Source organism: Macaca thibetana, chromosome 20 (assembly GCF_024542745.1).
Source record: "Macaca thibetana thibetana isolate TM-01 chromosome 20, ASM2454274v1, whole genome shotgun sequence".
In the NCBI taxonomy this organism is placed as follows: Eukaryota; Metazoa; Chordata; class Mammalia; order Primates; family Cercopithecidae; genus Macaca; species Macaca thibetana.
In genome coordinates, this window is record NC_065597.1 from 67,414,990 (window position 1) to 67,558,302 (window position 143,313).

Consider the following 143,313-nt stretch of genomic DNA (forward strand, 5'->3'; position numbering starts at 1 on the left):
CAAGCTGTACCCTCAGCATTCCTGACCCTCAGAAACTGTGAGACAATAAATATTTGTAAGTGACATAGTTTAGATGTTGTCCCCTCTAAAGCTCATGTTGAATTAAAATTCCTAATATTGGGGGCAGGGTCTGGTGGGAGGTAGTTGGATCATGGAGACAGTTTTCTCATGAATGGCTTAGCTCCATCCTCTTGGTGCTGTCCTCACAATAGCGAGTGAGTTCTTGCAAGACCTGGTTGTTTAAAAGTGTGTGGCATCTCCCTGCCAGTCTCTCTCTCTCTTGCTCTGGCTCTCGCCATGTAAGATGCCAGCTCGTTGAGGCCTCACCAGAAACAGATGTTGGCACTATGCTTGCTCTACAGCCTGCAGAACTGTGAGCCAATTAAACCTATTTTCTTTATAAATTACCTAGTCTCAGGTATTTATTTATAGCATTGCAAGAATGGTCTAACCCAGTTGACTTCAGTTCTAAGTGTTGGGGTAACTTATTACACAGCAATAGATAACAGACACAGGAGAGGAAAAGTGTTAAGTCATTCAAATAGTTTAGCTTTGTATGAATGTCCATAACAAGTATGACAAGAAGGGCTCATTATCTGGAGGGTAGAGACTGAGGCAGGATGTGTCTAGGACTTGAAACTCCTTATTGAGGTCACCAACAAGTTTTGTGGACTAGGGAAAGTCACTTTCCCTTTTGGACTTTATTTTCCCTTGCTATAAAAGCACAAGGTTGGTCTAAAGAAATGTAAGGATCCAGAGTCCCTTCCCTGTTGCTTGGGTGTTTGTTGGTGGATACGTGAAAGGAAAATAAATCTTGGGGCCCCCAAATCACTAAGCTAAAGGGAAAAGTCAAGCTGGGAACTACTTAGAGCCAACCTGCCTCCCATTCTATTCGAAGTCACCCCTTTGCTCGCTGAGATAAATGCATATCTGATTGCCTCATTTGGAGAGGCTAATCACAAACTCAAAAGAATGCTACCATTTGTCTCTTATCTACCTATGACCTGGAAGCCCCCTCCCCACTTGAAGTCGTCCTGTCTTCACCTCAAGTAGCCCCACCTTTTCAGACTGAACCAATGTCCATCTTACACATATTGATTGATATCTCATGTCTCTCTAAAATATATAAAACAAAGCTGTGCCCCTACCACCTTGGGTACAGGTCATCAGGACTTCCTGAGGCTGTGTCATGGGCATGCATCCTCAACCCTGGCAAAATAAACTTTCTAAATTAACTGAAACCTGTCACAGATATTCAGGGTTCACAGATAAAACGAACACCTACTATTCCACATAGGTACACATACGTGTGTGTGCACACGTAGCCACCCACACTTAAAATGTGGAGTCTAGTTAGCAAAGAAAGGGTGTTGAACTAAAGGCCAGGCACTGAATCACACAAGAATTATCAATTAATCCTCACAGCAGCCAATATAAGTAGGTGGTTCTACTACCACTATTTACTAGATGAGAAAATGCAGGCTCAAAAAACCTAATATTGCTCAGGGATATCCTATTAGTTTTCTGTTGCTCTGTAACAAATTACCACATGTTTAGTGGCTTAAGACAACTCACATTTATTATTTCACAGTTCCCGTGGATCAGGAGTCCAGGAGAAACTTGGCCGGGTGTTTTGCACAGGGTTTTACAAGGTTACAATCAAAATATTGTCCCGGCTGCATTCTCCCCTGTGACTGAGGGGTGTCTTCTAAGCTCCTTCAAGTTGTTGGTAAAATCCAGTTTTTTGCAGTTGTAGGACTGAGGCCCTTAACTTTTTTTTTTTTTTTTTTTTTTTTTTTGAGACGGAGTCTCGCTGTGTCTCCCAGACTGGAGTGCAGTGGCGCAATCTCGGCTCACTGCAAGCTCCACCTTCCGGGTTCAGGCCATTCTCCTGCCTCAGCCTCCCGAGTAGCTGGGACTACAGGCACCTGCCACCACGCCCGGCTAATTTTTTTTGTATTTTTAGTAGAGACAGGGTTTCACTGTGTTAGCCAGGATGGTCTTGATCTCCTGACCTTGTGATTCACCCCCCTAGGCCTCCCAAAGTGCTGGGATTACAGGCGTGAGCCACTACGCCCGGCCGGCCCTTAACTCTTAAAGGTGGCCCCTCCCCATCAGCAGTTTACACAATGGTTCTTGGATTCTTCATAGCCAGCGAAAGAGCCCCTCTCTCTCTTGAAAAGGCTCCATCCCTCTCTTCAGAGCTTTCATTTGATTAGGTCAAGCTGGCCAAGATAATATCCCTTTTGAATAGTCCAAAATCAACTAACTTAGGACCTTACTTATGCATTCAAAATCCCTTCACCATTGCCATATAAGGTAACCTAATCATGGAGGTGATATCCCATCATATTCACAGGTACTGCCCCCACTCCAGGGTTGGGGACAACACTCAGTAGTGTGCATGTGGAGGGGGATTTGGGGTCATTTTGGAATTCTATCTACCAGAGACATACAATAGGAGACGGTGAAACTGGAGTTGAAATTCAGGTCTGTTTGAGTCCAGTGGCTTTAAACCACTTGCCATAAATCCTCCACCAAGAGATCTTTGAGGGCAAGGATCAAGCTACTTGTCTTGGTCTCCCCAGTGTGTAACACTTAATAATTGCTCTAATATTTATCATAGTATTGATCAAGATGCCTTTGATTGTTGGCTGGAGAAATCTAACTCCAACTGATTTAAGAAAGCAAGAGAACTTGACTCTTAACTGGGGCATCTGGGGCTGGATGCAGGGGCTGAAGTAATATTCTCTGTTTGTCTCATTTCACTGCCCTGGGCTTTATTCCTATGCCTCTCCTCATATGGTGGTAAGAAAGGCCACTGGAAACTGTAAGCTTACTTCCTCATGGCTCAAAATCCGAAAAGAAAGGAAAACCTTTCTCTCCCAGTATCTATATATTAAAATTTAAAAAAGACTCTGTCCTGAGTCGTGTCTTCTGGATCCAAACTCATTCTGGAATTGACTGGTCAGCCTAGGTCACATGACCACATTACAGTAGGGGAGTGGGGGTGGGTAGGGGAGTGGGGGTGGGTAGCGAAGGACACCATGATTAACTGCTTCTGTAGGATAACATGGAATACTCAAATGTGGCTCCTGAAAGAATAATTGGGCACTGTAACCAAAAGGAGAAAGTGATGTTGAATTGAGAGAAAAAAACATTGGTTAAACACAAAGTCCAAAGATAAAGCTCTTGAAGCCTCTGCATTGGGCAACATAGTTGTATAAATACCTTTGAGCATGTAAGGAGACATACCTTTCAATTGTGCAGAACTGAGAAAATTTCTACGCATTCCTCATTCTATCTTTCCGTTCTCAAGCATCCAAGTTACTGCAGTGGGGAGGGGCTAGAGTCAACACATTGAATGAACAAATGATGTCCTTCCCAGAACTAATTATTTCTGAAACTTAGGAGGTGAGTTCATTGCTGAGATTTAGATTCGTTAACCTTATCTTAGCCCAGGGAACTTTCTCCATGGTATTTCAGATTTTAAATGAGCTTAACTTCAGGCGAGTCACATTAGCATACATTCTTCCTGCTATGGTGGCCTAACCCCAAGGAGCTAATACAACTTAATGGTATGGTTTGGAAAAGGTAGAAGATATCCTTAGGATGGGACTAACCTTTATTTTATGAGCATTTCAATAAAGCAATGGAGAAATCCATTGAAGAGGGCTGATGGCAGGGTCAGGGTACTAAATTCTCTCCTCACTGGGGGAGACTTCCCTCTGGAAAGTATCTGTCCCTAATTTCTGGAAAACATTTAATTTCTATCTCTTCTTTTATGTGTCTCTGTGTGTGTCTTTATTTCCACTTTCTACAGATCTCTTGGATATTTTATCACTTTACCCTCCAAAGCTTTTAACCTCGTTTCGGCTGCTTTTAAGGCCTTGCATTTTGGAACATCTCTAAAGAAAGGACTCAGGCTCCTCTAAAACCTTGTTTAAAAATTATTCAACAGTTGTGACGTGTTGGGGATCTTTTCATCTTTTGCTACCATAAGGAGAGGGAAGTGTAACCATGGCCGGCTTTCTATTAAATTTAATTTTCCAAGGTGGTGACTCTGTCTTGCAGCTAAGCATGGAGAAAGTATGCAGTGTGAAATGCCAAGGTGATGATATAAGGGGCTCACTTGCTCACTGCTTTCCCTTACTTCTTGCTATGCACATTCTCCCAATCCTATCTCACCCACCCTACCCCAGAATCATAGGAAATGAGCATAGGTGGATAAAAAAATCAAATACCCAATTAAAATGGGAAGATGTAGAAGAATGAACTTCCTCCTGTTAATAGATGAAGTAACAAATGCTTTTACATATTTAGTGGAATAGTGGCAGGCAACCATTAGGTTATTCCCTGGTGATCTCCACCTCCTGATATTCATGTCTTTATGGAATTTCCTCCCCTGAGTGTTGGCTCAGCCTACTGCCTCATCTCTAGCTAGTAAAATACTGGTTCTACAGTGATGGAAAGTTATATGTAGGAATAGGTTACAGAGAGACTGCTCCTCCCCTCTTGTGTGCCCTTTCTTGGCCTCTTGCGTGTCCATGTTGATAGAGGTAACCATTGCAACCAGGTGATGAGCTGCCCTATAGAGAGGCCCATATGACTAGCAACTGAAGGCAGGCTCTGCTAACAGCCAATGGGGGGCCTGACAGCCTCAGGTCCAACAGGCTGTTAAGGACTGAATCCTGGCAACAGTCATTTTAGAGACCCTGGAAGTGGATCCTCCCTCTGTTGAGCCTTCAGATGAGACCATAGCCCAAGCCAATACATTGAAACCTTATGAGTGGTCTAGAGGCAGAAGCACCCAACAAAATGGCATTAAGAAACTGAGAGTGCAAATGTTTGTTGTTTTAAGCCACCTTTTGGGATAATTTGCTATGTGAAAATTGATAGCATCTATCTGTTTATCTAGTTTCCTATCATCTATCAAGTGATATCTTTTTCAGATAGAGATGCTTTCCATCTCACAAAAACTGAGGCTCAGAGAAGCTAAGTAACTTGCTCAATATCACAAAGCAGGCAGGACTGTTATTGGCCGAGATGCTAATATTTGCCTGATACTCTATTTTATGCCCTTGTTAAATCTTCATCTCATCCCCATGAAGTAGACATTTTTATCCTCCATTTAAACCTGAGGAAACTGGAGATAATAGAGGTTAAGGAGGCTTCCTATGGCTACACAATTAGTAAATAGAAGAGTTAAGATCTACCGTCTTTATTTATTTACTTATTTTTTTTGGTTGAGGGAGAGGTGTTGTCCCAATTTTAATGCTTTGTACATACTGACTTACTGACCATTTCTTTTCAGTGTTTTCTCCACTTCATATTGTGAGCCAGAATTGGGAAGCATACAAAGCTCTCATTTCAGAACGTGCCACTTAGTGCCTCAAATCAGGAGTCCCTAACTCCTGGAGTGCAGACAGTTACCGGTCTGTGGCCTGTTAGGAACCAGGCCCACACAGCAGGAGGTAAATGGCAGGTGAGCGACCATTACCACCTGAGCTCCACCTCCTGTCAGATCAGTAGCGGCATTAAAATTCTTACAGGAACATGAACCCTATTGTGAACTACGTATGTGAGGGATCTAGGTTGCACACTCCTTATGAGAATCTAATGCCTGATGATCTGAGGTAGAAAGAAAGAAAGAAAGACAAGAAAGAGAAAGAAAGAGAAACAGTGGTCAGAGTAAACGGACATACCCTAGGGGGTGCTCTGATCTGTCCCAGTGTTTTTCAACTGGAGGCTATTTTGCCCTCCCTAAGGAACATTTGGCAAAGTCTGCAGGTATTTTTGGTTGTCGCAGCTGGGATGACAGTGCTTCTGGCATCTGTTGGGTCGAGATCAGGAATGCTGCTGAACATTCTACAATGCGCAGAGCAGCCCCCAACAACACAGTATTTCTGGCCCCAAATGTCTGTAGTGCTAAGTTTGAGAAACCCTGGTCTAAAAATACATCTGAGAAAGAGGGGGTGGTATATTAAAGAAGTATGTCTCAAGACAGGATTCTAGTCCAGCTCTGACATTTCCTTGCAGTGTGATTTTGGCTAAGTCACTGAACTTTGGTGGACCTTGGGGTTCTCACCTGTCACAAGACTGGAGCTAGAAGATCTCCCATGCTCTTTCTGTTCAAAATGTTATAAATTTGTAACTGCCCCCAAGGTCTTATCATCATCTTCTCATCATCATCTCTAGAAATCTGTTTTCAGTTTTGCTTGTAGATTGTTTGAGGGAGAGATCATGACCTTGACCCTAAAAAGTTATTTTGAAAAGTTTTTCATCCTGCAGAAGAACTTTGAGTGCACAGGTTATAAATTCTTTCTTTGGAGAAAGCGTTGTTTCACATTTTTTTTTCTTCTAAAATTCAATAGCCTGAACTCTACCTCACTACCCAGGAGAAAATGAGGAAGAGAGAGTAGAAGCTGGAATTAAAATCTGAAAATCAAGGTTCAAGGACCCAAGGACTCTTCAATTCCTGTTTTTATGTAAAATGGGGAATGTAACATCTACTCTATGTACCACCACTCCAACTTGCTAGTAAGATAAAATGAGATGTCACTCACGCAGTTTAATTCAAGTCATTTTAACAAATATTTATTGATTGAGTGTCATGTCCCAGGCATGAACCCACTGAGAAACATTTTGATTAGCATAAAATATTGTATAAATATAGGAATCATTATGAATGGCTCTTGATATAACGTGCAAGGTGGAAGAGGAAATGCCAGCTTATGGGCAAATTAGTTAGAGTGCAATTTACAAAGTCTTTTCTTGTTCTCCTGGGGTCACTTCTCACTGGGATGTATGATCATTAAATATGACCCTCAGAGGCACTGCGTCTAGAGCAGGGGAAATTACTCAATTTTAAGACAAGATTTTAAACAAGGGCCCAACTGTTTTATCTACTTGAATTTGGGTCACTAATTATACCCACTGATCTTCAAGTAATGAATCTAACCACGACCTCATAAATTGCACAATGACAATGAGTATCCTCTCCTTTTTTTGTCGTAAAATGAGACTGATACTTCTTTTAATCAGTGGTAGCAATTAGGTGTCTATCAAAGAAATGAGACAAAGGGGAAAGCAATGGTGTGCTATGAGGGAGACTTGAAGGAGTTTCTATTATGCTGATGCTATGTGTCCTTAAGCCTGTGTTTTTCCCTCTCTGATCCTGTATCCTCATTTGAAAAAAGTATGATGCATCAGAAATTTTTTTTTCAAGTATTTTCCTACTTTCAAATTCCAGGATTCTAAGTAAAATTCATTTGTGACACTGAAGAAAAGACTTATTAAATGATCAAACCTTACATTTCTCGCAAAGCAGATTATTTTTTATATGTTCTGAAATAAGGTGATACATTCAAATTTCCTCGAATTTGTAATCATAATAAATAATAAAACAGGCTTAAATAACAGCATGGGAAATTTGGGCTAGAGAAGAAAGATTGTCTTGTTGGCAATTTTAAAGGGGTTAAGTCATTGAATACCTTCCCAAAATATGTTGTGTGGTTTTTACTACTTGAGGACATTAAAGGGAAGCTAGAAACTTTTCTTTTCCTTTTTTCTTGAGACGGGGTCTCGCTCTGTCACCTAGGCTGGAGTGCAGTGGTGTGATCATGGCTCACTGCTGCCTTGACCTCCAGGCTCAAGTGATCCTCCTACATCAGCCTTTGAGTAGCTGATTCTACAGATGCACATGATCATGCCTGGCTGATTTTTTTTTTTTTTAGTTTTTGTAGAGATAAGGTTTCACTATGTTGGCAGGATGGTCTTGAACTCCTGGCCTCAAGTCATCCTTCAATGTCGGCCTCCCAAAGTGCAGGGGTTAAGGATCTGAGCCATCATGCCTGGTTAGGAACTTTTTATTATATATTTGGCTAAGTGCATTCCTTTCTAGAATGAAGAAGGTTGACCATAGAATAGAATGTGAGATGTTTTCAGTGGTGCAGTCCAGCCTGAGGACTGTTAAATTGGCTCATAAGAAACTTTACTGCACTCAACACCCACATCAAAAATCTGAAAGATCACAAGTTGACAACCAAATATCATACCGCAAGGAACTAGAGAAACAAGAACAAACCAAACCCAAGGCTATATGAAGAAAAGAAATAACTAAGATCAGAGCAAAACTAACCAAAACTGAAACAAACAAGCAAACAAATACAAAAGATCAATGAAACAAAAAGCTGGTTCTTTGAAAAGACAAACAAAATTGATAGATCACTAGCTAGAGTAACCAAAAAAAGAAGAGAGAAGGTTTAAATAAGTTCACTTAGAAATGAAAATAAAGACATTAAAACAGACACCACAGAAATACAAAAGATCATTTAAGACTACTAGGAACACCTCTATGCATACAAACTAGAAACTCTAGAGTAAATGGAAAAATTCCTGGAAACATACAACTCCTCTAGCATGAATCAGGAAGAAATAGAAATCCTGAACAGACCAACAACAAGTCATGAGATTGAATCAGTAATCATAATAATAAAACCATGCTAACAAAAAAGTTTAGGGCCAGACAGATTCACAGATGAATTCTACCAAACATCCAAAGAAGAATTAGTACCAATTCTACTGAAACTATTAAAAAAAAAAAAAAGAAAATGAGAAAGAGGGAATTCTCTCTAACTCATTCTACAAAGCCAGTATCACTCTGGTAACAAAGCCAGGAAAGGACATAACAACAACAACAACAACAACAACAACAAAAGAAAACTACAGAATGATATCCCTGATAAATATAGATGCAAAAATCCTCAACAAAATATTAGCCTCCTGAATCCAACAGCAAATAAAAATAATAATTCACTATGATCAACTGAGTTTCATTTCAGTGATTCATGGATGGTTCAACATACACAAGTCAATACATTTGACTCATCATATAAACAGAATTAAAAACAAAAACCTCTCAATAGAGGGCAGAAAAACATTTGATAAAATCCAGCATCCTTTTATGATTAAAAACTCTTAACAAGCTAGGCATAAAAAGAATACACCTAAAAATAATAAAAGACATATATGACAAATGCACAGCCAACATCCTACTGAACAGGGAAAAGTTGAAAATATTGCCTCTGAGAACTGGAACAAAACAAGGATGCCCACTTTTGCCACTTCTATTCACCATAGTGTTGGGAGCCCTAGCCAGAGCAATCAGACAAGAGAAAGAAATAAAGGGCATCCAAATCGGTAAAGGGAAAGTCAAACTGTTGCTGTTTGTTGATGATATAATGGTGATATGGTTTGGCTGTGTCCCTACCCAAATCTCATCTTGAATTGTAGCTCCCATAATTCCCACACGTCATAGTAGGGACCCAGTGGGAGGTAATGGAATCATGGGGGTGGGTTCTCCCCATGCTGTTGTAATAATGAATAAGTCTCACAACATCTGATAGTTTTATAAAGGGGAGTTTGCTTGCACATGTTCTCTTGCCTGCCACCATGTAAGATGTGACTTTGTTCCTCCTTTACCTTCTGCCATGATTGTGAGGTCTCCCCAGCCATGTGGGACTGTGAGTCAGTTAAACCTCTTTCCTTTGTAAATTACCCAATCTCGGGAATGTCTTTATTAGCAGCATGAGAACAGATTGGTATACCTAGAAAACCCTAAAGACTACTCCGAAAGACTCCTATCTATTTATAGATTTGATAAATGAATTCAGTAAAGTCTCAGGTTACAAAATCAATATACACGAATCAGGGCCAGGCATGGTGGCTCATGCCTGTAATCCCAGCACTTTCAGAGGCCGAGGCGAGCAGATCACCTGAGGTCAGGAGTTTGAGACCAGCCTGGTCAACATGGCGAAACTCTGTCTCTACTAAAAGAATACAAAAATTAGCTGGGCTTGATGGCAGGTGCCTGAAATCCCAGCTATTAGGGAGGCTGAGGCAGGGAGAATTGCTTGAACCCGGTTGGTGGAGGTTGCAGTGAGCTGAGATTGTGCACTCCAGCCTGGATGACAGAGTGAGACTCTGTCTAAAAAACAAAACAAAACAAAAAACAAAATCAGTAACACTGCTATCCGCCAACAATGACCAAATTGAGAATCAAATCCATACTCAATTCCTTTCACAATAGCTCCAAAACTAATAAAATACCTAGGAATATATTTAACTAAGGAAGTTAAGATCTCTATAAAAACAACTACAGAACACTGCTAAAAGAAATCATAGATGACACAAGCAAATGGCAATACATCCCATGCTCATGGATTGGAAGAATCAATATGAAAATGACCATACTGCCTAAAGCAATCCACAGATTCAGTCCAATTCCTATCAAAATACCAACAATATTTTTCCACAGAATTAGAAAAAAACAATTCATATGGAACCAAAAGCCCAAATAGCCAAAGCAATTATAAGCAAAAAGAATAAATCTGAAGGGTTTACATTACCCAACTTCAAATTATACTACAAGGCTATAGTAACCAAAACAGCATGGTACTGGTATAAAAGTAGATACATAGATCAATGGAACAGAATACGTAACCCGGAAATAAAGCCAAATACTTACAACAAACTGATATTTGACAAAGCATACAAAAACATAAATTGGGGAAAAGACAACATATTCAATAAGTGGAGCTGGGAAAACTGGATAATCCTATGTAGAAGAATGAAACTGGATTCCTATCACTAACCATATACAAAACTTAAGGTGGATTAAAGACCTAAATCTAAGATGTGAGAAACTGTAAAAATTCTTTGAGAAAATCTAGGAAAAACTCTTCTGGGTATTGGCCTACAGAAAGAATTTATGACTAAGACCTCAAAAGCAAATGCAACAAAAAATAAAAATAATGTGATACCACCTTCCCCTTACAAGAATGGCCATAATTTAAAAAATCAAAAAAATAATAAATATTGGCATACATGTGTGAAAAGGGAACATTGTTATACTGCTTATTGGAATGTAAAGTAGTACAATCACTATGGAAAGCAGTATGGAGATTCCTTGAAGAGCTAAAAGTAGATCCACCATTTGATCCAGCAGTCCCACTACTGTGCATCTACCTAGAGGAAAATAAGTCATTATATGAAAAAAGACACTTGCATATGCATGTTTACAGCAGAACAATTTGCAATTGCAAAAATATGGAAACAGCCCAAATGCCCATCAATCAACAAATGGATAAAGACAATGTGATACATATATACCGTGGAATACTACTCAGTCATAAAACAGAACAAAATAATGGCATTTGCAGCAGCTTGGATGGAATTGGAGTCCATTATTCTAAGTGAAGTAACTCAGAAATGGAAAACCAAACATCATATGTTCTCACTTGTAAGTGGGAGTTAAGCTATGAGGATGCAAAGGCATAAGAATGGACTTGGGGGACTCTGGCGGAAGAGTGGGAGGAGGTGAGGCATAAGAGACTACACATTTAGTACAGTGTACACTGCAATGTACACTGTTCAGGTGATGGGGGCACCAACATCTCAGAAATCACTACTAAATAATTCATCCATGTAACCAAACACCAGCTGTTCCCCAAAAACTATTGAAATAATAATAATTTTTAAAAATGGTCAAAACCAGTCCAGAGAACTTCACTTTCATTTTTGATATAAAATAAAATAAATAAAACAAAACAAATAAATGGGATATAATTAAACTAAAACGCTTATGCTGCTCTCTCCTCCCGCCGCCCAAGATGCCGAAAGGAAAGAAGGCCAAGGGAAAGAAGGTGGCTCCGGCCCCTGCTGTCGTGAAAAAGCAGGAGGCCAAGAAAGTGGTGAATCCCCTGTTTGAGAAAAGACCTAAGAATTGTGGCATTGGACAGGACATCCAGCCCAAAAGAGACCTCACCCGCTTTGTGAAATGGCCTCGCTATATCAGGTTGCAGCGGCAGAGAGCCATCCTCTATAAGCGGCTGAAAGTGCCTCCTGCTATTAACCAGTTCACCCAGGCCCTGAACCGCCAAACAGCTACTCAGCTGCTTAAGCTGGCCCACAAGTACAGACCAGAGACAAAACAAGAGAAGAAGCAGAGGCTGTTGGCCCGGGCCGAGAAGAAAGCTGCTGGCAAAGGGGATGTCCCCACTAAAAGACCACCTGTCCTTCGAGCAGGAGTTAACACCATCACCACCTTGGTGGAGAACAAGAAGGCTCAGCTGGTGGTGACTGCACGTGACGTAGATCCCATCGAGCTGGTTGTCTTCTTGCCTGCCCTGTGTCGTAAAATGGGGGTCCCTTACTGCATTATCAAGGGGAAGGCCAGACTGGGCCGTCTAGTCCACAGGAAGACCTGCACCACTGTCGCCTTCACACAGGTGAACTCGGAAGACAAAGGCGCTTTGGCTAAGCTGGTGGAAGCTATCAGGACCAATTACAACGACAGATACGATGAGATCCGCCGTCACTGGGGCGGCAATGTCCTGGGTCCCAAGTCTGTGGCTCGTATCGCCAAGCTCTAAAAGGCAAAGGCTAAAGAACTTGCCACTAAGCTGGGTTAAATGTACACTGTTGAGTTTTCTGTACATAAAAATAATTAAAATTCAAATTTTCCTTCAAAAAAAAATAAAAAAATAAAACGCTTATGTTTAGCAAAAGAAATAACCATCAGAGTAAACAGACAACCTGCAGAATATTTGCATACTATGCAACTGACAAGGGACTAATATCCAGAATCTACAAGGAACTCAAACAAATCAAATCAGTAAGAAAAAACAAATAATTCCGTTAAAAAGTGGGCAAAGGACATGAATAGACCTTTCTCCAAAGAAGATATACAAATGGCCAACAAATATATGAAAAAAGAATGTCTGTTACTGTATTAGTCCATTCTCACACTGCTATAACGAACTACCTAAGACTAGGTAACTTATAATGAAAAGAGGTTTAATCAACTCACAGTTTTGCAGGCTGTACAGGAGGCATGGCTGGGAGGTCTCAGGAAACTTACAGTCACGGCAAAAGGCGAAGGGGAAGCAAGCACATGTTCATATCGTGGAGCAGGAGACAGAGAGAGCAAAGGGGAAGTGCTTCCCACTTCCAAACAACCAGATCCGCTGAGAACTCACTATCATGAGAACAGCAAGGAGGAACTGTAAAATTTCTGAGAAACTGTAAAAATTCCTATCAAAATGCCAGCAATATTTTTCCACAGAATTAGAAAAAAACAATTCATGTGCAATGATAAATGAATTCAGTAATGCCTCAGGTTACAAAATCGATATACACAAATCAGGGCCAGGCACGGTGGCTCACGCCTATAATCCCAGCACTTTCAGAGGCTGAGGTGAGCGGATCACCTGATCCTGTTTTCCCGTGATCCAATCCCCGTGATCCAATCATCTCCCACCAGGGCCCTCCTCCAACACTGGGAATTAAAATTCGACACAAGATTTGAGTGAGGGCACAAAGCCAAGCCATATCAGTCACTAATCATCAGGGAAATGCAAATTAAAACCGCAATAAGATACCACCTTACCTCAGCCAGAACAACCATTATTAAAAAGTCAAAGAACAATCGATATTGACATGGATGTTGTGAAAAGGAAACAATTATACACAGCTGGTAGCAATGTAAATTAGTACAACCTCTGTGGAAAACAGTATGGAAATTTCCCAAAGAACTAAAAGTAGATTTACCATTTGATCCAGCAATCCCACCACTGGGTATCCCACCACTGGGTATCCCCCCAAAAAGAAGTCACTATTTAAAAAACACCTGGACTCATACATTTACTGCAGTGCAATCCACAGTTGCAAAGATTTGGAATCAACCTAACTGCCTATTAACCAATTAGTGGATAAAGAAAATGTTAGATATATGTAGTGGAATACTACTCAGCCATTAAAATAAAGAACAAGATAATGTCTTTTGCAGCAACTTGGATGGAACAGAAAGCCATTATTTTAAGTGAAGTAACTCAGGAATGAAAAACCAGATACTGCATGTTCTCACATAAACAGTCGCTAAGCTATGGGTACCCAAAGGCACACAGAGTGGTATAATGGACACTGGGGACTCAGAAGGGGGAATGGGGGAAGGGGGTGAGGGATGAAAATGTACCTATTTGGTACGATGTACATGACTTGGGTGACAGGTGCAATGAAATCTTAGACTTCACCACCGTACAATTCATTTACGTAAACAAAACCACTTGTATCCCTAAAGCTATGGAAACTAAAAATATTTTTTGAAAAAGAGTAAAAAAATTAAAAATAAATTGGCTAAGTGAAGCCAAGTTGTATTTGAGAACCAGACCCTGTTTGATCCCAACATGATTTTATTTTCTCCAAAAACTTGATCTGTAATGTCAACATCTATTCCTAGCTTCTGCCTTCTCTAGACTTGCTCTTTGTGGAACTGAGAGCTTACATTTCCATAACTTATGAATCCTAGTTATTTTTATGTCTTTAATCTCTGGCATAGCAAGTGGAATTGCTGAGCCAGCCATGGTTTCTGGTCTCCCCTGTATGAGGCCACAGAGGAAAGAGAAGGACCCATACGCAGCTCAGAACCATCTGGAATAAAGGAAGGAGCTCTGTGCCACAAAGTTGCCCGTGATTAGAAACCCCTCTTTTATAAAAGTTTTTGACTTTGGCTTTTGAAGGTTTCTCCGTCTCCGTTTTGGAATTTCTCTTCAATTTCTTAGTGGAAGTTGATGAGACAATGGATTTACCCAAAGATAAATTTCTGGGAACACAACAATTCTGAAAAGCAAGATAAAAAAAATTCTACAGTTGGATGTTTTTAGTCGGTAAAAATACTTAAAATTGTACACTAGTTATACAATTGTATACTAGTATACTAGTTATACTAGTTTATTGAAAGGTAAGCATAAAACTGAACTGCCCAATATAGTGGTATGTTTCTTTGTGGATAACATGGCTAAATAGGGTACATGGAGTTAAATAGGGTTAACTATTTAATTGTTAATAAACCATATACCTATTTAACTTAACCCTTAATAGGGTTAAGTTAACTTAAGGGTTAACTTAAGGGTTAAGTTAAATAGGGTTCATGAAGAAGGAACAAAAAATGCAGGTGAGAAGCTGCGTTTTATTTTATTTTAATTTTTAAAAATTAAGTTATTTTTATGGATTTAGGGGTACAGTTCAGTTGCGTTACATGGATATACTGCACAGTGGTGAAGTCTCGCTTTTAGTGTATCCATGATCTGAATAGTGTACATTGTACCCAATAGGTAGCAGATACATTTTAAAATTATTTTGCTAACCCCACAGTTTCTCACCTCTCCTCCTCTCCTCTGCTCTTCCCTCCCCTCCACTCCCCTCCCCTCCCCTCCCACTTCTTCTTCTCTTCTCTCAGTTTATTCTGACTCCATGATGAGGAACTAATTGGAGGGGCAAGCAGGGAGACCAATGAAGAGCCTATGAAAGACATTCAGGTGAAAAATGGTGGCAGCTTGGACGGAGGAGGTAGCTGTGGAGTTGAAGAGAAGTGGATGGATTTGAGCCATTTTAAGATTATATCGGGAGCACTTGGTGATGGTTTAGATATGGAAAGAGGGAAGTAAGAGAGAGAAAGGTGTGCCAAAGTCAAACTGCTGTTACCCCTCCCAGAGGCCAAGCTGAGCTTTCACTGCTGGGGACCCAGGACCTTTGAGGAGTCTCAGGAGCCCCCTGCACTTCCACCTCTATGCTGGCAACTCTGTGGAATCCAGTCCCTGCTGAGGGATCCTCTGTAGCATGGGGCTACCTTGGGAACTACCTTCCGTTTCTCCCCTATTTTGAGAATGGTTACCTCATTTCAAGAGGTCAGACAACTAGTTCTGAAAGGCAGAGGGGGAGAAAATTAAGGGAAAGGCAGAAAAGAAAGGAAAAGAGGAAATAATTCAATCAATTATGAAACATACATACACACACATAAGAATTACTTCAGAGAACAACCTGCTTAAAACCTTTTAGTGGCTTCTCATAGGGTGCTTTTCTATCGCCTACAAGACTGTGCATTGGAAACTTAGAATTTGGTAGCTCTTCCAATAATTCCCCAACAGTATTTTGATTGCATATGACACCTATTATGTATCAGACATTTGGATTACATACATAAACATGGTACGACACATCTTCCCTGTAGGAGTTCATAGCCCAATAGTGTGGAGAGATGTGTAAGTGATTAATTTATTCTGGAGAACAAGGCTTGTACATAAAGACTTATAAGATATTAAGATAGCTAAACAGTAGTAGTAGTTAATTCTGCCAATGGCATAGCAGTGGAGAAATCAAGGGGGGTTGTGTAGAGGAGGTGACATCTGAGTGGGTGTCAGAATTTAATAGAAATTTTTGTGTCAACCAATACTGAGGCATAGTATGCCCTTTAAAAAAAAGTGTTCTTTTTATTTATTTGTTTATTTTTGAGACAGAGTCTCGCTCTGTTGCCCAGGCTGGAGTGCAGTGTCACAATCTCGGCTCACTGCAGGCTTCGCCCCCCGGGTTCACACGCCATTCTCCTGCCTCAGCCTCCCGAGTAGCTGAGACTACAGTTGCCTTGCCACCTCACCTGGCTAATTTTTTGTATTTTTTTTTTTTTTTTTTTTTATTAGAGACGGGGTTTCACTGTGTTAGCCAGGATGGTCTCGATCTCCTGACCTCATGATCTGCCTGCCTCGGCCTCCCAAAGTGCTGGGATTACAGGCGTGAGCCACCACGCCCAGCCAAAAAAGTGTTATTTTTTAAAAAAGTTTCACCTCTTGACTCTGAAAAGTATTTAGGGGTTTTCCTGAATGAAATAAAAATGCACAAGTGTGCAAACAGTTGTCCAAAGACGTTCTTTGTGATGTTGTTTATAATGAGAAATTAGAAAAAAAAGTAAAGTGTCCATAATAAGGGACAGGAATATGTATACATTACAGTGTGCACATAAATCAAATACCTACATTAAAATAAATATATCTCTATTGTGATGAAAAGGTATACCTGATAAATTTTTGTCTGAAAAATAAGCAAATCAACAACAACAACAACAACAGCAACAAAGCCCAACTAATAGAAGAGCATGAGTGATATGAATGAAGCCTTTATATAATGTTTTGGGCATTGCTTTAATGTTTTATAGTAGTAAGGGTGATGTCTGAGGAGACGATGGCTTTCTCTGAAGTACTGCTGGCTTTCCAAGGGCTCCTGCATTCCTAAAGGTAGAGGATTAATGCCCCTTGCACATTGGGGAAATTTAAGATAAAAGGATAGCAAATAGATTACAAAAGTGTATGCAATAGAAAACAATTAACTGATTCTGGTCGATTTTCAAGCCTGGAGCGGCCCCAGAAAATACAACCTGGATTGTCTCAGCACTTAATCCCAGATGAAGTCCTTCAAAGTGGAAAATTTCACTGTGATTTATTCATTTTTTCCAAATGTAAATATATAGCAATAATGCAGTTATAAAACTGGCATTGTATTAAACCATAAATTATATTTGACACATAATAATGTTGAATTACTATGGAAGTCCATCAATGTGCAGTGGCATTACCAACAGGTCACTGCTGCTTGCACCAGCCCTGTGACTTGAACTGCAATGAATAAACTTGTGGGGATCTTTGCTGTGAGGGTCAAAATGGAATAAGCTCTATCTGAGAAGAGATACATCAGAGTCAAGCTAAGATGGCGAGGGCCCCAGAACACACTGATTCATTCCTTTGCTTAGTCATTCAATAAATATTTACTGAAGACTTACTTTGCGCAGTGCTAGGCTATGATGGTGGATAAGAGAGACCTGGTGTCTGCCTTCAAGCAGATAACACAAGGATTTAAGAATTTCATGTACAAATTGCTATTTAATTACAGTGAATTCATACCCTGATTTCTTGAAGATTTGGTCTCTTCTCACTGTTTATCAAGGTCAATGGTAAAGTCAAATTTCAAAGGCTAGCCTATATGAAGTGGGGAAATTAATTCCCCAGAGTGGATTGACCTAGGATTCAAGCACTGGAAACTTGTCTACAGAGCCTCACATAGGGTCAGGTTAAAGAATCTGAATTGGTCAATAGGTTTAAGGAGTCAAGATGAGAGTAGTTAAGAGATGCCTCTAGACCAAGGACTTTAAACCAGCTCATAACAGCAGGGAAGTCCATGTGTCAACACTTTTGCTTTTTGTAAAGTTGCTGATTCCCTATCGTCAATGTCAACGCCTTGCTTGGCATAAGCACTCCATAAGTAATAAATAGCTATTGAAAGGATGAATGAACTAAAAGTGCAATAACTTGGAAGTGTGGAGTATTACTATCATGAGAATCACGGTGGGGGCTTAATCTGCATGGTGAGATTACCTGGACGAGTCATTCAGAGCCCTGTTTATGTAAGACTCTCACAGGGCCTCTTGGAGGAAGGGGTACAGAAATTTTGGAGCCAACATCTAGATTTCCTAAATGGCTAATTAACACCGGTCTGGAAAAGAGAAGCAAAGGCCCCCAAACTCCTGGGGATGAGTTCAGTGAAGGGATGAACATTCATCCTGGGGTTGAAGAAGAGTGGAAGAAGTCTGACACGTTTTGTGGTCAGTGAAGAGGCAGAGGGTGCATTTATTGTATTTTATTTTATTTTGAGATGGAGTCTTGCTCTGTCACCCAGGCTGGAGAGCAATGGCGCGATCTCAGCTCACTGCAATCTCTGGCTCCCAGGTTCCAGCTATTCTCCTGCCTCAGCCTCCTAAGTAGCTAGGATTACAGGTGCGTGCCATCACACCTGGCTAATTTTTGTATTTTTAGGAGATGGCGTTTCACCATGTTGGTCAGGCTGGTCTTGAACTTGACCTCGTGATCCACCTGCCTCAGCCTCCCAAAGTGTTGGGATTATAGGCATGAGCCACTGTGCCTGACTGAGGGTGCATTTTTAAGAGTTTTTCCTTCCTAGGGAACACAGTCTATGTTTCTTCTGAGAAAGAAAACTGTGACATAGTAGGACCTAGGCTGCCTTTTGGAGGAGAAAATGCATAGAAGTAATTTGAGACGAGACTTTCTTCCTCTTGGCCATCTCTTTCAAAGTGGAGGATGTTTCCTGCATTAGCTTGCTAAGGATAGTGTGCTCACTTTTAAGTGGGAGCTAAATGATGAGAACACATGGACACGTTGAGGGGAACAACACATATTGGGGCCTATTGGAGAGTGGAGGATGGGAAGAAGGAGAGGATCAGAAAAAATAACTAATGGGTACTAGGCTTAGTACCTGGGTGATAAAATAATCTGTTCAACACAGCACCATGACACAAGTTTACCTATATAACAAACCTGCACATGCACCTCTGAACTTAAAAGTTAAATAAATAAATAAATAAATAAATAAATAAATAAAAACACGTAGTCAGCTAGAGCACACTACAGAGCCATTTCACCATCCTGTGCACCGTGTTTTCACAATCTCCCATCTCATTTCATTCCATGAGTTTGGAAATCTTGTCTCCTTCCCTACATTTCAAACAGCTCCTTGTCATGCCAGCTTATTTTACAAAGAAGAAAATTAAAGCACACCATCTGTAAGAACACAGTTCCACGAAACAAAGAAAATGGTGTTGTTTGTGTTTGAAAAGAAAGTGGAAAACTGAAGTAGCAACTAAGGAACATTAGCCCCAAAGTCCTTGAGAGAAGTACTGCAGAGGCACGGGTGGACTTGAAGGCTTGGGTGGAAACTCTGCACATCAACACTGTACAAAGTGCTGGGGAAACAGAACTGGATGAGGCACAGTGGTCCTTGCTCTCTGCTGTGGCTCTGTTATTGAGAGAGGACAGTTCCTTTGACCCCTTTATGGCACTTGTGACAGGGATGTGGCTCACTGACTCAGCTGCTGCCACTGCCATGCTCAAACTTCTTGCAGAAATGGAAGCATGCAGGTGAGCAGGTGCCAGGGCCAGGGTGAGTGCTTTTGGGCTCCAGCCCCATGGCAGCATCTAGGGGTGTGTTACAATTAATGCTCTTTTAGCAGTTTCTGTCCCCGCACAGCTAAGTGTTAACCAGCTCAGTGGAAAGTCAGGGTGACAACATTTTACACCCTGCCTTCTTGTTTGGTGTCCAGGAAGAATCAGGTCACACAAATATTTGAAAGGTGACGAATGCAAAGGATTTTATTAAGCAGTAGAAGTGGCTCTCAGCAGAAGGGGAGCTGGAAGGGGGATGGTATGGGAAGAAGGTGATTTCAGGGAAGAAGATCTTTCCCTGAAGCCCAGCCTTCTGATCTCTGAAGCCACGCTGTCTGAAGTTAAGCCGTGTATCTGTAGTCTCCAATGCTCAGTTGCTCCTTCTTCTGTTGACGTTTGGTCACTTGCTAGTTGAGGTCTGGGGTTTGTAAGGGCACAGGATAGGTGGGTGGGGTGGGCCATAAAAGGCAACATTTGGGAAGGAAAACAAGGGTAACTGTTCAACAGGGATAACTGTTCTCATTCAGGGCTGTGGTTTCCAGGCTTGAGAGTGGCACTTTTGCCAGGGAACCACCGTTTTCTATCCAGTATTTCCCTGCCTCCTGTCCGCGTTGGTATCATCGGGCTGTGCTCAGAGTGTTGTGGAATGAGAGGTCCCTAGTTCGATATGGTGGGTGGGCTGCAGGAGGAACCTTCCGAAAGAGGTGATGGCCAGGAATGAAGTAATAAGCAGGTGCTCTCTGAAAAGGAGACACTTCAAGCAGGAAGTTCTGATGTTTTTTTCAAAAGAGTTCTCACAGCAGCATCATTCATGATAGCTAAAATGTGGAATCAATCTAAGTGTCCACTGAAAGATGAATGGATTAGCAATATGTTGTTTATCCCTACGATGGAATGTAATTCAGCTTTTAAAAGGAAGGAAATTCTGACACGCTACAACATGGATGAACCTTGAGGTCATTATGCTAAGGTAAATAAGTGACACGTACTGTATGATTCCACTTACACAGGGATACTTAGAATAGTCAAATTCATAGAGGCAGATAGTAGAATGAAGGTTGCCGGGAGCTGGGGGGACTGGGGAAAGGGAAGTTACTGCTTAGTAGATATAGAGTTTCAGTGTTACAAGATGAAAAGAGTTCAGAGTTCTGGAGATCGGCTGCCCAACAATGTGAATGTATTTAATACCACTGAACTGCATCCTTACAAAAGGCTAGGATGGTGCATTTTGTATTATGTGTATTTTAACACAATAAAAATTTGGGAAAAAACATGAAAAAGAAGGAGTAGGTGAGAATCAGTATGGTTTGCGGGAGGAATGGTAAGCAGGTGGTGTTGCTAAGAATAAACTGAGAAGTAGAAAGAGAGAGGTAAGACTGAGGAGAGAACAGAGACCAGGTTTATTCAGTCTGGAGATATTCATTTGGGCCATGCGCTGTTCTGAAAAATGGAGATATTGTGGAGCTTAGAATCCAAAGAGACTTGACCCCGGTGTTTAGGTATTTGGGTCTTCTCATTGAGGCAAGAAGGAGCCATTGATGGTTTAAGCAGGAAAGCAGCAAGATCCGATTTGCATTTAAAATTATTCCTCAGGCTGTTGAATGCAAATGAGTTTGGAGGGGGTGGTGTGGAAGAGGGAGGCAGAGTCACCAGTAACGAAAAAAGAGATGAGGGCTTGAACCGGGAGGAAGGTCTCCGCATACCCCTGATTTCCCAAGGTGAGCTGGATCTGGGATGCAGAGCGGTTGAGGGCACTGTGGGTGGAGGGCTGAAGTCCCATCCTTTGGTTCTGCAGGAGCAATAATCAGGTGTGCTGTGGAAAAGGGAAAACATTTATCTGCCCCATCTCCTCGGTGGTGCTTTCTTGCAGCGAAAATTGTGAAGTCGATAAGTGGGAGGTGTGATTGATTTCATCTGGTACTCCCCAAACCGAGGGTGGTCAAGGTAGCTCTGCAGACCACAAGCTGGCTACGGGAGATGAGAACACCAACCCCAATTTGGGAGGCAGGCCATTCCTAATTGAACTGTTGAGGGAATTTTGATAAATGACCTCGCCAAAGCAGTGAAATTAATAAATCATGCTTGAGGCTGAAAGACTGTTTCCTGAGGGACAGCAGCAGTACGCAAATCCTGGTGGTTTGGAAGGGGCTGGAGCAGGAGGCAGAAAATTCACGGTATTTCTGGACTTTGTGGGAGGGCTGGAGGAGCCATAACCCCAGTTAGTGTGGCCACCATTCCGTTCTTTTCAAAAACAGAGTAACGTTGTATTCCGTGCGGAAGGACAGAGCACCAAGCTACTTCCTAAAACTGAAGGTTAAAGACATCTTTTTCAGACTTAGCAATGGGTGAATGGGTTCTGATAGAGAAGATGGCAGTCTGCATCATTGCTCAAATCATAAGCTGGAGGGGAAATGAGGAGCAGGGCACTTTGCTGTCTGCAATGGTTTCTTTTTCTTTTAAGGGTTAGCACCATGAAGATCGTTGTCTTTTCAAATATCCTCCCCCCAGATTCCTGGGCTCTGAGTTGGTGCACCCTGTCCCATTGAGTCAAAGCCATTTGCAAAGAAAAATTCAGGTTCATCTTGCCATATGGCCTTTCATAGCACTCAGGGACCATTTCCAGCCTCACACGCTTACCATCTGTCTTTGTGTAGAGAATCAAATGAAGTCTCTGGGAAAAGGAAGTGGAATGTAATCCTCATAAGGCTGGCATCATCACCCCGTTTTGACAAATGAGGAAACTGAGGCCAAGAGAGGTTAGTTAACTTGCCCCATGTGGATTTGAAATGTTGAGTAGGATAGGGGACAGTAGCTTCCGGTACTTTCGAATGGATGTAGGACTTGGAAGGCCAAGAGTCTTCCACAGACCTCTTGCCAATCACTCTGGAGAGAAAACTGTCTCTTTCACAAACAAGTAGGAACATCCTTGCCCATCACTTTTTGGCAAAACCGTCAAAACCAGAGCAGGCCAAGCGTGGTGACTCATGCCTATAATCCTAGCGCTTTAGGAGGCTGAGGCAGGCCAATTACTTAAGGTCAGGAGTTTGAGACCAGCCTGGCCAACATGTCTCCACAAAAAAGACAAAAATTAGCTGGGTGTGGTGACGGACACCTGTAATCCCAGCTACTTGGGAGGCTGAGGCATGAGAATTGCTTGAACCTGGGTGGCAGAGGCTTCAGTGAGCCAAGATCGGGCCACTGCACCCCAGCCAGGGACAGAGTGAGAGCAAGACTCTGTCTTGAGAAAAAAAAAATCCCAGAGCAAAGCAAACTCTGAAAGCAGTTTTGGGCTTCAAAAAATAATGAGCATTATATTTACTTTAAAAAACTTGATGATTCCAGTTTGAGAACAGAAATCACCTAGGAGTTGGATTAACTGCCCTTCCCATAAGAAAAGAATTTCTGTTTATGCCAAGATGAGAGGGGGGTGGATAGGGGAAGTTGGTGGGGGATACAATGAGGTGATGGAGGGTCTGTTTATTATCACAAATAGAAATGGTGTTAACAGACCTTCCTTGTGTATCTCCCAAGCTTTCCATAAGTTATACCAGTAACTAACACGGGCTGCTGGTAGTGTGTTGACTTCTTGTGTTAGCCACAACATTTGTGCAGGATGAGTGCAGAGTACATTAGTCTGCTGTTCTTCAAGTTTATGCATGAGAGAAACAGAGAAAAGCACCAAGAAATGAGCTCTGGGACTCTCAGAAATCCGGGGGAGAGAACTTTGGGCCATCATAGGTTATGATGTTGGAAATCCATTCAAATTTCTTCCTTTCCTGAGGGGTTGCTGAAGAGAGACTCTGACAGAGGCTGGAATGTTGAAGTTACAGAAATTACTAAGTTCATTATTATTTTAAAGCATGGCAGGCAGGTGTCATGGTTAATTTTTTGTATCAACTTGACTTGGCTAAGGGATACCCAGATATCTGGTAAAATATTATTTCTGGGCATGGCCAGGAGGTATTTCCAGAAGAGATTAGCATTGGAAGCAGTAGACTGAGTAAAGAAGCTCGTCTTCACCAATGTGATTGGGCTTCATTCAATCTTTTGAGGGTCCGAATAGATCAAAAAGGTGGAGGAAGGGTGAATTTGCTCTTTCTGTAAGCCGGGACATCCCTCTTCTCCTGCCCTTGGATACTGGACCTCTGGATTCAGATTGAATTATACCGTCAGCTTTCCTGGTTCTCCAGCTGGCAGACAGCATATTCTTGGACTTCTCAACCTCCATAATTGCGTGAGCCAATTCCTGTAATCAATCTCCTCTTCCATATATCCTACTGGTTGTGTTTTTCCTGGAGAACTGTGATTAAAACAAGTGACAAATTATGTATAATGAAGGTTCTAATAGTTAGAAAGAATGAATAAGACTTACTACTTGATAGCAGAACAGGATGACTATAGTCAATAATAACTGTAATGACTTTAAAAGTGTAATCGGATTATTTGTCATACAAAGGATCAATATTTGAGGGGGTGGATGTGGATACCCCATTCTCCACAATGTGCTTATTTCACATTGCGTGTCTGTACCAAAACATCTCATGTATCCCATAAATATAGACACCTACTATGTACAAAAATTAAAATTTAAAAATCAGTGAAGAGTCTTACCCCTTCTGGAAGTAAAGGTCAGAAGAGGCTTTCTGATGACTGGACTGTTAGCCAAAATGAAGTGAATGAGTAAGAATTAGGTGAGGGGAAACAGGGCTAGGGAGAGGTGATACATGCAAAAGAAGCCCAGATGTAGTGTGCAGAGGAGAAATGGTCATTCTAGGAACTTTGAACACAAACACAGAAACATATAGCTTGCCTTTCAGCCCACATTCAACTCCTTCCATTCTACAAATCAGGTTCCATGTAAGGACAGATACACTGGTGTTCAAGATAGAGGAGGATGTCTTCCATCAATTAGCTCCTCCACACTTAAGGGTAACAAGATGTAAGATAATTTAGTGTAATTGTGAAGGCTAAAGCCAGTGTGTGTGTGTGTGTGTGTGTGTGCGCGCGCGCACGCATGTGTATTAAGCCTATAAGTATATTTTCATGACGTACACTTTCAGAATTATCTATAGCCTTGGAAAGGAATAAATATAGTACATGAACAGTATATTGTCATATTTAAGACCTAGTGAGTATTTTGGTTCCAATTTCTTTTGCTTGGGTAGGAATATTTAATTCTCAAATGGGCACTGGGATGAAACAATAACTTGTTGGTTACATCCATGTAACAGCTCACAAAGCATTCTCTTGTAAGATGTTCCTGACAGTCTAGTGAGGTAAGTAGTTCATTAATGCACACGTTCATTCACTTACTCATTTGACAAGTACTCTTTGAGTGCTTACTACATGCCAGGCATATTTTTAAGTTCTGATATTAGGGTACATATAACACAAAGGTCCTTGTCCTTGTGGAACTAAAATTCTAGGTGGGGCAGACAATGAAAACAAACAAGCAAGTAAATGAGGTAACTCAACAGGTAACAATGTTGATGGTATGAGGTGATTGCTGGCCAGTGGAGAAGTAGACGATTGCAGGGAGGCAGTGAGGGCCTCCCTGAGGAGGTAAAATTTGAGCTTCCTGGGAATACAAAGGAAATAAATCATGAACTATGGTCCTAAGTGAGTAGCAGAGAGGACATGCAGTCTGCCTGTGTGACCTGGATGGGTCTATGTGTGGATATTCTGGGAGAGGACATGGCTTAGAGCAACTCACATGTCGACTAGAAGAGTAGACTCTGGTCTTGGAAAATTCCACTCATTAGGTTCTTTTTTTGGTCTGCATAAAATGAAGGTCATATAATTTTTAAAAAATTGTTTTCTTTTTTCAGCATTTACATTAAGGCATTAAAAGGTCATATGATTTTATTATATGTTTTAAATAAAACATCTGATTGAACAAGGGTTGGAGTGGACAGGTGCTTTAATTTATTAGAATTCTAGAGTGTCTTGTATTTACTGTGTGTCTGTGTGCTAAGCACCTCTTTTTATTCAGTTTTATATAATCTTTCCAACAGTCCTTTGAGCCACATCCATATCCCCACCGTGCAGATAAGGAACTGAGCAGGAGTCATTGAGTTACAGGGATGATGACTATCAGAGTCAAAGTTTGACCAGTCCCCAAGCTCTCAACCTTTCCAGCATTTCTATGTTTATTTTTGTTTAATTTTATTTTACTGTGGTAAGAACAATTAACAGGAGATCTACTCTTTTAGATTTTTAAGTATTCCTTTTAAGTATTAAGGTTTATAGATAGAACGTTGTTCAACAGATTTTTAGAGCTTTTTCCTCTGGCTTGACTGAATCTTTGTGCCTGTTGATTAATAATCCCCCATTTATTCCTCTTTCCAGCCTTTTAACTACCATTTCACTCTTGATTCTATGAATTGTACTATTTTAGATAACTCATATAAGTGAAATCATGAAACCTTTGTCGTTCTGTCACTGGCTACTTCACTCAGTGATAATATCTTCCAGGTTTGTCCATGTTGTCACATATGGCAGGATTTCCTTTTTCAAGGCTGCATAATATTCTGTTATAAGTATACATTACATTTTATCTATCCATTCATCCCTCAATGGGCACTTAGACTGTTTCTTCAACTTAGCTACAGTGAATAGTGCCGCAATGAATACGAGAGGTTTGATTTCACTTCTTTTGGAGAAATACCCAGAAGTGGAATGGCTGGATCCCATGACAGTCCTGCTTTTAATTTTTTAAGGAAGCTTTATGCTGTTTTCCATAGCAGTTGTACCATTTTGAATTCAACCAACAGTGTGCAAGAACTCCAACTTCTCTATATTATCGCCAACACTTAACTTTTTGTTTATAATAGTCATCCTGATAGGTGTGAAGTTTCTCACTGTGGATTTGATGTGCATTTTCCTAACAATTAGTCACATTGAACCTCCGTTTGTATATCTGCTGGCTATTTGTATGTCTGTCTTCTTTGGATAAATGTCTATTCAAGTCCTTAATTCTAAAATCTGATTATTCATTTTTTTTTTTCCTATTGAGTTGTAGGAGGTTCTTTTACATTCTTTAGATTAACCCTTTATGAAACATATAGTTTGCAATTTAAAAAAATTTGTAGGTTGCCTTTTTATTTTGTTTATTTTGTGTTTCTCAACATTTTATTTGGTGACCACTTGTACAAATCCCCTGGATTGCTAGTAAAAATGCAGAATAACACACACTACAGTAGATTTATTCATTAAGGATGTCTAACAGCAAACTACATTTCTAGTAAACTCCTCGGAAGATTCTTGTACACATAAATGTTTAATAATTACTGCACGACACTTTCTTATCTGTTGCGGTATCTTTTACCCAGCATTCCAACTCTGTGCTTATATCTCTAGGAAGTGGAAGAATTCCTTAGGTTTTTCAGTTATTGTTTATCTTCCTCTAACTCTAGAAAATGGAAAACAGGAACATATTTTCTTTTTTTCTACACTGGAGGCTTATTAATAATATAATATTAGTGGCTCTATTACACAATGTCTGAAAAACCTCTAAATATTCATTGTGTGTGGTGCTACAGGAAATCTATAAATCACTGAAAATACTATAACTTGAAGGTAAATTTCAAAAGAATAGAAAGTTCTTTAGGACTGGTTTGAAGCAAAATTGTTTCACACTGTGAACTCTGTTGCTTAAGCAGACAAAAGAGTGGGATCCCAACTAAGAGTGACTTCAAAATTTATTTGAGGATTCTCTTTTCAGTTCTGCCTCTCTTCCTATCTTTCCCTCTTTGAGTAGTCTTATCTCAATCCCTTAGTTTGGTCTATCTTTTCTTCTGTTTCTTGGTATCTGTTATGGAATAAATTTTGTTCTCCAAAATTCATATGCCGAAGTTCTAACCTTCAGTACCCCAGAATGTGACTGTATTTGGAGACAGGGTTTTTAGAGTTAATGAAATTAAAATGAGGTCACTGGGATGGGCTGTAATCGAGTACTGAGGTAGTACTATAGGGTCTGGACACAGAGAACCTAAGGCCAATTGACATTGACTTCCTAGAACTAAATAAAAAAGAAAACCCCAACTTTCCATGCCCAAGTAAGGAAGGGACAGAGGCTACTCCCTTTGCACCACCCACCTCTACCTTCTGCATTGCAGATGAGAAATGGAAAGTACCTCTGATTGGTCCCCTCCTGCAACGAATCACTGGTCACAGGCCTAGTCTTCACTTGCATAGAGGTGTAACTTTGTAACTTCACTTCTGCCTCTGATTGGTTGCCTTTTACTACTTCATTTGTGGGCCACCTCTTCATTTACGTAGGGTATAAAGCAAGTAACCAATGGGAAACCTCTAGCAGGTATTTAAACCCCAGAAAATTCTGTAACCGCTGCTCGCTCAAGCCTGCTCCCATTCTGTAGAGTGTACTTTCGTTTCAAAAAATCTGTCCTTTCATTGCTTTGTTTGTGAGTTTTGTCCAATTCTTTGTTCAAAATGCCAAGAACCTGAATGACTTGAAGTCAAGACCCTCCATGGGTAATATATAACTGATATCCTGATGAGGAGAAAATTTGGACACAGACATATACAAGGGGAAGAACATGTGAGACACAAGGAGAATATGGCTATTTACAAACCAAGGAGACAGGCTTCAGAAGAAACCAACCCTGCCAACACCCTCTAGCTTCCAGAACTATGAGGGAATGAATTTCTGTTGTTTAAGCCACCCAGTCTGTGAATCTTTATTATGGCAGACCTAGAAAATGAATTCAGTGTTTAAGTTTTTCTCTGTGTCTCTGCGGTTCTCAGTTTCTCTCTGTATCCCTCTGGGTATCTCTGTGCATTTTTCTGACTCTGTAACTTTGTTTTTCTCTCTGTGTCTGTCCCTTTCTTTGTCTATATCTGTCATATATTATCTTTCTATCTCCATTTTTCCTCATCTCTGTCTCTCTCTTTATCATTTTAGTCTCTTTTTCTTATCATTCTCTTGCTTCCTTGGATAAAACTTGATAACCTACATAAAATATTTACAACAGTGCCTCTAATTTCTATTATATAAAAATTATTCAAGAAAGCTAATTCCCCTCTTCTTTTTCTCTCCTTTTTTTCTGTACTTCTTCACTGTTTCCCTTCCTTTCTCTTTCACTCACTCCCTAACTGAACATAAAATAAAACTGGAATTTATTTTTCAGGATTTATTTTCTCTACCGAATAAAGTTTTATGGCCCCCAATCCTAATTTTAAAGCAACTCACTTGACTGTTTTACATTCCTTAAAGGGGGAGAGAAAGAGAGACTAAATTGAATTGCCTTTTGTAAGTGACCTCTCTTAGATTTTTGTTTATTTCTTTCTTTTGGGTAAAAATGTTTAGATCAGTTGACCTTCAACTTTACAAGGTCTAGAATCACCCAGGGGGCTGGTTAAAAATGCACATTTTTGCTCTCCCACCCCAAGTTTTGAATCAGTGCATCTATGTCAAGACTGGGAATTATATAATTTTAAAGATTTTCAGGTAATTCTGATGCAGGGAAATCTTCCAACATGCCCTGAGAATCACAGTCTTGTAGGAAATAAAAATGGACTTCTTCTGTGAGCCCTGCCTAACCTTTGTTCATTCTAAAAAAAAAAAAAAAGAATAAAACCAAGCTTCGTTTCCAGAAGAAGTTTTAAAATACTCTCTCTGAGCATCACAGTTGTGGTGGTGGGGGTCCTCCTCCCCCTTTTTTCCTGAAGCCTCTAATAGGCTGAGCAGGGAGCTGACATTCATTTTCAAACAATTTAGGTAGGTGGGAGGGAAGAGCAGGACTTGCAAAATTAACAGTCATAGATTTACTTCGTTGGCACCTGTTTTGATTATTGAATTAAGAAAGTTCTGGCAGCTACAACGGGCTCTGCCAGATGTTGAAGAGCACATTTCAGGGAGAATGTAAAAGGATGTCAGAAGATGTAAGGATCATTCATTTAAAGAATAAACTGTCCGGATCATGTTCTGTTTAGGCTGTCAGAACTGATGGCGAGTGTAATGAAACCTCAAGAACAAAGGGTGAGCAGACATTGATAAAGCTCAAACACATCGTGAAATATAACAATCTGCTGATTTTTAAGTCAACACCCCTGAGTGTCAGCTTATCAGTTTGTGGAAACCACCGCATGCGAAGAGGAGCCCATCTTTCCCGCAGTTTGGTGCAGATTCATCCATTGCTTTCACGGAGGCGGTGAAAAATGTTCTCGGGGGACTTATCTGTCAGCATCAGGACAAAGAGACGGCCACAGCCCCTGAGAGAGTGATGGGAAGAAAGGCAGGCACTGTGTTAGTGATGGAACCACTCAACGTCGATCTGGAATAACTGGACATCTGCTAAGCCTGTGCACCTGTTACAAATACACACGCGTGCGGATACACAAACAGAAACACTACACGCATACACATGAATACACACACGTATAAACCATACTCATACATGCACCAACATACATGCACATGAATATATACCACGTGCCCACACATTCCTCCACTGGACATGGCAAACGAAATCACACATTTGCACACACAGCCACATTCATGAACGATACCAGATACAGCATTGATCAAACACCTTTCCCAGTACTGGCCCAGCCTGCTGATGATATGTGGAAGGCTGGCATTGCCCAATGTGGGTTTCATGCAGGGGAGAGTCCATGGGCACATCTTCCTGCAGAATTCCAGAGAAACAGTCCGTTTTAAAAATTTGCCTTGCTGATATAGAGTGTTGCGTCAACATCCATTTATTGGATTCATCAGGACAAACACGAGCATGACTCCACTCTGTTTGCCATGTCCTGCCAGGTGAATTCTCATGCCTGCCTGGCATGCATATGTTGCGGTGTGAAGACCAGGATGCCTGTCTAGGAAACTTAGTGAGGACTTAGCAAGGCTTGAGGGGCTGAAAGTCCCCAACCTCTTCTATACGTCATGACAATCATGCTGGGTCTTCATGTTCATGGAGGAGAATTGGTGGTTTGCTGAGGCTATGCAGGACTCCAGAATAACTTCAATACATCTTCTGAAAGCATGAGTAATTGTATACAAATTTAATAGTTTAAAAGATCATTTTACATCTAATCGAACTCTTTAACCTGCTGTTTCTAATATGCAGCAGAATGTGAAATGTATGTGCATTTTTGAAGGGAAAAGAATAGTGACCTGAATACTGACAGGGCCTTGTGGTTTCTGTTGTTGTTACTTTGTTTGTTTGTTTTTAAGGAGCAGGTCTTTGACAGCTACTTAACTTTTTTTTTTTTTTTTTTTTTTTTTTTTTTTTTTGAGACAGAGTCTTGCTCTGTCGCCCAGGCTGGGGTGCAGTGGCCGGATCTCAGCTCACTGCAAGCTCCGCCTCCCGGGTTTTAGACCATTCTCCTGCCTCAGCCTCCGGAGTAGCTGGGACTACAGGCGCCCGCCACCTCGCCCGGCTAGTTTTTTGTATTTTTTTTAGTAGAGACGGGGTTTCACCGTGTTAGCCAGGATGGTCTCGATCTCCTGACCTCGTGATCCGCCCGTCTCGGCCTCCCAAAGTGCTGGGATTACAGGCTTGAGCCACCGCGCCCGGCCTAGCTACTTAACTTTTATGCTGTTAATTTTTTTTTCCCTTCTAGGGCAATTTTGGTCATTTATAATTTTAAAGCAAATGCTTTGATATATTTAAAATGTGTTTATGTATAGTTATTCGCAGTATTCTCTTATTATTGTTTCCCTTTTCATGCATGTAGGGTTTCTTTTTTGTTTTTCATGATTACTTTTGTAATCTCTCCCTCTATTCCTGAGTCAGAGTCCAAATACTTGCCTAGCCTGTGGCCTTTCTAGAAAACCAATATTTTTACTTTTTTGATCAAAAAATTTTTGTATTTTCAATTTTATTAATTTTTAATTTAAAACATTTTATGTTTATATTTCCTAAAAGATTTCTTCTTTGCTTCTTTTTCTAGCTTCCTGAATTAGAAATTTTTCCATCTATTTTCAATCTTGTTATAGAAATAAATTCATTTATGTTTATATATTTTCTCTTTAATGATTTGATTCAATTCCATGGATTTTCATGTGCCTTTCTTTAATCCAATCATGATGTTAAAAGTTTTCTTTTTTTCTAAAAAATTAAGTAAATGAGTTTCTTTTGTCTTATTTTGGATTCTTGTTTTTAGTTTTTCATTTAGATTTCCCTTTTAAACTTGTGGTTTCTTTTTATGCTTGATCAGTCTTGCTAGAGCATTATCCATTTTTATTATCTCTTTCCAAAGCTAATTTTGGGTTGTGTTGTTTTCTTTTTTTAATGCTTTCTATTTCATTGATTAATTTTTTTTCTTTTTAAAAAAATTTCTTCTGCTTCTTTTGTATTTAATTTCCTCTCCATTTTCTGGCTTCTTGATGTAGAAGTGTAGGCCATTGATTTTCTGCCTTTCTTCTACTGTGCTGAAAGAAAGCCTGCTATGGTTGACCCAGCACTCCCTCCAGAAGTGATCCTGTATGACTCTTGCCCTCAGCTGATTCTTTGCAGGTGGAGGTGAGAGCCAGTCTCCCGCCTCTGGCCCTGACTTGGCAGCCTTAACCCACTTTGCCTTCTGGGCTAGAAAGATCATCAGAGAGTCTCTGGATGGCCCATTGTAAGCATTTGTTTTGTGTTACCACATTTCGTCTTTACAAATCCACATGAGAGCCTATTATTGTCATTTTCTTTTTTTAGGTTTAGAAAAGGAACAGTGATACTAAGTTATTTGTCTTGGTTCCACAGCATAGCTGAGATTCAGAGTCAGCCCTGCTTGGCTCCAAAGCCCAGTGCAAATTGCTACATGCCTTTGCTTCATCTGTTAATAGTAACCATTCACTGAGACCACCAAGTGCTACACTAGGCTGGGTGAATTATAGCTATTACATCATGTAGTCCACATAGTAGTCTATGAGATACTTACTATTTATAGCCATTTAAACGTAGACAAATGAGCTAAGAAGTTGAGGTGTCTTTGCCATACTGTAATAAACCTAGGATTCAATTCTTTTTAAAACTCCATATCCCATTATCTGGACCACTACTTAAGATTTTCTGCTCTACACACAAAGCAGACGTCTTTGATGTTAAGGCCTTGTGAATTCATTGAGTGACTCGTCTTCTTTAAAGAGCTTCTTTAAAGGCAGAAAGAGATGAAATTCCACATCTCATAGTGTGAAGAGCTTGCACTTTACATAAATGCAAAGAACTTAATTTAAACTTGATGCCCTGGGTCTGGGAGTCTTAAGAAGTCCATCTCTCTCTTATCATAGAACATGTTCAACCTCAGAGGGTTTAAGTGACTTACCCAGTTTCATCAGCTAGTAAGTGGCAGAGCTGGAATTTGAACCCAGGTTCATCTGACTCCCACGCAATAAAGATAGAAAACCTAATAATCAAAGAATACCAAGGAACTCATTTTCCCCTCACACAGGAGACTGCTGGGGCATCTATGAGACACAGCGATTCGTTTCTGATGTTCTAAGAGTACTGACCACACATTCTCGGGAGAGAAAGGAGAGATGACAAGGGTAGTTGACCATCATTATTGTTTCCTAAAGGAATTTATGGCATCATTGCGTCAGAGCAAATCAAATGTGGAGGAAAAGTGAAGTCATCTAGTTTAGCTGCTTCTTTATACATGTAGGTAAAGAAACTGAGGCTTCAGACAGAGACCCTCCTCTCTTGTCTTGGGAGAATCCGATGTGGAGGCTAATAATGTTAAAAATCATGGGCCGGGCACGGTGGCTCACGCCTGTAAACCCAGCACTTTGGGAGGCCGAGGGGACGGATCACGAGGTCAGGAGATCCAGACCATCCTGGCTAACACAGTGAAACCCCTTCTCTACTAAAAATACAAAGAATTAGCCAGGCGTGGTGGTAGGCATGTGTAGTCCCAGCTACTTGGGAGGCTGAGGCAGGAGAATGGCGTGAATACGGGAGGCGGAGCTTGCAGTGAGCCGAGATCACCCCACTGCGCTCCAGCCTGGGGGACAGAGCGAAACTGTGTCTCAAAAAAAAAAAAAAAAAAGAAAGAAAAAAAGACAACATAGTGGTCCCTTCCATTCAAGTGAACGCTCCTGAAACCAGCTTTGCAAAATTATAACTGGGACAGTGAAAGGGATCTAACTTAATCAACTCCATCTTGCGTCTAACCTCTGAGCTGTCTTGTTCTTTCCAGGGCGTAGGCTGAACTAACTTTGGGAGAAACTCAGTTGGTAGTTTAAAACAAAGATGATAACAGCCCTTTCCCAAAGCTGCCCTCCTTCTTGCCTAGGGACTAGATTGCCTCTGTAGGACTAACATTAGCCACTAGATTAGAAATTATGGTTTGGGAGTCAGGCAGCTGGAGGCTGCAAGATTCTGACCCTCCCTAAACTGATCCTAAGATCAGTGCTTGAGATATTTTGCAGAGCCTGCACTTGATGGATCAGCTGGCACCACCCAGATGGATTAACTGGCTCATCTGATCTTGTGGACCCCACCCAGGAACAGAATCAGTGCAAAAAGACAGCTTTGACTTCCTGTGACTTCACCCCTAAACAATCAGCAGTCAGTGGTTCACTGGCTTCCCCTCACCCACCAAGTTGTCCTTAAACACTCTGATCCCTGAATGCTCAGGGAGACAGATTTGAGTAATAATAAAACTCTGGTCTCCCACACAGGCTTTAAAGACATGAAGCTGGAGACTGGATCCCTAACTCTTGTCCAGTGTTCTCTCCAAAGCTGTAATAAAACTCTAGCTAGGAGCTTGAGACCAGCCTGGGCAACATAGTGAGAGACCCCAACCCTACCAAAAACTTTTTTAATTTGCCAGGCGTGGTGGCGGTACGTACCTGTAGTCCCAGCTACTGGGGAGGCTGAGGTGGGAGGATCGCTTGTGCCCAGGGGTTTGAGGCTCTAGTGAGCTATGATCATGCCACTGCACTCTAACCTGGGTGACAGAACCAGACCCCATCTCCATAAAATAAGTAAATAACATTAGAAGGCCCTAGGTTAGTTTTGTATACAATCAAGTTTGGGAAACACTTCTAGCCTTTTTGTTTAGTATTAGAGATATTGGTGTAATTAGACAGTTCAATTTGTTCCCTTAACTACTCATCAAATTTGTATTATTTCATTAAAAATATAATGGGACAAAAAAGAATTACTCTTTCTGTGTTGCAGTTCTCTTGATGAATCAGCTCTGTCTAGGCAGCGGGTAAGGTGAACCCATTAGGAGGTTACACACTTAGATGCATATGTGCGTATTCTGTTTCTCACAAGAACCCTGTGGAGTGAATGTGACTGACATCATTACCTTTAGTTTATGATGCAGGCACTAAGACCCTGAGAAAAGAAATGGCAAGCTCATGTCCTCATAAACAGTGGTGTCTGGGCTCGAACCCAGGACTTCTAAATCCACATTCATGAAGACTTCGGAACAGAGCCCAATTTATTGAATGGAGGCAGGGGAAGGAGAGAGTTTCATTACAAAGATCTCCAAAACCTTGACGAGGAGCAAACTAGACTAGTTCAACCCCAAGCTACCCTGTTCCTGGATTGTTTTCCACTTGAGAAAAAGTAGGCGAGACCATAGAACATCCTCCCAGCTGTTTATGTCTTCCGGTAACTTTTTCTAACCTTTTCCCCATCTGCTTTTGCAGTGGGAAAAATCATTTTCTCCCTGTGATGGGTCCTCAATATCCCCCTTCCCACCTCCTTGATACTGTACTTCAAGATACTATACTAAATTACAGTGATTCATTATTCCTATTAAAACAAACAATATCCTCAAATTACCCGGCACACTAAACAATTGTGAACAGTAAATTCCAACATAAAACACGGGCACATATTGGGTAAATGTTATTTTCCTGAACAAGAAAAGCTTTCGGCAAAGTGCTTAACTTGAATACAACAAAAGGCAATTTAATTTAGTAATACAGCTGGGTGAAAAATGGAGACCTTGGGTTTAATAAGAAGGGGGAAAAGACACACATATATCATCCAAAAGGATAATTATGAGAAACTATTTTGTATGATCCAGTGAAATCAAAGCTTCTAATGCTTTCTTACCCCTGTCAAAATAGGGAGATTTAAGGCCCTAAAAATGGGAATTTTGCAGACTTCACTGCCAAGAAAAAATGATTTGTTTTTTGATAAATTACTATTGGGCTTTATTCTTGGGGAAAAAATACACTTACATTGAAATAAATGCCAAGGAACGGGTAGAGAATTTATATTATTTGTTCACATCCGTCACTGGATTGGTGGAAAGACAGCAGCCCCATTTAAAACATATCCTGACTTGTTGAATGCATGCCACAGAAGCAGAATGAAAATCTGTAGTGAATGGGGGCAGGTGTGGATCCCTGTGAGGCTGCACAAATCTGACAACGTATCGCTCTTATTTTTCTTCCTTGGGACACAAATTTTCTATCCTTTCTGGATCCCACAATTCAAGAAGCATCCTCAAATATGGACACGAGTCTTTTGCCGATTCTTTTATTTCCATGAGGCTTTGTAAATATCCTAGGCAAATTTGCCTTTCAACACAGAAGGGGAGTAGCCACAGGAAAGAAAAACTTTGGCAACCACAAAGCCACCAGTTTGTTTGTTAGCTGTATTGGGCCAGGCAATGACTGTGGAAACATGACTCTTTATCATCGCCATCAAGGGTTTGCAGAGCAGGAAAATGATAACAGCTTTGGAGAGAACACTGGACAAGAGTTAGGGATCCAGTTTCCAGCTTCACGTCTTTAAAGCCTGTGTAATCTTTGGCAAAATGGGTAAGAACCCTGGGCCTCACTTTCCTCATCTGTGAAATGGTTTCTGTGGACCAGCAACATTTTCCTTCCAATTATTTCTGCAAAATACTTCATTTCAGGCAAACTTTTATATACAATTGCGTTATACAGGACAAATCAAAGAGGAGCTTCTCTAGTGAAAACAGAGTGCTGCTTCTAGTTTAGTTTTGGGGGCCCTCAATTCACTCGATAGAACTCTAGGGCCTCAGGGAACATACTTTGGAAATTACTAAACCGAGTTCTTTGTAAGATTCCTTCCAGTTTGAATACCCATGGTGTTGTGGCTCACCTGCTCCTAAAACAATTAACCGAGGCTATGAGAATACTCTGCCAGCCTTGCCTGGTGCCCTTTGCCTCCGTGATAGTGGTGTGTAGCTCCTCCTGATAAATGCCAGGTTGCAAAGGCATAATGGCTGGATCTCAACAGGTACATGCCCCTGCTGGGCTAAGACAGAAAATTGAAAAGGACAATAGAGTGCTGGGAACAGTGTCAAAAGCTCAGATGAGAGTTATCATCCAAATATTTATCTCCAGAAATTTGGAATGAAAAGAAGCATGCAGCACTTGCTAAGGGACTATCGATTAGTGTTTATGAATCCCACATTCCAGAAAGGCCTATAGGGTCGGTCCTTTTCCAAATGAAACAATGCAAAAACATAATATCTGCATCATCCAATACCTGGGTATGACTGATATGACTCATCTGCTACAAAAATAAAAGAACTAAGTAAATTCTTTGCAGAAAGAACTTTCTGGCTAATTAAATTTTGTTTTTTGGTCTTTCTTGGTGCTATAAAAAAGAAGGGTAACTTTATTTCTAAGTTGAAAATCATTCTAAAATGCCTGCATTTATTTTCCATCTGAGTGACACCAACTTGAAGTGCTCCATCTGTTTTTTTTTTTGTAATTTACAAAGTACTTTCCATTTCATAAAGCACTTTATAGTTTATAAGCACAGTTTACAATATACCTTATTATATTAGTTTAAAAGATGCTGTCCTCTTTCCAAAGTACTTAACAGTTTACACAGCCTTTTATGGCTTATCCATTTCTTTGAATAAGCCACTTTATCATCTTAAAAGTATTTAACATTTTATAATGCCCTCTTATTATTACAAAGAGCTTTGTAGCATACCAAATGCCTTGCAATGTGTAAAATAGTTCCAAGTCCATAACCATATTTAGTTAGGTTTGAGTGACATAACGCATCTTTCTTTGATGATTATAAGGATCATAATAGAAGTCAAATTTGTGACTGGCCTTTACTAAGCACAGGCTGAGTGTCCTATAGATGCTTGTTGGTGCCTGGTTGATTAAAAACATTATTTCTTTAAAATTATCTAACTAATGAAGGACTAAAAGTTTGGTTTTCATCAGTGGCTCTTCATGGGGGACAATTTTATCCTTCAGGGACACTTGGCAATATATGGAGATATATTTGGCTGTCACAACTAGGGGAGAGGGTGCCACTGGCATCTAGGGGGTACAAGTCAGGGATGCAATTGAACATCTTACAATGCATATCACAGCACCGCCCCCTACCCCAACAAAGATGTATCTAGCCCATAATGCCAATAGTGACAAGATTGAGAAGCTCTGGTTTTGATAAAAGTGAAACTATCTTGTTAATTTCACGCCTTTTATCTATTGTATTAGAAGAATGCTTTGAGCTGCAAGTAACAGAAAATGACCTCAAACTGGCTTACATATTATATACATTTATCATCTCACTTAACTGGAAATCAAAAGAAAGGCCAGAATACAGGGCCGGTTGATGAAGACACTGACCGGTGGCATGGACACTCCTGATTCTCTTCCTCTCCACTTTGCTCAGCCTTCACTCATCCCAAAGCTGGTTCATAGCCACAGAAGGTTGTCAGCAGCAATCTGTACAACCCACCCTTGTTCCTGTCCAAAGCAGGGAAGCTGGCTTGTCTTTCCCAGAATCTCAGAAAGAGACTGTGTGTGTGAATAAACACCCACATCGTAAGGTGATTTGCTTAATTAAAGGATGTATGCAAAATACCAAGGACAGAGCCTTTTATAGAACTGATGCTCATTACATGTTCTCTCTCTACCTCCATCCTTTGTTTGACACTAACTTTTGGCTGATGACTAGGGCTTCTGAAGGAAGAAAAACATAATAAAATCACCTGTTGGTCCCCCAGGAAAAAACTCCTATGAAACAGCTGGTAGATTTATGCATAGAAATTCACACTGTTTCCCAGCCTGGAATTCTGAACTGTAAATCCTTCCCTCAACATATTACATATGCACACATACACACACTCTACCTCTTGCAAATGAAAAGTCATATATATCTTGCCAAAGCATTTCTGACAAGCAGCTCCAGCATTCGGAGCCTTAGGCAAGCTTTGTGTCTCCCATAGTGATGTATAACTGGCCAGGGAGGTTGCAGAGCCCAGTATTCATGACTAATCAACACCTCTTCAGATATTCTGTGCAAAGCTCCCTTTCCCTTGTCTGCAAAACCTCATCAGCAGGAGGTACTTTATTTAGGAACGAATGGCTGAGTTCAGTACCCTGTATGAAAGGCGAAAAATAATTTTTATTTTATTTTAGAATCCTCATAATCCAACCATATGCTCTCAGTTTCTTATTTAATTGGTTCCATGTTTGCTTTGGGGATAAAGCTAAGTTCTAGGGATCAGTCATCAGGCCGTCTCTGCAATACTTTTATGATGTGGAACGGGGGCTATTGGACATTCATCTTCAAAAACCTTTAATGATTCCCACCCAATTACATGTAGAAAAACTTAAACCCCTTAGCCTGACTTTCACAGTATGACACCAAGCATTGCACTCCCCATTATTGTTACTATTTCCTATAAATATCATCTACTATATTCAGACTGATCTCGTAGTTATTTTTCAGGTAAGTTTGGTTTTATTGTGTTTCTGAACTGCAGAACCTGGAATACAGCAGGCATTAAAAAACAACAGACTTGGGTCCAAATTGTGATTCTACCACATACAGGACATATGACTATGGAAAAAAATGCTTATTGGGTGAGCCTCAGTTTACTCATTTGGAAAATGATGATAATATCACCTTGAGGGATAGAGGTAAGGGTTAAATAAGAAACTTTTTCAATACGCTTAGCTCAGTGCCTGTCTTGTAGAAGGCGTCTAATAAGGTTCTTATTTTCCCTTTGCTTTCCTACCTGCCCATATTGATCTCTTACACATTTATACTTCTGCAGTATTTTAGGGACTGTGCACTTTATTTCTCCCATCAATCTCTCCAAGTCCATCATATATCCAAACTCTACATTCTCCTAGTTGATCGAGAATTTTAATTTATACTATTTTATGGAGTTAATTATGTGATATTTTTCCCTTCAGTAGATTATAAGTTGCCCAGTAGAGCTATGATTGGTTGCCTTGCTGACCTCTCTTTTCCTCATACCTAGAACAGTTTTTGATACACAGTAAGTGGTAGATAAATATTGAATGAATGAATGATTGGACAATTAAGATGGATTGAGTAGTTCATAGTACCCTGCACTGTGCTGGGTTCTTTATTCCTGTCATCTCACAGCAACCTTGTACCCTACACAATATTGTCATCATCCCTATTTCCTAATTAAGAAATTGGTGCATAGGGAGGTAAAGTAGCCTGAGGAGGTTACACATCTAGGAACAGCAGAGTCAGGACTGGGACTCAGTCATTTGACTCCAAGCCCCAACTCTTCACCATTAGGGTGACACCTTCACTGCAAAGACGGCGGACAGTGGAAGGTGACCATGCATTCAGGACTTAGGTAATTTGTGTATTTTTAATTTTTAATTTTTATTTTTTTGAGACAGAGTCTTGCTCTGTCACCCAGGCTTGAGTGCAGTGGTACAATCTCGGTTCATTGCAACCCCTCTGCCTCCTAGGTTCAAGTGATTCTCCTGCCTCAACCTCCTGAGTAGCTGGGATTACAGGCACCTGCCACCATGCCCAGCTAATTTTTGTGTTTTTTGTAGAGACAGGGTTTCACCATGTTGGCCAGGCTGGTCCCAAACTCCTGACCTCAGGTGATCCACCCCTCTCCGCCTCCCAAAGTGCTGGGATTACAGGCATGAGCCACTGCTCCTGGCTTAATTTGCCTATTGTATGACCTTGTTTAAATCAGTGGGAGCTGTCCAAGTGGATTCAGAAAACATGAATCCCTTTGACTGTTTTCAGTAGATTTTCCAGTCATGACATCCTCTGATCTTCACATGAGACTTTGCTCTGTTGATGAAACAACGGGACACAGCAGGGGTAAGCGATTTGCTCAAGGTCACTCATGGAGTCACTGATGTGGAAACACACAGTGGGAGATGCTTAGAACAATCAGAGGAGTAATCACATCAGGTCATCGCAGCCAGCAAGGCCTCCCTGCACCTCCCACCACTGTTTTGGAGGGAGCTCAGTGTTGGTCTGGTCCTTGGAGATAAGGATGAGCCTTGCATTATGGAGAAACCTTCGGACTTGGTCAGGTGGCCTGGATTCTGGAGGCAGTCACATCACATTCATCTGAGCTTGTGGGTCCTATTGGCTGAGCTTCTGCTTTTCCTTTCGGACAAAGAGGTGACACTGGATATTTTCTTAAAAAAAAAAAAAAAAAAACGGAGGACCCAGCAAGTAATTATTGAGGATCTACTAAGTCTATGTCTATCTTACTTCTATATTCCTTAGACCTAGAATGGGATTCTGGCATAGTAAGTGCTAAATAATTATTGTGCAAATAAATGATTGTGAATGAATGCGGTAAGACAAAATGGTGAGCAACACCTGGTTCCTGCCCTTTAGTTGGCAGAGACACGAGTCAACTAGTAATGATGTTGCACTTTGCTTAATACTTTAACTGAAATAAATGCAGAGTGCCTTGGGAGCTCCCAGGAGGTGCAATTCATCCAGATTTAGGGCTGGATGGGAATTTAGGGAGTCCTCCTTGAATGAGGTGACATTTAGTTGCCAATACCTTAAGAGCGAGTAGGAGTCAGCAGGGAAATGAGATTTGTAAGTGTGTGGGCTAAGTTGGGGGGTGGAGAGGGAATCAGAGGGTTTGGTTGATTGTTCCAGACAGATGGAAAAGTTACGGGAACTAAACGAGGTTCATTTGGACCTGGGATTTAAACTTCAGGAGGGGAAGAGGGAAGAGATGAGTCTGGAGAGGTAGGTAGAGGAATATGAAGGATAAGGCTGTGGTAAAGGGCCAGGGGTTACCCAGAGGTCCGTGGGGAGCCAGGAAGGATTCTAAATAGGGAGGGTGTATAGTCTGGGTATGTGTCCCCACCCAGATTTCATCTTGAATTGAAGCTCCCACAATTCCCACCTGTCATGAGAGGGACCCAGTGGATGGTAATTGAATCATGGGGGCGGGAGTTCCCCTGCACAAGCTCTCTCTTCCCTGCCACCATGTAAGATGTGAGTTGGTCCTCCTTGTCTTCTATTATCATTATGAAGCCACCTTAGCCACGTGGAACTGTGAGTCCATTAAAATAAATTACCCAATCTTGGGTATGTTATTATTATTAGCAGTATGAAAATGGACTAGTATAGTCTCTGTGTCCCCGCCCACATCTCGTCTTGAATTGTAATCCCCATGTGTTGTGGGAGGGAACTGTTGGAAGCTAATTGGATCATGGAGTCAGTTTCCCCCATGCTGTTCTCATGCTGGTGAGTGAGTCTCATGAAATTTGATTGTTTGATAAGTGTCTGGCGCTTCCTCCTTCACTCTCTTGCTTGCCTGCCTGTCACCATGTAAGAAGATGCCTGCTTCCTCTTCACCTTCCGCCATGATTGTAAGTTTCCTGAGGCCCCCTAGCCGTGCTTCCTGTTAAGCCTGCAGAACTGTGAGTCAATTAAACCTCTTTCCTTTATAATTACCCAGTCTCAGGTAGTATTCTTTATAGCTGTGTGAAAACAGACTAATACAGAGGGTTTTAAAAAGATGATTCTGTAAAAAGTTCCTCCATGTGAAGGTCTTTATGGAAGGGTTGAAGTAGGAGCAGGAAGACCAGTTTGGATGCTGTTGATGTGGTCCCAGAGAATGATATCTGTGTTTATGGATGCTATCAGAAGTGGTGGGTATCCAGTAGGGGACTGAATGGAATAAAGAAAAAGAGTGAGCCTTTGGCCTTTTGGGGTCACTTGCTCTATTCAGCACTTATGAGACACCAGGGAGAGGGACAGAGAGGATGGATTTGAGGCTGGGAGTAGAGTCAATACTCTGAATTCCTGGCCACTCTATTCCTACCTGCAGCAACAGGAAAGAGTGACTGGGAGAGGCGGGTGGATTCTGCACAGCTGGGGGTCCCTCTTCTCTCCCATCTTGCATGCCTTAGGCTTTGGCTGGCCTGGTGTTCCCCACTGCTGCTAGAAAGTCCTCGTCCTGTGCTGTTATCTGCAGATTTCAAGGCCCCTCTTGCTCTCACAGTGCTGAACTGACACCACTCATCATATCACTGCTGCTCTGATCAGCCTGGCTGATCTCACCATTTTCTTAAGTGGTGTCTTTGCTTTCTAATTTATTTTCTTGACTCCTCCAGTTCTAAGGCAAACTCTCTGTCAATAGAAATTGTTCCCTGGGATCAGCGTGGGCTCTTCTTTATCATCAGTTTGGAAGCAAAAGGCCCTAAAGCTTTTTCAAGACTGGGAAGACAGACTGGTAAACATGGGAAAGAGCCCCAGGATGGTGGGAGAGGCACTCAGTACACCTGTGACCTTGTTCAAGTCACTCAAGCCTTATTCATTCAATGGGGAGGCAGGAGGGAGAAAAGAGAATAGCATTTACTGCTCCTGGCTATATGGTCAGTGCTATATTCCTTTCCCTTTGCTCTCAGTGCACCTCCAACACACCCCTATCATAGAATTTGCTCATTCATTCATTCTTCATTCAATATAATTTTTTCTTTTTTCTTTTTTCTTTTTTTTTTTTTTGAGACAGAGTTTTACTCTTGTTGTCCAGGCTGGAGTGCAATGGTGCTATCGCAGCTCATTGCAAGCTCCACCTCCGGGGTTCAAGCGATTCTCCTGTCTCAGCATCCTGAGTAGCTGAGATTACTGGCATGCACCACCATGCCCAGCTAAATTTGTAGTTTCACCATGTTGGTCAGGCTGGTCTCGAACTCCTGACCTCAGGTGATCCACCTGCCCCGGTCTCCCAAACTTCTAGGATTAGAGGGGTGAGACACCGCACCCTGCCCATTCAATAGACTTTTAAGATCAATTGTTCTGTGGTTACCCGAGCCTTCTATTGATGTGCAAGCATTCTGAGAATTAGGACCATTTAAAAACTATCCATTGGGCTGCTCGCAGTAGCTCACACCTGTAATCCCAGCACTGTGGGAGGCTGAGGTGGGCGGATCATGAGGTCAAGAGATCGAGACCATCTGGCCCACATGGTGAAACCCCATCTCTACTGAAAATACAAAAATTAGCTGGGTATGGTGGCACACGCCTGTAGTCCCAGCTACTCAGGAGGCTGAGGCAGGAGAATCGCTTGAACTGGGGAGACAGAGGTTACAGTGAGCTGAGATTGCGCCATTGCACTCCAGCCTGGCGACAGAGTGAGACTCCATCCAAAAAAAAAAAAAAAAAAAAGAAAACAAACACACACTATCCATTGTATCCCAGACGACACACAGGACAGTAGATAGTAGTAGCTACTTAATGTATATGGGATAAATGAATATGTTGGTAGGTGCTGTACTTTGGAATCTAATAACCTGAGTTCAAAGACTGTTACTTGTTAACTCTGGAACCTGGGACAACTCCTCTGACCTGTCTGAGCTGCAGTTTCCTCCTCTGCTAAAAAGGGGGATACAGATGGCACCTATTCACATATACACACAAAATTGCTTTCTTTCTGACAAATTAGTTGAGAGGAAGAAGGATCTTTCAGCGTTATAATGCAAGAAGCCAAGTTATGAGAGGTGGTCAGATCTCAAAAGCAGAAACTGTTTGCTAATAGCGTCTCCCCTGTGAAGAATCTGAAAAACCCAACCATACTCCCAGTGATGACTTTGAGAAGCTCTATTTTTAACAAGAACCACCTGCTTGGAATAAAGCCCTCCCCAGCTTTGATCTCTTGGGATATGGTAGTGAAGTAGTCAGTATCTTGGCCTGAAGATAGAACAAGAGGGAAAAATAAAGGGGCAAATGGAATACCTCTTGTAGGCTGATTTCCTAAGGACTCAACGGAGCTTTGAGAGAAAAGTAGAGACACGGCATTTATCAGCCACCAGATGGAGCGTTCATTCATGATTGGCTTATTGGTCTCAGTGTTTCTTCCAGGACAGAGATGATACCCACATTCTGGTGGAGAGAGTTTAATTGAGAGGCTATAGATGTAAAACATCCAGGACTGCGTCCAGCCCATAGAATTATTATTGTTATTTGTTGAGTATTAAGCTATGGGGAGTATCTCAACGCATTCCCTTTGTGCAAGCAAATGCAAACACCCTTAAAGACATCCTCCACCCTGAAGTATAACTTCAGATACCTAAACCTTTCCTAAGGAATACCATTAGGATTGTTTGTAGAAAAATAGATAAGGCCAAGTATTTTCAGAAACACACATTCTACAAAGTGAATCCCACTGGCAAATTGGGATGGGGTTCAGGGCAGGGCAGGAGAGTGATCAAGCAGTGAAAAAATAAGAAACAGATCTTCCTCACTTTGCATTAGCCCCTTGCAAGAACACCCAACCTCCGCCTCCTGGAGCCTTTTTCATTGTTATGTTAGATGACATACATAAAGCCACGTCAAAGCAGAGAGATACTTCTCTGTGGCTGACACATTTCACAGGGAGAAATGGATTTTACAACTGTTTTCAACTAACAAATTGACAGTCTTAGCCTTCCCTCACCCAGGACACACTACCTGGAGTGAAGCATGGGGAGGGGAAGATGAGGGCTGATAGGATCTAATCCACCGCTTACAGAATTTGAGGGAGAGTTTTTCGAATCACTCACTAGAGGGTTCCCCCCTCCTGACTCAATTTTCTCCTAAATCACATACTAGAGGTCAGAAAAAGGGGTGATGAGCTGTCCACCACGAGGTGGGTTGAAAAGGCCTCATTCCCTTCCATCAGAGCTCCGTCAGAGTTCATAAATTGTCGTGTCTGTCTTTACAAAAAGGGATAAAGTCTACAGTCTCACAAAAAAAAAAATGCATGTTTTCAACTTAGATTTATCATCTTTCATATTCTTGAAGAGTGGGAGAGAGACAGAGGCGGAGGAAGGTAGGTGGCAGGGGATAGAGGGGTGCGTTGGGTGAGGCAACTGACAGGTATAAAATAGGGACCACCTTGCCTTCTGCACAGCAGAGACCAGAGACAGGGGAAAATGGCAGGTAGGGAGAAGTACGGTGTTTAAGGCACAGGCTTTGGCGCCTCTCTGCTTGGGTTCAAATTTAGGCTTTGCCATTCTATCACTTTAGGTGAGTTACTTTATCTATCTGAACTTCCTCATCTTGGAAATGGAGACAATGACAAGATACACCTCTGTAGGGTTCTGAGGGTTACATGAACTAATGCCATCAAGTATTTAGCACAGTGCCTGGTATATAGCAAGGACTTAGGCTTGGTTTGATTGTACAAAACCCAGTGAGTGAGCTCCAGTAAACAAAGCATTGTCATAAATAATAAGGATTAGGGGTCTTCTGTGCACAGAATGAAAGGACAGGAAGTGCTGCCATGTTTTAGTAAGAACTTACTGACTCTGGGTAAAGCTATGCTGGAATCAAGGTGCTCAATCGCAACTCTTTCTACTATCATCATTTTTATATCGATTTCATCTACTTTATTCTCCCTCCCTGGATGATTAGCCATCTCTGTTTCTGCTCCATTAACATGGCCCATTGTGATTGTCTCAAAGTGGCACCCACGGCCAACTACCTAGGGGAAGGTGTCCTATTTCAAATCCCCAGAAGAAATAATCTGATTTCCAAGTTCGACTGTCTACCTCTAACTCAATCTCAAATCCCAGAAAAAAAAAGATCAACGACTGAGGTTCATGGTGAAATCATGAGCTCTCCTGACAGCTCAGAACCCCTAACACCTTAATAATCCCAATGGAAGAGCAACATGGTGGTTAAGATCACAAGCTCTAGAGTCAGACTGTTCCAGTCCCAGTTTTACCATTTCCTAAATCCATGTGCTTGAGAAAGTAACTTAATTTCTCCGTTCCTCAGTTTCCTCATGTAGAAGAGGTATATGATAGAAATTCCCACCTAGGAATGCAAATTAGTTCAACCATTGTGGAAGACAGTGTGGCAATTCCTCAAGGATCTAGAACCAGAAATACCATTTGACCCAGCAATCCCATTACTGGGTATATACCCAAAGGACTATAAATCATTGTACCATAAAGACACATGCACATGTGTGTTTAATGCAGCTATATACCCAAAGGACTATAAATCATTCTACCATAAAGACACATGCACATGTGTGTTTAATGCAGCACTATTTACGGAACCAACCCAAATGCCCATCAATGATAGGCTGGATTAAAAAAAAACGTGGTACATATACACCAGGAATACCATGCAGCCATAAAAAGGAACGAGATCATGTGCTTTGCGAGGACATGGATGAAACCGGAAGCCACTATCCTTAGCAAACTAACACAGGAACAGAAAACCAAACACCACCTGTTCTCACTCATAAGTGGGCATTGAACAATAAGAACACATGGACACAGTGAGGGGAACAACACACACTGGGGCCAGTCAGGGCACAGGGGGCAAGGAGAAGAAGAGCATAAGACAAATAGCTACTGTGTGTTGGTCTCAAAACCTAGATGACGGGTTGACAGGTGCAGCAAACCACCATGGCACACGTATACCTATGTAACAAACCTACACATCCTGCCCTTGTATCCTGGAACTTAAAGTAAAATAAAATAAAATAAAGACATTCCCACCTCATTGGGTTATTCTTCTGGTTGAATCACTGATAGCTTATGTGCCACATGTATCCCAATCAGTAAGCATTTACCGATTACTCTTACTTTTCCTGTTATGATTAAAACAATGTAGCTGGGAAGGGCAACTCTATAGCATAAGCTAGGACACATTTTGGACTTGTACAGCAAATAGATTCTACATCAGCCTCAGAAACCATCTTGTCCATTCTCCTGGGCAGGGTTTAGATTTATGTCTGCACTAAATCTGAATTTCCCATTGAGGTACACCCAGAGAGCCTTTCCCCTCTGGGGACACGTGCGGAGCTGGAATGCATCCTTAATCTGTTCTAACCCCATGCAGCCTGGTGCCATTCCCTCCTCCCTGCCCTCCTCCTTTCTCCTGCTGTGGTGTGTATGTCAACGGTGGGTGGTGATGGAAAATCAGGAGAGACAGAGCCCATTAGACAGAACTGCAGGCGGATAAGGTTTGCCAATTATGTTTTTGTTTCTTTCTGCTTTCCCCGTGAGTTTTAGGAGATGCAGATTCTTCGTGGTGCTCCCCCTGGTTCTGTGCCTATAAAATAAGTTTAATGGCTGAATTTACTTTAAGATAATCAGAGGCGGTATAATTTATGCATATGCATAGTATTGTAGCCAGATGTAATTTTGCTCGAAGTTGTGGCATTACAGTTAGAAATGGCTCTGCTGGCTGTGTTTTGTAGAATTTGCAATTTATTTAACAGTTGACTGAGCACTGACCCCAGATAAAATAACCATACTCAAAGAGTATTTTTTTTTTTTTTAAGATATATTAAAAAAAACAAAGGTAGGGAGCGGGCTTTGGAGAAAGACTTGGATCCAGTGCTCGATTGGAGAGAAAAGCAGGTGGTGAGCATCCAAGGCAGGTGGATCCTGCTTAGTTCGTGTAAATGGCAGAAGAATCTTCAATGGAGGGAGGGGGGATGCATATTTAATTTGAAAATTCCTCCCCGACCCCAGGGCTTTTTTGTTTGTTTGGAGGTTGATTCTCCCTTGACTGAAAAGCAGGTTAATTTTGTATTGCTTGTGGAAGCTGTGATGTCCCTCTTTTCTGGTGCTTTCTGGATTGTACAGGAAAAGTCCGGAGGACATTTGGCAGGGAGAGATGGGTATGGTGTATAGCAAGGCGAGTCTGTGGCTTCTGTAAGGAGCAATGCTAACCTTTCCAAAACCCCATTACTTCTGTGGTCAACTTCATTCCATAGGAGGAGAAACAGACTCCCTTCTCCACACTCCAAGCCTGTCTCTGCCTACCTCCCCATCTCTGCTCCCATCTCCAAGCTTTTTAAACATGGAAGACTGTTTTGTTTGTCAATGCGTTGTCTTTATGCAAGCAAATGCAAACAATCTTAAAGACATCCTCCGCCCTGGCATAACTTTAGATACCTAAACTTTTCCTAAGGAATACCTTTAGGATTGTTTGTAGAAAAATAAATAAGGCCAAGTATTTTCAGAAACACACATTATGCAAAGCGAATTCCCTTGGCAAATTGGGATGGGATTCAGGGCAGGGCAGGAGAGCGATCACACGGTAAAAAGATAAGAAACAATTAGATCTCCCTCACTTTGCATTAGCCCCTCGGAAGAATACCCAACCTCCCCATCCAAGACAGACAATGGTCCTCACTCCACTAGGGGATGGCGTTGGCGTCTCTGTATCCAGGCTGCATCCTCTTCTACTTGCATCCTGCCAAAGTTCAGACCATGAGAATAGGTAGGACAATGAATGAAACTTCCTCCTTCTTGAATCCACAGAGCCAGGGAGAGTCATAGGACTGACTCACGCCTGGAGTGGTGGACTCGTGCTCTAAACCAGTCTTTACCATGGAGAGTTGGGCCCCTGTGCTGCTATGGATAAAGTATTGATAAATCTGAGATCGATTCTCCCCACTGTTCCTCATATGTTCTGCTTCCTTAGGAGCCTCGTGGGAGCGGTGGAGTGAAAGGGGATGAAGTAAAGAAAAACGTTCCACTCTTTTGTTACTGGCTGTGAATCTATCAATATAACCACCGACCTTTCAATTCACAGCCTTAATATATTCCACACTCTTTTCCCCAGTCTGGCCAAGTCACTTCTTCACTTGAATCCTTCAGAGTGTCCCCATGCCCTTAGGATTAAGTTTAAAAATATTGTAACCTGGCATTCGGGATCTTTTGTGATCTAGCTATGGCTTATAATCCATTTTTATTTCCTGAAACCTGTACTCCTGTGCCCCCATGCTCTCCAACTGTATTCTACATTTCAGGGATCCCAAAGTTTGTGGTCTTTGGTTTACACCAAAATAAAAAAACAAACAAACAAACAAAAACCTCACTTTCTTTCACTTAGATAATTTCTACTTCTTGCTCAAGACTTGGCTCAGCTATTTCTGCTCTAGGAAAGCATTCCTTTCTCCTGAAGGTTGAGTGGAATAACCCTACTCTGTGATTCGATTACCCTCTACATTCCCACTTTCCTGATAGGCATATTTCTATTATTTGCAACTTTGGTCTATTATCTGTGTATCCCCCAAACCCAGGATGTTGCCTTGCACATAGAAGAAGCTCTGTTATTTGTTAAAGAAATATGTATATACATTATAATATAAAATATAATATATAATGAAATATATATATATATATAAAATGAAACACACACACACACACATAAAGTGAAGGCATAAATAAATATCCCCCTAAAAACAACAATTGAGACTAATATGTGTAGGGAGAGACAAGTGGGGGCATAACATTTGGAAAAGTAAGAGATAAAATCTGGCTCCTAGAGTCAAAATGCTTCAAGATTTAAGGGCACCAAAACTAAGAATGGCAGGTAGTATGTACTGTGTGTGCTGACTGTGCCGGTCATTTCGCTAAGAACTTTCCTTATATAAATTCATTGAATCCACATAGCGATAGCAGTATGGAAACTGTTACCCCCATTGAATGGATGAGGAAACTGAGGCTTAGAAATGTTATATAGCAACTACATAACAGGCTCAAGATTCACACCAGTCCATCTGGTTCTGAAGTTTCCCTTTTCCTCCCCCTTTTGGCTTTATACATATTTATTCACACATTATGGGAAGCTTTATGTATTCAGGAAAGTATAGAGAATAGTAAATACTCATAAACTTATAAAACCCATTTTGACAACTCTTAGTATATTTTTTAAAATCGGCAGTTTTACACCCCAGTCAAGTGCCCTCCTTTTCTCCAGCGATGACCAGTCTCCTGAAGCTAGTTTTTCTTACCCCCCCTTTTATGCTTTTATTTCATTTTTCTGTTTTTATATTTTCACTACTTGAGTATGTACCCCTTAACAAACAATAGTATTTTTCAGTGTTTTCGATATTTACAAAAAACGGAATAATACTGTGTGCCTTTCTTTTGAGCTTATTCAGTTTATTTTAAACATTAAACACTTTCTGACTTGGCAATTACATTTACAGAAAAGTCAAGCAGACAGTACAAAGAGTTGCCATCAACTCTTCGCTCAGTTTTCTCTTTCATAACGTTGTATATTAACACAGTTTATGGTCAAAACGAAGACACAACAAAAACCAACTTTGGTAATTATTATTATTACGATTATTATTATCATTATTATTTTTGAGATGGAGTCTTGCTTTATCACCCAGGCTGGAGTGCAGTAGCATGATCCCGGCTCACTGCAAGCTCCGCCTCCCAGGTTCACCCCATTCTCCTGCCTCAGCCTCCCGAGTAGCTGGGACTACAGGCGCCCGCCACCTCGCCGGCTAATTTTTTGTATTTTTAGTAGAGACGGGGTTTCATCGTGTTAGCCAGGATGGTCTCTATGTCCTGAGCTCATGATCCGCCTGCCTTGGCCTCCCAAAGTGCTGGGATTACAGGCTTGAGCCACTGCACCCAGCCTGGTAAATTATTATTAATGAAGCTCTAGACTTCGTTGGAATGTCTCTAGTTTTTCTGTCAGTGTCTCCTTTGTTTTCCAGGGTCCAAGGAGAGCACCTTGTTGCATTTACTTATCTCCCCAGTCCCTTCTTGGTTGTTTCTCGGTCTTTTTTCCCTTGCTTTTCATGACCTGGGACTGGGTTGAGGAAATATTGTCCGGGTATCTGCCAGAATGTCCCCTAATCTGAGTGTGTCTAATATTTGCTCCTGGGGACCCTGGGGTTATGCGGTTTTGGGAATAATACCACAGAGATTAATTGACCTTCTCATCTCATCCTGTCAGGGCAGACACGATGTCCCCACGACATCCCTGGTGATGTTAACCTTCATCACATGGTTAAGGTGAATCTGCCAGATTTCTCCATCGTAAAGTTATTCTTTCCCACCTTTCCAGTCTCTATTGCTTGGAAGCAAGTAGCTAAATCTAGCCCACACTTAAGGGGTGGGACTCTTAAACTTCACCTCCTGGAGAGGGGAGTATCAATGTATATTAAATAAAATTCTTCTATAAGGCAGATGTGTCTGTTTCCCCCATTTATTTATTTACTCAATCATTTATTTCTATCTGTATAGACTCATGGATATTTATTTATACTTTGAGTTATAATCCAATACCATGGTGTTTGTCTCATTGCCTGAATTATTTCAGCTTTTGCAACTAGGAACTGTTTCAAGTTAACTCCTCTCTCTTTGACAGTACCTCATCTTTTTACTTTTTCTAGTGCTTCCTTACTTTCTGGTACTACAAGATACCCCACCTCATCTTGTATGTTCCTTGCTTCAGATCTCAAGTCAGCCATTTATTCAAGGATCGTGAAAAAAAATTTTTTTATTGCAAAATATGTATAACATAAAATTTACAATTTTAACCATTTTTAAGTGTGCAGATCGGTGGCATTTTAAGGACATTCCTATTGTTGTGCAACCTTCAGCACTATATAGATTTAGGCCATTCTTTTTGACAGCTGTGTAGTATTCCATTGTTAGAATATACTATATTTATTCATTCTTCAGTTGACAGTTGATTCCACATTTTTGCAGTTTCAAACAATGCTATAATTAGACATCTTTTTGTTTGATTCCAAATGTACATGGTCAAGAGCTTCTCTAGAGTATATTTCTCAAAGCACTAGATATTGGGATGTAGGATGAACATCTTCAAATATTTCAAGCGTTATCAAATTCATCTCCAAAGTGGTCATGTAGTTTCTGTTCCCATAAGCTGTAGAGCTTGTGTTTGTACACATTCTTGCCAACCCTTGATATTATTTTGCTGCCCTGATGGGTATATATCTTATTGTTTTAATCTGCATTTTTCTGCTTACAGAGCAGGATGGGCTCTTTTCCACACATTCACTGGCCATGCAGGATTCCTCCTCTGTGAATTGCCCCTTCTCATGTTAGCTTGTTTATCTTTTCTTATTGATCTGTAGGGCTTCTTTATATTCTGGGAACAAATCTACTCTTCATTTTATGTGTTGCAAATATCTTCTCCCGGCTGTGGCTTGTCTTTTAACTTTTCTTTTGGTATTTTATTATTTTTTTTGGTCATACAAAATATTTTAAAGATTTTTTTTTCACAGATAGGACCTTAATCTATTCAGAATATACTTTTTATATGGTGGGAGTGAGGGATCTAATTTTATTTGTGTTCCACACTGTTTGTATTATATATCATTGATTCTGAGATGTACTTTTACTCCCCCACACTTTGCCATCTCTGAAATTGTGATGCATGTTATTATCAATGCAACTCAAGGCACTGTTTTTCTCTTGTTACGGTGCGTAAGATAGTATGTGTCTTACAATCAGTGGCATCTTAGATTTGTTGAAAGGTAGACATATATTCTAGGTTTATCCTAATTCTTGATACCCTAGTAGGGTGAACCTCCTGCCTCCCTTATCCTGATAATTATTGGTCATAAAAGTTTTAGAATCATGTTGTCAAGCTCTAAGCTCTGAGAATAACTCATAGTTTTTTTTTTCTCTGTTGGTGTATTTTAAAATTGGAACTCCATCTAGTCCATATAGACTAGATATTTGGGGAGAATAACCATGGTTAAGACATTTTGTCAGTGCTTCATTGATCCAAAGTTTAAGGTCCCAGGTTAAAGGCATGAGTCAGGTGACAAGGTAGACAGTTACAGACTCTGAATTCTGTTTTTTGTTTGTTTTGCTTTTTTTTTTCTTCAAAGATCCATTTTTTTTTCTACCATATCATATTCCACCTGCTGGAATCAGTCACCTTCTGGAGAAACGAGATCCCCATCACTTGAGATGTTCATGTTGTGGCTCAGTGGCCACCTGTTCAGAATGACCAAGGGAGGGTTCTTCACATCAAGGGTGGAAATGAGCTCTTAGGTGCCTCCTGACTGTAACGCTCCATGAGCATGAGGGTGCACAGTGGGATGTGGAAGGCTGAAAGCAAGGGCAGAATTGAGGCACTCCAGTTTCATCATTTTGCTTGGGGCCAACCCTGAACTAGGTGGAAAATAAAATTTTCCCAAATTTTTAGTCACTTATTTGGCTCCTGGGGAGGCCAACAAATGTTTCAGTTCCTTTTCAGCCTGGATCTCCTCCTCTCTCCCTCTGTTTTCATTTTTGCCTTCCTCTCTTTTCACCCTAAGTGTTACGAAAGTTTAAAGCAGGAGTTGGTAAGCCATAACGTGCAGGCCAAATACATGTGTTGCCTGTTTTTGGTAAATAGTTTTATTAGAATACAGCCATGCCCATTCATGTACATGTTGTCTACGGCTGCTTTTAGACTACAAAGGCAGTGATGAGTAGCTGTGATAGAGAACATATGATCCACAGAGTCTAAAGGATTAGATTGACTCTCAGGTGGTCTAAAAGATTATTTGACTCTTTATGGAAAAAAAAAATTGGTAAACCCTGGTTGAAAGGAATAACCCATTGACATAAAGGCCATTTGTTCCCTGGATTCCAAAACTGAAGGTTGCCTTTATGGTTTAATTCTGTTCATGTTTTAGCATTTTTTTCTTTGTCAAAGGGTTCGATGGTCCATGTGCAGCTCTGAACAGAAGTATGAAAATACGGATGAGAATACAAATCCACTCAGAGAAACATGGACCCCAGCAAAAACGCAATTATTTTTTTCTGGTTTGAGGCTGCCCTCGGGAAATTATCTTTGGAGGAGGCAACTGGTGCAAGGGCTCAAAATAGAATAAGGAGAGAGGATTTCAGGGACACTTTCTGGCAGAGCTAATTTTCTCTTCCCCAAGCTTACTGTGGAGAGGATGGCAGAGAGGCATTATTATAATCCTTCACTAAAAACTTCTTTGTGCCAACTAAGCAGTCAGGTGAAATGTGGCATTTCAATTTTGTTGTGACCGAATTACTGGTTTTTGACAAAACCTCTCTCTTGGATCTGAGCTTCCTGGCTTCCTTTCTCTGCAGCTCTTTCTGCCTCCGTCTTATTCTTTTTTTTTTTTTTTTTTTTTTTTTGAGATTGGAGTCTGGCTCTGTTGTCCATGCTGGAGTGCAGTGGCACAATCTCGGCTCACTGCAACCTCTGCTTCCTAGGTTCAAGCAATTCTCCTTCCTCAGCCTCCTGAGTAACTGGGATTACAAGCATACATCACCAAGCCCGGCTAATTTTTGTATTTTTAGTAGAGAGGGGGTTTCACCATGTTGGCCTGACTGATTTCAAACTCCTGGCCTCAAGTGATCCACCCACCTCCGCCTCCCAAAGTGCTGGGATTATAGGAGTGAGCCACCATGCCCAGCCATGCCTCCGTCTTCTTTCTTTCCATCTCTTTACAACCACTGCTTTATATATCACTGACCCCTCTTTCCTAATTTGAAGCGACTGAGAACCAAAAATTATGGACTTTGAATATTTTCCTCCATTATGAAGAGCAACAGCTGGTGTCCCTAGTCTCCCAAAATGTTGCATGGGGACCACTTGTGGAACAGAGGTCTATTTTAGGTGACACATCAGTAGACTGAAAAAAAAAATGAATAACTAAATACCAATATTTAAAAACAACATAAATTTGAAAAAATAATCTCAGCATATTGAATCCAGATTTCTTGAGTGGCATTGCTTGAAAAGTTACCAACTCAATTGTATTAGTTTGTCTTCATGCTGCTGTGAAGAAATACCTGAGACTGGGTAATTTATAAAAGAAGGAAGTTTAATTGACTCATAGTTCCGCGTTGCTGGGGAGGCCTCAGGAAACTTACAACCATGGTAGAAGGCAAAGGAGAAGCAGGCGCCTTCTTCACAGGGCGGCAGGATAGAGTGAGTGCAAGCAGGGGAACTGTCAGATGCTTATAAAACCCTCAGATCTTGTGAGACTCACTCACTATCACAAGCACAGGATGGGGGAAACCACACCCATGATCCACTTACCTCCACCTGGTCCCACCCTTTACACTTGGGGATTACAGGGATAACAATTCAAGGTGAGATTTGGGTGAAGACACAGAGTCAAGCCATATCACCAATAAAAGCAGTAACAGTTGTGAGAGGCTGAATAACGTCCCCCTCAGATACATTCATGTCTTCATCCCCAGAACCTGTGAATATATTATTGTTTTATATGGGAAAGGGAACTTAGCAGGTGTGATTAAGTTAAAGATCTTGAGATGGGGACATTATCCTGGATTAACTGGGTGGATCCAATGTGATCACAGGGTCTTCATCAGAAGGAGGGATGGGGGAGATCATAATTAGAGGAAAGGAGATGTGATAATGGAAAGAACATGTGTGTGTGTGTGTGTGTGTGTGTGTGTGTGTATGATTAAAAGAGAGATGGGGGGAGAGAGAGAGAGAGAAATTTGAGGACGCCACACTGCTGCTTTGAAGATAGAGGAAGGGGCCATGAGCCAAGGAATACAGGAAACCTCCAGAAACTGGAAGGAAAAAGCAAAGAAATGAATTTTTTCTTAGCGCCTCCAGAAGGAACACAGCCCTGCCAACACTGAGTTTAGCCACTGCATAATTCTGACCACCAGAAATGTCAGATGATAAATTTCTTCAGTTTTAAGCTACTACATTGGTCATAATTTTTCACAGCAACCATTGGAAACTCATACCATTGATGGCAAATCCAAGTATCTCCTGTTTCTGGTTCTGTGCTAAGTGCTCTGCCCACGTTCTCTGACCTACATGTATAATCACCTGGCAAGTAAGGAATTATCATTTCCATTTTATGAATGAGACACAGCGGGAAAAGTTAGAGAGATTGAGCCCGAGTCTGTCCGACTCCAGAGTATATGTTCTTACCATATGGCTCCACCGTAATAAGAAATCTCCGTCCTGAGTGGTTTGCTCAAGAACTGACATTTACCAAGGGGTGATCTCTCAATATTTCCTTTGCTGTTGACTCATGGCATGGTGGAATGACTGCAGAAATGGATGATGGATAATCAGGTGTTGTCTCCGGTGGAGTGACCTTTCATGAATCCCTTTTTTCTTGGCCTGTCTCTTTATCTATGTGGGCAGAAGGTGTGGGCAAAGTGACATTTACTTATTCCTTCATCTCTATGAGACCTTGGCATGATATTTCCAGTTCATCCAGATCTGTGGACACAACAGAGACCGAATTGCCACCTGTGTTCTGTCCCTTGGATTTTGAACGTCGAACACAGACCTTTCCGTTGGAGAAAAACACCTTTAAATTTTCAGCCACACGGTGTTCAATTTAGAAGCAAAGAGTGGATAGAAATCTTCCCAAATAAACCTGTGACTTGGTATCTTGCAGAAATACATTTATCTTGTTAGTGTTACTGGAGAATATTTGCATAGCAGGAAAAAGAACTTTTAACTCGTTTCCTTATCTGGCCTTCTTACTGTAGAGAATTATTCCCCCCGAAGGTGTATCTCGCTATTGAATCTGGCGTTTAAAGGAAATGTCATCAGGACCTGTGATGAAAATTGAATTTTCCCAATGCCTAAGGATGACTTTCTTTAACTAACTTTGCAGACTCCCAACCTTAAATGGATGCAGACATTCTGGCGTGCTTTGAATCTGCTAGTCTCTTCTGACTTTCAACCTTTTTTGACAAGCCTCACCTTCTTCTGTTCTCCCCTCCTCTGCTCCCAGTACGGTTTGGAAGTCCTGCCTTTATTCTGTGTTCATCTCGCTGTTTCTTGAATTGAAAAGTCCCTAATCTCTTTCCTCTTGTGGCCGCTTAGGTGCAGAAGTTTCAGAGTCTAGGAAATTGGCAATTCCTTTTCTCTTATTGATAGTGCAGGTCTCCATTGCATTCCAATATCCGGATTTCCCTGAACCTTTAGGGAGAATGGTGCCTGCCTTCTGCATAGGGTAAGAGAATAGGGTTAGCTGTAAAAATGGAAGGGGTGGCATTTTTTAACCCTCAATTGATCTAAGCATTGGCTGAAACTCATCGTTATGCCTGTTCCAAAAGTAGTCTCTGATATTGATCTTGGAGATGTGACCTCATTCCATGTATGACTAGTAGGTGGCATTTTAGATATATTCAATCCAAATACAGGACGCTGGCAGTGATCTACTCTCAGATGCTGAGCCCTGTGCTCACTTGGTACCTTGCAGTAGTCAAGGAAATATTAAGAGAACAAGACAATGAGATAGGAGGTGACATCACCGATGCTTTGCCCTAAAGAAGAGAACTAAAAATCCTTTCTGCAAGTTTTTGGTGAAGCCATAGGTGCCACACACACTAGGAGTTTATACCTGCTTGTTTACATAACTTGAATGCAAAATCAGGGAATGCCCCAGAGATGAAGAGGACTGAAGTCACTGTATGTAAGTCCTGGAAGCACTGTACAGCCCATTTTGTAGGAAAAACTCCACCCTCTGAGCGAAAGAAACAGTTGGCAAGCATAGAAACCCACTCAAGTGTTTGGCTGAAAGGAGACTATGTCAAATAAACTGGCCCTATAATTTATTGTCCAAACCAGGACACTTTTTATTCAGGTGAAATTTCTACAAAGTAAATGTATAAATCTTATCTGTATATCTTGATACATTTTTGCATATATATTAACCCATGTAACCACCACCCAGAGCAATATAGAAAATAATTCTCAGCCCAGAAAGCTCCAACAAGACCCTTCGTAGTCACTGGCCACCTTCCCTACTTACCTAAAGGTAACCATTTTTCTCATTTCTGTCATAAATTAACATTGCCTGCTCATGATCTTCATCTAAATGAGATCATGCAGTATGTATTTTTTGTATGTACTCAGCAATAGCAAAGAATGAATTACTTTCTTTTTTTTTTTTTTTTGAGACGGAGTCTCGCTTTTTCACCCAGGCTGGAGTGCAGTGTCACGATCTGTAAGCTCCGCCTCCCGGGTTCATGCCATTCTCCTGCTTCAGCTTCCCGAGTAGCTGGGACTGCAGGTGCCCGCCGCCACACCTGGCTCATTTTTTGTATTTTTAATAGAGACGGGGTTTTACCTTGTTAGCCAGGATGGTCTCGATCTCCTGACCTCGTGATCTGCCTGCCTCGACCTCCCAAAGTGCTGGGATTACAGGCGTGAGCCACCGCACCCTGCCAAGAATGAACTACTTTCAACAAAAAGGTTGAATCTCAGAAACATCATATTGAGCGAAACAAACTGGAATCCATTTGAGAGTGAAAGACTCACTATTGACATGAGTGGGACAGCAGGCATAGAAGGGGGGCTGTTCTGGGGAATCAAGATAAATGTTCACCCTTTTCTTTAGAACACAAAAACCTCAAGCCTGTACCGTACAAAGGTACCGTGTCTGGAAAACCCTCTCATGCAATAAGGCTTTGTTCTTTAATAGACAACTTGAGCTCTATTCCTGCTGAGGGTCAGCTGCCTCTTCAGTGATTCTGCTTTCTCTTTGGAGATTCACCTGTTTGGCCAGGGAGCAACAGAGACCAGGGTGGGTGTGAATACAAGGCCCTTCCCATGCCTTTGAAATATCTCAGGGGGCCCACCCTTCACGTTCAAGCTCCCTTCTCTCCTCACAACGCGTGCAGAATTAATCCTGTGTAAGACGTGTCTCAGCTCCTGCACACCCTTCTGATAGCCACAGTTTCTCACCTGCTTCCACGCCCCTAGCAGAATTCAGGAATCATTAGCTTTTGATGATCTTGTGTTTTGAGACTTCAATCTCTTGTACTTTGAAATTGAAATTCCGGAGCCTGCAAGGGACCCTACGCTGACAGCTGACTTATTGAACTTTCTCCAGCTTCGACAGACCAGAGAGTCAATCTGTCCAGTTCGCTTCTTGCAGTGTACGATCTGTCGGAAAGCTCAAATCCAGGCCTGTGAAACTGAGAGCCGGGTCCATTTCCCCTGTCTTTTCCCTGTGTCAGGGAATAAGAGGAAATTAACTTACACAGTAATTAACAAGCGCCAGGCTAGTGAAATGCCATGCAGGACTATGCATTCTAGACTCTGCTCCTGAGAATGGTGGCAGGGGTACAACTGTCCTTCCTGAAATTCAGTTTATTTTATTTCATTTTATTTAGACTGATTCTTGCTCTATCACCCAGGCTGGAGTGCAGTGGCATGATCTTGGCTCATTGCAACCTCTGCCTCCCAGGTTCAAGTGATTCTCTAACCTCAGCCTCCCGAGTAGCCTCCCTGGGACTAAAGGCATGGGCCATCATGCCTGGCTAATTTTTTTTATTTTTAGTACAGATGGGGTTTCACCATGTTGGCAAGGCTGGTCTCAAACTCCTGACCTCAAGTGATCTCCCCACCTCAGCCTCCCAATAGTGCTGGGATTACAGGTGTGAGCCACAGCACCCAGCTTCAAAATCCAGTTTTAAATTCCAAATATTTCCTGCTCTCTCAAATAACCCATCTTGCATTTAGGAACTATTGTGGCCTTCTTACCTCTTACAGAATACATATTTGTTGTCTCTGCGTGGCAGTTTCTCAGTCTGTAAAGTGGTCTTAGGCAAATAACTCAGGAACGAATATTAAATAAGTGCTTAGCCTAACACCTGCCCTGTAGTATGATTGGAATAAACTTAAGCAGTTACCATTATAAAATGTGAAAATCAAGATCTGTTGCAGTCTGTCTACAGCCCGATTTTCATCTCTTTTCCTGTCTCTCCCGTTCTATGATCATGCGTATTCAAATTTGCACTCTCATCCACCACAGATAACAGTGTCAGCTCCTCCCACCCGGCCAATTTCTACTTTTCCCATGAGACTCCTTCGGTAGAAAGATTCTAGTTCTTCAGGGAGGGTGGAAGGACCACTCTTCCGGACAATGATTTTATATGCTTCTACTTCTGTCCTTGTCAAATCATAGCCTCGCATTTCTGTTTATGGGCCCATGACATTTGAGCTGTTTGTGGACAGGGAATTCAGGTATTCAGGGGAGAATTGTTAGCTTTCACCATATAAATGAATCCCTGCTGTTATTCACCCAGGGACAGGTAGATTTGCCCTTGTGGGAAGCAGCACAGTCATACATCAATTCCCATAATTGAATCATCTTTCCTGCTCCTTTTTATTTTGGATCCATGTTGGAGGTTCATTTATTTTCTTTCTTTTCTTTCACGTCTTTTGTCTCTTATGTCTTTTCTTATGTCTCTTGTCAGGCAGTCGCATCTCTCATTGTGGATCAATTCCAGCTGATACCTTTGTCTTGGTCTTCAAAGCAAAATTTGTGCTAACCTTAGAGTTTGTATTTTTACTCAAAATCTTTAAAATAGGGTGGAAACCCATTTAGATGTTTTCCTCTGGTGAGGTAGCGATAACTTAATAATAACATAAATAATAGCAATTCTGTAATAGTAAACATGCAATAATTATATTCCATACAATATGATAATTAAAGTATGGAATTTCAGTGATTAGCACAATGTCTGACACACACTGCAACTGATATGTGAAGCAAAAACAATTCTACCCAATGCTCAAACTCAAACACCAAAAACAGTCCATAAACACCCTTCTTCCTCTGTTTGGTCTCTAGGCCTGAGCACAGCTATCCCCTCTTATCTGTTTTCTTCTTTAGTCCTATGTTGCATCTTTTGTGTACTGGATCTTATATATTTATCTTTCTTGATTTGCTATTCCACTGTGTTAAAGCTCATCTTCTGGGAGTTTCCTGAGTAAGGGTGCATGAACAGAAGGATTTTTTGTACTTACATATTGGAAAATTTTCTAGTTTGCCTTTTCACTTGATTGATAATTTGGCTGGGTATAGAAATTTAGGTTGAAAATCATTTTTTATTTAAAATTTTTATGACATTTATTCACTGTCTTCTAGCCTGTGATGTTTCCATTTAGATTTCTAATGCCATTCTGATTCTTATTCTTTTGTATGTGACATGTTGCTTCTCTCCCCACTTCTATCCCATTCCTAAAATCTTTTAATGACCATCCTGTATCTTAAACGTTCTGAAATTCCATGATAATACATCATGGTGTGGGGTGTGGAATTCTTTTCTCTCTCTCTCCTTTACTCCTTTTGTCTCTCTTTTTTTCCTTCCTTCCTTAGCTGAAGATGGACACATTTGACATGAAAACACCCATCTTTCAGTTCTAGAAAGTGTGTTTTGTTGTTTTTTAATAATCCACTCCCATTTTTACTTTCTGTTCTTTATTTCTGAAACATCTATTATTTGAATATTAGACTTCCTTCTGATTTTTTAAACAAACACTTAACTCAAATTGCCTATTTTCTGTCTTTTTATTTTATATTCCGGAAATTTATTTGAATTTGTTCTCTAAACACTCTTGACTTCTAAAAATTTTTCTACAATATTAAAAAAAGTTTCACCTTATTTGTGTTCTTTGATTCTGCTCCTGCACTCACCTATTTTTTTTTTTTTCTTGCTTTACAAATGTGATGTCTTGCTCTTATCTTTGGGAGATAACTTATTTGTAAATGTCTTCTTCTCTCTGGATTATTTGTTCTTTTTTCTCTCTGGGTCCTTTTATTAGAGTCTCACTCTTTCATCCCAAAGGTTTCCTTCTAATGTCTGTTGGTCCTTGAAAGACTGTTCATATATTTAGGAATCATTAAAAAACCTCTTGCCAGACTCAGTGGCTCACGCCTGTAATCCCAGCACTTTGGGAGGCTGAGGTGGGTGGATCATCTGAGGTCGGGAGTTTGAGACCAGCCTGACAAACATGGAGAAACCCCGTCTCTACTAAAAATATAAAAATTAGCCAGGTGTGGTGGTGGGCACCTGTAATCCCAGCCACTCAGGAGGCTGAGGCAGGATAATTGCTTGAACCCAGGAGATGGAGGTTGCAGTGAGCCAACATGGTGTCCCCTGCACTCCAGCCTGGGCGACAGAGTGACAGTCCGTCTCAAAAAACAAACAAACAACAACAACAACAACAACAACAAACACCTCTGCATGAATAATGGCGAGAGGATGGTGGTTATCTGGTATCTTTCACTTTAACCATTCAGTGTTGTATACTTTTTATTGAAGCACCCACAATGTCAATAATAGAGATCAGGGATTTACTTCCCTGGGATTCTCCAGAAATAAGGCTTCTGTCTTTTTTGCCCTGGAAGGTGAGTGCCTGATGGCTGGTATTCCGGTAGAGAAACTCTGCTGTGCCCTATGTCCCTGCATCTAGAGGCTCTCTGTAAAATTTCTTCAGTAAATGAATCTTTAAGCTCTAGTAGTGGCCATGAAGATCTATGGGGTAAACAGATGGTCTTATCATGGTCTATCAAAGCTATCTCCTTTCAGCCTCGGTCCTCACTGCTCTCAGGTTAAGGAAGCTGATTAGGTAGGCTAGGTAGGAAATTCTTCCAGTAGGAAACTCTCAGGGTTTTTTGTTTGTTTGTTTGTTTGTTTTTTTGACAGAGTTTCACTCTTGTTGCCCAGGCTGGAGTGCAATGGTGTAATCTCAGCTCATTGCAATCTCCGCCTCCTGGGTTCAAGTGATTCCCCTGCCTCAGCCTCCCGAGTAACTGGGACTACAGGCATGTGCCACCACACCCGGCTAATTTTTGTATATTTAGTAGAGACGGGGTTTCACCATGTTGGTCAGGCTGGTCTCGAGCTCCTGACCTCAGGTGATACACCCGCCTCGGCCTCCCAAAGTGCTGGGATTACAAGTGTGAGCCACCACGACCGGCTCTCAGGGGTTTTATAGGAGGAATTTGCTGCTCAGATATCCTTCTTCAAACACTTAGGTTGTAACTTTCTCCATTTTTATTTCCCATCTTCTACTTTCTTCTAGCCCATATTCTCTGTCCTTTTTGTTAACACCTTTTCAATCTTTACTGTCATTTTATTATGTCTTTTGAGGAGAAAGGAGAAGTGTGTATGGTCAATGGCATTTCCCCCTCAGATAACATTTAAATACTCAGCTTTCATCTGAGAAGCCCTAATTGATGTCTGCATGTGAGTGGCATGAGTTGATGTTGCAAATGCCAGGCCTAGGCCAGTGTGGGGTCACCTCGGGGTGTGAGATCACTTTTACGAGGACACAAAGTCTTCTTCCACAATGTATTTTTTCTCTCCAAAAGAACATAAACCCAGAAGCTCAAGTGTAGGAGCAGGGCAGGAGACTTCATTGTGCTGTCTTTATTGTTCTTCTCTTGTTGTTCCTGAATAGCATGATAAATGTCTGTTGGATGGATGAATGAATCCTTGAATAAAGGTCTTGCCTGCTTGAAATGGTAGAAAAAGCACGTAAAGAAATAAGAATCTTGCTCCGTAAAAGTGACATTGAGAGTTGATCTGTTAAAAAATAATGGAGCTGCTGTCTCTTTGACTCAGCAATAATAGACATTCGCTGGGTAATCTGCTAAATTCCAGCACTATATTACATGCTCCAGTTATCAATAAATGATCAATGAATAATAATCTTATCAATTAATAAATACATAAGCTGATAATTTCAATATGGCTAATTATAATAAGCTAATTATACTAATATAATAATTTTCCAATGAATAAGACAAACTGACAAGTTCAATGTAGTTTGGTACGAAATGTAGTAGTATATATAGGCAGGTATTTTCTTTGATATACGTATACAATAATATAATCATTGCTAAAATACACAGAGACACATTATATATAACTATAAGGTTAAAAACAAAACCCTATAACCTTTCCACTTAAGTAATGCCCATGACCATTATTTTTTTTTAACAAGTTAGTACTACATATAAAAAATTTAAAAAGTAAATACCACCTTCAGGTCCTTCTCACAGTTCCTCTTAAGAAAGAAATTACTGTCAATAGGCTTGTGTGTGTGTGTGTGTGTGTGTGTGTGTGTGATCTTCTTACTACAAATAGAAACATGCTATACATAGTGTTTTGGATATTTTTTCTTTATCTTTTTTTAAAAAAATTATTTTCTTTTTTCGAGACAGAGTCTTGCTCTGTCTTGCAACCTGGAGTGTAGTGGCACAATCATAGTTCTCTGTAGCCTCAAACTCCTGGGCTCAAGTGATCCTTCAGCCTCAGTCCGGAAGTGCAGGCACACACCACCACATCTGGCAACATTTTTACTTTTTTTTTTTTTTGTAGAGATGGGGGTCTCATTATGCTGCCCAGGCTGGTCTTGAGCTTCTGACCTCAAGTGATCCTCCCACCCCAGCCTCCCAAAGTGCTGAGATTACAGGTGTGAGCCACCACACCCAGCCAAACTTTTTTTTTTTCAGTCAGTAAACCCTAGAGATCTCATTATTTTTAAACAGTTGCATGCATTTATTTCATTCTCCATATGTAGCAGATATTAATAAATCTGCTTTAGATAGCTTCCTCCCAAATTTTTATTGTTACAAAGTCATTGCAGTAAGCACCCTTGTACTTGATGCTTGGGATCAGGTGGAAACCCAACATGGGTTAAAAAAATGACTTCTTAGCCGGGCGTGGTGGTGCATGCCTGTAATCCTAGCTACTTGGGAGGCTGAGGCAGGAGAATTGCTTGAACCCTGGAGGCAGAGGTTGCAGTAAGTTGAGATTGTGTTACTGCACTCCAGCCTGGGTGACAAACCGAGACTCTGTCTCAAAAAAAAAAAAAAAAAGACTTTAGTGACCTCTCCAGTTTGGTTCCTGCTTTGATATTCAGACAGCATGCCCACCACCCCCACTCCCTGGGCTCAGCTCCTACATGGCATCTAAGCACAGGGCAATAATTTTTAAAAGTTGCAAAGAGCCTGATTTTTAAGAATGCTGAATGCTTAGACAGAAATCCACTTGCTTCCAAAGAAAAATGTCAACCTCCCAAATTATCCAACAGCTTGGAAAAAACAAAGCCTCTTTTTACTTAACAAAATGGACCATCATCACTGTTCCCTCTCTATTTCCTGGGTATGATTGTGTTCACGTCCATAATCCTTTTAGTGTTGAGTGAGGGATAATGGCTTTCTCTACATCTGGGTAAGAGAAAATGAGCCAACGCCTCTCGTGTGCTTCCGTGCCATTTATTCCTACCTGTTTTAGGGTTCAAGGTTATCTTGGGATTTCCTCCCTGCACAGAAGTGGAGTGGGAAGCATGGTGGTAGAACACTCCTCTGTACTGATTAGGACTGACCAGAATGTCTGTCCCAGTCAGCCAGAGTGAGACTGTAGAGTGAGAATTTCCAAATTACCATTGGAGTGAGAAGCCATGGTCAGAACCGTGGAATCAGGTGTGAAGGATAAGGCAAAGCAATGAAGAGGAAAGAATTTAATGAAAATGAAAGCTGAGTTGGGGAATGTGTGGGAGAAACAGACCACCAATGGGCTGTCTTTTTGTGCAGCCGAGGTGTCTTGTTGGTATAATAAACCTAGGTAAGCTCAGCTGACGCCTTTTCACTATATACTCATGTATTTGTCTTGCCAACTGATCTGTGAGATCCTTGAGGTCAGAGGCTGTGTTTAATTCATCTCTGTCTAAGCATTCAGCAGGAGGGTCTGACTCACAATAGATTTTCAAGCTGTGTTTGTTAAATGAAAACTGGATTTTATTAGTGGTCTCCAAACCTGGCTCTGCATCAGAACATCAGAATCACTGGGTGAAAATAAAACCCCACATTTCTAGGCTTGAATCCAGATCTCCTAAATGAGAATGTCTAGGGACAAAACCGGAGAATCAGTTTTACAGACAAGATCACTGGTTGTTTCTTATGCATCCAGCCCTCTGCTGCTCTGTGGTCCAGGCGATGGAAGCCATCGCTTTATTTTATGACTATCATTTTTATCCTGCCAGTGTCCCGGAGTGGCCAATAGGACATATTCCTTAAGGAAAGACCCTATCTTCAGATGGTTTCAACCAGCTCTCTCTTGTCAGAGACTGCAGAGGGATTTTGTAACATTTTGCCATGTAAAGCCAGAAAAGGCATAGATATTTCTTTCTTTCCCGGACATCTATGCTATGGACAGGCTGCAGCCTGGGTGTGCTTGGGTATTCTTTCCTGAAAGTCACATTCTTTCCGAGATATTTACAATGGCAGAGATAATGGGTTATTGATGAACCAATCAGCTCAGATGGCCCCTGGTGAATTAGATCTTGGCCACTGGCCTGCCTGGGATAAGAAACTATTGCTGAGCTCAGCAGCGTCTGGCAAAGGTCTAAATCACACCCATCACTTCCTGCAAAGCCAGTAATCTCTGTTAAAGGTACTACCACGGCCAATTCCTCATAGAGGGAAGCAACTTATTTAATTTATAGTTAATTGAAGACTTGGAGCTTTGGAATCAGATGGATGAGTGTTTCACCCTGGCTCCTTGTCTTTTTCCCCATTGTGGAATGAAATACAGGTTATTTAACAACCCCAAGTTTCAGCTTCCTTATCTATGAAATGTTAACCTCATTTTGTAGAATTGCTATAAACAGTATATGAAATGATGAGTGCAGAGCATTTCACAGTTTACATAGCACTTTTACATTAATAATCTTATTTAAGTCTCACAATAATCATATGATATATTATATATATGATTAATTCATTTTTTACACATAAATATTACAAGGTTCAAAGAATTTGAGTATCTTACTTGAGAATCAACCCCTCTCTCATCCCCAATACACACACATTTTATAGATGAGAAGACAAATATTCAAGAGCACTGAGGATTTGTCCAAGGTCACTTGGTCAATAGATGACCAGCTTGATAACTTCCCATAGTACTTAGAATAAAATCTAACTTCATACATTGGCCTTCAAAGAATTAATTGGAATGGTTTCTGTGTGCCTGTTTCTCTAATTGTGAAAGATGCAACAATGGACTCAGTTCTCCACCCTTCCTGGCGTGCAGACCCCTTGCCATGTAAATATACCATGTCTGCCTGTGCTGGCTCAGAGATCAGGCTTGTGATCTGCATTACTAATACAATAATGCTATGCTGGTTCCAAGCCTAAGCCTGCAAGGGGCATTGCATGCTTTTTTGCATCCTTGTGCCTTTGCCATCTCTGAAGAACGTGTCTGGACTACACTGTCAGAAGATAAGAGACCTGTGAAACAGAACTTAGAGCTGATCCCAAGCTGACCTCAGATACATGAACAATAAATGTAACATTAAAACCACTGGAACTTGTTGTTTGTTAGGCAGCATTGTTCTATCAACGATAGCTGACACAAAATTTCATCTTCTGGCACTCTCTCTCTCACTAAGTTTATTACATCCATACTGAGTCCCTCAAACAAGCCAATCTCTTTTCTTATTTCATTTGCAAATCTGCTGCTTCACCTTGAATGCACTCCTCCCCACTCTTTCTACACAGCTGCATAGCTCCTCCTTTGTCATCCTTGAAGTTTCAGCTTCAGTGCCACCTCCTCAGAGAGAACTTCCTTGACCATTCTGTCTGCATTACGATATTCTACATATTGCCTATCACTAAATCCTATTATTTACCATCATAGCTTTATTACAAGTTTATAATCGTACAATAATTATTTAGCTTGGTAAAGCCTACCATGACAGGGTTGTGGCAGGATGTTTTGTTCACCACTCTAAGCACCCAGCATAGTACCCAACCAGGGTACAGAGCTTGTTCTCGGTATGTATTTAGTGAATAAATGCATGCAGAAGAAATAAATTGGCAGAACCAGGATTTCAACTTATCACTCTTTTCCTCTCTTTCTTCTGTGCCACAATTACGGCTTTACAGGAGGTTTAGGGCTTATCTGTCTTAGAGTACCCTATCTAATATGATTCTCTGATAATGTTTGGCCTGTTTAGCTAGCATCTTTTCTTTTCAATCAGTTTACGCTAAAGCAAGCAGCTTAACACTTTTAGGGATTAGCTGACAGTCAGCTGAGAGGAGATACAGGAAAACAACTCAGGGTGGATCAGAATATAGGGAGATGAAAGCTTCAGGAGAAAAAAGGGAATCTGAGGCTACGGCAGGAATATTTCTCGGGTTCAGCCGTGGACCCGTTCTACAAGGGGCAATTCTCGTTTCTGCTGTCAGCTCTTGTTGAAGCAACTGCCTGACATTTTGGAGTCTTCAGGTTTATTCTGGAGGAGAGACACTTAGCTGGAAGAATAATCTCTGTCTTCACGAAGAAATGCATGCATTTCATCCTGGGCCACTAGTCCTTGCTCTTTAAGGACCAGAACTTGACATACTTGGAATCTTGCTGCTGAAGGTGTTCAACCAGAGTGACACTCTGGATCAGTGTCTAGGAGGACCAACGTTTTGGGGACTGAGTTGTTTCAAGGTTTATTGTATCACACAAGGACAGAGACCAGGAAAGTGGATGCCTTCTATCCTCAAGTCAGACTCCTGAGCAACCTGCCCACTTAGCATTGCGAACCCCGTTAAGGGAGAGGGGAGAAGGTGGTAGGGAGATTTGATGCAGTACATGCAAAAATCAAAGTGGAAATTCAGACTTTGTGCAGCAGGGCCAGGGGAAGAGTTAACAAAAACAGGCCATCTGGTGGTCCAAAAATTTAGATGGCTTTTATAAGACTGAAAGTATAGAAAGAGAATAAAGCAAATCACAGAATAGGTTCTACTTACCGCTCTAAGTATGAGGAACATTGCTACAAATGACCAGAAATTTCTAGTGGAGAATGTCTGATCAGACTATGATAATCCCACAGCAATGGTTTCTAAAGTATATCCCCTAAAACAGGTTTCTGTAATATATTAATATGAATTCTAGGGAGAAAAAAAGAGTTTCCGTGTTGAAATACATTATAAAAACATCACACACTTTATCGTTCCCTTGAAGAGTCACATGTAAATTTGCAAAGTTTCGGAAAAATCCTGCCATCAACAAAACTTTAAAAATTTTTTCTTCTAAATGTTCATGTTTTTCTAAACTTATTTTACTATGAAACCATAGTAAATAACAAAAATAAAATAGAAATGACTTCCTCTTTCATTTCTTCTTTTCTTTTATTCCTCCTTTTCTTCTATCATTTCTAATTTTGCTCAATGCCAGTTAACATTATTCTGCAAATCACAGACTGCAAACACACCTACCTTGAGAATTTTTTAATGTGTTGCATTTTGTTTTCATGCGTACAATAAAGCAAATAAAATGAAGCAGAATGCTTATTCATTGGCCTCCCTCTCATATGCCAATTATTGTATTAAGTAGCTTTTGCATACCAAAACTCATTTTGTTATCAAAACCACAGTGAAGCTGGGGAATGTTATCACTTTTTGTCAGATGAGGAAACTGAGGCTCAGAGAGGTAGAGTTGCTTTTCCAGGGACACACTGATGGTAAAATTATGTGGCTATGTTTAAACCCAGACAGCCTACTCTCAAGTCTGCTTTTTTAGCCACCAAGATATTATAATCTGGGAACTAAGATCCCATCCCTATCTAACCAGAAAAAATATAATTTCTGCTTTGTAAAAAGGTCATTTCTGACTGTTAGTTCAACTGAGATCTGCTGACCAAGGGCTCTCAATATTTTTAGTAGATACAAAAGTTAAACTGTCAGCCAGTGGCATCAAAAGAGATGCACTAAGTTCACACACAAGCTTGGTGGGTTGAGAAGGCTGTGCCTAAACAAGTTCCATTTTCTCTGTGATGTGTGGGTGAGTGCAGTCAATAATTATATCCTGTGGTTACATGGGATGTATAATGATATTTATTTACCAGTTAGTTTTATTTTTCTAAGGAAAAGTACACAGCCTGCTGAGATTTTTATGGAGAATAAATGGTGCTGTCCTTGCTTGCATTGTAGACATTATCTATCCCAACATCTCCCAATGTCTTGACACATTGTAGGATCTTCTCTGGGCCTATGCCTTAAGTTCAAACACCACTCACTCATTTCCGTCCTGCTCATGAAAATAAGAAATCCCTCCTGTTTTCTCTCACCTCATATCTGCCTTACCTCTTATTTCCCTTTCTGTTTATATACTACTTCAAGGATTTGAGGCCAGAAATTGGTTTCCATTCATATTTTTTTATGCTTTTGATTTGTGTGCTAAGCACTTTCTTTGTATTACCTCATTCCACTTCCCAACAACCCTTTTCCTCTATAGCAGATTCTGTTGTGACACCCCCTACCCCCAATTTTAAAGAAGAAAATGTTGAGTTTTAGTGTAGTTAGGTAACTGGGTCACCCAAGTTATCCTATTTGAATGTTTAACTCTGGATAGACTAGTGCTGTGTTAGGTATCTATTTCTAACGAATGACTTCAATATGTAGCAACTTAAATAACAGCATTGATTATTTCAGTTTCAGTGGGTCAGAAACCCTGGCATAAATTAGATGGTACCCTTGTCTTGAGGGTTTCTTGAAAGGCTGCAGTCCAGGCATTTGCTGAGGTTGCAGCCTCATCTGAAGGTTTGAATGGGTGAGAGATTCTACTTCTAAGCTCACAAATGTGGTTGTTGGCAGTTAAGAACCTTAAGGCTATTGGACTAAGCTCCCAGTTCTCCAAGAGCTATTGACCAGATGTCTTTCTCAGTTCCTTGCCATATGGGCCACTACATAGAGTATCTTGCTACATGGTGGTTAGCTTCATCAGAGTAAGCAATAGAGAAGAAAGAAGAGAGAATAAAGGTGACCCTATGTATCTGTGGGCACTGCATCTACAGATTCAATCAACTGTGAATCAAGAATGCTAAAAAAATAAGTAATACAACAATAAAACATAATACAAATAAAACAATACAGTATAACAACTATTTATGTAGCATTTACCTTGTATTCAGTATTATATGTTAGTACTCTAGAGATGATTAAAGTGTTTGAGAGAATGTGCATAAGTGATATGCACATACCAGGTCATTTTACATGAGAGACTTGAGCATCTGTGGATTTTGGTGTCCAGGGAGGTCCTAAAACCAATCCCCTGTGGATGCGAAGGAAAGACTGTACCAACAAGATGGAAGTCACAGTCTTTTGTAACCTAATCATGGAAAAAGCATCTCATTGCCTTTGCTGTATTCTGCCTATTAGAAGCAGGTTGCTTGATCCAGTCTACCTTCAAAGGGAAGGAACTGTGCAAGACCACAAATACCACGTGGTAGGAATTATTGGCGTCATGTCAGAAGCTGCCTAAGGCAAGTAGTTAAGAGCCTGCGTCTTGAAGTATGATTTTTATATCTCCACCACTTAGTCACCCTCCAACCTCAGGAAAGCTATGTGACTTCCCTAAGCCTTTATTTTCTTATCTGTCAAATAGGTATAATGATAGTACCTATGTCATAGAGTTGTTAGGCTTAAATAAATAGAGAGATATTAAGATATCTGGCAACTGTGCTAGATCTTCCTCTGAACCACTGTTGACCATGTGGTTGTAGAATCATCGTACCTTTCCATGCAGCCTCTGGAAAGGTGTCACACAGAGGAAAGAACCTGCGTGCTGGAAACTGGAGTTTTAGCTCCCTGATTTGCTATGTGATTTTTGTACATTTTCTTTCTCTTCTCTGGATCTCTGTTTATTTATCTGTAAAATTAGAGGATTAAAAGACATAACAAAATGTTTTCACTTTTCTGTGACAATTCTGAATGGTTGGATGTGGAGCTCTGGAACTTTGTATTGAAAAAGACTTCAATGGTGTGGGGAAGTCCGTTCACACAGGCTCATGAGAGCTGACCGAGCATGTCACTTACCAACTCTGCATTTGGCAATGCTACATTGGTAGCTTGATGTCAGCCATGATGGGAAAATTTTCACCATGGGTGTCTGCCAGCTATGAACCAGGGCTCACCGCAGCCTCACCAAACGTGAGTTGTTAAACACTCTTCATTGCACCACTCATTTCAAAGTTCCATGGGAAAAAGAACAATTATTTTCTGTAATATTTGCCAGAGCCTCAGGAAGAGGATATAAAAGCAATGAGTGATGAATGTATATTTGCAGTCTCTGGTTAGTTGATTTCTGTCATGTTCACTTCACTGATAATCTTGGTATTTCTGCATTTTTAGAAGAAAAATTGCTTCATCAGGGAAAGGGTTGTTAGCATAGGCTCCCACTCTGAAAGAAAAGACATTCTGAGGTCCAGTTTATCATCTGCTGACCATAGTCTCTTGTCTCTGTTTCTTATAATAATCCAATAAACTATTAGCTGAGTAATGTCCAGGTAGGCTCGTCATAAACATTGGGCTATCTTTCTCTCTCTATGAACAGGTATAATGCAAGCATTTTAAATAATATGAATTCTATGATGTTAGCAATGTGCACAGTGGCATACCTGGATTTTCTCAATCACCATATGTAGTAGGGAGGGAATGTCATCTCTCCCAATCCTCCACCCTGAGAGATCAGAGATCTCAGAGTTAAAAACTTTTACCAGTGACCACATGGTAATAAATGGTCAAGCTGGAACTGGTACCCAGGTCTTCTTACTATAGCCCTTACTTTTTAAACATTTCACTAGTAGGATAAAACTTGGGGTCTAGTGGGGAGAAGCGGGGAAGGCAGTTTTCCACTATCCTGGTCATCCCTTCTTGCAATTTGGATGGTTTCCAAAGCAGAGAAATATGGCCACAATCATAATACATTAACCAGAGAGGAGCTAATGACATAATCATGGACTCTCTACAGTCAATTATTGCAATTACTCGAAGCCACTCTCTTGTCATATTTCATTTAGCAAAAAACAGCACAAGGGAGGTGAGGGGCATTGAGGGTCCTGGGCCCATTGTTGCTGCCATCGCTGGAGCAGGCGTCTACAAAGGAGAATGCCAACCACAATAAACTGTTCCTGCAGAAGCCATTAGGCTGGGTGACACGTTCACTTAGGGTGACATATATTGATCATGTAAAACACGCACACTGTATAATATGATTAAACAAACTCAACCAGTTCCAGAGAGAGCCAGCTGAACCTTGTGCGAAGGCTGGCTCTGCAGCCAGAGCTTCTGAGGCCTTTGTTGGAACCTCGTAGCTCAGGATTGGAACTGCAGCATATTTATATCGGTAATTATTCATGTATTTATTTATTAATTCAGTCATTCATTTATTCAACAGTTATTTATTGTGTCCCACTATGTGAGAGGCACAGTAGTGAGTACTAGGGATAAAATGAGTAGAGCGAAATCCACAATTGTCCCTACTATCATGAAGCTAGTGAATTCAAAGGATCATGGTTCAGCGACAGTGTATAGCGAAGGAATCTGTCTACACGAGGGAATCATAGAAAAATCATAGCAGTTACTATTTATTGTATATTTGCTGTATGTGGGATGTCTAGTGCCCCTCAAAATTCATGTCCACCTGGAACCTCAGAAATGTAACCTTATCTGGAAACAGATTCTTAAAGATATCAAGATGACATTGTACTGGATTTAGGATGGGCCCTTAATCCAGTAACTGCAACGGCTGCTGTCCTTGTAAGAAGAGGAGAGATTACAGAAACACACAGAGAGAGGGAGGAAAAAAAGGCCATGTGAAGACAAAGACGGAAATTGGAGTGATGCAGCTACAAGTCAAGGAATGCCAGAAGCCACCAGGAGTGGGGAGTGGTAAGGAAGGGTTCTTCCCAATAGCACTTGGAGGAAGTAGGGCCTTGATAACATCTTTCAGATAACTGGGGTCCAGAAACATGGGAAAATAAATTTCTGTTGTCTTGAACCTCCCAGTGTGTGGCCACTTCTTATGGCAGCCACGAGAAAGTAATGCACCCACTAAATGAGTAAGTGTTTCCAACTGCACCAGGACTTACTCATGTGAGAGACATTAGACACAGCTCTTGCATTCAAGTTGCTCAAGTTTAGAAAAGGAGACAGACAAGTAAATGGATACCTAAAATCCTCTCTATTAAGGGCTCTGATCAGGGTAAGCCCACTGGGTGTGGGAGCACAGGGAGAGAGCCCAAGTTCAAGTTCCACCATTGTCAATGCCTAGAGAAGAGGCTGACAGCCACAGTATTCACTGTACCTGCTATGTCACCTGAGCTATGGCTTACATCCCCCGTGAAACAATGGAACACTGGAGTTCATCTCCATCATTGTTAATTAGTGCCCAGCATGTAACAACCTGCAAACATGTTCTCAGCTTCTTGGTGTTTGAAATATCTGTTTCTGCCACTCCATTTCTAATTAAGCTTTTTATTTTGCATCCTAGAACTTCCATGTCCACAGTAAAGAAACACCACTGGACTCTTAACCCATACACTCTGGGATACAACACTGTGGGTCTTAACAATTAGGAAGATGAAATTGATCAGACTCATATTTGGGATGATGAAACAGGGGAGAAGCGTAGGATGCTTTCCAGGCTTCTGCTGTGGGGGACGGGGTGGATAGTATTGACTGTTGATGGAGGAGGCAATGCAGGAGGCTGATTAGATGTACTTGGGAAGATGGGGAAATCAGACTAGGGCTTGCTAAATTTGAATTATCTGTGGAATATCCAGCTGATGATACACAATAAGCATTAATAATATGAGTCTGGAGTTAAGGGAGAGTTCTCCTGTGGTCCTCTTAGATAAGTCACCTCTGTTTCAAACCCAAATTAGCTATTAAAATCCAATCGTACTTTGGATAGTGTAATGGTGGGACTCAAACTCAAATCGTATGTCACATATTCCATAGTCTCTATAAGAAGTAGAAAAAAAAAGTGGCCGGGTGCAGTGACTCACACCTGTAATCCCAACACTTTGGGAGGTTGAGGCGGGAGATCACCTGAGGTCAGGAGTTCGAAACCAGCCTGGCCAACATGGTGAAACACCACCTCTACTAACAGTACAAAAATGAGCTGGGTGCAGTAGCAGGCACTGTAATCCCAGCTACTCAGGAAGCTGAGGCAGGAGAATCACTTGAACCTTGGAGGTGGAGGTTGTAGGGAGCCAAGATCATGCCACTGTACTCTAGCCTGGGTGACAGAATGAGACTCTGCCTCAAAAAAATAAAAATAAAAATTGACAAACAATTCTATTCATCCACCCCACTCCTGGTAGATATTCCATTACAGTGAATGTCACCAGGGACCTATAGTACTTGGAAATTTGCAATAGAATAATCAACTACAGGAGGCTGGAAAGTTTAATCCTTTAGAGATTTAACGTAGCTTCTTCAGGTGGTAATAGTTCAAAAGTATTTGCTGGAATATAGATGCTCTATATTTTGTGCTAGAGGATTGCTATTCTTCCAAAGATAGAAATGCTTCCTTCAAGAAAATGCTCAAAATTTTGACCTTCCCTTTTCTTGGGGGAGAACCATCCCTAAGAAATGTAATGTGAACATATAATTAGCAAGGAATTTCTAGAATTTTACCATTCAACATAATGTTGATTTCACAACATTTTTGGTTCACAGGAAAAAAAAAGGAAGTGGATATTGTACATATTCATAGATAATAGAGAGATGTATTTGGAAGGGAAGGGGGGACTGTACCTCTTAAATATAAAAGATTATTTAAAATGCATAGTAGGAGGGAAGAAAACACAAACTTTTGAAGCAATTAAATTGTCAGTAGTGGATCTTTCCACCCCTTAGCACAAAGAAAAATGTACAGCCTCAAACTACCATTTTAACCTCTTTTGTCTCAGTTTCCTCATCAGTAAAATGAGAACAATACTAAAATTCTACCTTGCTCTGTTGCTATGAGGGTTAAACAAAACACCACTCCTAATCCCCTCTCACACAGACTGGCAGATAGTACTTGCTCCATAAGTGGCAACTTCTTAAATTTTAAATCATGGAGAGCCCGTCCCCCAAAACAGAGAGTACTATTAGTTAGAGTTTCATATGTTCTCATCATGGGCATTTTCCTGTAACATCTGGTTTATATTCTGAGCTCCATGTGGGCTGGGGGCACAGTTTAATAATAATAATTATCATGACAATAGTAAGCATGTATTGAGCACCTACTATTTGCCAGGGAACACGCAGCTGTGTGCTGTGCTTGCATTACCTCATCTAATCTTGATAGCAACCCACTGGAGTTGGCCATATATATATTCCTTTTGAGGTGTGAAAAGAGAGGGAGGGAGAAAGAGATAAACCAATAAAATCCAGCTAGACAGTGTCAGAGACAGGATTTGAATCTGAGTCTAACTCCAGACACTTCATATTTAACCAAGACACCAAGACTCCTTAGCGAGACAGAGAGAGATATATCAATACTGTCTCATTTATCTTGGTATCTCCAAAGCCTAGAAAAATCACCAGTTAAGTGGAACTCTATGAAGGTTGTTGAATTAATGACTGAATTAATAAATGGAAAGATTGAGTGCATGAAGATAAAGAAGTAACTCATCGGCACCTAAAACCCTGTTAGGCTGGACTCCGCACTCACTGTGGACCTACACTTTTAGCCAGTAGGGACCCGGGCATTTCTAGGACATTCTTTGATTTTTCTCCCCTTCAAAAGCTGAGCCAGGAAGTCACTGCACCATCTTCTTTCTTTGTGGCTCCAATTACCTGCTCATTGGCATGCAAAGACCTCCCCAGCCCTGCTTCTGAGAGGGAGTAGAAATTCCGGGAGAATCATACCCATTAAGGCCTTTTATGATCACCATTATGTAATAAAGAGCATCTGGAGCCTGAGAAATTATTGCAAGCTTTTATTTTGTTTTAAGTATAACTATCTCCTCACACCCTTCTTCCCTTGGGTGATGGCAATAATAGTTATCACTGTGCACTCTTTCTCAGGACAGAGCTTGGGGTGGACAGCATTCACCCAATTCCCCTTTCTTAATAGGAACCAATCTTGTTCCAGTCTCAACACTTCCCTGCCTTGCAGCATGTGCTGCCCAAGAAGCAAATGCACTCCTAGTTCAGATAGGCCCAAGTGGTCTAAAGGGCTCCTCCCTGTCCCTTTATGAATCGGTGGCTTAGAGACAATCAGATGGTCGAATTCTAGCTGATTAATGCCTGGGAAGTATGCTGGGGGTCCTTTGGGTATATCTTCCTCTCTCCTAAGACAGAAACACAGGAAGAACAGGATGTTCCTTCCCCTGGGCACTGTCATGTCTGGACGTGATGCCTGGATATGTCCAGCCATCTTATTATACCTCCCGCTGGGGCTGAAGTAAATGCTGAGAAAGGTAAAGTGGAGATGTGAACAGATCCTGGATCTCCGATGACACTACTGAGCTGCTGATTCATGGCCTGTTCCACCTCTGATGTGAGATAACATACTGCTGTGTTGTCTAAGTTAGTTGCATCTGAGATTCCAATATCTGCAGCTGGAAGCACCTGAACTGTTAAAGAGCTCCAAGAACACAGAAATTCCAGAGAAAGAGGAGCAGTCCCCAATGATAAACTCATTTTCTAGATCAACAGGGTGGAGGTGGCCTTCCTTGAACAGGTAGTTTCTTTCAAAGTGTTGGTCTTTTATCTTGGGGAAATTTTGAATCCTAGAATCTCTGGCTGAGAAAGGACTTCAGAGATAAGTTGGTAGAGTGCCTCCCAAACTCAGATTGTTGAGTGGCATCCAGTATCCCCTGGGGGAGGTTTGAAAAATAAACATTCCCTGGATAGTGCTCTAGAGATTCTAATTTCATAGATTTGGGTGCAGCCTGCGCGTTGATATTTTTAAAAGGCTACTTGGGTGATTCTGATGATAACTCAAGAATCATTGATCTAAACCTGTATTTTCCATCTCCACCCCACTCCCCAACCACAGAACCCTTTTTTCCTATAGAAAATTTAAAACAGAGTATCAGCATATAAAGCAGGCAAAATAGGACTGCCTTGGTTAAAGGGGACTCAGGTAACTTCTGCTTTACTTCACATTGCCAATGACAGACAGGGTCTCAGTAGACTGCATGGCCAAGGAAGACCTCTATGAGCAGGTGACATTGCAGCTGAGATTTGGAGGATGTGGAGCTAAGAGGGAAAGAACATTCCAGGAATTGTGGCTACAAAAGCATTTTGACCAGAAAGAACTACTGTGTTTGAAGAAAAGAAAGAAGAGCAGTGGTATGAACTAAATTGTGTTTGGATTCATATTTTGAAGCCCTAACCCCCAATGTGACTATATTTGGAGATAGGGTGTTTAGGAGGTAATTAAGGTTAAATGAGGTTGTAAGGGTGGGGCCCTAATCCAATAGGATTGGTGGCGTTATAAGAAGACAAAGAAAGAGAGAATTCTCAACCTCTCTCTCTCCATGCACACACTGAGGAAAGGCCACATGAGAACACAGTGAGAAGGCACCATCTGCAAGCCAGGAAGACAGGCGATATGGGTTGGCTGTGTCCCCATCAAAATCTCATCGTGAATTGTAGCTCCCATAATTCCCACATGTTGTGGGAGGGACCCTTTTATAAAGGGCAGTTCCCCTGCACATGCTTTCTTGCCTGCCACCATATAAGACGACTTTGTTCCTCTTTGCCTGCTGCCTTGTAAGACATGACTTTGTTCCTCTTTGTCTTCTGTCATGATTGTGAGGCCTCCCCAGCTATGTGGAGACTATTACAAATCACGGTGAGATTTGGGTGGGAACACATCCAAACCAAATCATTTCCCAAGGAGACTGTAAACTCCATGAGGACAGGGACATTTTCTACCACCATACACAAAATAGTAAATACACATATGAGCATCCTGACTCTGTAGATGATAGAGGAGTTGACCTTATCCTTCAGGCAGTGAGAGATCAACTGGAACTCATTGTCAGGAGTTACCTCTTATCAGGAAGCTCAATACTACAGTATAAAATCAAGAAAGAGCCAAGGTGGCAGGATGTGGCTATTGTGCACCCATCATTTCTTGTTTCCTCCTGGGCATACAGCTGGAGTACATTTCCTAGTCTCCTTACAGTGAGATGGAGCCAGGCAACTGAGTTCTGGCCAATAAAATATGGGCAGAAGTGATGTTATTTATTTCAATGGCAGGTCTATAAACCCTTCTATCGGTACTTCCATTTTATTTCTCCATTTGAAATGGAGAGAACTTCAATATCTTAGAGGACAGTGGAACAAAAAGATAGAAGAGGTCTGGATGCCTGAGTCACCAACTGGAGGAGAGCCACCCAATCAATCAGAAGCACTGTTGGCTGATAGGAAACCCAGTTCCACGGTTGTGTGAACAGGCATTAAACGTTTATTATGCCAAGCCACTGACATTTTGGGATGGCTTTGTAACAGCAGTTTGCTTACCGTGCCTAATTTAGCTGCCAATTATTGAGGGAGCATAATTCTAGACATTTTATAACATCTAGGTCTTCCTATTCACAACACTGAAGTTTATCCCCGTTTTAGAGATAAACTGAAAAATGTTCAACTTGCCCAAGGACTCATAGCTTGTAAGTGACAAAGCTGAGTTTTGAATTTGACCTTCTAACAAAATAAACAAATGAACAAAATCCAAGCTATTTTTTTTTCTTGATTAAAGGAGTCAAAGGTTTTTAGAGTGGAAAACAAACAAACAAACAAACAAAAAACAAAGGCTAACAAATGAGGCACGATTGATATCTTCCTCTATTTGAAAGAGAATTGTGTTAAAGATAGAATAAATGTTGTTTTGTTTTTGTTTTTTGTTTTTTTTCCCCAGTGGCCCCATAGGATACAAATGGAAACAAGAATTAAACACTGGGGAGATTTCTCCTTCTTTTTTTTTCTTCTTCTCCTCCTCTTCCTTTGCCTTCTCCTTTGTTTCCACACTCAGTATAGCAGGAGACGGAATAAGGTTTAAAGGTTTCGAGCATATCTATTTCAAGAAAACAGAATTATTGGCCTAGGTAGGAAGTCCCCAACCTTTTGGTGTAAGCCTTGTAGGGAAGAATCAAGCAAATAAATATCTGCTTCTCCTGACAGAGACAGGTTTGGATGAAATTTAAGCAGCCCAGAAATAGGATATTTCTAAGAGTCTCTTTTTATACACAAACAAACAAAATAAGACAACCGTCAAATATATACTTAACAGTCCTATCAGGCCAGGTGACTTGCCTTTTGACAACGTTTTTTGAAGTGTTTTGACTTTATTTGAATCTCGATGCCGTCTTTCAAGGCTGAAAACCTGGTACCACATTTGAGAGAAACTGAAAACAGGACTAACAGGCCCTGTGATTTTCTCTTTAATTTTCTTTTCTTTTCTTTTTTAAGACGGAGTCTAACTCTGTCACCTGTCACCCAGACTGAAGTGCAGTGATGCGATCTTGGCTCACTGTAATCTCTGCCTCCCAAGTTCAAGTGATTCTTCTGCCTCAGTGTCCCGAGTACCTGGGATTACAGGTGGGCACCACCACGCCTGGCTCATTTTTGTATTTTTAGTAGAAATGGGGTTTCACCGTGTTAGCCAGGCTTGTCTCAAACTCCTGAACTCAGGTGATCTGTCTCGACCTCCCAAAGTGCTGGGATTACAGACATAAGCCACTGTGCCGGAACTCTCTTTAATTTTTTAGGTGGTTTCTATATTAGAATGTCACTACTGGGTGCATTGGCTCACGCCTGTAATTGCAGGATTTTGGGAGGCTGATGTGGGAGGATCCCTTGAGGCCAGGAGGTTGAGACCAGCCTATGAAACATAGCAAGATCCCCGTCTCTGCAAAGATAAAATAAGACAATTTTTAAAAAGTCCACAATGAGAAAAATGTCCCAAAAGAACAACCTACAGGAAGGAAACCATGCTGGTGAGTCTACAGATCATACAGCAGGGCAGCCTATAAAAAGCTGCAGTATCTTAAGATCCTGCAAGAACATCCAAAACACCTCTGGTGCACAAACCGGGTGCTCTAAATCAGCTGTCCATCATTGGTCACATCTCCTATTAGAATATGGAGACAGGAAAGGTCAAAGCAATGTTTCTGAATATTAAAGGCTGGAGCTGGACACACTAAACCTGGAACCAAAAATTGGCTGACCTCTTGAGTGCCCTGAGGTGCCCAATAACGATGCTCCCAATTGCTCCTCCCTCAACAAGTATTGACCAAGTCTCTGTCCCAAGGATTTTCCTTTGGCAAATGCTGAAGATAGGATTCAAACTCATTTTTTCTGATTCTGAGTTTTGCATATTTTCCCATTTCATTTCCCTTATCCTCTCTAGCACCAACTCCTAGACCCTTGGCAGGAATTGGTCAAAGGGTCCATGCTCATAGAACACATCACTTTTTAACTGCTCTGAATGCAAATATTGCTTTTAGTGTAGTAAGTATAGTTGTTTTAGGATCTGCCATAGTTGGAGATGCTTCCCAATTTGGGGAGTTAGTTGTATATATTTTTTTAATTATAATGATAATTTAATTGTAGAAAACCAAGAGAGAGGATCCAATCTTTCCTTATTCTCAACCAGAGACAAGGCTGAGCATTAATGACCAGCCCCATATTTGGCTGTCCGAGGACAGGAGTAGCCTTTAATAGTCCAAGACATCTGAAATACCAGCACTTTAGGAAGCCCAGGGCAGGTAGATGGCTTGAGTCCAGGAGTTCGAGACCAGCCTGGACAATATGGCAAAACCTAATTTCTGGCCGGACATGGTGACTCACGCCTGTAATCCCAGCACTTTGGGTGGCCAAGGCGGGCAGATCACCTAAGGTTGAGAGTTCGAGACCAGCCTAGCCAACATGGTGCAACCCTGTCTCTACTAAAAACACACAGACACATACACAAAATAGTCCAAGAAATCCCAATCCCTGGATCTGGCATAGCTTACTTGGCACTGGGAATATATCAAGAGTAAAACCCTTATTTAAATACCTAGCAACTGTTTGGTAAATGTGTGGGTGCTTTTATTCTGTTTACTCCCTTTCCTGGGATAGAAATTGTGAGCTCACGCAGACGGGCAATCATGACTTTTCTTGACATTATTTGGGAAGCAAAGGGTGAGTCCCTTCCTCCTCTGAAACAAAGAGACAGACGTTTAAACATAAAAGGGCAAGCAGGCATGATTTCTAAACACAACGTTCTTAATCAGAGGATTTATGGGTTTTTCCCTTAACTTTATTTTCGTGTGTGATATCTTCTTTATGTGCAAATGTGAAGCTTAACTTTCTGGAAGGAATAGAGTGTTTTAGGCTGCTCTGTGTTAGAACAATAGACCTTTTACAGTTGGTAATCCTGTTTCCAATAAAAGGAAAAAGGGTTATTATGCTTCTGGAGCCACAAGATTTCAGATCCTGTTTAAATCAGTCCCCAGGTCTTCCATAACTATGGATTAAGAGACTAAGTTTTGGTATAAACAGAGCTAGTTTGTATCTGGGCACTGCAAGGTTTTAAAAGCATGAAATCAGATAACTTGTTTATCTCCTTTAGACTACCATGTTTTTGTCTATAAAATGGAACAATAATTGTTCCTTACGGGCTTGTTGGGAGGCCTATGTGAGATCAGGTATGTGTCATTTTTATCACTTTTATAAAAAGACCAATAAACGTTAGTTTTTATTGATTTTATTCATCACCTTTGCCCAGAATCCAGGGCATAAAGGCCTGGCCTATACACTCACCATGGTCCTCTACCATTCCCCAAGTCCTCGTCTTGAATTCATTATCACTGACACCAGGTTCACTTGGGAGCTCTTTTCTCCCCAGGGTAAGATGTTAAAACTTAACAGGAGCTGTATTTTGGAGGAAGCCTGTAGTACCAGCTACTGCCAGAGAGGGGCAGCATCCAGCCACCAGCTCAGGGCTGCCATTGCTGACCAGAGCACTGCTCAGTAGGGCTCTGGAGTCCAGACAGCAGGCTGGAACCTCAAGAAGGTTGATTAAGGAATCACGGTAAAACAGAAAGCTAAGCTGGAAGTAATAAAAGAACTAGGATAGAAACAAACATGCCAGGAAAAGAAGCTGAAATGTTTGAGGAGTTTTGAACCCGGTATGCCTGGGCCACTGTTTACTGACTCCTGCACACGGACTCACGCTCTCCTACCTAAGCTCTCCCTCCATCACTCCTACTCATACTGACATTCATTCTTCAAGTCATTCATTCATTCACTGACAAGGGCAGAGTAACTGCCCATTAGGGACTTTGAATCTGACAAGAGGTCAAGGATGTCAGGAGAAACACCACAGCCTAACTGGGTTTGAAGTCCACATCTTGCGCTGGAAGGCAAATCAGATCGCAGAGAGTGGGTTATCTGATGGGTTACAGTACATGCGGGTTGTGCTGTGGAGTAATGGGGAATAGTTTCTTTTTGATGGTGCAACCAGAGACCACCATTCCTGTCCCACCAGAAGGAGATTGAGGCAGACCTCAGGATTGTGTGCTTCTGGTTGGGCAGACTAAGCACAGCTCAATTCCAGGAGTCCCATCTACCCCATGGTGGTTATAGGTTTGTATAGTCATAACAACCATTTTTCAGGACATGGCAGTAAAGAATGTTACGGATGAGGCGCCATTTTGGAATTTGCAGCATGGCAAGGACAGTCCCTAAGGACTCTGCCAAGACTTAGTGTGAAATCCTACAGAAAGCAGCTAGGCTCTGACAGGAAGCAGTGTCTGCCTTGAGGTTCACAAGGAGGTTTTTTACTAGTAACATCACTCTGTGGTCTCTGACAGTAATGGGACCTGATGGGGAGAAGTGAGGACCCTTACAGGACACTTTAACTAACAGAAGGAAACTTGATGTGTGTCTACTTCCAATGCACTTCTTAGCTGCTTGCCACCAATGGCCTCCACAGAGGTATTGCAATGTTGTTTAGAATTTGGAATATTATTTCTAAATTTAATTTCAGTATTTAAATATTATATAATTATAAAGGTTAGGGCAAATTGGTTTTATTTACTATTAAAATGTGTTAGGTAGTTGGAGATCATAATCTTCAAAGTGAGTTTTCCATTCACCGTTTGGACTGCAGTTAATTGGCTAAAGAGGGACAGACACTACTTGAATTTCAATAGTTTTGCAGTGAAAGGAGAGCAGGAATTTTCCACAACACATCATATGTCAAATAACTTTTGCTTTTCTTTTCTGTTTTCAAATCATGGTAAGTAATTTTGGTTTTTAAGGGAAGAGAAATAGGCTGCTGTTGTTGTTGCTATTATTATCATTTTAGAGAGGAAATTTTTTCCAGTTAATTGCTTCTTCTTCATAATGAAGCATCTTGTATCTCTGAAATAAAGGATGTCAGAAAGTTCTAATAATTTCTATGGTGTCAATAAATTCATACTGTCAGCATGAATACAACTGAAAAAAAAGACAGAATTATCTCAATGAGGAATGATTCCAATAAGCATGATCTTGAATATGTGGGCTTATCATAATGTCTCCCTCTCTCTCACACACACACACACATAAACATACATGCAGACACACCATACTTTCAGAAATATGATGCTTGCATTAATACATCACTTTACCAGTTGTCTTCTTACAATGGACATATGCTGTTGCTATTTGCTGTTAGTTTTGGTGCTGTCCATCAAAATATTTTCAGAGTTCCTTCATTCCAGACACATAATAGGATAAACTTTCCTACCCCATGAAGTTAGGTGTAGCGAAAATTAAAATGGGAGTGATGTGTGTGACTCTCAAGTAGGAGCTTTTAACAGTGTAAAATTTACCATACTCATTTTTCCTACCTCAGCAATCTTGGAACTTTGGGAATGCATTCTCCTTCAGCTCAAGTGAAGATGAGTAAAGTAGACTGCCTCACCTCTAACAACCATCAATATATAGTGTGATGCGAAATAAACCTGCATTGTTTAGGCCATGTAGATTTTGGGAGTATTTGTTACAGCAGTATACCCCATCTTATCTGACAAATACACTTTCATTTGATTTCACAGGCTTTGGGAGTATTTGTTACAGCAGTATAACCCATCTTATCTGACTAATACATTTTCATTTGATTTCATAGGTTTTGGGATTATTTGTTATAGCAGCGTAACCCATCTTATCTGACTAATACTGTTTCATTTGTTTCTCTTTTATAGAAGCAAGCTGCTCCCTCCATACCTTTTCTTTGTGGTTGGGTAAACAGTGAATGGCTGGCTACCTCTTCCTCTCCATTTCAGAGGTGATTATCTGGTTCTATATTGGCCAAACAAAATGTTTCATCCTCTTGCCCTTTATTACACGTTCAAAAATAGGCAAATGACCCAAGCCCAGGAATGAAAATCAATACCTAGTTAAGCAAGAAGCTCTCTCTTTACACAGGGAAATTAATTAAGCAGGTAGCATGTAACCCTACAAGTGCTGGTGGCCATTTTTACCACCACTTGGGAAGAACATTTAGGAGAATAAAGTCTACCCAATGAAACAAGAGCTGAACTATGGTGAGGGACAGGCTCATAATGACATTATTTGAGAATTCAGAATGCTCTTGCTTTCCACTTCCCAGTGATAGTAGTCAATAACTGTCTTTTTTCTTTTTCTGCTAAATCTCTTACCATTTGCAGTAGAAACATCTTGACTAATAGACTTCCTAAACACCATGCATGAAACATCTCACTTTTCAACCACATTCATCTACAGAATAAAGTTATGGCCTTTCAGCACAACCTTCAGTGCCTTTTAGGTTTTAGGCTCAACGTATATTTTGAACTTGACATCTGAGTCACATTCCTCACCACAGTCCCCTCCTGTCTCCTCCAGTGTTACCTGGGATTGCATGCTCACCATTCTTGAAGAACAACTGGGCTCTTTCTGTGCCATGGCCATGCTGCCTTGGGCTGTGGTGACTCAAGCATGTGTCTGTCCTCTGCACTTGAATGTGAGCTCCATTAAATGGGGAAGGGGCAATATCTCATTTTACATTTATTTTTCTCATTGTGCCAAACATGGATTCTTGCATAATGGTAGGTACTAAGCTAATAAGTTGCAGAACTAAGCCAAATTCTTCATTTCAAGAAGTCTTCTCATTACACACTGAACATGCTCAGATGCCTGGTAAATAATCCCCATAAGTGATTGAACTGACAAAGCCACTTTTGCCTCTGTTTCCATTCACTCAGACATCATATTGCAGGGCTCTGTTGGAAACTCATTTTTGTTGTTTCCAACAACAAAAAAAAAGACTGGACCTTCAAATGCTAGTCCCTTTCCAGAAGTCAAAAGATTTGATTTTGTTTGTTTGTTTGTCGCTGAGACAGAGTCTTGCTCAGGTTGCAGTGCCCTGGAGTCTCACTCAGGCTCACTTGCCTAGGCTGCAGTGCAGTGATGCGATCTTGGCTCACTGCAACCTCCATCTTCTGGGTTCAAACAATTCTCCTGAATCAGCCTTCCAAGTAGCTGGGACTACTGGCGCCTGTAACCATGCCTGGCTAATTTTTGTATTTTTAGTAGATGCAGGGTTTCGCCATGTTGGCCAGGCTGATCTCAAACTCCTGACCCCAAGAAGTGATCCACCTGCCTCGGCCTCCCAAGGTGTTCGAATTACAGGCGTGAGCCACCACACCTGGCCAAAAGACATAATTATGATGTGTAGCTTTTTAGAAAAAAATAACTTACTGCAATATTTTTATACACTGTGCTGTGTCAAAAATGTACATTTAACACACACGACAGTCTTCATTGGATACTTTTGTTAACTCCACATGACAGACAGGAAATAAAATTCAGAGAAGTTAAGTAACTTGCATCATGCCACACAACAGGGCTCAAACTGGAATCCAGACCATTCGATGCCAGAACCTTTCTATCTTTTCTTCATGTGCCTTTAACATTGAAGAATTTATAGCAACTGATTTTAGCTCTTCTCATAAAGAGATATTGTTTTTACAGTGTTTTGACACTTTATGATCCATTCCAATCAAAACCGAAACTTCACATGCCAAGAGAAGATAATGATGTAATGTGGTGCAGGAGGGAGATCCCCGCTGGGAAGTTGAGCCTCGTACTGAGCCTCGTATTGAGCCCTTTCTTGCTCTGTGGCCTTGCTCAAGCCACCTAAGTGACCTGAGTCCTAGTTTAGTCATTTGCAAAAGGAAGATAAGAACTGCGGCGCGGAGGTGTGAGGACTGAGAGTGAAAATGGATCAAAAGTTCCCAATATAGTACCAGGCACAAAGTAGTGCTGTGTACATAGAAACTATAAATAACAGCGCATGTATATCTAATTTTAGTGACGCTTACCTCTTGGATCGTCATAACCATTGTGCTTCAGGGAGCTTGTCTCCTCTGTATCTGCAGTCTTATTGCCTCATGCACCACCTGGCACAAAGTAGATGCTCAGCAATCTGTACTTCCTAAGACTTTTAACGTCTTAACCTTTATTTTCCTGGTTTTTAAAGTGGAGCAGTCCCGGCCAGGGGTGGTGGCTCATGCCTGTAATCCCAACACTTTGGGAGGCCGAGGCAGGCAGATTATCTGAGGTCAGGAGTTCAAGACCAGCCTGGCCAACATGGTGAAACCCCATCTCTACTAAAAGTACAAAAATTAGCCGAGTATGGTGGTGCGCACCTGTAATCCCAGCTACTCGAGAGGCTAAGTCAGAAGAATCGCTTGAACCCGGCAGGTGGAGGTTGCAATGAGCTGAGATGGCGCCACTGCACTCGAGCCTGGGTGAGAGAGTGAGACTTTGTCTCAAATAAATAAATAAAGAATCATAAATAAAATAAAGTTGAGGTTACCATATGGGGTGCTCAGGATAAAAGGAGGTCTTATGTACACAATGAAAAGTGTAGGGATTAGCACTCAGCAAGTCAATTTTCACAAGTTGGATTTAGGATTCTAACTGTCAGTAGACACTTAGAACATCCTCAAATGCTTTCCAAAAGCCCCACTCCTCACCACCCCTTCTCGTGTCCTCCTCAAGCTTGAATCTAACAAGGAGATTTCTAGGACGAGCTTGGAACTGTGCCTGCCCCGCTCTGTGGACACGGCAGCTGGGCAATGCCAGACACAGGCACGTGCCCATCAATAAGGCACAGGCAGAACTCAGGGAGGGGGCTGTGGAGAGGGATGGAGGGTGGGGGGAAGCCTTTCTTATTAAATGCCGACTCCCGTTCTGCAAAGCAGTGGTGAGATGTTTAATTTCCTATTCCCTTACCAAAGGCGAGATCCAGGTTGTGACTGTTCGCGGCATATGCACAGAAACTCTGGTCATAAACAGGACGTTTTATGAGGACATATGCTACTCGCCTAGAAGCACTGCCAGGCCTGAATGCGATTCCTTGGCGATACCATGATTATATCTCCATCGAGTCCGGGGAAGCCTCTCAGGTCTGCAAGGCTGCAATTTTGAAACGGATTTCACAGCTGCAAACTATAAGATGACCCAATTTGTCTTTTCCATTTCTGCCTCCTCTCCTATAACTATGGAAATCTGCATCCACATCTCCGTGATGGGCTGCATAAAATATGCAACAGGACGTACTGCTCAGATTTGAGAGCTGCAAAATTTAAGGACAGCTGCCGAAGCGATCTTGGGATAGGTGAGGGATGTGAGCAAGCTCATGGAGGGGTGTCTGGAGATGGCTGTGCCCTCAAACACAAAGGCCTTCTTTTTCTAAAATGCTTGTCCCAAAGGCAAGAGAGGGAGAGGATATATATATATACCCCTTATCTTTTCCAAGGAACCCGGGGCTACCCATCCTCCAAAGAATATCCCAGATGGTAAACGGAACTGAAGTTTGCACATAAATCCTCCCCAGGGAATTGGTGAGTGGTGATAGCAGGCCTAATGAAATTTTTTATTGTGGTTATTACATACAATTTGTACAGTATATCATGCACGGAAATTTCTTCTATTCCTATAAATCTGGAATTGCCAGCGTAAATGCCCAGACTTACGAACTGCTGCAGAACACAATTACCTCTAGATACAAACTCTCTTTAGGACATAAAAATCGTTGCTACTGAGAAGGCTGAATTGCACCGGCAATTTTGTAAATATTTGAGTGATATATTTCCTTTTGGATAAGTTTTCATAGCCTTGGAAAGCTGTCTCGTTTCTTAATGCTTTTGTTGTTGTATTTTTTTTCCCCCGAATATCACTTGTGGCCTGATTGTGGTTTTCAATCATGCTTAGTAAATCAGACTATTGGACAAATGTCATTTATAAAAGGCTCAGAACTGTACGGCCTTCTGTTGGCATTAAGAAGACTGTCTTTATAGCATGTTTCCTAAAGACGCGAGAGGAAAGAAAAACAAAATTCAGGCACATCCTGTGCTTTCCCCCCAACAGGGTCAGTTTTTCAAGTGAGAAGTTGTAGACAAGTCTTCCATTTTTAATGAGGGCTGATACAAAGCACCTTCCTCTTTATATGTTTCGATCAATGAAGGGAATCACTCCGGATGTACTGGGTTACTTTTCACACCAGCAAAATGGACCAGATGCAGAAAGGTTCTGCGCATTTTCTAGTTAGGCTTTATTACCAAGTATGATGGTGAAGGATGTTATACCCTGTATCGATTTTCCACAAGTTCTAACATTGGAGATAAGGAGAGTTCTTCCATCAGCTTCCAGCAAACAGAACGGAGACTGTTAAAACTCCTCATAACAGCTTCCAAAGGAAGACAACAGTGATGGATTATAGACTGCCCTGGAAGTGAGGAAACACCCTCATTGGGTAAACAGAAAGTGTTCAAATACAAGCCACACTAATGAAACGGGAACGAGGCTTTTTTTCCCTCTCCTGTTCTTCCTCCCTCCTCCTTTCCTTTTTCTTTTTCTTCCCACTTCCTTTACTTCCCCCATCCTTCCCTCATTTCTTTTCTTTCTTCCTTCCTTTCCCTCCCTCCCTTCCTTTCCCTCCCTCCCTTCCTTCTTTTTTTCCTTCCCTTCCTTCCTTCATTTTCTTCCTTCCCTCCCTCCTCCCTCTCTCTCTCTCTCCCTCCCTCCGTCTCTTCCTTCCTTGCTCTTTCTTTCTCTTCCTTCTTTATTTCCCTGTTTCTATCTTACCTCAGTTCATTCTCACAATAACCTATGCATTGTCTATTACCAGTCTGCATTCTACAAATGAAAAAAATAAATAAAATAAAGTCTAGGGAGACTAGGTTCCTTGCTTGAGTCATGTAGCTTGTCAGTGGAGTAGCTGGGACTTAAGCCCAAAATTGGAGTCTGAGACACAACAACCAAATACCGTCAGTTGACCTGCTTCTCCCAGCTGTCTTTCCCCATGTTCGCCCTAAGAATCTGACACTCACAAGATCGTAGAACACCACCTGAATGCGTTCCTTGAGGTGCTCCAGCACCATGACATAGATATATGTTCTGGTAATGGGTGGTGCAGAACAGTGCAAGAAGCTCTGGCTTTGGGGCCAATTATATATGGAGTTCAAGGCACAACTAAGGCATCTGTCAGTGCGGTGTCCCCAAGCAAGTCACTCAAACACTTCGTTTTTATTTTATTTTGGAGACAGAGTCTTGCTCTGTTGCCCAGGCTGGAGTGCAGTGGCCCGATCTCAGCTCACTGCAACCTCTGCCTCCTGGGTTCAAGCGATCCCCCTTGTCTTAGCTTCCTTCCCAAGTAGCTGAGACTACAGGTGTGTGCCACCAACTGGCTATTTTTATTTTTTTGTTTTGTATTTGTATTTGTAGTAGAGACAGAGTTTCACTATATTGGTCTCGAACTTCTGGCCTCAGGGATCCAACTGCCTGGGCCTTCCAAAGTGCTGGGTTTACAGGTGTAAGCCACCACACCCGGCCACTCAAACAGTTCTGAATTTTATTTTCTCTTTTGTAAAATAAAATAGAATCTACCAGGATGAGTTATCACACACAGACACACAGACACACACACACACACACACACACACACACACACACAAAATAGATGACAGTTAGCTAGCTAGCTAGCTAGCTAGCTAGTAGATAGGGAAACAAATATATTTCTCTTAGCTATGATTTAGTATTTGATAATTCAGTGTTTGTTATGTCTTAATAGAACAGAACTACTGGGAATAATGAGAAATAACTGTATATACTCAAAGGAATTTAAAAGAAGTATTCAAATACCTTTGCATGTATGTTCATGGCAACATCATATAGCTGAAAGGTGGAAAGAACTCAAATATCCATCAATGGTTGAATACAAAGACAAAATGTACATATCCAAATAATAGAATATTACTCAGCCATAAAAAAAGGAATGAAGTACTGATATACGTTACAATGTAAATGAATTCCAAAAGCATTATGCTAACTGAAAGAATCTAGATGCAAAAGGTCACATGTAGTATCATTCTACTTATAGGAAACCTCCAGAAGAAACAAATCCATACAGACAGAAAGCAGATGAGTGGCTGGCAGGGGCTGAGATGGAGGAAATGGGGAGTGACTGTTTAATGGGTACAGGATTTATTTTAAGGGTGATTAAAATGCTTTGGAACTAGACAGAGGTGACGGTTGTCCAACCTGAATGTACTAAATACCGCTTATTTATACTTTTAAACATGCTTAAGTTCACATTGTGTTTAACTTAATCTAAATTTTGAAATGTCTGGTGAGGTAGGGATTAGTATTATGCCCATTTTACAGGTGAAGACATCAAGTCATTTGCTCAAGGCACCCAACTGCAAGAGGAGGAGCTGGGATTTGAACCCAGGTACCTTGATTTGCAGTATAGATGCGTTGACCACAAAGACATGCTTTAGACTGCAGACTGTGGTGTAGATTTTGGTACATAGTAGGGTCTTAAAAGATGTAAGTTTCTTTCCCTTTCACTCCCTTTGCAAGCAGGAACTATATCTGACTCCACCGGACTTTCACGTTGCCGTTTGCAAGAGAACAAAGAGAGTAAACCCATGTATTTGTCTCGTTCTCTTGTCTCCTGCTTAAGGTTTCTGTTCTCTCGTCTTCTATTGAGCCAGGCTTTAAAAATATACTCCATTGTGAAAATTGAACTTGCATAAGGAAATGTGGCATGGAGCTGAAGAAAACATTCATGATCCCAAAAAAAAAAAAAAAAAATTAAAAGGTCCAGACCTGCACTTTTCTAAATGATGTAGGAGAAAAATAATGGGCCAGAGGAGAAAAGCCTGATGTGCTCCCTTGGGTCCCTAAGATTTATCACCTACACACGCAGGATGCTACAGCAAGGAGATCTGGTAACCACAGCAATAACTCACAAGCCAGCCATGCAGCCTGCTACTTGCTGATAGCACCTGCATCGCGTGGCCCCCAGATCATCTGGAAGTGTTGCGCTGGGTGGGGCCTTATTTCTAACAACCCCCTCCCGCTTCACTTCAGACTCACTGTTTGTCTGCAGCAGTGGTGCAGTGCATTGGGAATTGGAGAGGACAGTGTTTCCGTTGTCAATTTTACCCTGGGTGGAAGAAAATGTGCATTCTCTCTCACAGTAGTGATGGGGCAGGGTTGCGGGGAGACAAAGCAAAAGTAACAAAAACAACCCAAAATGTTAACCTTCTATTTGGGGAAATATTTCACTGTCCTCTGAGGGGGAAACAACAAAGGCATAAATGATTAGAGAAGTTTTAGGGCTGGAATATTCCTTAAAGAATTGGTACTGTATTTGCAGGCATTTTTTTGCATTTTTAAAAATACCTAGAACCGGCCAGGAGTGGTGGCTCACGCCTATAATCCCAGCACTTTGGGAGGCTGAGGCAGGTTGGGAGGTCGGGAGTTCGAGACCAGCCTGGCCAACGTGGTGAAACCCTGTCTCTACTAAAAATACAAACACTTAGCTGGACGTGGTGGCTCACATCTGTAGTCCCAGCTACTGGGGAGTCTGAGGCAGTAGAATGGCTTGAACCCAGGAATTAGAGGCTGCAGTGAGCCAAGATCATGCTACTGTACTCCAGCCTGGGTGATGGAGTGAGACTCTATAAAAAAAAAAAAAAAAAACCAGAAAAAGAAAACTCCAAAACTAAAATACTATTCATCTAAGATGCCCAAATAATAAATGGATTACAGAGAATCAAACAGATATAAAATAATAATTTGGTTTTCAGTGGTGGAAAAGAATTTGTATCATTTCAGTATAAACATACTTGTATGAGCATAAACAAAAAAGCCATCATTATAAATGCAATTGAAAATAATTCTGAACACATGGATGATGAAATCTATTCTGGTTCTCCTTACTTCCTTCCCAAAATGTCCTTGTAAAATGAGAGTAATTTCTTGTATACCTCTGATTCTTGCATACCAGAAAATATGGTAGTTCGATATCTGATCTGTTTCTTGTCTCCTCTTTATAACATTTTCTGCAATCATTCATTTATTCAGTATTTACCCATGTATTAAAGAGGTTGTGGGAGCTTATGACTTAATAAGGGAGACACATAACCATGGGGAACAAGTTTTACTATCTGCTGAGCTCACCTGCGTGGGTTTTTCTGTTCCTCTCATTAGCAGGTTCTGCTCCCTGGGCACAGAGGAGGTCATGAGTTGAGAGTGGGCTGTGCGTGTATCCTAGAATCTCAGCCTTCTGGAGCAGTGACCATTATATGCTCCGGTGGGCTCTCTGGAGTTTTCAGGAAGATGATGAGATATTTTACCAAGAATGTCTGTTAAAAATACTCTTTGCCTTCCAACAGCCTTCACCTGAAGCACTTTGAAGATTCTAAATAACTTCTGCAGCCTAAAGTGGATAATTTTTAACCTAAGGGGTAGGCGAAGTCCCACCGCCATCACCTCTGTGGTGTGATTTCAGGAACCCAGTCAAGCTGCTTCCCCAAATACGATGACCAATGTCTGAGACGACACCAATAGAAATGGATTTCTTTGGGATATTGATTGCTTTTGTTTTTGATTTTCTCCACTCTTCAAGGGAAGACAAAGATGTGAGAAATATGCATTCCAGCTTTTTCATGTGTTATTGGCTGGCACTAGAAGCAAAGGAAGCTCAGCCAGGGCCTTTGCTGTGAGCTCAGACAGGCCAGGCCTGAATCCGGTCCCATCACAGGTGTGTGATGCTGGGCAGCTCTTTTGTTTAACTCCTGAAAGTCAGAGGTCTCATGTAATGCCTGCCACATGGAGTTGTTATGTGGATTGAAATAGCTGATGGGGGTATAGACTTAGAGCAGTATACTGAGTTCTTGAGCAGATATCTCAGTTCTGTCCCTTAACAGTTGGGTGATCTTGGACAAACCGTCTGTACCTGAGTTTCAGTGATGTGCTAGAACCAGCTTGCTCTGGTTCACGAAGGGCCGATTTTTGGATATTCATAAATTTTGTGAGCAGGTTGTTACATTGTTGGCAACTTAAAATTGGCCATGGTGGGAGCATTTACACCAGAGAAACCAGCAAACACTGCACAGCAGAGCTCCACCCTCCACCTCCCCACCAGAGAACTGATTCACCAGCACACTATTCTTTAGTTTGTTTGTGAATTTCTAGCAATAATTATAATCAGATAATTTATGTAAAGGTCTCAGCACAGTGCCTGGCCTTAAGGAGGCTTTCATTAGAAGATAGTTGCTACAATTACTACTATACTACTACCGACAATAATTAAACAATAATTATGTTATTGTAAGACCTTGAACATAGTAGGCCCTTGAAAAATCTCAAATCCTTCCTTATTTATTCATTATTATCCCTTCTCTATATATTCATTATTACCCCTTCCCTATATATTCACTGTCGCCCCTTCTCTATATATTACCCCTTCCCTATATATTCATTATTACCCCTTCTCTGTATATTCATTACCCCTTCCCTATATATTCATTTTTACCCCTTCTCTGTATATTCATTATTACCCCTTCCCTATATATTCATTATTACCCCTTCTCTATATATTCATTATTACCCCTTCTCTATATATTCATTATTACCCCTTCTCTATATATTCATTATTACCCCTTCTCTGTATATTCATTATTACCCCTTCTCTGTATGTTCATTATTACCCCTTCTCTGTATATTCATTATTACCCCTTCTCTGTATGTTCATTATTACCCCTTCTCTGTATGTTCATTATTACCCCTTCTCTATATGTTCATTATTACCCCTTCCCTATATATTCATTATTACCCCTTCTCTGTATATTCATTATTACCCCTTCCCTATATGTTCATTATTACCCCTTCTCTGTATTCATTATTACCCCTTCTCTATATGTTCATTATTACCCCTTCTCTATATATTCATTATTACCCCTTCTCTATATGTTCATTATTACCCCTTCCCTATATATTCATCATTACAGTTTCTACAAAAGGTCGAAGGGAATCTATGCAAAAGTCAAGACTCCAAGGGAACAATTTGTCTCCAATCTCACTTTTCACTCTGAAACACAGTGGAACTTTACTCCTTCTCATTAACCATAATTCACGGTAGACATTTGGACATATGCATAGCACATGAACAGAAGCCAAATATCATCTCCAGCTTCACTTTCTCCATCCCTTTAAGTGTTTCTCTTTAGTTGCCACTCCAGCTGAATGACTGGGGGTTCTCTTTTTACCATCATGAAGCTGTCAACACCCATGGTGGGCCCTGCAAAGTATAAAGGACAGTTTATCCACAGAGCAGTGGCAGCATCATTGTTTATGAAATGATAACTGCTTCAGGTAGCAGCAAGTTCCAACATTAGCACAACAAAAGCTTTGAGCTGGACCATCTGTTGCCACGTGGACAATCTGGTGGGCTTGCCAGAGCCATTTATCCGTGTCGAGTACATATCCACACTGGCCAGTCCTCACGCAGAGCAGAAAGGAAATTTAAAGAAAGGCCCATCATTTATCACTGTAGACAGCTGGGCTGGAGTGTGGGAAGAGAATACTTTTTTTTCATCCTTGAGAAAAACAAAGACCCTGAAGTTGGGCAGTGCTTGCTCAGCTCCAAGCTTCTTTCTAACCACAGTCTCTCCAGCTTCCTGCTTTCTTCCTGCTTTTCCAGATTGTAGAAGAAGGGTGTAACCATGGATGCCTGCTTCCCTACCCCAAAATATCATGACCAGGTGGCAACTGGGGTTCTTTGGCTTCGAGCTGGAGTGAGCATGTTTATTCGTGCCTCCTGAAAGGGAACTCTAAAATAGAACCTTTCTGCCATTGTCCACGAAAGCATCTGCTGCAAAGATTGCTGACTGTGGAGCTCACAGACCACAGTGTGTGTGCAGGCCCTGTCTGCTGGGTCCTGAGTTAACTGGGACATGTGAATTCGCTTCTCGGAGCCTCAACTTCATGGGCATAATAGCTTCCACCTTGGAGTGCTGTTGGTACACGGAAGGTCATATTCCGATGCCATAGTCTCCCTCTCCGTAGGAAATATTGAACGGCATATTTCATTTGGTATCAAGGCAAGGATATTGAGATTATATATCAGGACATTTTCTTCAACCTAAAATTGATTCCTTTTTTTCTGTTTTTAAAAGAAATGAAAACATTTTCATAGACTCTGAAAATTATTGTGAGCCGTAGGCACTGTGCCTACTGTACCTAATGGATAAGTTGGCTCTGTGTGTGTGTGTGTTTGAAATGAAATACCGTGGATGAAAGCATCTGGCACAATTGTTAGCAATAGCACAACAAGGTGGTTAAACTCACAGTTTAGAAACTGGGATTTCTTTCTTTCTTCTTCTTTTTTTTTTTTTTTTTAAATAGAGTCTCACTCTGTCGCCCAAGCTGGAGTGCAGTGGCGCAATCTTGGCTCACTGCAACCCCTACCTCCTGGGCTCCAGTGAGTCTCCTGCCTCAGCCTCCTAAGTAGCTGAGATTACAGGCATGTGCCACCACGCCTGGCTAATTTTTGTATTTTGAGTAGAGACATGGTTTCACCACACTGGCCAGGCTAGTCTCGAACTCCTGACCTCAGGTGATCTGCCTGCCTCGGCCTGCCAATGTACTGGGATTACAGGCATGAGCCATCGCACCCAGTCAAAACTGGGATTTCTGACTTCAAATTCTGTCTCTTTTGCTTACAAGTTATGTGAGTTTAGACAAGCTACTTTATATGTACATATAATATAGAGATAATTAGGTAATTAGACATAAGATATATGTATACACACACATACATACCCACACACATACATATGCACACACATACATACCCACAAATGTTCCTTGACTTAATGGCATTACACCCCAATAAACCCATAGTAAGTTGAAAATATTGAAGTCAAAAATACATTCTGTATATCTAACTTTATGACCAAACATCATAGCTCAGCCTAACCTACTTTAAACATGCTCAGAACACTTAGATTAGCCTACCATTGGGCACAATTATCTAGCAGAAAGCCTATTGTATAATAAAGGGTTGAGTGTCTTATGTGATTTGTTGAATATTGTACTGATGGTAAAAAACAGAAGGGTTGTATGGATATGTGAAGTATGGTTTCTACTGAATGTGTATTACGTTTGCATCATCATAAAGTTGAAAAACCATAAGCTGAACCATTGTAAGTTGCATCATGGTAAGTTGGGGACCATCTGTATAATATAAATATATATACAGATGGCCTATAAAATATATATACAGATGGTCCCCGATTTACAATCTATATAACTTATATGTATCTCTCTATATGAATATAGATGTATTTCTCATAGCTATTTATATATATATGAATATACGTATTTCTGAAATATGGATATAAATGAAATGGTTAAAATACTACTACTGTTGAGTACTACTACCTACCTACCTCAAAGGGTGATTGTGAGCATTGTATGAATTAATTAATATAAATATTTTAAGGCAGTTGCCTGGAATCTAATAATTCTTTGCTAAATGTTAGCTCCTCTTCAGCTGTCTTTGCTAACTATGTTATTTATAGGACGGTGAGCACACTGAGAAGAAGCAGACATCGTGGTCAAGAGCAGAACCTCTAGAGTCAGAAGAACTTCATGAATAAGGAATAAATTACCTGAGACAACACTACTGCTGCATGGAGGTCTCAACTCAAGCCGTTCTGTGCTGCGGCATTGGTTTTAACCAAATCCCATTTAAATGACCAGGGTTGCATATATACAAAATTGGATAGGTGGCTAATGATGCATGAGCACATTTTATAGGAATCCACTTGACCTGCAAGGGATCAATTCCATGATTTGATTAAAGGCTTAACCTTTCAGAGTCCAGCTTTGACCCTGTGTTCACAGATAAATCTCCAAAGCTGATAGATTCTGACATTTAAGACTTAGATTTAAGGAAAGGCGATATCCCATTCTCCATTTTTCTAGTAGAAATGAAATAGACCCAGCTGCACCATTAATTAGCTGCATCATTTTGTATAACTCTCATATGCTCTCTTGGCCTCAGTCTCCCCATTGGTAAAATAATAGAAAGCATGTTTTACATGTTTGGGAAGCATGTTTACAACTTGGCTTCTCAGCTTCTTGGGGTTTTATAAAGGACTTCCAGTGGCTTCTGGGGAAATCCAGTGGGGAAGACCCTGTCCCCACTTCTCTCAGAAATCTCCATTGTCATTACTGTAACTTCTTGGATTTCACATAAGAGTTGAACAAAGAGTTTTATGGAAAAAAATAGGGTGCACCAAACCCCAGACTAGATGACATCTCTATTTAATACTAATGATGATATTTGGAAGCAGTGGGCCAAGTGTGAGATAAAACTGAACAGGAATACACGTAAGATTCTGCACCCAATCCCCCAAAGGAAGTCCAAGTAGAGGTTAAAGGATGTGATTAGAGAGACACAAATGAGAGCTACTTGGGTGTTTTGGCTGGGGAAAAGGTCAGTATGAACCAAGATTATGATGTTACCACAAGAAAACAAGCCAAAGTGGCTACCGGCAAAAGCAATGACCAGCACCACCATAGGAAACTGATGTGTTTGAGGGCTAAATTAACAGTAAGAACACCTTCAGAACCAGAAAGGTAAATTTCCTTCCCTACTTCCTTGTGGTTAGACCATACTCTATGTATTCTGACTTCATGTCATTGCAATGGTATTTCATGGTCTTTGATTAGAAGTTCCAGCAATATTCACATGCCTTCTAATCAAACCCCTCTTCTCAAAGTTCCCTGGGAAATTAAAAGACAATAGTCGTGTGTCAAAATCAAAATCACCCTAAGCATTTGCTTCCAAGGTTTAGTGATTTGTTCTAAGTGTGTTGCGTGGATTATTTTGTTAAATCTCATTTAATCTTCACAGCCACCATGTGAAGTAACTTCTATTATGTCCACTTTTTTTTTCAGAGGAGGAAATTAAGGCACAGGAACGTTTAGTAATTGGACCAACATTTCACATCAAGAGGCAGAGCAAGTGAAAATACAAGTATGAATTTGCAATTACTTAGGTCCAGGCCAAAGAACCTCTTTGAAGGAGCAGTCTTGAAGCTTTTGGCTTTATCTTGAAGCCTAGGCAAGTTCTTTACCTGTTCCTTTAAACACGAATACGAATTGATGTACCTTTCCATGTATGCCAGCCACATGATACAGGAACTTAAAGCAATGACCTTTTAGATCATGCAAGAAAAAAGAGTAACCATCCTGAATGCTCCTATGAAATCAGGCGGCCATGAACATCTTACTTTCTGTCAATTGATGGCAGAAATGCGAAGGAGAGAATGACTCCTGGGTGCATGATCTTGAACTCCACAGTGACCTAGCCTACCATGAACAAGGTCAAATAGTATCTGCATCCTGAACCATGAGATCACTCTTCTCTCCTTTTTTGAATAAGTCAGAAATTAGGTGACAGAGAAGCAAGACAATGGGGTGGAAGCTTCCGTTATTGCCTCCAGCTGCATTTATTCCTGAAAGCCACTTTAAGTGGACTATCACAAACTCAAGTATGTAGGAGCAGGATGGAAGTCAGAACTTGATCCTGAAGCAGTTATCCTATATCTGAAAAGCTGTGATTGGGGAATGAGAGATGAGTCTTGTTGAGGTAGAGTCACAGCCAAGGAATACAGAAAAGCAGATTTAGGTTTGAGGTCATCAAACCAGTCCAGCAATGGAATGGGCTGCTTTGTGAGGTAGTAGTCTCGGACATGGAAGCTTTTCCATGACTAGCTGATGCCTGGCAAGGATCCTATAGATCAGTTCTACTCAAAATGTGGTCTGAACATTGACACCATTCTATACATTGTTACTGGTCTGCAGCGAGGTAAATTCAGAAATTGAGAGCAAGCATTTATAAGGTTTTCTAGCAATTTGATACAATAATTTTCCATTTGTTGAATCAAATAATAAAAATAATTGAAATAACTTAGGCTTATATTGCACACTTAATTTCATTCTTCAAATAACTTATTTTGTTTTTTAGTAATAAGCCAGGTGAGGTGCCTCACGCCTGTAATCCCAGCATTTTGGGAGGCCGAGGCAGGCAGATCACTTGAGGTCAGGAGTTCGAGACCAGCCTGGTCAACACGGTGAAACCCCGTCTCTACTAAAAATATGAAATAGCCACATGTGGTGGCAGGTGCCTATAATCTCAGCTACTTGGGAGGCTGAAGCAGGAGAATCATATGAACCAGGGAGGCAGAGGTTGCAGTGAGCCAAGGTCAAGCCTCTGTATTCCAGCCTGGGCGACAGAGCAAGACTCAGTCTCAAAAAAAAAAATAAACAAATAAATAAAATAAAATAAATAAATAAAATAAATAAATAAATAAAAGCATTTGCCCGTGCTTCCTCATAGATAACTGAGAGGCACCAGTGTCGAGGGTTTTCTGTTATTGGGTAGAAAGGCTGGGCTGCACCCACATTAAGGTCCCTACCTAGTAAGACTGAATTATATACGTTTTAATGAATAACATACAAAAATTGCCTAGCACAGTTCCAGGCACATAATTGGTACTCAGTACAATCTTTCTGATCCTAATCGCGTAATTGTTATACCTTGAAGATCAACCATTTGGGCACAAAAATGAAAATATTATATTGACGTAGGAGGAAAGTTGGAAACACTCAATTGCAAAATCTTTGCATCTGCAACTTCTGATACACGCCTGCAAAAATACACATGCATACGTATGCCTGCTTTACATTGTGGGCCTCCGAAAATAGCCTTTTCTTTTTTCTTTCCTTTTCTGCCATGGGTTTTGCTTTTTATCTGTAGTATAGCACGCATCAAATGGGATGAGGTCAAGAGATCGCCACTTAGAGATATCCTAGGGTTTTGGTTTTTTTTTTAGCATTTCTATTTGAACTGAACTTTAGAGGCAAACATTGATATTTGAGTCCCAGTACTACAATGACTCACGAACGATCTGCAAGCTGACCCGCTGGTCCCGGACAAAATGGGAGCGTGAATAGCAGTCTTACTGTGGCCACTAGGTGGCGACCTCAAACTCTCCCAGCTTTTACTACAAGCGCTGTTCAAACGCACCGGCTGGAATGAGTAGGGCACACACAAAAGATCATCAACGAGAAGCGAAGGATGGCCGGTACAAGTTAGAGTGAATTATCCTGACCACACCTGGCCAAGGGCTTTACCATACACGCAGTGCGGAAGACTAGAAACGATGCTTACACTAACTCCATAGTCAATTATTTCTGCTTTCCATTGCACAGTGTGGGTTTCATTATGCTCAGCGAAGTCTGTTTTTCACAATTTTATGCAAAATCCCAAATTAAAGCGTTCTGTCAGATAGTCCTACCTACCTATGTATGTCACTAATGAGTTTCGCCACCATTCAGGTGACCACTGTCAGGCCACCTTATAGAATTGCTGCTTTAATTGACAAGGCTTTTTGTTTTTCCTACTCAGGTGTGTGAGATATTGCATATGCAGGCAGCGAACTGGACACAGCTGAAATCAAAATGAATGTGTGTGCTGCATTTGGACAGATGAGACCCTAACCTGCCACGCTTTGCAGAGTGATGGTTTTTACATTTGAAGGGAGCCGCTCTCCACCATAAAGTTGGAAGCCGGCCATAAGCCTATCCACGTTTGGCACGTTTGAGGAGTCCAGATGTCCATCATGAAATGGGTTATTTAATGTATCTGTGGGCTGTTTGCAAAATGGGAATGCCTCCATTTTTGTAAACATCAAGTGGGCAAATGCCAAATGTGTTTGCCCTCAACAGCAACGTGTACATGAGTATTAAGTGCACATAAAGGGTTCTTTCTATTCAATTCAATGCAAATCAAACATTTGCATTTCAATTAATATCTACTTAATTCTATTTCCTACACAGAAGGAGCGCATTAGGTCACTCTGCCAGACTGTGGTGTCTCGTGCACCTCTTCCCTATGGGGCAATTATCAGACTTATCTGTCTGTGTATCTCTTGAATGTGGCACAAATCTGACCTTACCTTCATCCTAACTCATCATCAAATCCAACTTAACCAAGAGTAACTGAAAAAAAAAATAACCCTGGCTTACCTAAGGTGCCTTCAATATGTGATTCTGGAGAACATAATTCATTCTGGACAGAAACCAAAATCTAAGCCTTGTCAGGCTTCCAACATCCAACGCTTTACTCAAGCTCATCTCCCTAAATCCACGGCTTTTAACCTTTTGTGTGAGTGTGAATGCATGCGCACGGTGTGTGAGCCTTTTCTCTTTGAAAACGTTAAAACAATGGATTTAGTCCCCAGAAAAAAAAAAGTGTATGTACATGTACTCAAAAGACTATAAAGAATTTTAGGGGGTTCAGAGAACTTTTAGGTGTCTGTGGAGTAAGATCTGTGCTTCATGGATTAAGAACCCATTCTGCGTGCAGCTCAAATTGCATTGAGAATTCCATTTTTTTTTCTTTTCTAAAAAAATTATTTGTAGAGATAAGTTCTCACTATGTTGTCTAGGGCTGTTATCTAACTTATGGGCTCAATCCTCCTGCCTCGGCCTCCCAAAGTGCTGAGATTACAGGTATAAGCCATCACATCTGGTGAGAACTCTAATAAAAACAATGGCCAGGTGCGGTGGCTCACGCTTGTAATCCCAGCAGTTTGGGAGGCTGAGGCAGGTGGATCAAGAGGTCAGGAGATCAAGAGCATCCTGGCTAACACGGTGAAACTCCGTCTCTACTAAAAATACAAAAATAATAGCCAGGTGTGGTGGCAGACGCCTGTAGTCCCAGCTACTTGGGAGGCTGAGTCAAGAGAATGGCGTGAACCTGGGAGGCAGAGCTTGCAGTGAGCCGAGATTGCACCACTGCACTCCAGCCTGGGCAACAGAGCGAGACTCTAACTCAAAATAAATAAATAAATATAAAATAAATTAAATAAGAACAATGACAGACATCTGACTACCCATCTTCTGTTCTCCTTCAACATGGCAAACTGGATTTCATTAATCTCACTTGTAGAATTTAGACTAAATACTGTCAATGAACGACACCTTCCCTAAAGGTTCAGATGGAACAAATAAATCGAATGTGTTCAACAGTTACAATGGAACAGAAAGGTTATTTTGATTAAATGCCACAAGTCAGCATGCAATCCTTCTGTAGTGTCCTCTGCACTCAAACGAACCCTCGGCCACGTAGGAAATCACTCCTTGGGGGACTCAGAAGGATTGAGACGTGCTGTTTCTCCATGCCTAATAAATATTAACCGATCCTCAAATGAACCCCTCCCAGAGAGCCCAAGTCTGATGAGACAGTGGAAACAGCATACCCCGACCACATAATCTATTTAACACCTTCAATTTATCTGTCTATTCCAACCTTACCAATATAAAACTAGCCCCTCACGCAAGTTCCGCCTGATCCACATTTGCTGACCGTTTTGGCCTGCTAGTACCCTCTTCTGAACCCGCAGAAGGTGCCATTCGTACCACTCAGGGGCCATTATGACTGCAGTGTTTCAATTACTGTTCTCCCGATTTCTTCCACCACACGGGTCCAGGAAGAGCCATCCCTCTTCTTGCCCTGTATGCCCCCAGTTCCTGATGGGACTAACCAGGAACACCAAATTCTTGGTCTCAGTTTCATCTCAGTAAGTCAATTTTGGATGAGGATAGAAATTTATAAAGGCCTCAGCCGAATGTGGTGGCTCATGCCTATAATCCCAGTACTTCGGGAGGTGAAGGCGGGTCAGGAGTTTGAGACAAGCCTGGCTCAACATGGTGAAACCGCTTCTCTACTCAAAATACAAAAAAATTAGCCAGGGGTGGTGGCAGTGATTTGTTTTATTCGACCACAGAGCAGCCGCCAGAGAAAAGGCAAGTAGGCAAGGTAAAAAAAAAAAAAAAAAAAAAAAAACTTCATTAGTTAGCCACCGTGGAGGGAGGGCGAAGTTCCTACTTCCGGAAAAGAGGACGCGCCCAGGAAGCTCGCGCCGCGCGCCTGCCGGAGCGGCTTTTATGTCTTGGGCCTGGGGGTGGGAGGGCAGTGGGCAGGACATGGGCGGGTCGGGGGTCGGGCGGTAGGCGCGGCCACGTGGGTTTCGGTTTCCTCGGTCGGACGTCAGCTTGCGCCTGCGCAGTCGACCTTTGTTTCTCCCCGGACGCGGGAAAGTTGGTGACGAAGAACCCGGAAATGCGCCATCTTAGTCCCTTCTGTTCTTTGCCCCTCTCCTCCTTCCGTCCAGACAGGCGCCTGTAATCCCAGCTACTCGTGAAGCTGAGGCATGAGAATCACTTGATCCGAGGAGGCAGAGGTTGCTGTGAGCCGAGATTGCACCACTGCACTCTAGACCAGGCAATAGAGCAAGACTCTGTCTCGAAAAAATAAATAAGTAAAAAATAAAAACTATAAAAGCCTAGTTTCTACCCATCTTGTGGGAGCTTTGAATCTGCCCCCATTTTTTCCTCCCAGCCTAATTCTAATCTACCAAGAGACTGCTGAGATATCATCACCTCCAGGCAGCCTTCCTTGATTTACCTTCCCTAACTTAGCACAGCCCTCCCTCTATGTTCTCACAGTCCCCTTGCCTCTGTTTGTAGTACAGTGCTATTACATACACCACATTATGGTTGTCTGTTTATAATTCTGTCCCTCCACCAGACTGTGACAGTTGAATTATACTGTATCCGGACAGACATTGTGTTTTCTTTTCTCTGAGACCCTAGCACATAGCTATGGTACATAGTAGTTGCTTTTGTAGTGATTGCAAAAGTCATAGACGAAAGCTTCTCCTTGGGTTTTCTGCACTAAAATGTCAATCATTGCAAACTCCTTCATCATATCGCCATCTTTCAGGGACACATCTTCTCCCTGTTTTTCTGCCTCCCTGATGGAAGCCTGAAATGAATCAGCCTCTCCCCTGCCTGTGTTGACTGGATGAACTGCTTTCTCCTGAACCATTTCCATAACTGTGATATTTTCTCAAGTCTCTCCCTCTGCCCAAATAAGCAAGTTTTCTTCTAATTGCATCATCCCGCCTTTCTCCAGTCTACGAGTTCAAAATCTAAGATGCTGCTATTTTAACTCAAGAGACTTTTCCTTGTGAGTCTGACAAATTGATATCTTCTTGTGCCACTTATCTTTGTTTTCATAATTCAGTACTGGGCACCTTTTGGAATAGACTAATTCATCTGCTCACGGGCTGGGGAGTTTCTCTCCCTTCACCCTGATGTTGACTTTTCTAGGAGGTGGTGTTGAGAAGGGAGCCTTCCATCTTCTGCAGAGGACCTGCAGGGTTTATCCTCAGCCAAGCCCTAAACAATCTCTGCAAACCAGCTTAGACATAGAACAGTGGTTAACAAGCATCACTGTGGACGAGCACCACCGGGAGATGCTCAGTGGGGCGAGGTGTCCGTGGCCCCCTTCAGAGATTCAAATTCAGTACTTCTTAGGAGGGTTCAGGAATCTGTGTTTTCGATAAACGCTCCCAGATAATTCTGATGACGGTGTTGTGTGGCTCACAAGCTTACAAATGTCACTGTAGAGTACTGATTGCCTTTATCTCTGGTGAAGGGTAGGCAATAGGAGAAGTTCCCATGACAGCTCCATCTAAGTAGGTTAGAGAATGATCCATGTTGGAAATGTACATTTCACCTGGGAGATGGCATGCATGCTGGCATTAGCATAGATTTTGGAGACAGATAGGCAAGAATCCTGCCCAGGCTACACACTGGCTGCGTTAGTTTGAGGCTACTGCTTAACCCTTTCTTTTTTTTTTTGAGACGGAGTCTCGCTCTGTCACCCAGGCTGGAGTGCAGTGGCACAGGCACCCGCCACCACGCCTGGCTAGTTTTTTGTATTTTTGGTAGACACGGGGTTTCACCGTGTTAGCCAGGACGGTCTCGATCTCCTGACCTCGTGATCCGCCCGCCTCGGCCTCCCAAAGTGCTGGGATTACAGGCGTGAGCCACCGCATCCGGTTGCTTAACCCTTTCTTAACATCGATTTGCTGATATGTAAGCCGAGATTTACTTTTCAGTGTTTTTGAGAGACTCAGAGATAAGAAAATTGAGTAGTTACCAGAGTTCCTAGCATGTAGTAGGCATTCGATAAGTGATGACTTATTTTCCTATTATTATCATTAATATCCCTTTAAATTCCAGTGATCAGATTCCAGTAAAAAGTGAATTGGAACAAGGAAGGTCTTCCAGAATACTACTCCCTCCTCCCCACTCCACTTTCTGCTTCTCCCTCCTGGTTTTGGTTTCTCTTTAAGTGGTAATGCCGGTTTCAGATGAGATGTTCCCTGTCTTGTATTTTAAATACCGTAGGAAGTCAGATTTTGACAGCTCTCGTCTGCGCAAATGTGATGCCGGGCGAAGGGATGTGGAGGAAAGCAGAGGTTCTTTCTCTGCCAGCGTGGAGGTGTGCAAAGTGGCTGATTAGCCAGATATTTTTAAAGTTTCATAGGTGTGAGGCAGCCTCCGCTAATGAGAGTTTTAGGGGATTTCTCAAATCTAAAGTGAAGCGTGCCAAGAGTGGAACATGACCTTGGGGCTTTCCTGTACATGTTAACTAATATTACAAAGAACTCTCCGAAAACGCTCTGAAGTCAACTTCTGCAGGAGAGGGGGGAACAGGTGAGGCTCTGTGGACCAGGAAGGGAGACTTAATGATGGCTGCTATAAATAGACTCCTTCCGAAGACTGGGGCAGAATATCATGGGTAGTTTGCTAAGAGCAGAAAATGGAGGGCTCTGAGCCAGAAATCAGGTCAAGGGTCCTTATAACACTGTTTTATTTGGGGACAAAAGTTAGGGACAATCATGCATAGTCACCAAAGCACAAGGCTGATGGAGTTCCAGTCCCCACTGCCCCCTCCCCACAGTACTCCCCACTGACAACGCTTTCAAGGAACCAAATCTGTCATAAGTGAAGACCTGTTGGGACATCACCTCACACCTACTGGATGCCAACCCTCACACTTGACAGTTCATTTAGACTAATTCCATCCTCCCTTTGAGACTTTGGTGGAGGCCCGCTGTTTCTGTTTTATAGACTGTGTAACTCATGCTTTACAAGAAATGTTCCAAAGTCCACATCAATACGATTATGTTGGTGCAAGAGTAATTACAGTTTTGTCATTACTTTTAGAGGTAAAAAACGCAATGACTTCTGCACCAACCTAATAAGTGGCAGGCAAGATTTGGACTCAGGACTCCCTGCACTCCTAGCAGCTGACATATTACGACACAGACATAAACTCTGAGACCTACTATGTCTGCGGAACGTGCCATCCACACCACTCAGGTACAATGATAATTGCACTGTTTGAATTACTGTTTCCCCAATTTCTTCTCACATGGATTTAGGAAAAGGCATTCCCCCTCCTGCTTTCTATTCCCCCAATACCCACTGTTAGTCTCATCTCAGTAACCAAGCCAATTTTGGATGAGGCTAGAAATTTTTAAAAGCTTCATTTCTACCATCTTGTGAGGGTGTTGAATCTGCAGGTGTGTAACCAACTATATCATCAGGCAACAGGCAATGATTGACATTGTAGTGCAGAAAAGCCAACAAGAAGTCTTTATCCATGGATTCTGTGATTACTACAAAGCAGCCTCCACGTGCCAGGCATTGTGCTATGTGCTAGGGACTCAGAGGAAATAAGGCACAATCTCTGTCATGACACAGTATGTGTCAACTGCACAGCCTGTTGGAGGTATGGTAGCAGAAACAGGGGTGGATGAGACTGGCTCTTCTGAAAAAAAAAAAAAAAAAAAAAAAAAAAAAAAAGGATGCCACAGAATCCAAGGGGATTAAAAAGGCAAAACTAAGATTCTGACAGGGGTCAGATTCCTCTCAATGGGGTGGGGAGAAACGCAGATACAGGCTGGACAAGTTGGCTCATGCCTATAATCCCAGCACTTTGGGAGGCCAAGGTGGGTGGATCGCCCAAGGTCAGAAGTTCAGCACCAGCCTGGCCAACATGGTGAGACCCCGTCTCTACTAAAAATATAAAAACTAGCCAGGTGTGGTGCACACCTATAATCCCAGCTGCTCGGGAGGCTGAGGGAGGAGAATGGCTTGAACCAGGGAGGTGGAGGTTGCAGTGAGCCGAGATGGCACCACTGCACTCCAACTTGGGTGACGGAGCAAGACTCTGTCTGAAAAAAAAAAAAAAGAAAAGAGAAGAAATGCAGATACCGACACACTGTGCACTGCAGTTGAAGATCCAGGTAGCAGGTGATACAAAGGGGGATTCATGGAATATATGGCCATCGCAGCAGGATCAAACAGTCATGTCCGAGCAAGCAAGCAAGCATTAATGGCAGAGCTCAAAGTTGAGTGGAAAGTTTTGATGCCGTGTCAGGAAACCGAGGCCAAAACTAATGTGAATGGACTGAATCCTGATGGAATTGGGGAAAAGAGTATTGATAAAAGGTGTGATTCAAGCTCTCCTGGGGATGCAGCAGGCTCAATGCCAGGTGCTTTTTCAGGCCCATCAGCTGTTGAAATTGAGGGTTGCTATATCTTTCTGGACCCAGTCTTTTTTTTTTTTTGAGACTGAGTCTCTGTTACCCAGACTGGAGACTGGAGTGCAGTGGCACGATCTCAGCACACTGCAACCTCCACCTCCTGGGTTCAAGCAACTCTCCTGACTCAGCCTCCCAAGTAGCTGGGACTACAGGCACGCACCAACACACTTGGATGATTTTTGTATTTTTTTAGTAGAGACGGAGTTTCACCATATTGGCCAGGCTGGTCTTAAACTCCTGACCATAGTGATTCTCCTGCTTTGGCCTCCCAAAGTGTGGGATTACAAGTGTGGGCCACCGTGCCTGGCCTCTGGACCCAGTCTTAATCCCTGTTGTATACCCTCAGTACTTAGCACAGTGCCTGAAACATAGTGTTACTAAGGCTCCTGCCTCACTGTGAGTCTCCTTCACCAGTGTGCATGGGAAGGAAATAGGAGCCAGATATCCTAGGTTTAAGAGCTCGTTCTAAATAATGGCATTTGCAGCAACCTGGATGGAATTGAAGACCATTATTTCCAAGTGAAGTAACTCAGGAATGGAAAACAAAACACGGCATGTTCTCCACTCATAGGTGGGAGCTAAACTATGAGGATGCAAAGGCAAAGAATGATACAATGGAAAGGGTGGGAGGAGGGTGAGGGATAAAAGACTACCCATTAGGTACAGTGTACACTGCTCAGGTGATGGGTGCACCAAAATCTTAGAGGTCACCACTGAAGAATTCATCCATGCAACAAAACACAACCTGTTTCCCCAAAAGCTACTGAAATTAAAAAAAAAAAAAAAAAAAAAAAAAGGATGGGTGTGGTGGTTCACACCTGTACTCCCAGCACTTTGGGAGGCTGAGGCAGGTTGGATCACTTGAGGTCAGCAGTTTAAGACCAGCCTGGCCAACATGGTGAAACCCCATCTTTTCTAAAAATACAAAAGATAGTTGGGTGTGGTGGTATGTGCCTGTAATCCCAGTTACTCAAGAGGCTGAGGCACGAGAATCACTGGAACCCGGGAGGCTGAGGTTGCGGTGAGCCAAGATTGTGCCACTGCACTCCAGCCTGGGCAACAGAGGGAGACGCCATCTCAAAAACAGAAACGAAACAAAACAAACAAATAAATTAATAAATAGTAAAAATGGAAATGAAAAAAGAAACAGTAAGGAGAAAAAAAATCTCACTTTCTAAGAAGTCAGGGGAAATAAGGGAGCACTCTCTATGGACTGGACGATCGTGAAGAAGTTAGTCTTTGAGTCAGATCACCTTTGTGCATATCGTGTGTGTATCTAGATTTCCCCCACACATGTCACAATACCTCTGTGCTTTAATTGCTTGACTGAATATTGTGTGATAGGTAAACAAACCGGTATGGACCAAGGATGATGAAGCAAAGAGTGACAATAGTGACCTAAAAAATAATAAGAGTGACAATAGTGACCAACAACAAGAAAGAGCACTGAGGAGCCCTATGCAGCCTTCATATTTCATCAAAGATCCAAGGATCCAGTTGACTAGTACCTTTGCCTTCCTCACTTTGTGTCACCCAGGCCTGAACTACATATCATATAAAAACCCCTAGAACCCGGCAAATCTCTAAAATCCAGAAGACACTATTCAAACACATCGGATAAAATAAATACTATTTGGACATGCAAAAAAAGAAAAAAAAGAACTCGTTCTGCCCCTGAGTTCTGGGTAGACTTTCAGCAGGCCCACCAATTTCTCTGCAGAGTTTCTTCATCTGCAAAATTTGTAAAAATTCCTTCTGGGGCTGTGCAGAAAAGACATAAGCACGTTCCTTATCTCTCAGCCGTCTGGGGCACAGCCCAAAGTGGTGAATCTTAAAACTGGAAATATCTTTGAAGTCTCATACTTTATCTTTAAAAAAAATCACACACATTCTGTATTCTGCACCATAATATATTCCTATTCTGCACCACAATATATTCCAGTTTGCTTTAACATAAAATAATGTTGTTTCCCCCCCAAAAATTGAGGACAGTTGATAATCTAGGAAGATGCGTTTCTTCCCCTATTTTCATATGCCTCCCGGTACACTGTGTGCCCCAGTTTAAAAGCCTTTTGAAAAGAAGAAAGCAAAAATAAAAGAAAACTATAAAGCACTGAACAAGTGCAAAGCATTCTTAGGTTCTTATTTATTAATAAATAATTGTTTTAAATAATTAATGCCAATCACATCCACTTAAATGGCCCAAGTCCTTCAGGAATTAGAGACAGCCTCAGCCACAGCTAAAGAAAAACACAGCTGGAAAGAGAATATCTTCCCTTTGGACTCAGCTCCGGTGAACATTTTTCTCTCCAGTAATGCTGGCTTCTAGGTTGGGCTCCATTTTCAATCCCACCTGATAGGGCCAGGGCAATCAACAGCAGCAGCAATAGAAAAACAAAACTCACCACCATGTGAAGGAAGCATTGTGCTAAGTATTTTACAAGGATTATTGCATTTCTTCCTCATCACAGAACTACATCGTAGGTATTATGTGCAATTTGCAGAAAAGGACACAGCAGCTCAGGAAGTTAAGGAGTTCTTCCAAGGGCACACAGGTAGAGGTGGAAACAGGACCACTTCCAAAGCAGAAGTCTGCAAACTAACAACTACATCCTCTCCCAGGGGTCAAATCTAGCCGCCACCCCTGAAGTTTTATTGGAACACAACCACACCTCTCTATGTATGCACTGTCTATGTCTACTTTTGTGCTGCAATGACATACATGAGTTGTTGCAAAAGAGACCTTTGGCCCTCAGAGCATAAAATACTCAGTATGTGACCCCTTACAAAAAAAATGGCTAACCCTCATCTAGAGCTCTCACTATTCATCACAGTTACTATTTATCGCAGAGGTTCTTTCTCCTGTAAGCCTGATGCTGACGTCTTACAGGACACAGAATCACCCAAGATTCAAGAGCACTGTTTGGTTCAGAAGAGGAAAGGCCCGGATGGAAGGGCATTATCCTTGTCTGCTTTGCTTCCAAACTGTGCATCCACAAGGCTCTGCCCACATTACCTCTTCCTGCTGGTTCTCAGGGCTAATGCTCCAGTGGTCTATGGACGACTCGCCTCAGATTCCTACCACTTGCTGAAACTCCTTCCACGGCTCAGGTAGCTGTGGCCTGGTGATGACATCCCAATTCCTTCTCATGGGATCAGAAGGTTTTTCATGACCAATGAGTTTATGTTTTTCTACTTTCTTTTTCTTTCTTTCCTTTTTTTTTTTTTTTGTTTTTGAGATGGAGTCTTGCTCTCTTGCCCAGGCTGGAGTGCAGTGGCGTGATCTTGGCTCACTGCAATCTCCACCTCCCAGGTTCCAGAGATTCTCCTACCTCAGCCTCCCGAGTAGCTGGGACTACAGCCACGCGCCACCACGCCCGGCTAATTTTTGTATTTTTTAGTAGAGACAGAGTTTCACCATATTGGCCAAGCTGGTCTCAAACTCCTGACCTCGTGATCCACCTGCCTCGGTCTCCCAAAGTGCTGGGATTACAGGTGTGAGCCACTACGCCAGGCTGGTTTTTCTGCTTTCAGTCTTTCACTTTTTTGGTGGGGGTGGGGGCAAATTTTTTGTCTTCCTCCAACATTGCCATATCTCTCAGCACCCTCCTAAAACATTTCTCCTTCGCATAAGAGGTGGGTTGCTGATAGGTTCGGTCAGAGCTTAGGTTCCTGCGTGCTGGTCAGTGGAGCTCCTAACCTTTGGAGGCCCTGTGTGGTCCACCTCTTGCAATGACTGCTTCCAGGTGATAGAAACACACTCTTGTTTCCTCTTCCCTCTGCCCCCTTTCTCCTGCTCTTCACTGGTAGGTAAGTTAGGGCAGGTTCTCTTCTATACTTCCACATTCCATAGATTCAAAGGAGAATGAAGTTTCGTTGTCCCGTCAACTCAGCTCTCACTGGAGCTATGCAAGGGTCGAATTTGGCACGCCGGCTAAGCCGTGGGAAAAGGAATACGGCTGCTGTGTGTAATGTAAAGATTGCTGTTGGGAAATGAAGACATGAGAAGGATGGGTGGCAGGATTTGACCGTTACTCTGTCCCTGGATAAAAAGCACCACAATGGCCCTCACACTCACTTGGAAGTCCAACAGTTTTCATCTTCACGCCAGAATCGTAGAGGCTCATTCCATTCCGTAAGACTTCATGACTCTCACCTTTCTCACTGCTCCCCTTTTTAATGAAATCCACCCTCCTCTTTCTTCTAACTGTTAACTTCTACTCATCTTAAAAACTCAATGCCAAGGCCAGGTGCAGTAGCCCACATCTGTAATCCCAGCACATTGGGAGGTCGAGGAGGGTGGATCATTTGAGGTCAGGAGTTTGAGACCAGCCTGGCCAACATGATGAAACCCCATCTACGCTAAAAATACAAAAATTAGCTGGGTGTGGTGGCGGGCGCCTGTAATCCCAGCTACTCAGGAGGCTGAGGCAGGAGAATCACTTGAACTCGGGAAGTGGAGGTTGCAATGAGCCAATGTTGTGCCACTGCACTCCAGCCTGGGTGACACAGCAGGACTCCGTCTCAAAAAAGTAACAACAACAACAAAAGACACTCAATGCCAGATTTGTGTTTCTTTGGGGGTTCTGTCTTCTAGAACGCCCCAGTAAAATTTGTATGTTTCTCCCCCAGGTTCCAAAACCTTCCTGTGCCTGCTCCAGTTCTGGCCCTGACCTGCACCTTTTTGCAGCTGCGAATTTACTTCTTGATACTCCCATTAGCCCGGGAAATGTTTGAGGGAGAATATTCTGTTTTATTCATCTCCCACTCTCCCAAATTAGCACAACCTCTGGCACAGAGCGTGCATAACACTTAGAATACACTAGGCTACAAATAACAGACTTCTTAACTAACAGTGGCTTAGAACAAAAGAACATTCCACGTGTATTTAAAGGGAAGTGCAGACGTAGGTGGTCCCAGGGTTGGGTTGGACTCTCCGAAATGTCATTTCAGATGCAGACTTCTCCACTTTTTCTGTACTGCACCTTCTGTAATGGAGAGATTTCCCTTCACAGTCACAAGGTGGATGTCTCAGTCTAGGCATCATATCCTCCCATGACAGCCTTCCAAAGAGGTAGCAAGGGGGGCTTCAGGGGTGCCACAGAACTTCTGATTTTTTTTTTTTTTAACTTCAAAGGCACCTGTGCAGGATGTGCAGTTTGTTACATAGGTAAACGTGTGTGACGGTGGTTTGCCGCACAGGTCATCTCATCACCCAGATATGAAGCCCAGCATCCATTAGCTATTCTCCCTGATGCTCTCCCTCCTCCCCCTCCCAACCTCCAACAGGCCCCAGTGTGTGCTGCAGAATATTTTTCACATGTGTAGTTTTTCTTATTTTTTTTCTGGGAGGTACTTACTGGACGCCACCACTCCCTTAAGCTGATTTTTCTGCATTTTTTTTTTGTTTGTTTTGTTTTATTATTGTTTTTGAAATGAAGTTTTGCTCTTGTTGCCCAGGCTGGAGTGCAATGGTGCGAACTTGGCTCACTGCAACCTCCACCTCCCAGGTTTGAGTGATTCTCCTGTCTCAGCCTCCCAAGCATCTGGGATTACAGGTGCCTGCCACCACGCCGGACTAATTTTTTTTTGTATTTTTAGTGGAGATGGACTTTCACCATGTTGGCCAGGCTGGTCTCGAACTCCTGACCTTAAGTGATCCACCTGCCTTGGACTCCCAAAGTGCTGAGGTTTCAGGCATGAGCCACCGGGCCCGGCCGTCTGCATGTCTTACTGACCACAGTTGGGTACATGCTGTCTGTTAAACCAGGATCTGGCTAAGGGGAGCCTCTCAATAGTGATGGGTTTATAACAGTTTATAAATGTCTATTAGGGGAGGCAAGGGGAATGGATGCTCTTATTGGACATTTTCAAATAATAACAACTTTAACCCCAACTATTTATTCACTCCCTAAATTCTGTATGCAGGGGGCAACTTGTGTTCCAAGAGTCATTGTTATCAATAAAGGACGGGTGCTTCCCCGGCCCAGTATTACAAAGGGGTAACTTTCTACTCAGAGGAAGCAGGGGAAAAGCCTCACTCTTCAAAACTCCATTCTCTCCCAGATGGAATATGGAAGAAATACAATGGGGAAAAACACGGCTAGAGCCCCCACGGACCACACAGACCCCCCCCTGAAACTTCTGGAACAGATTTTAGTTCTCTTCAGTTTAATCATGCTTGTTGAGGACCTACTAAGTTCCATTCCCAGTTTCAGCCATAAACAGGCAGAGCCCTGCCCTTCATGAAGTTTACATCAAGGAGAGATTCACAGTGGACAAAGAAGATGAAGGAGCCTGTCGGTCATTGATCGTTGTGCTGTGGGATTTATTCTGATTCATTCATCTATTCATTTACCAAGTATTTATTGCAAACCTACTGCATGCCTACCACTGTTGTCTATGTGTTGGAGATCCAGTGATGAACAAATCAGATAGGATTTTTGCTCCGATGAAGTTTATGGTCTAGAGCAGTGGCCCCAACCTTTTTGGCGCCAGGGACTGGTTTCGTGGAAGACAATTTTTCCATGAACAGGGGATAGAGGGTTGGTTTCAGGATAATTCAAGCCTATTACATTGACTATTAGATTCTCATAAGGAGGCCAGGTGCAGTGGCTAATGCCTGTAATGCCAGCACTTTGAGAGGCCGAGGTGGGTGGATCACTTGAGGTCAGGAGTTCTAGGTCAGCCTGGCCAACATGGTGAAACCCCATCTCTACTAAAAATACAAAAATAAAAAAAATAGCCAGGTGCCTTTAATCCCAGCTATTTGGGAGGCTGAGACAGGGGAATCCCTTGAAACTGGGAGGCAGAGGTTGCAATCAGCTGAGACCACACCATGAACTCCAGCCTGGGCAACAAGAGCAAAACTCCATAACAAGAATAATAATAATAATAATAATAATAATAATAATAATAAAAGATTCTTGTAAGGAGCACGCAACCTAGATCCCTCTCGTGCACAGTTCACAATAGGATTTGTGCTCCTATGAGAATCTAATGCCACTGCTGATCTGACAGGAGGTGGAGCTCAGGTGGTAACGCTCACTGGCTTCCCGCTGTGTAGTGGGTTCCTAACAGGTCACGGACCAGTACTGGTTTGCAGCCTGGGGGTTAGGGACACCTGTTCTAGAGGGAGACACCTGTTCTAGAGGTTAATAAAGATATGAAAAGATAGATTAAAAAATGACATCCAAAAATAAATGCTTCTAGTAAACAGGGTAAATGATGGAAAAGAACAGGAGTTTCCGCTTTTGACTGGGTGATGAAAGAAAGGCTCTCAGAAGAGATCGGACTTGACCTGAGACCAGAAGGGTATGAGACATCCAGTGACATAGGAAGGTGTGTGAACATCTGTGTGTGCGTGTGTGCGTGTGCATGTGTGTGAGAGAGAACGCTCACTCTGGGCAGAGAAAACTGCCAGGGTAAAGGACTGGAGACAGGAAATAATTTTGACTGTTCAAAGGATGTGCAGTTTGTCTCATGCAGAGTGAGCAAAGGGAGAGGCCAGGTGCAAGGTGAGGTTGCCGAGGAAGGCAGGGCCCTTTAGGTAGGGCTCAGTAGGCCGTACTAAAATACTTCTTTAAAATACATTTTCCCTGCCTACTTTCGTGCTAGCATGAGCAACATGGATAAGAAATGCATAAAATACTTTAAATAGGAGCTGTGGGGCTTGCTTGAGCACATTATTTGTTATTATGTTATTTGAATTGTAGGATGCAGCTCCCATGAATACTGCTGTTTGCACAGCCTTATTTGCTTGGTCTGTCGTGGTCCTGGTTAATGCTGGCGTCTGTGCAATCTTCCTATGTTCTGTGGCTTCCCGAGAGAAGCCCCATCGTGGATTCAATAAAGCTAGCAATAAAGCCCATATTAATAATGTATGCAGAGCTATATATGTCTATTTATAAGGTGCGGAATTGCAGTCCAAATGCATCCCTTCTCTCTCTTCAGATGAATGGAAGTGGCCTGAACTATGTTAGATGAGGTTTCTCTCCCAACCTGACACCCCTATTCACCACACTGCATATTAAAAGCTGAGCTAAGTGCTGTGCCAGCCCTGGGACCATTGCATATACATTGCCCCTTGGATCTAGGATGATTATTTATGTAGGAAATAGGAGATGAAGCATGCCTGGAAACATGCCATGATTCACAACTGGAAAGAGGAAGAAGTAACTGGGAAACCACATGGATATGGAGATAGATGAGCTTTCTTGGAAGATATCCTTTATATGAGAAGAGTTCAGTGAGGCAGCAGCATATAAGAAAAGAAGGCATCAGGCCAGGTGCGGTGGCTCACGCCTGTAATTGCAGCACTTTGGGAAGTCAAGGCATGTGGATCACTGAGGTCAGGAGTTTGAGATCAGCCTGGCCAACATGGTGAAACCCTGTTTCTACTAAAAATACAAAAACATTAGCTGGACGGGGTGGTGGGCACCTGTAATCCCAGCTACTCAGGAGGCTGAGGCAGGAGAATCACTTGAACCTGGGAGGCGGAGGTTGCCGTGAGCCGATATCACACCACTGTACTCCAGTCCGGGCAACAGAGCGAGACTCCGTCTCAAAAAAAAAAAAAAAAAAAAAAAAAAAAAAAAAGAAAGAAAAAAGAGAGAAAAGAAAAGAAAAGAAAAGAAGGCATCTACTGTATGATGTGTACCTACTATGCATCAGAGAATATTCTAGGACACACACACATACGCACACACACACACACACATACGGACACACCTTGAAGATATTACAGGTTCAATTTCAGACCACTGCAATAAATAAAATATCATAATAAAGTGAGTCACACAGATTTTTTTGGTTTCCCAGTGCATATAAAAGTTACAGCGACACTATTCTGTGGACTATGAAGTATGCAATAGCATTATGTCTGAAAAAATGCACCTGCCTTAATTTAAAATACTGTTGCTAAAAATGCTAATGATCATCTGAGCCTTCAGCAAATTGTCATCTTTTTGCTGGTGGAGGGTCTTGCCTTGATGGGGATGGCAAGGGGTGTTGACTGATCAGGGTAACACTGGGCTAAACAGTGGGGTGGCTATGATAATTTCTTATAATAAGACAGCAATGAAGTTTGCCACATCAATTGACTCTTCCTTTCATTAGAGATTTCTCTGTAGCATGCAATGATGTTTGATAGCATTTCACCGAAGGTAGAACTTCTTCCTTTTTTCTTGTTTGTTTGGTTGTTGGGTTCTTTGTTCTTGAAACCCAGTCTCTCTTGGTCGCCCAGGCTGGAGAGCAGTAGCGTGACCTTGGCTCACTGCAACCTCTCCTTCCTTGGTTCAAGTGATTCTCGTGCCTCAGCCTCCGAATAGCTGGGATTACAGGTATGCATCACCATGGCTGGATAATTTTTGTATTTTTAGTAGAGACAGGGTTTCAGGTTGGCCAGGCTGTTCTCAAACTCCTGGCCTCAAGCGATCCACCAACCTAGGCCTCAAAGTGCTGGGGTTACAGGCATGAGCCACCGTGCCCAGCCAGTAGAACTCCTTTCAAAATTTGTCAGTCCTCCCAAATCCTACCACCGCTTTATCAATTAAGTTATGTAATATTCTAAATCCTTTGTTGTCATTTCAACAAAGTTCACAGCATCTTTCCCAGGAGTAGATTCTAGCTTAAGAAACCACTTTACTTGCTCACCCATAAAAAATAAGTCCTCATTTATTAAAGTTTGGTCATGAGATTGCAGCATCTCAGTCACATCTTCAGGCTCCACTTCTAATTCCAGTTCTCTTGCTGTTTCCACCACATCTGCAGTTACATCCTCCAGTGAACTCTTGGTGCCTCAAAGTTATCCCTGACAGTTGGCCTCAACTTCTTCTAAACTCCTGCTAAATGTTGAAATCTTGACATCCCATGAATCATAAATATTCTTAATGGCATCTAGAATGGTAAATTTTTTCCAGAAGGTTTTCAATTTTACTTTGCTCAGATCCATCAGAGGACAATATCTACGGCAACCATGGCCTTACAAAATGTATTTCTTAAATAATAAGATTTGGAAGTCAAAATTACTCCTTGAGCCATGGGCTGGAGAATGAATATTGCATTAGCAGGCAAGAAAACAGTGTTAATTGCCTTGTACCTATCCACCAGAGCTCTTGGGTGATCGGGTGCATTTTTAATGAGCAGTAATATTTTGAAAGGAATCTTTTTCTGAGCAGTAGATCTCAACAGTGGGCTTTAAAAATTCAGCAGACCATGCTATAAACAGATGTGCTGTCATCCAGGCTTTCTTGTTTCATTTATCGAGCACAGGCAGAGTAGATTCAGCTTATTTCTTAAGAGCCCTAGGATTTTCACAATGGTAGATAAACATTTACTTTAACCTAAAGTCATCAGCTGCATTAGTCCCTAACAAGAGAGTCAGCCTCTTTTTTGAAGCTTGAAGCCAGACACTGACTTCTCTCTAGCTATGAAAGTCCTAGATGTGTCAGTCAGGAGAGTCTAAATGATGCCGCAGTAACAAACAAGCCCAAAAATCTTAGTAGGCTGAAACAACAAAGTGAGTTATTTCTCAGTCACATTAAATGTTCACATTTGATGGAGATGGGTGTGAGGAGGGCTCGACTCATTGTGGTCAATGAGGAGCACAGGCTTAGCTGAAGAAGACTGCATCTCTCTGCTCCTCACTGTCAGAGGCGGGAGGAAGGGGCACACCACAAGCCACACATTTGCCTTTAAAGCTTCTGTCCAGAAGGGACCCATGTCATTAGCCAAATGGACTCACATAATCATTCACAATTTCAAATGCACGAAGTACAAGCCTAGCATGTGTGCAAAGTGAGAAGAGAGCAAGAATACTTGCACAGAGCCTCTAATACCTACCGGTGAGGTACTAAGGGTTACCCTATGTTCTGATAGAATTAAGGGAGGTAGCTTGGAGCTTGGAGGGAGCCCTTGGGTTTTAGGTAAAACTCAAGTCCTTATGAAAAGAGGAAAAACAACAATAATGAGAAATCCTGTGCCCCTGGGCATTCAGAGTATGCCTGACAGCAGCTCCGAGAGAGGGGAGTTAAAATCTCCCTGTGTCAATGACTACTGAGGATGCAGAGATGTCCCCGAGGAGAGGCAGTTCTGAGAGGGCTGTTGGTTAAAACTGAGGAGCTCCAGCACCAAAAGAACTGAACCTTCCTTGTGTGCATGTCTGTGTGCCAGATGACCAGACCTTCGGGACCACACCAGCAAAATCCATCTTGAAAAAAAACAAAGCTGGTGGACTCACATTTCCCATTTCAAAACTTACTACAATGCAATCTTGATTACCAAATCAAGATTGGGTGGTACCAGCATAAGAACAGACATACAGATCAATGGAATATAACAGAGCACCTAGAAATAAACTCTTACATATATGGTCAGTTGATTTTCAACAACAATGACAAAACCTTTTTTTCCTGAAACAGAGTCTTGTTTTGTTGCCCAGGCTGGAGTGCAGTGGAGCTGCTATCTTGGCTCACTGCAACTTCCACCTCCTAGGTTCAAGTGATCCTCCTGCCTCAGCTTCCCGAGTAGCTGGAATTATAGACACATGCCACCATGCTAACTTTCGCATTTTTAGTAGAGACAGGATTTCACCATGTTGCCCAGGCTGGTCTCAAACTCCCAAGCTCACACAATCCACTGATCTCGGCCTCCCAAAGTGCTGAGATTACAAGTGTGAGCCACTGCACCTGGCTGACAAAATCATTTAATGGGAAAAATAGTACTTTCAACAACTGAATATCCATATGCAAAAGAATGAAGTCAAACCCTTACTTCACATGATATATAAAAATTAACTCAAAATTGGTCAAAGACCAAAATTGAGAGTTAAAACTATAAACTCTTAGAAGAAACATTGGTATAAATATTTGTGGCCTTGAATTAGGCAGTGGTTTCTGAGATAAGACACTTAAATCACAAGCTACAAAAGAAAAATACAGATAAATAAAAATCAAAACTAAAAACTTGTCCTTCTCAAAGGACACAAGAAAATGAAAAAAATGACCCACAGAATGGAAGAAAATGTTTGCAAAGCATGTATCTGATAAGATTCTAGTACCCAGAATATATAAATGATTCTTATAATGCAACAATAAAAAAACAAATACACCATCAAAAATTGTGTATTTTTAATTTTAATTTGTGGGGAAATTTTTAATAGACTTTTTTTAAAGAAAATGCACAGTCAATAAGGACATGAAAAAAATATCCAATATTAGTGAAATGCAATTCAAAACCACAATGAGCTATTATTTCACACTCAGAAGGACAGCTATTATATAATATATAATTTATATGTAAATAACATATAAAATATATAATATATAATTTATATATAAATAACAAAATATATAATATATAATTTATATGTAACTAATATATAAAATATACAATATATAAATAATGTATTTATAATAATAATAAGTTTTGACGGAGATGTGGGGAGATTAGGACCCTTGTATACTGCTCGCCTCATGGGAATAGTAAAATAGTGCGGTTGCTTTGGAAAGCAGTGTGGCAGTTTCTCAAAATGTTAGACATGGAATTATCATATGTCCCAGCAATTTCAATTTTAGGGATTTATACTCAAGAGAACTGACAACCCAGGTCCACACAAAAACTTATGTAAGAGTGTTTGTAAAAGCATACTCAAGGTAGCTTCAAAATGGAAGCTGCCTGAATATTTATCAACTGATCAGTGAATAAAGCAATTGGAGCATATACATGAGATGGAATATTATTTAGCCACCAAAAGGAATGGAGCACTGATACTTGCTGCAACAGAGATGACCCTTGAAAACATATAGGTACTCTTCACAATGGCAAAGACATGTAATCAACCTAAGTGCCCATCAATGATAGACTGGGTAAAGAAATGTGGTATACCATGGAATACTATGCAGCCATCAAAAGGAATGAGTTCATGTCCTTGCAGGGACATGGATAGAGCTGGAAGCCATTATCCTCAGCAAACTAACACAAGAACAGAAGACCAAATATTGCATATTCTCACTTGTAAGTGGGAGCTCAATAATGAGAACTCATGACCTTATGGAGGAGGACAACACATCCTGGGGCCTGTTGGATGGTAGGGGGTGGGAGGAGGGAGAGCATCAGGAAGAATAGCTAATGGATGCTGGGCTTAATACTTGGGTGACGGCATGATCTCTGCAGTAAACCACCATGGCACACATTGACTTCTGCAACAAACCTGCACATCCTGCACATGTACCCCTGAACTTAAAACAAAAGTTGGAAAAAAACCAAAAAAAACTATGTTTAACATATATTAGGCATTCAATAAATATTTGTTGAATGAATGAATGAAAAAAAAGACAATGTGCTAGGTAAAAGAAGCTAGATACAAAGGTATACAGGTCGTGTGATTCCACTTATATGAAATGTGTGAAACAGACGAATTCATAGAGGAAATAAGTAGATAAGTGGCTGCTAGACACTGTGAGCAGTGAGAAATGGGGGGTTTCTTTTGGGGGTACTGAAACTATTCTGGCATTATATAGTGGTGATGGTTGTTTATAACTTTTTGACTGATGCTAAAAAAAAAACCCACTGAATTCTGTAGTATGTGGATTATATGTGAATTAAAAAACTATATAGCTAGTCATGACCCCAAATTTCTAAAGCAGATTGACTCTGTGTTTGTTGTTTGTTTACTTAAGATAGGGTCTTGCTCTGTTGCCCAGGTTGGAGTGCAGTAGCACCATCACGGTTCACTGCAACCTCGAAATCCTGGGCTCAAGTGATCCTTCCACCTCAGCCTCTTGAGTAGCTGGGAACTCAGGTGCATGCCCTCGTGCGTGGCTTAAAATTTTTTTTTTTTTTTGTAGACACCTGGGAGGTGGGTCTCACCATGTTGCCAAGGCTGATCTTGAACTCCTGTTAAACTCAAGCAATCCTCTAACCTTGGTCTCCCAAAATGCTGGGATTACAGGCATGAGCCGCTGCTTCCGACCATGCTTCTGTAATCTCAGCTCTGACATTGGCCATGAGATCTTGTGCCCCATATCTGTTTTTTGGGGGCTGTGGGGGGACAGAGTCTCCCTCTGTCACCAGGCTGGAGTGCAGTGGCACAATCTTGGCTCACTGCAACCACCACCTCCCAGGTTCAAGTGATTCTCCTGCCTCAGCCTCCTGAATAGCTAGGACTACAGGTGCCTGCCAGCATGCCCAACTATTTTTTTATTTTTAATAGAAACCAGGTTTCACCATGTTGGCCAGGATGGTCTCGATCTCTTGACCTTGTGATCTACCTGCCTCGGCCTCCCAAAGTGCTGAGATTACAGGCATGTGCCATGATGCCCGGTTCTATACCCAACTTTTAAATACATCAGTGCCTTAATCTCTGTAAGAGATAACAAAACAACATGTTGTCAGATTCCTGGAAGGACTGTATGAGTTTCTGCATATGAAGAGCCTAGAACAGTCCCTGATATACATTAGAGCTCAATACATTGCTGTTCCTGGCCTGTAAGAGTTATAGTCTAGAGAAAGGGTTGACACGCAAACAGAAAATGACAATTCAGCATATCAAGTGCTGTGATGGGGAGACACACCAAGTATTTTTGGAACAGTTGGCTGTTTGATCCAGCCTGGGGCAGCAGAGGAACCTTCCTGAAGGAGGTGATATCTTGGATGGGCTTAAGGACAAGAAGGAACCAAGCTGGCAAAGAAGATACAAGTAATTCAGATAAAAGCAGCAGCACATTCAAACACTCTGATTTGAGAGAAAGCGCATGGTGCCTTCCCTGAGCGGGAGATGGGAAAGAAGTGAGATTTGGGGGCTGGGGCATCAGGCAGGGGTCAGACCACAAAAGCATTATACAATTTTGTTTTATCTTGGAAATTTTATCTTGGGAACCACAGGGAGCCACTCAGGAATTTTAAATAGAAATGATAGAATTAGACTTGCACTAATTTATGAAGCTCCCTGTGCCCATGGGGTGGTAAATATTTTAGGGATACGGAAAAACAAAAAAGGAAAGATGTAGAAAGATCACTTGAGAGGCTGACCTGCTTTTGCAGGCTGAGAAGATATAGAACCAGCAAGTAAAAAGAAGCCAACAACAGGGGAAGTGGGTGGGAAGTGAGGCATTGGGCTGACCTGGAAGGGCTTCTGGATCCCTGGCTTGGCTGAGAGCGGGTGGTGGTGCCGCCTCTGAGATGAAGATCTAAGAAGAGAAACCTGCAAGGAGGAGGAAAGAAAATGGTTTCCAACTTGGGTAGAATGAGAATCAGGTGTCCGTGGGCTTCCAGGTGCTGGGGCCAAGTCTGCAAAGCCACGGTCAATCGCCCCATCTCTAAATTCAGGCATTCATTTTGTTTAAAAAGCCAGAGTCTCATGAGTTCTAATACTTAAGCCATTATCACTCACAGACAACTTTGTATGAGCTTGTACAAGACACTCAGTTCTCAGAACTTCAGTTTTACCGCCAGTAAATGTGGGTAAATGACGATTCCTCCCCCATCCTGCTCTCAGGGAGAATCATGGGGCGAAGTGAGATCCGTGTATAAAAGTGGTTTATGGGTTGTAAAGTGTGGTATACCCGAAAGGTGCTATCAGTATAACAAATAATATAAATTAGAGTTGTATGAATAATGAAGCATTTTTGAATCAGTTTTCTTAAAGAATACAGTACCTGGATCAGTCATAATAATGTTAATTAATCTCCAGCATCTATTTGATACTTTATTGTTTGGCATACTGCTTCCACGTTTCTTATCTCAGCAGATACTTAACCTGTGTACTGAATAGGCTGAGATAATCATTTTGCAGAGGAGGAAATAGAGATATAGAGAAGGTAAATATATCTCCTAAGGTCACCCAGTTAGTAAGCATCAGAGATGGTCTCACTCCTAATCCAAGCACTTCCATCTATACCACAAGGTCTGTTAAAAAGTAATTTGGGCCGGATGCGGTGGCTCACACCTGTAATCCCAGCACTTTGGGAGACTGAGGCGGGTGGATCACTTGAGGCCAAGAGTTCAAGACCAGCCTGGCCAACATGGCAAAACCGCATCTCTACTAAAAATAACAAAATTGCCTAGGCGTGGTGGCCCGTGCCTGTAATCCCAGCTACTGGGGAGGCTGAGGCATGAGAATCACTTGAACCTGGAAGGTGGAGGTTGCAGTGAGCTGAGCTCACGCTCCTGCACTCCAGCCTGGGCGACAGAGTGAAACTCTGTCTAAAAAAAGAAAAAAAAAAAAGAAAAAAAAAAGAAAGCAATTTGAAGATTGGTTCTCTAGATTCTAGATAACAGGTGTTAGGTTTATGGCAATTGCAGAGACTGCTATTGCCTACCTAACATCTATTCTTCCCTTGTTACTTAGCAAAAAAACGCTCTCATTTTATTTGGTGTGGCAAAGTGCTCAGGTACAATACTACATTACTACAATACCACATTACTACACCACCACATTGCTACAATACTACATGACTACAGTTACTACAACACTGCAACCTTCCTAGTGAGAAGGAGTGGCTATGCATCTCCGTTCTCTTCAATTATATATACATGAAAATGTACGGGATTTATGACAAAATTTAGAAGAAGCTCACTTGGCTGGGAAGTGGATCCTTTACGCTCTTCCTACTTCCTGCTGCCTGGGATGGGGCCATGATGACTGCAGTTCCAGCAGCCGTCTTGGACCATGAAGTGACCCTGAGGATGAATGCCTGAGTTCCTAAGCCACTCTGTCAGCCCCAAGCTGCCTGTCTCTAAACTTTATTTATTTATTTATTTATTTATTTATTTATTTATTTAGAGATGGAGTCTCGCTTTGTCATGCAGGCTCGAGTCCAGTGGCACGATCTTGGCTCACTGCAATCTCCACCTCCGGGTTCACGCCATTCTCCTACCTCAGCCTCCTGAGTAGCTGGAACTACAGGTGTCTGCCACCACGCCCGGCTAAGTTTTTTTTTTTTTTTTTTTTTTTTTTTTTTTTGATTTTTAGTAGAGACGGGGTTTCACCGTATTAGCCACGATGGTCTCAATCTCCTGACCTCATGATCTGCCTGCCTCAGCCTCCCGAAGTGCTGGGATTACAGGCGTGAGTCACCACACCTAGCCTCTAAACTTCATTTTTAATGTGAGGGTGGAACAAAGCTCTCCCTAAGCCCTCATCCTTTCAGTTTTTCTGTTAAATGCAGCCAAGCACAATCATAATTGATCTAAGAGTATCACATAGCATCTTTTTATGCAGGGTATGTAGTCAAGACCCCCAACTTCTAGATACAGGAGAGAAGAGATTCTTTTCCACCAATCTCTTACATTATTTTTCTTATTTTTATTTATTTCTTTTTTTTTTTTTCTTTTTTGAGACCAAGTGTCACTCTGTTGCCCAGGCTGGAGTGCAGTGGTCCGGTCTTGGCTTACTGTAACCTCTGCTTCCCGGGTTCAAGTGATTCTCTTGCCTCAGCCTCCTTAGTAGCTGGGACTACAGGCATGTGCCATCACGCTCCACTAATTTTTTTTTTTTTTTTGTATTTTTAGGAGAGACAGGGTTTCATCATGTTGGTCAGGCTGGTCTCGAACTCCTGACCTCAAATGATCCGCCCGCCTCACCCTCCCAAAGTGCTGGGATTACACCCACCTGGCCCCAATCACTTATATTCAGATCTCAACTTGAAGTCAATTTCGCTACTAGAGATGGTTTCACAGGGTGCTGAGGGTTGGAAGGTAAGCTTCTCTCAATCCCCTCAAGCCAAGGTTTTCCCGTGCAATATCCTCAGGCCATAGAATCACTATGCACATTTTGTCTGTGCGGTTGGCGCCCTTGGCCGGAGAAATAGCATTTCTTTCTTATCTTGCTCTTTCTAATGCCAGCCCAGCAGATTGTCGGCTGCATCTAAATACATTCAATTATCATGAAGGCAACAGTGTGGCTAGAACCCCCTGGCCAGGCAAGTCAACTGGAGCAAATTGCCGCTGCATGGGAGCAAACCGAGGACCTAACGAGCGATCCGGCAGAGTTTGGGGGCAGCGGATGCCGCTCGCCAGCTCGGATTTCCAGAGGCAGTTTAATGTCAACGTCAGTGGGTTCCACACTGGCAGTCTCTTACCTCAACTTCAACTCCATGCCCGCTGACATTTTCCTTTCTTTCAAATTGGCAGCGGGAGCCAGGGAAAACCTAAATTTAACCGCCGGAGAATATACCACATGACATTTGTGGGCCTCACATGTTCGGTTTAAGACTTTGAAAGCTAATTTAGCCATGCGATGCCTCCGCAAGTGACGAGGGTTGATACACCTGAACTTCTGTCATTGTTAGCCACTGTGGTATCATTCTGTCTCTTGAGACTTCATTCTTTAATAACTGCTATCTTAAGCCCCCAGAGAATAGCACTAATGAGTATTTGAAAATGCCAGGTTCTTGGCACCATGCACTGATTTAAAAAAAAAAAAGAAAGAAAAAAAGAAAGAAAAGAAAAGAAACCCTAAATAGCAGCCATCAGTGTAATGGTCACTCAGCAAGGGGTGTGGAGGATGCATTATGCATGACTTGCCTTGTCATTTCCATCTCTCCCCTGAATCCCCACATTCTAAGTACAAGCAATTAAGCGGTTCTTGGACCAAATCTTAATTAATTTGAGGATCTATGACCAAGGCCCTCAAATAAAATGCCATATAAGCAATACACACAAACAAATCACTAAACCAGGAGAGGAACAATAATACAAGGATTAGCTTTGAAGAGATCAATGATGGCTGCTTAGTGACAAATTTCTCTTCTTAGTCTGGGCTTCCCTGCACATAACATTGCTGTTCGAGTTTGAAATCTTCGGTGTGAGTTCCCAGAATCTACCATAACGTATCTGAGACTAAGCAAATCTGTTAGATAGCAGTTCCTTGGGGGAAAGGGGACTGTCTTATTGGTCTTCGTATTTTCATCTAGGACATCACAGGTATTCACAAAGTACTGGTGAAACTAAATACCATCTAATCAACTCTCCACATTCTTTTTTTATTTTTTTAAATTTTATTGTATATATTTAAGGTGTACAACGTGCTTTGATATGCACGTAGAGAGTGAAGTGTTTACAGTAGTAAAGCAAATGAATGTATCCATCATCTCACAGAGTTACCCATTTTTTTTTAATGTGGCAAGAGCACCTAAAATCTATTCTTATCACAAAAATCCCAAGTACAATACAGTATTATTAAGTACAGTGCTTATGTCGTACATAACATCTTTGGACTTCTTCATCCTACTTATCTGTTACTTTGAATTCTTTGTCGTGTATTTTCTCATTTCTTTATGTCACCTTTCCCCCATCCCTGATAATCACTGTTTAATCCTCTGTATATCTGACTTTTTTTTTTTGTTTAGATTCCACACATAAGTGAGATCATGCAGTATTTTACTTTCTGTGTCTGGATTATTTCACTTATCTTAATGGTCACCAGATTCATCCATAGTATGGCAAATGGCAGGATATTCTTTTTCTTTTTTTTCTTTTCTTTTTCTTTTTCTTTTTTTTTTTAGAGACAGGTTCTCACTGTGTCGCCCAGGCTTGGTCTTGAACTCCTGGGCTCAAGCAATCCTGCCTTGGCCCCCCAAAAAGTGCTGTGATCACAGAGGACATCCTTTTCTAAAGCTGAATAATATTTCATTGCGTGTCTGTATCACAGTTTTTAAATTCATTTACCTATCAATGGTCACTTTTGTTGTTTTCGTATCTTGGTTATTCTAAATAAACATAGGAGTGCAGATATTTTTATGAGGTAGTGATTTCATTTCCTTTGAGAGGTATTGATAAACCCAGAAGAGGGATTGATAACTCTCCATACTCTTGAAATTTGCATCAGTGATCCACATTGCCAGGTCAATCTTGACTTTGGCCTGCCAATTATATACGATGTACAATCCAACGAATACGTATGAAATGGAAGGCAGTTGGATGGTTTCAGAATGTTACACCTAGAAAATGCTACCTTTTTTGAATTCTTAGACTAAAACTTCTTCTAAATTTGACTTAATCTTCATACACTGCTCTGAAAAAAACGCATTTATATTACTCTTTTATCCATAGTATTTAAAGTTTTTAAAGTGATAAAATAATCTCATGCACAAATAGTAGGATTTCCATCTGGTGTGCATCTGATCATGGCCAACTATTTGGCTGTGAACATTATCAAAACATGTTTGTCCCTGTAAACCTTTGCTAGTCATATAGATTTTTATTTTTCAAAATTGTCTAGTTGGTGTCAATATTAGCCAGTGTCAGAAACTAACCAGAACAAACCCACAGAACAAGCCTAGCCAGCTCACTCACAGGTTATAGGGCAAAGCTTGAGTCATTATACATTCTGTTAGTAAAGCAAGGTACTTCTTTACTCTGTGTTGATTTATTTTTGTTATAAACATGGTTGCCTTGTGCTGACCTAAGACTTTGGAAACCTTACCAAGTCTCCTCTTCCCATTTTTATAGATGCAAATCTCCATAGTTACAAAGACAGAGTTGCAAGAAAAAAGGTGGAAAAAAAAAAAAAAGAACCTCTCAACACAATAGCCTATAAAAAGGCATCAAAAACAATGAATAACAGTTTATTTCCAGTATATACAGTGCTGAATGCAGGCAAGGGTCCTCCAATCCAATAAGGGGCAGCAGAAATGCAGGATCCATTTGACAAAGCATCCTCATTTCAGGGAAATGCCTGTTCATGGGGAAGGAGACTAGCTTTGACTTTAGCATTTCAAACAGCCCATGCTTCATAAAGAAAACAGGGTGGGGTCTCCAGAAATTGGTGCAAAAGTGCAATCGAGGTATAAGAAAATAAATGCAGGCCGGACACGGTTGCTCATGCCTGTAATCCCAGCATTTCGTGGGGCTGAGGCAGGTGAATCACTTGAGGTCAGGAGTATGAGACCAGCCTGGCCAACATGGTGAAACACCGTCTGTACTAAAAATGCAAAAATTAGCCGGACCTAGTGGTGTGAGCCTGTAATCCCAGCTACTCGGGAGGCTGAGCCAGGAGAATCGCTTGAACCCGGGATGCAGAGGTTGCAGTGAGCCGAGGTCAAGCCACTGCACTCCAGCCTGGGCAACAGAGCAACACTCTGTCTCAAAACAAACAAACAAACAAACACACACACACACACACAAATGCAGAGGAAGAACAGTCCTGAAACTTAAATCCTGCTTTGAGGAAATTGGTTCCCTGAACTGCTAGGACACCTAATGTGAATTTGAGCTGATGGGCTCCCTTTTCAAAGCAGCACCCCCTAAGCAGCAGCCACCTCAACAACAGAGATGTCTTGAATCCACTCCTCATTAATGTGTGTTTGTTCTGGATGGCTGAGTGATTCCTGAAACTCACAGCCACTATTCACAAATCAACCTTCTGAGGGGCCCGGGCGCAGTGGCTCATGCCTGAAATCCCAACACTTTGGGAGACCAAGGCGGGCTGATCACTTGAGGTCAGGAGTTCAAGACCAGCTCGGCCAACATTTTGTGAAACTCTATCTCTACCAAAAATACAAAAAATTAGCCAGGCATGGTGGCACATTCCTGTAATCCCAGCTGGTTGGCAGGCTGAGGCAGGAGAATTGCTTGAACCCGGGAGGTGGAGGTTACAGTGAGCTGAGATTATGCCACTGCACTCCAGCCTGGGCGACAGAGTGAGGCTCTGTCTCAAACAAACAAACAAACAAAAAACCTTCTGCAGGTCTCTGAAAGTTTCAGATGCAGTAGACTTCTTTCTTTTTTTCCCCTACTTTATTGGCAAGAACGCCAGTTGGCACCGCTTTATTCTGAGCTCAATCCATCAACAATTCAACAGAATTAATAATGTATTTATATCACATGCTAGTAGTAGCATAAAATTATCTATAAATGTTTAATAAATATTCTGTAATGCTTTTGGAACACATGTTATAAATGATAAATAAATAATAATGGATTCTTTATGAAACATTTATCCCTAGCATGGTTATTGTTATGTTATAACTGCTTGGGAAGCCATTACTAACAAAGTGAATTGAGTTATCAAAGTTATAGATACGTTTAGCCCGCCATTCATAATGAAACGTGCAAGACTTAAAATGAAGTAAAGACACTGGAAGCAGCTGCTGACAAATTGTAACTGTCAGAGTCACCAGTCATATTTAGCCGTTCACGAACATAAACGATTGGCAACCATTTAACAAACTATGCCTCATGAAATATTGAGTCCTGGTATCTTGTAAGTGTTGTAGACTCTCCGGATTATTCTCTGTGGATAATAACACTGAATCATGGAGTGTTCCCTGGATTTCCACAGGTTCAGAAGGGTTTGGAGCAAAAGTTCAACCAAGGACTATGCATTTGATACAAAAAGGACACTGCCTAGCCAGAAACAATATACCCAGGCTAGCCAGGGGTGAGCATCTGAGTTCCATATTTTGAGCACTTACTATTTGAAAGTCGACAAGATTTTGACCGGGCACGGTGGCTCATGCCTATAATCCCATCACTTTGGGAGGCTGAGGAAGGCAGATCACTTGAGGTCAGGAGTTCGAAACCAGCCTGGCCAACATGGTGAAACCCCGTCTCTACTAAAAATAATAATAAAAAAAATTGCTGGGCATGGTGGCAAGTGCCTGTAATCCCAGCTTCTTGGGAGGCTGAGGCAGGAGCATCGCTTGAACCCAGGAGGCAGAGGTTGCAGTGCAGTGAGCCGAGATCGCACCACCACACTGCAGCCTGAGTGACAGAATTAAATAATAAATAAATAAGAAAGTCAACACAATTTTTTTCATTCTTTTAAAATTGAGGCATCATTTATATACAGTAAAAATCATCTTTTGTGTACAGTTCTGTGAATTATGAAAAACGCCCACAGTTATGTAGCCACCAACAAAATTAAGTACCCTTTTGCGCAATGTATGAGAGTGCCATGCATTATTGCTAGCACATGGTATTGCCATTTGTTTTTATTTCATTTTTATTTTTTAAGACGGGGTCTCACTGTCACTCAGGTTGGAGTGCAGTGGCACAATCTCAGTTCACTGCAACCTCTGCCTCCCAGACTCAAGCGAGCTTGGCACCTCAGCCTCTTGAGTAGCTGTGACTACGGGAGCATGCCACCACATCTGGCTAATTTTTTGCATTTTTGGTAGAGATGGGGTTTTGCCATGTTGCCCAAACTGGTCTCAAACTCCTGAGCTCAGGCAATCCAACTGCCTTGGCCTCTCAAAGTGCTGGGATTCCAGGTGTGAGCCACTGTGCCTAGTCATCTTTTGTTTTTTTAATTAACAAAAGATTTTGGTTATGCCAGTCAATGCAAACGCATTTTAGATAGACATATCAAAATTGGAAAAAAAAAAAAACATTTTGTTACATGTAGTAGGGACAAAAGGCATCTCTGAATTTTAATCTTTTCAGTTGGGTATGGAAAAAGTCAGGTTGGAAAAGTGTTAAGAGTAAATCTCAGGGATGAAATGCAGTTGTCAGCTATGTGTGATGTTTATCAATAAAAGAGCAGATAATCTTAAAAGTTGTTCTTACTCTGTGCAAAAAGACTCACATTTAAATTAGCCATATCAAAAGTTCAAACATTCTTCCAGTTGGCATTTTCCAGATGTTTTTATTTTCCCTCTTTTTCTCATCTTCACTAACCCATGAGCCGTGTTTTATGTAGTAAATGTTAATTTTCTTATTATGCAGACAGAAAATGAAAGCTTAGAGAGGTTTTAAATTGAGCAATCATTTAATGAACATTTACCATGTGCTCAATATTTTATTCATATAATCCTTACAGTAGCTCTGAGAGGCAGGCATTACCATACCCATTTGACAGATGAGAAAATTAATATCAGGGAGATTAAATACTTTATCCAAGCTTATACAACAATTGACTCAAAATGAATTAAATACTTAAATGTAAGAGCTAAAACTGTAAACATCTTAGAAGAAAAAATAGAGGAAAATCCTTATGACACTGGATTTAGCAATGATTTCTTGGCTATGACACTAAAAGTCCAGGTGAGAAAAGAAAAAACATAAATTAGACTTCATCAAAATTCAACTTTCATGCTTTAAAGGACACTATCAACAGTCAAAAGAAGACCTGCAGAATGGAAAAAAATAGATATATATCTTCCATCTGATAAGAGATTACTATCCAGAATATATAAAGAACTCTTACAACTCAACAATAACAGAACTCAATTTAAAAATGGACAGGTGGCCGGGCATGGTGGCTCACACCTGTAATCCCGGCACTTTGGGAGGCCAAGGCAGGCAAATTGCTGAGCTCAGGAGTTTGAGACCAGCCTGGGCAACATGGTGAAACCCCTTCTCTACAAAAAATACAATAATGAGCGGGGTGTGGTGGCACGCACCTGTAGTCCCAGCTACCTGAGGGTGCTGAGGCGGGAGGATCGCTTGAGCATAGGAGGTTGAGGCTGCACTGAGCCATGTTTTTGCACCACTGCACTGCAGCCTGGGTGACAGAGCAATATCCCATCTCTTAAAAATAAATAAACAAATAAATAAAACGACAGAGAATTTGAATAGATATTTCTCCAAAACAGATATACCACTGGCCAATAGCATATGAATAGATATTTATATCACGAATCATTGCTAAAATGCAAATCGAAGCTGCAATAAAATGCCACATTACATCTATTAGGATGGCCACTATTAAAAAAAATTTTAAAAAAAAGAACACCAGAAACCAAATGTTGGTGAGGATTTGGAGAAACTGAGGCTCCTGTTCATTGCTGGTGGGAATGTAAAATGATGCAACCGCTGTGGAAAACAGTAGGACGGCTCCCCCAAAAATTAAACACAGAATTGCCAAATAATCCAACCATTCCACTTCCAGGTATATGCACACACAAACGCTGAGGACTGTAGCTCAAAGAGGTATTTGTACACCAAATCCATAGCAGTAGGATTCACAGTAGCCAAAGTGTGGAACTCTCACGAATGTCCACGGAGAGATGAATGGATAGACAAAGGGTGGTACACACATACAGACACAGATAAATAGTGGAATGTTATTTAACCTTAAAAAGGAGGCAAACCTGGATACATGCTACAACCTGAATGAACCTCGAAGACATTATTATGTTAAGCGAAATAAGCCAGACACAAAAGGACAAATATTGTATGATTCCCCTCCTGTGAGGTATCTAGCATAGTCAAATTCCTGGAGGCAAAAAGTAGAATAGTGGTTATCAAGGACTCAGGGTAGGAGAAAATGAAGAGTTAATTTTTAATGGGTTTTAGTTTCATTTTTGGATGATGAAAAAGTTCTAGAGATAGATAGTGGTGGCTGGGTGCGGTGGCTCACACCTCTAATCCCACCACTTTGGGAGGCTGAGGTGGGTGGATCGCCTGAGGTCGAGAGTTCGAGACCAGCCTGGCCAACACGGTGAAACCTTGTCTCTACTAAAAGCAGAAAAAAAAATTATCTGGGCATGGTGGCAGATGCCTTTAATCCCAGCTATGCGGGAGGCTGAGGCAGGAGAATCGCTTGAACCCAAGAGGCGGAGGTTACAGTGAGCTGAGATTGTGCCACTGCACTGCAGCTTGAGCAACAGAGCAAAAGTCTGTCTCAAAAAAAAAAAAAAGAGTGGTGATGGTTGCACCACAACATGAAGACACTTAATGAACTAAACTGTACACACTTAAAAATGGCCACAATGGCAGCTTTTATGTTATGTATATTTTACTATAATTTTAAAAGTCTTGAAAATGAAAGAGGTTAGCACAGAAGGCTCAAAAATGGTTCAAATCGGATTCCATGAAAAAGCAACAAAAATATGAGTCCTAAAGTTGCTAAATAGAAAGTCTCTAAGAAGCCAGAGATCAGAGCAACAGAGTACAGGTGGCAGGTATCCCATGGGGCTCACAGCACTTGCAAACAACTTGTTGGATTTTTACTATTTCCTTTTCTTTTCTTTTTTTTTTTATTTTTTTTTTCTGGAGTCTTGCTCTGTGGCCCAGGCTGGAGTGCAGCGGCATGATCTTGGCTCACTGCAACCTCTGCCTCCCAATTCAAGCAACTCTCTGCCTCAGCCTCCCGAGTAGCTGGGATTACAGGCGCCCACCACCACGCCCGGCTAATTTTTTGTATTTTTAGTAGAGACAGGGTTTCACCATCTTGGCCAGACTGGTCTTGAACTCTTGACCTCGTGATCCACCCGCCTCAGCCTCCCAAAGTGCTAGGATTACAGGCGTAAGCCACCACGCCCGGCCAAGCATTCTTATGATTTTCTAAGGGGAAAATAATTCTCACCCTGAAACGTGCCCAGAGTTAATATTTTCCTTCTACTCTTTCAACCATCAGCTACCCCTTAGCTCTAATATTCAACAGCTTTTATGATTAAATAGGGACAGGTTGAAAAGATGGCACATTAATTAATGATGAATTACCCTGGACCACTGCAGAGTTCCTCCTATAAGAGTCACATTAATAGCAGAAATCAGTTCTTCATTATTAAGGAGGAAAAGGAGAAGTAAGAACGAGGCCCTCATTTTCTGCTAGATATTATTGCCGAGTCGATTTAACATCTTGGATCCTAAGCTCCACTCGAGTTCACCGAAGCTTCACAACTATTAAAATGCTCAGGATTCAACGGAAACACCGAAAATAAAATGGAAGCTAATCTACATAACAAAGGCAGAGAGAAAGAGCAGGCATCTCATCAGCCATCACCAGATCTTTGCTTTGAACAAGCACTGAAGTCTTATAGGGTGAATATAATACAATAGGCTGCATCATTTGAAGGTAAGTACCTGCTTTGGGCAATCAGGACAAAGTGGTGCACATACAGATGTAAACACTCTAGGAGTGAGTGTGTGTGTGTGTGTGTGTGTGTGTGTTAGGGGGGCACATGGAAAGCAGTGGACTAGATGGTTTCTTTTAAGGTGTTAGTGTGTCTCTGTATTTACCATAGTGTCAGCTGCTCTCTGTTCCACACACGTTCCTTTAAGCCTAAAAAGATGCATTTTCCCGAATCCTTCTTGCCCGTGTAACCAAGTCTCAAATGTAATCTGACCTCTAGGCCAGGAGCTTAAAATTCCAATACTCTTAGGAGCCAGGAATGTCTCATAAATTGGAGAAGTGAGTCAGTTATTATAAAATAGAGAGTGGTGGTAAGTCTGGTACATATTAAGCATCCAGTAAATTTTTTAGGATTGTGATTTGGGCATCATAATTTCATAGAAAGAGAACTCCTTTGGTAATATTGTAGTTTGTATTTAATCTAAATTTAATCTCTTTTTTTTTTTTTAAATACAGGGTCTGCCGCTATGGCCCAGGCTGGAGTGCGGTGGCATGATCTTGGCTCACTGCAACCTCCACCTCCTGGACTCAAGCCATCCTTCCACCTGAGCCTCCCAAATAGCTGACACTACAGGCACATGCCATCACATCTGACTAATTTTTTGTATTTTTAGTAGAGACGGGGTTTTGCCATGTTGCCCAGGCTGGTCTCAAACTCCTGGACTCAAGCAATCCACCCACCTGGGCCACCGATGTGCTGGGTATACCTGCCTTTTAAAAAAAGCAATGAGTTTATTGTGAAACCACACAGGCCCATAGAATAAAGGCACCTAGGAAGAGATCAATGAAAGGGGTGAACTAACGACTGAATTGGACCATGCATCTCGCTCTGAGCTTCCTGGTAAACAATAGAAAGTAGAAAAGTGATGCAGTAAAGGCTTTCATGGTCTGATTACCAATTTATTTTATCAGGTCTTCAGAAACATCATACCTCTTAACTGAGGTTTGGATATTAAGAAGGGACTAGCTATGTCCCAAAAAAGAGTACCATGGAGCGGGAACAGCAGAATAGAGGTCCATGGGGAGTCACAGTCTTTGAGTGGTGATGATAATGTAGATGTTGATATGTACTTCATAGACAAATTAGTATTTATTCACTCAGCAAAGATTTATTGAGTGCCTATGGTGTACTAGGAAGTATTCTAGATATTAGGGATTAATGAGTGAAGTAAGTAAAAATTTCTGTTCTCATTCTAACAGAAGTAAGAAAATATGCAGCCTATATAATGAACAAGGAGTTTAAGTGTTATGTGAGAAGTGATGTATGCATTAGAAAAAAAATAAAATGTAAAGTGGAGTAAGGAAATCATGGATGATATGGAAATAGTAATGGACATTCTTCCCTTGATCTCAGGATATCTCTGAGAATCAAATGAAATCAGACAGTGAAAGAGTTCCAGAAACTATTTTGTAAAATAAATTAGTTAAGATAATTGAGAAGGCTGTTTTCAAAGACTTCACCCATCCATGCATGCACACACATACACATTAATATTTAGCTCTTAGAATACCCTGAAAGGACACATCTATCTCACTCTTTCTCCTGGTAAAGGATTATCTATTAGTGGTGAAATATCCTTGGTTCTTGGCCAATAGTAATTAGGAGATGGCATTTCAGAAGATAAGGAACAGAAGTGTGACCCCTTTACCTTGGTTGATACCTCTCTAGTCCCCATGCTACTGGTAATATCACCACAGGCACAAAGCCAGTAAGCCAATCAGAGCCTCTCTGCAGTTCACTGGGGAATGTCACATCTTCTTCCTTTTCTACTTGTTGATGATTGAGAGAAAAACAATCACACCATTTCTTTCCTCCATTGAAACAGACACATAATAGTTAAACACTCAAACTGACTGATATAGTGTTCATTATAACTGAAACCAGTGAGCAAAAACAAGTTTTAGGATCGAGTAGTTGCCAACAGAGTTAACCTAACAACTAAATACATCATGTAAAGTTTCTTTTGAAATCCTTGTTTCCTTACAGAGCTACATAGTCCTCATTCCGTCAAGTTCTGGGTTGGCAAGATGGCAGAACCCATAGGATTTTTGGTGGACTGGATGTGGGGTTCTTAAAAAAGAAAGGAATTAGGATGCGTTTATGGTTTTTTGTTCTGGGCAGTTAAAAGGATGGGATTGTTCTCAGTGGAGATGGGAAAGGCTGTGGATGGAGCAGGATTTGAAGGGTGGATGAAGAGTTTAGCTTTGGATATTTTGAGTTTGAGATGTCAATTGGTCATCCAAATAGAGGTGTTAAAAAGAGAAGTATATTTAAGAGTCTGGCATTTGAGAGAGAGTTCTAGGCTGGGAATCTAAATTGGAGTTATCAGAGAATATATCATGTTGTTTGAGAGCAGATGGCCAATGCTTACTAGGTCACATCATTGTGTGTCTACCAGTGTCAGTCAAGTGGTGGAGGACTAGAAAAGGGAGAAGAAAAACGACAGACAACTCTTTCAAGGTGTTGTCCTGCAAAGGGTAGTTAAGAAATGGAACAAGAGCTGTAACATTAAAATTTATAATTTGCTAAGTACTTACAGTATTTCTGATTCTGGAGTAGACTTCACAGCTTAACCTCAATTATCCTAAGAACCTGTGAGGAGGACTTGTCATCCCAATTTTACCAAAGAAGAAAGGAGTTCAGTGAGATTGGGTGCTGCTCAATGTCATATTGCCTTAAGCGACTGAGCTTGGATTCAAACCCAAGACTCTAACTCTATGCCCAAATCCTTGTACTGTGGATCTATGCATGTGTCTTCTCAACATTGTCCCCCTTTGCTAACTTTTGGGAAGGGTGGGAGGTAAGGAAAACAGAGATTTGGGAATTTTTCTCATTCATTTTGTGTTTAACAAATTAATTCAGTGTGAAAAGTAAAATGAGCTCAGTGTCATATTGTGTCTGAATTATTGACAACTATTCTTATTCTAACCAGGAAAAAGCATCACTTGGTAAAATCAAAGCCCCTCACTTTCACTCTACCTTTTCTATTATTAAAAAAAAAAAGCCGCACAATTTGGTACCTATTATTTTACATTGTAAAGTGATGAAGAATTAGAAAATTGTTAGATAGCAGGTGACAAATTGCAATCTGATGGGCCAACATGAACCTATAAAAATGTTATCAAGATGATATTAAACAGTCTATTCCTTACTTAGCATCCAGGCAGGAAATTGGAGCTATTCTTGCTGGGATATCTCACACTTGGATATTTTTCATTTAGATAATGCTATTTAAAATTTAACTGGATTACTGGTAATTTGTCTCTCAAAGTGATGTACCTGAACCCTTGGCTCAGAATATCCTTTGCCTAGTTTTTAGTGAAAGGCCTTTGGAATTTCTGAAACTTTTGTGTGTGTTTTTGGCAATGATGTTTTGTTTGTTTCATCTCCTTCAGGGCTCCTTTTCTTTAAAGGAAAGAAAACCATATTTTCTTTCTTATGCCAATATTTGTGTTATGTGTCAATTAGACAGGAGGTACGATTGGGTTCGTAAGTACCGTATGGCATAACGTGTGTCTATGAAGTTCATCATTAAATCCTAAGAGCTCAGTACAGTCCCTGCTGCGTAGTAGGGACTCAATTCACATTTACTGAATGAACACGTTTCATTCATTTATATTAAACCTGTACTTTACATGGTATCCAGCACAGAATAGGTGCTAAATTTATATCCATTACATTGCAATACTCAGGAATTTGGTAGTTAACAACTCCCCACTGCATGGAATCATCTCAACCCAATTTCACCTCATACCTCTTTTCTCACAGTCATCTTATGGAGGTTGAGGCAGCTCTGTCTCATAAGACTAGGCTGTTTTTCTGTATAAAGGAGAACACCTGTTACTGCCTAAAAGTAGAATTAGAGGTAGTGAAATTTAGGGTAGTGTTTGGAAAGTGGGAGGAGGATCATTGTAGGCATGATCACAAAATTGTACCTGAAGGCCAAAAATAATTCTCAAAAAAAAAAAAAAAGCTCTATCTTATGAAAATAATAACATAGAAACCATCTGGGTTTGACTCTCAGATTGTATTTGCAAAGTCTGAGAAGCAAGGAAGACGGGATGAAGAAATTCCTTCCTTTAATAAAAAAAGTTACTGAGCCTGTGTTGGGTGCCATGCTTTTTGCTTGGTGCTGGAGCTGCAGTGGGGACAAGGAAAAGTACCTGATCTCATGAGTCAGGTATATAAGAGTTTATCTATGGGGTACGTCATCAAACAAAAGTCATACATCCTATGGGAAAGACAGATTATAAAAAAGTTAAAATGGACAGGCGAGGTGACTCACACCTGTAATCCCAGCACTTTGGGAGGCCGAGGTGGGTGGATCACGAAGTCAGGAGTTCAAGACTAGCCTGACGAACATGGTGAAATCCCATATCTACTAAAGTACAAAAAAATTAGCTGGGCATGGTGGTGGGCATCTGTAATCCCAGTTACTCAGAAGGCTGAGGTAGATGATTGCTTGAACCCAGGAGGCAGAGGTTGCAATGAGCTGAGATTGTGCCACTGCACTCTAGTGTGGGCACAGAGCAACATTCCGTCTCAAAAAAAAAAAAAAAAAAAAAGAAGAAGAAGAAGTTAAAATGCATATAGTTGTGGAAATGAGTCACACATAACAAAATAGTTTAAACGATGCTGACTTGAGAAAATTAGTATTAGCCAATAATAAGGTAAAGAATAAGAGGTATGCTCTTTACATTATTGGAAAAGGCACATGGTAACCAAAACATATTCCCAGAAAAAAAGTCAGAAACGGAAGCCCTGGCCAGGCACGGTGGCTCATGCCTGTAATCTCAGCACTTTGGGAGGCCGAGGTAGGTGGGTTGCATGAGCTCAGGAGTTCAAGACCAGCCTGGACAACATGGCAAAATATCATATCTACTAAATGTACAAAAATTAGCCAGGCCTGGTGGCACATGCCTGTGGCCCCAGTTACTCGGGAGGGTAAGGTGGGAGGATCACTTGAGCCCAGGAGGTCAAGACTGCAGTGAGCTAAGGTTGCACCACTGGGTATCAGAGCAAAGCCCTGTCAAAAAAAAAAAAAACTAGAAAGAAAAGAAAGGGAAGCCCTAAAAGCAAAACAACAACAAACAGAACAGACAGAAGACAGAAGGTAAACTGAGTGGCTTTTCAGAATAAGTAAAGAAATGAAAATCAAATGCAACTATTTGGAAAGGGAAATGACATAAATAGTTAAAATCAATGGGACAAGCCAAGTTTTACCTGAAGAAAACAAGCAAAAAGCAGAGTTGGAAATTCTACTTTTTGCTAAGGTAAGATGCAAAGCAAAGTTCATGAAATGCAACAAGGATCACTTTACACTGGTAAAACATGCAATCTGCAATAAAAATATAGGCCAGGTGCAGTGGCTCATGCCTGTAATCCCAGCACTTTGGGAGGCTGAGGTAGGTGAATCACCTGAGGTCAGGAGTTCAAAACCAGCCTGGCCAACATAGTGAAACCTCGTTTCTACTAAAAGTACAAAAATAATAAAAAAAAATCAAAGCTATGTGCATGTGATATCAAAACTATGACTCTTTTTACTCTTCTTACTTCTATTATCCCTTCCATCGGAAAGACAGAAGATGAAAATGCTACCCATATTACAGAAAAATATGAAAGACAACCAACCTACATGTTTTAAGCACACTTGCAACTTTTAATCCACATGAGCAAACGCTGACCATTTTGTTACAAATCAATCTGATAATTTAAAGCAGGAGTTCTACAGGACTCATATTCAGTCACACATTGTGTTATCCTCTTAATAAATCTTTGTTTTTTGATACTTGTGGGCTAGAGGAGGTACCCAAATGCTGGTAGGACCTTGACCCCAGCTGGTGTCCAAGCTCTTGATGCCATTACAAGAAAGAATTCAAGAACGAGTCAGAAAATAGTGAAAATACAGACATGTATTGCAAAGGGAAAAGCACACACTCAAGAAAGCGAGTGCAGGAGCATTCAAGAGACAGAGTAGAATCCAACTTTGGGTTTGGGGCTTCTGTCTTTATGGATTTCTCTAATCAAGGGGTAGAATATTCATGAGGATTCCTGGAAAAAGTGAAGATTTCTGGGAACTGTGGTGCCATCCATTGTTATACCAGAAATGGGTGTTCCCAGACCTGTCATGGTGCTGGTGGGTGTGTGGTTTAGTATGTGAATGAGTCTATCATGAGGTCCTAGGTAAGACCTAGGTCAAATCCAGTGCCATGTTGGGTCCAGTTGGTCTTAGCCAGCTTGGCCCACATCCTGATTTTCAGGGTCATTTCGGCCCCTAGATTCTGCAGCTATTTCAACAGTTTCCTTTTTGCTGGTCATGGGCAACTCCTGCCTCGAATTTTCTATTCTGTGACCACCCTCTATTTTTCCTGTCTCATTTCTACTAAAAAGTTGAAACCCTAAATCCTCATCTCTTACAATACTGTGAAAGGAAAATAAATCTTGGGACCCCAAAATCACTGAGCCAACAGAAAAACTCAAGCTGGGAACTGTGTCAGGCAAACCTGCTTCCCATTTTATTCCTAAATAAGATAGCTACAAAGATAGAAAAGCTACATACCTCCCTCACAGTCTTCCCACAAAGAAAGCTTTTTGTGGACAAAGGATGCACGGAACTCAAAGTCATCCCTCTGCTCACCTGAGACAAATGCACATCTGACTGCTTCCTCTGCCCTATTTCACTAAGCCAGACGAAGGTATCAGTGATTATTCCTCTACCCTCCTCTCACATGTAAATTGTGTATTCAGTGAAAGGCTCATCCAGAGACTCCAAAGAATGCAATCGATTCTCTCTTATGTACCTGTGGGATATGATGAAGTTTCTCTTCAAATAACCTGATCAATCTTTTATTCTTTAATTCATAGTACCCCTTCCCCCCTACCTTTTCTCCTTTGTCACCTTTTACCTTTGTTGGATGCCCAGGCATGCCACAGTACCAGGCATTATCCGTACCAGCTCACATTCCTTTCCTTATTTGGAAAGACAACTAACTTTCTAGTTCATTACAGACACCCCTTCCCCTTTCCTCTCCGCTTTCTTTTACATGCCCACCTTATCTAAAAAAAAATCAAACGTTTAGCCAACCAGGATTAGTTTAGATTGTACGAACCGACCCCAACCAATGGGGAAAAGACGCAGGGGCAGGACTTGCATCAGGGATAAAGGCTCTTGAGCCCCTCTGTTCAGGTGTGCTTTCATGGCGACTGGCCGAGGAGGCACCCCTCTGTGCAGACGTAAAATTGCTTTGCTAAGAATCCTTTGTACAAGTGTTCAATTTCCTTAGGATTTTG

At 41.5% G+C, this 143,313-nt stretch overlaps 1 protein-coding gene and 1 long non-coding RNA gene across 2 annotated transcripts; both read left to right on the forward strand.

Annotated features, from left to right (window-relative positions):
• Window positions 1–11,640: 11,640 nt before the first annotated feature.
• On the forward strand, window positions 11,641–12,545 carry LOC126944725 (60S ribosomal protein L7a-like). The gene has a single exon (XM_050774514.1). It carries the CDS (start codon window positions 11,673–11,675, stop codon window positions 12,432–12,434), a length of 762 nt encoding a protein of 253 aa, XP_050630471.1. The 5' UTR covers window positions 11,641–11,672; the 3' UTR covers window positions 12,435–12,545.
• Window positions 12,546–21,456: 8,911 nt separating this feature from the next.
• LOC126944801 (uncharacterized) lies at window positions 21,457–100,575 on the forward strand. Its single transcript, XR_007722185.1, has 3 exons — window positions 21,457–21,559; window positions 98,261–98,377; window positions 99,645–100,575. It is a non-coding gene; the product is annotated as an uncharacterized LOC126944801 (long non-coding RNA).
• The last annotated feature ends 42,738 nt before the right edge of the window (window positions 100,576–143,313 follow it).

What these genes read in the sequence shown, in the direction of transcription:
- LOC126944725 (XM_050774514.1), top strand. Translation starts at nt 11,673, where the DNA reads ATGCCGAAAGGAAAGAAGGCCAAGGGAAAGAAGGTGGCTCCGGCCCCT.